Source organism: Parasteatoda tepidariorum, chromosome 10 (genome assembly GCF_982258835.1).
Source record: "Parasteatoda tepidariorum strain Cologne lab strain chromosome 10, Ptep-v5.0, whole genome shotgun sequence".
NCBI classification, from domain to species: domain Eukaryota; kingdom Metazoa; phylum Arthropoda; class Arachnida; order Araneae; family Theridiidae; genus Parasteatoda; species Parasteatoda tepidariorum.
In genome coordinates this window covers 7,127,380-7,271,558 of record NC_141764.1, presented here as the reverse complement: position 1 = coordinate 7,271,558, position 144,179 = coordinate 7,127,380, and the positions used below count along the sequence as shown (strand labels likewise).

Genomic DNA, 144,179 nt, shown 5'->3' with positions numbered 1-144,179 from the left:
TTTCCAATAATTCACGCCTTACAGATTTTACTTTAGAATTTGGTTATTTAAATTTATTTTTCGTGGTTTTAGATAGTTCTAATGTAGTTCGTAACAAATTAGTGCTTTATTTTGCATTGTTGGGAGCAATTACATATTTAAAATCTGCACGTAATATAAGAGATTTAAAAATTAAAACTTTTAATTCAATATAGCAAACGAGCATCTGAGTTAGTTAAACCAAATTTTAAATCTGGGGATCTGCTTATTAGGTAAAATAAGGAACAACTTTTAATATTTGGGGAATTTTCAATACGACTGGGAATTTTCAATACTGTAACTTTGCATTTATTGAAAATATTTAATTTATAACTTAAATCCAATCTTAAATCTTGACCAACTTAAACCTTAGCGTGCAAAGGAATTTTTTAAAGCTAATTTTAGTAATTTTCTAGTCTAAAATATTTAAGACTATCAAAATAGTTCTATTCTGTTAAAAGATAATTACAATATTATAAAGTAGTAACAGTTTTAAAAGAATTTAGATTACAATAATTTCAACATTTCTCCTTTTATTTAAAATAAGCTCTAAAATTTATCCAGATATAAATTCGTTAGCATAAGTTTCTTAATTATTGTAAATTCATCAATTTTAAAATAAACACTCATTACATACTTCAGTTATCACAAATCAAGTATTTTTTGTCTATAGATATATTAATTAAATAGTACCTAAATATACTGCACACCGAAGCATAAATTTCTGCTTTTCGTTTTAAATTTTTACATTTTATCATTTATTTTAACTTTAAGGAAATAAAATCATTGAGTTATTATCATTTTTACGAGTTAATAAGGAATTTAATTTTGAAATTCGTAACCTTTGTCCCGTTTAATTTTTATTCCTTTTATGTCTAAATAAATTTCTATTAAGTCATATTTTTGAACTTATATTTTTGTAATATAGTGTTTTTCTATTTACATGCTTACTTAACGGGGCCAATCACTTCAGAAGTAAGGTCTCTTAATTTCTAATAAATACAGAAATCCGTTAAATTTAAACAGAACTTATTTATCCAAATTGCTTTATAGCTACTCTACAATGTTAAGCCTTTATCCTCAATACTTAAAGAAAATCTCTAACCTAAAGTCAAAAAAATAAACTTTGACCCTATGTAGCAAAAGGTGACAATTCGGTTACAATCCATGCGAATGCTCGTGGAATTCTAAAAATACTGAAACAATCGGGGTGGGGTTACTACTAATAAATAAATGAAGGTTTTAAAATTTCTAATTTCACAAGCATGCTCAGTTTTTTATTAATTCCTAAGTAAAAGTGGCCCTATACAACAATACATATACATGTAATCACTTCAAGGCAAAATTGGAGAAACGTAATGTAAATTTTTTAAATAAGCAGTGACGAAGATTATAAAGCCTCCAAAAGATAATTTGAAATGTCCTAAATTTTTCTGTACTGTCAGGTTCCTAATATGACCTACTTACTGGCTTTGAATAATGATCTAGAAATATGAGTCATAAATATGATAATAAAAAGTATAATATTATAATTTACAGAGAAATTAAAGCCAAATATTTTTAATTTGTTCCTTTCCTATCAATTCATTTGTATGTTTAGTTTCTGGACTTAAGTTAAAAGCGAATTCTTAACGTAGAGATTCAGTTTGTGTCCAAAAGGAAAAGATACTACTGCAGGACGATTTTCTTCGGTAATAGGTACTTCCCGAAGAACGCGCATAGTACTACAAAGTAACCAAACTATTTCTCCTCGCCTATTTTTCGATGAAATCGAAGCAGACCTGGCAAATGTGCATCCATGTTTTTCGATATACAGTATTAGCATTCCAGATAGAGGTAAACCATTTACTTTTTTTATACAAATAAAATCAACTACGCGTATTAAAACTACTCTCGGCAAAAATCCATCACACGGTGTTGAACATTATGTGAAATTCAAATATTCTAAAATTTAAAAAAATCGTACTTCTAGTTTAAATTTCAAGTGATTTTTTAAAGTTAATTCAAAATGTCCCTTAGACATTTAATGTTGCATTAAATAGAAAGACTAACGAGTAAAATAGCATGAATCATAATTTTGCAGTTTTGTAACGAACTTAAGCTGAACTGAATTGACTTTTCTTTATGCTCTAATTTGTTCTCAAATTGATATTATTCTGTATTTTATGCAATGTGTTATGAGCGTAATCAATTTTATGTGCTCATAACATTAAGATACTAAAATGCCAAAATTTCATGAACAGACTGCATTAAAATAAGCAAAATTTTTAAGTACATATTCAGCACAATAAAGTATAAAATATATATATCTTTTAAAATATTAGATTCGAAAACTTCCTGTAATTCTTACTAGAGTGTCGTTAAATCTCAGTGATTGCAGCATTTTCGATTGTAGAATGTAAATTCAAGCTTATTCATTAATGCACACTGCGCGGTAATTCAGTATAACGAAAATAAAATTATGACAACAAACAATGTAAATAAAATTTGTATGAAATATAAGTTTATTTAAATCTGGTAATTTTTTTTTTGTTTAAAGTTACATTGTGCTAAATGCAGTTAATTTTTTTTTTTAAATTAAAACTTTGATTTTGCATCGAAGATTTATTTTGAGGACATTTTTTTTTGAATGCTTAATTAAGTACTATTACTCATATAGTTTAATTTTTCTTTTGAAGTAAATTTGTTGCCATTGTTTTTATATTTTACCCATATCTGTACTAGAACAAAACTGTTAGTAATCCATAATGTAACAAAATCTGTTAACTGCTATTAGACTAAAAGTAACAATTCGAACAAACCATGACAAAAAGTTCAATCAAAATCATTTAATAAAAATAGGAGAAAGAGTTAATATTGAAGGCGTGGAAAAATTTCATACTAGTTTCTTATCGAAAATTGCAGTTGACAAATTTTGCATCCAGTTCTTTATTGTAACACCAAAAAGATGCTGTATATTGTTGTATTTTGAAATTACAGCATTAAGTGTAATTGTATATTTGGCTTAAACCCGAAAATTAATGTATAATTTATGAATTTAGAATTGAATAAAATTGATTATTAAAGCGTGATGTTGTTTTTAGTGTTTCTCACTGAGAAAGTTATCCTTCTTTAAATATATTGTTCTGACTCGTCTTTTGCGTACATAGTGATTGCTAGATGTTACCGTGTTACTTTAATGTTTTAGGAGTGAACGTGAAATTTTAGCACTTAACTTTACTTGAGGGAATTTAAGTGCATTTCTCTTAAGCTACATCGATATTTTGACATAAGAGGAGAAATAAATGTTTTTAATTTGTAGACCTAGTCTAACAATCAATCAGAGGAAAGTCTTATAGGGTTAAGATAGTGGCATGACTTCTTCAATCCCCAAAGCATAGCATATAAATGAATTTAGAGAAAATTTATTTTAAAAAGAAAATGAAATTCACTGAACAGTTATTCGGTTAATTAACTTCGTTAATTAAATTTCGATTCAAAACTGAAATACAATGATATTTAAAACGTAAGTGAGATAAAATTTTTGATTTAAGAAATAATCAAAGAAAATTTATTCATTTGAAAGAAAGTGTGTTAATTCATAGTTAAACAAAGTTACATGAATTACTAACTGAAGAAAAATAAAATTTGATATCAGATTATTAACTATATTATTGGGAATCAATTGGGTAACATTCTGGAACTTTAAAATTTCAGAACGTAAAGAATTAGAGTAAATTAGGGTACTTGTTAGTCAAAAACTCTTTCATTTACAGGTTTATTAGTCCGGTGGTATTCGCTGAATTTAGAGATCAATCACGAGACTAAGACTCGTCGGAAAATATATTTTGCCTGATAAATATAGTTCCTTGACAACAATATAAAGTATCAGTATGCGTCGGAAGTTGTACTTGAATACATAAAACTCCTGTACTTTTTGAACTACAGTCGCACTTCTATTCCATTTTCCGATTTTTTTTTTCCCATTCTTCCATTTTGCAATTTTTTTTCTCGAGGAACTCAGAACATTTTGGAAATTTTTACGTAAAATAACTTCCAAATAGTGAAGTGAATTTTTTATTTAACGAACTTTTCTTTGAGATCCACTTTCCCTATTTCCCAAAATATTTCTGAAAATTTCAGACTTGTTAACGCATTTTATGGGGGATATTAATGATTCAAATCCACTTAACTTTTAGAGAACGCACTAAAATCCCTTTCCCTTTTTGTTTGCATTTCGAAAGAAAAACTCAGACAAAATTAGCGGATTCATGAGTAGCAATTAAATTTAAGAACGCATGTGGTAATGTATGTTTAAAATTAGTTTTAAATTAAATGCAGCTATAATTTTACACATAAATTTAGCCTTTTTTTAGTCGAAAATGTATGTATCTTGATAGTGTAACACTGTATAATGTTTTGCTCTGTTCTTGCTTTCCATGCAGATTTCTTTTATGTTTATGATTTATAAAACAAATACGTAGTAGATACTAGTTTACAAGTTAGAGGTGTATCAATTACTATTTTAATTATGTCTAGTATTGATGAATTTAAAACCTGTTTTGTGTTTAAGTATTTTAAAAATTGATTTTCTATTTAACGAATTTTCCATACAACGAACTTATTATCGAATTTAGCGACTTCGTTAAATAGAGGTGAGACAGTGTTTAGTCCATTGACGTGTGTAGTCTCATTCAATCCATCATAAGAAATTGTACAGAAAAATTGCGTCACTTGTTTAGGCAGGGACCGATCAAGGCAAATTCAGGCCCTCCAGATTTTTTAGGCTCTTTACAGAATGTTTGAAATTAAATTGCTGAAGAGTAGTCCTAGCAATTGAAAAAGAATCTATTAAGGTGCATGATTAAAGAGAAACATTCTAAAAGCAGACAATTGAAGATTGTTTTTCGAAGAGAAAGTTAACGCATCTATATATTAATAGAAAATATGTTATGTCAAAATAAAAATAGTTTGGTGACCACAAGCAATTGATTTTAGTGATTTTTGCTAAAAGTCACTGATTCGCTGAATTATTTTTATTGTAAGCTGTATTTATTTTTTATTTAGTATTTAAACCAACACAAAGCTAGCCCACCTTTCATTAGATATAAGTACAAGTTCAGCACGTATTCTGAGATATTAAGGCTGCTAATTATAATTTTTATTAAAAAATACTTTTCAACACATGAAAAATATCCAAAAGAGCCAAAATATAGATAATGCTCATAGATAATTAAAAACTCATTTAAATAATAGTTTATTTAGATGTAACACATTTTAAAAAATTAAAATTCATATTTAATGAAAAAGTTATACTCAAAATATTCATACATTTAAAAGTATTCAATACAATGGATTTCTTTAAAAAAAAAACTTTTTTTTTTAAAAAAAAGCATTTTTTCAGCAATTTCGAGAATTTCCAAATCCTATTCTACAGTAATATCTGATTCAACTTATAAGATAAAATTTTAAATAAAATTACTTAAAAACATTTGGTGGCCACTAACAAGAACTTTTGCTGCGTCATTAAGCTGCAATTATTCATTAGTTAAACGAACACAAAGCTAGCCCATCTTACTTTCGAATCTGATTAGTGCAATTTTTACGTGAGTTTCGTCATATCACGATATAAAGAAAATTTGAAATAAAGAAAATCTAATTTTTTTTTTTTTTTTTAGAAAAAATGTTTCTTAAAAGAAATAGTAATGTTGATTACATTTTACTAATTTTCGTGGCCCCTTAGAAATTTTGGGACCTAGGCCCATGCCCACTAGGCGATAATAAGGCAATGTGTTTAGGTCAGATTCGTAAATACTTATAGTACAATTTTGTACTTAAAACGCTTATAACTTCTAAACTATTAATATGATAGTTTCGACATTGATTTCATTCTTTTCAGGGAGAAAAATACACTTGCCGTAGTTTTGTATTTCAGGTCTCGGCTATTCACTGATTATATAGGAGGTCTGTTAGGAAAACATTGGTCATTTGGTGATGGGATACTGCAAATACAGAACTTTCTTTTTCGTGTCCGCGTGATTGAAATAATTATAACGCAATATCAAATTAGTTAAAACCATGTAAGAACTTAAAAATCGTATTAAAATGTGTAAAAAAATATTCCTAGTAGAAAGATATTTTTCTCATGTTTGCTTCGTGGAGCCCCCTTTACCTCTGGTGCCCTACGCACGTGCTTAGTATGCTTAATGGTTAATCCGGCCTTGGTCGATCTGTCGAGTCGCAAAGTCCTCCATGTTCCCATAACAAATCAGTACCACTGGGGGTACTGGATTGGAGATCGATCGTTCTCTGATTTAGGTCAAAATTAGGATGTGTGGATGTATGAATGGGTCCGCCCTATAAAAAACGGGCTGTGACGTGTGTGTGACTGAAGGCGAATTCTTGGCCATAGGATGGCGCCACTGAAAAAACAATAAACGCACACTCTGCCTTAAATTTGCTCGGTTTCACCAAGCAGGCTTGCCCGTGTGGCAAGTCGCAATAGAAACAACAACAACAAGAAAAGAAATTAAAAGCATATTTAGAGATTTCCTTTTTCGTCTCCCCCTCTTCGACAGAGTTCGGGCGGTAGGAAAAAGACCCCTTAAATTTAAAAAAATATATAACTGTTTCTAAATTGTGTCTCCATAGTTTTTTTTTATCTTATTTTTTAAAAAAAATCTTTAAGTGAAGTAAAAACATGTACAATGAAGTTAGGAAATAATTTTTCTATCTTATCGGTCCACCTAATATAATTACTCATTTGCTATATACTCATTGCATCATTGTTTATAAATTACTCATTTCACTCCTTAAATACTCATTTGTGACCCATTAATAAACCTTTTCCAAAATCCTCGTAAAAATGCAGTAAAAAAAACTATGCACATTAAGGGTCGCAAATCAATATTAAAAGCAAAAAAAAAAATTTCTGCATTCCATGAGTTTTTTTTTTTGTATTGTAAATCTCTGTAAAAAAATAAAATAAAGAGTACACGCAAACAATATATAGGTAAGCAGGAAGGAAAATGTTTATAAACTGTGAGATTATAAAGCAATTTATACTAAGATAATTTGTGTTGGAATAAAATTTGATAAATTTGAATAAAATAAATAAGATATCAACAAAATTAAGAAATCAAAATAAGTTTATTTACCAGGTTTGCATCTGATACAGAGTCCGTTCTTGTCTCTCAGGAGTTCACCAGTTTCGGGATTAATTTTCATGAGTTCAACTGGGAAAAGACGCTGCATTACTTTTGGAAAATATCCGACAGCCCCTACTTTTCCGAACAGGTTAGCTGAAATAGAATCAACATTTATTTTCTTCTATTATGTGTTCAAGCATTTCATCACGAAGATTATTTTTAATAAGTCAAATTATAACCAGGGGTCTGTCCAGACATTTTGTGAGAGGCCCGTTCTTGTAAAATTGTGAAAAAAATACTCGTAATTTGTGAATACGAAATAAACGTCAAATCTCAACAAATTGGCAGTTTTTAAAAAAAGATTAAAAACTTTTGAAATACTTAAGCTATTTGCTGATTCTACAACCCAGATCATTACAGAGGGTGAGATCAAAAACTTTTTTTAAAACATAACTTTACTTTGAGAGTAAGGCACTTAAACTGCGACTTTTTTTTATTTGTCTTCGAAAAATACCCTTATAAGTTCAGAGCAAAGCTTAAATTTTAAATTATATAACCCATCTTGTAACAAATCATTTTCAAAACTTAAAATATTATCAAAGTTTAAAATTATTAAAAAAAGTTTTTCTCAAAAATCACCCATTTAGCGAGATTTTTCTACCTATATGAAACTTGTTAAAACACGATTTCTAAATTTTTTTTCAATTTTCTATTAGCCCAGATAAATCTTTTTAGTTAATTTTTTTTTTTTAAATATTAAAAAATTAGATCACAAACGATTTACAGTTTCACAAAACTGCGGGGTTTTTTCATATAGATATTTTGCGCTATTTTCAGAATTAACATTATAAAGCATCCAATCAAAGTATGAAATTTATTTAAGCATAATTTTAAGATAAAAATTTTAAAATAATAAGACAAAATGCAAAAGTGCTAAATGTAGCTAAAACCAAATTTGTCTTACGTACAAAATTTAAATAAAACGTGAGAAACCAAAAACAAGCAAAACGAAATTTTAAAGATATGCATGTTAGCATCAGGGGGCACACTGTCTGCTAATACACAGGAGCCTTTCAGTAGTTAGTGGTTTAACGGAAAACTGACTGCTTCTCGTGGCCCCATAATGAAAAAAAAAACTACATAAGAATATACATTATCTCAAAAATTCAAATATTGAAATAAAGATAAAATTACTATGATACACAAAAATCCACTGAGAAAACCATATAATGAAACAGTAAACTGAGAAAACAGTGTTCTTTTTAGTGTTTTCCTGGTGTACTTTTGAATTGCATTTTTGTATACAATTGGATTTTTATTTTGAATTCACTATTTGAATTTCCGAGATATTGTATTTTCTTATTTAGTTTTTCCATTATAGGGCCTCGGGGCATAGTCAGTTTTTAGTTTAACCACTGATTATAAAACGGCTCCAACATGTTAGCAGACAGTGTGTCACCTGATGAAGTGCTGTTTTTGCTAACATACATATCTTAAAAATTTCGTTTTGCTTGTTTTTGGTTTCTTACTTTTTACCCATTGGCAAAATGGGTCTTGGTTTGGGTTTGATGGAGTCCATACACTTTTCAACTGCCTTCAAGAGTAATAGTACAGTGAGCATGCGTCGTCATTGCATGCGTTGCTATGGCGACCGCTGCTGTTCTTCTTTTAATTTTCACTAGCAGGCATTTTTAATGTATTTACATCATAATAATTTGAAGTATTTTTTATATTCCTTTTATTATTAACGTATAATTACTGGCTTGACGGTGATATAATTATGAATATATAATTACGAATGCTGAAGAAGGAAAAGTATTTTGTGTCATCTTGAAATCTTACATAGGCCGGATATGAAAATCAATCCGACGACAGACATCCATTAAGACAGTTTTTACAACCCATGATTTGAAATGTTTAACGGAGTCCATCCAGAAGGAAAAAGCATTTGACCAATGGGCAACCAGGGATCGTAATCAGGCGATCACAACTTTTTTGTTGATTTTGTTTTGTTTTTTATTTAAATTGTTTTCATTATAAAACATCCTAATTATTGGGCTTATTCACTTATTTTTTCGATTTTTATCCCAACATGAGACAGCAGGCACATTTTCTACCGTAGCCTTAGATTATTTCATGACGTATTTTGAAGTTCAAGAGCTTACCAATATTAGTGTTTCCTTCAGTTGCCCCATAAATCTCGATGATTTCTTTGATTCTAAACCTATCTTTGAATTCTTTCCAAACGTGAGGCCTTAGGCCGTTCCCGACCATTAGTCTCAAACAATGTTGAGTTTCTTCCGGAGTCACTGGTTGGTTTAGAAGATATCGACAAATTTCTCCGATATACTGAGTCACCTAAAACGACAACAGATATACACATACATACCGTAGTGGAGCTTTTTATTCTAAACGCAGCTCGAAATTGCGTGTTTAACAAAATGCTACAACTGCATTTGTTAAACACGCAACAACTATGACTAAACATCTAGGACCTAGAGTCCCTGTATGCAAGAGTTGCTTCAACAGTCTGTAATTGATTGAGACTTACAATTTATCTCAAAGAGACGAAACAAAAATCGTCCCACAGACTTAACATGTCGTGATTGATAAAGTCTTCATAAGATGTGCTGAATCACCTCGAACACGCAGCCTTTTTTTTTTATGAAAAGCATAATAAATAAGCGGCTATGTTTTTAACCAGGTGATAAATGACGTCATATAAGTAAAAAGCAACGGAGCCTCTTAATTGTTTCGTTTTAAATCTAAACTTTCGCCATAAACTCTTTCACCTGAGGAAATAATGGGAAACCATGGTTAAAAATAAACTTACGCGTGAGGCAAAGTAATAATTTGAAAACATCTTGTTCTCAAGAATTACCTGCGTTTTCGGACAAACGGCTTGATTATTATGAAAAGTATGCTATTTTTCATCTATATAAAAATCATTCCAATCAATGAATTGTTCTCCATTTTCGAAACTTTTAATGAATTTCAGCTCCTACACGCGTGTTGAAAGTGTTTTTTCTTTAATGTTGAACTAGATAGAGGTTTTACGTGGTTTAGGTTTAAAAGATTTATATACATTCGCAGGCTTGTGTGCTCGATTTAGGCTTATAAACCTTTGAGGTTTAACGTGACAAGCAGGGCCCAACTTAGCGTAGTTGGGGCCCGGGGCAAAAAAATTCTTTCAAACCCGCTTCCCTTCACTACTTCAGTAATGAAGAACCGAACTTTGCGGAGGTATTTAAATTTTTCGCATCATTATAGATATATAGCATGAAGAATTATAGATATATAACATGAAGAATTATAGATATATAACACTAGAACCTAAAATAGCCATTTATTCATTTTCTGACAATTCTATATTCATCATGCCGAATACAGTTATCTGATTGTTAACTTTGTCACCTAGCTGCGAAAAATTCCTATCCTTGTTTACATTAGGGCGGAATTCAGCTAAATTTTCGCAATTGCGACGACGCAATTAAGTCAATCAGATGCCCACATTTTTGTAAACATATAACATTTTGTGATATGTAAAAATACAGGCTTTTCATTGGTCAATTATGTCCATATTAGTTGCGAAAATTTAGCGAAATTCCGCCCTGGATTCACGAAATATAGATTTTTTTGTGTTCATACTATAGATTAACGAAGAAGATAACATAAAACTGACGGATTTTACACTGCACTGATATTTTGTTTAAATAAAGTTCATTAAAGAGGGAAACGTAAAATAAAACTTCCCGTATGCCCCTGATTTAGTTAGGCTCTGGCGACAAGTGTTTATTAGTTTTTTGGAATTACATACATTTGCAGACTTGTGTGCTCAATTTAGGCTTATAAACCCTTGTCAAATAGAAGGACAGATAGCACAATACAGAGAATTACAGCACGAAGATACAAGCAGGGTAACAGCGGGATTCGAACCCACTACCTCCACGCTTTGCACAGTGTTTGGCGGGCTATACCGCTCGACCAGGGAGGCCCCACAAGTGTTTATGTTACGTTCTTAAAATCGGTCAACAGTTAACTTTGACAAAGTAAGGGAGCCGTCAATTATTTTACATCATAACGATACAGCTGAAATTTTTTTTTTTTGAAGGGCCGAAAGGCCTCAGACGCCCAGTTCCACTACAACGAACGAACGAACGAATGAGCTGAAATTTTTTATAGCATGTTCAGTGAATTTAGTACACCTACAGTGACTTTATACTTTGAGACATCTTTCCAGAAGTTGGATGCAGAGAATTTCTTTCGTATCACCATTTTGCCGCCAAATATCAAAACAACACCCAACATCAATACACCTCCTGATGCATGGTACTGAGGTAATGGATTGTAGTATGTTTCATATTTCCTGAGTCGACACGGAAATTTTGTTGCTGTCGCTATCCAAAGGTACCTGTATGAATAAGTAAATATTATTATGACATTTCACGCTAAATGGAACAAACAAAGAGGCCTAATAACTTTTGTTGTTCTTAAATTTTTTTCTTTATGAAATCGTTATAGCAGAAAAAGTTAATGTCCAAGTTAACGGCTTAATTATGCTCTTAGGTAGCAGAATATGCGTTTCAGGCTTAGGTAATTTCTACACTTTTTCCACTGTGTTGCCAGGGTATTCACAAAGCTTTTGTTTTTCTTATACCAGTATTTCCCATTTTTTACTAAAATGCTCTGTAGAGCCGTGTTGGCTCAAGGGCGAATTAGGGAGAAAATTAGTGAATCAACGTATTAGTATATTGGTGAATAAGCATATAATAGAATAGGTGAAAGAGGTTTAAACATGAGCAAATAAGTGAATCAGCAAATTGGCACTTAAATAAATGAACGAATCAATAAGCCCTTTCATTTTTGAATTGGCGAATCAGCGTATTAGAGAACGTTTGAGTGAATGAATGCGAAATAGCGAATTACGAATGAGTGACTCGGAGTATTAGTAAATCAGTGAAATAAAACATCAAGGAATCAATTTATGAATAAATAAAATTTATAAACTTCATATTTTAACATACGAAAATTCAGCACGTTTTTTTTTTAAATTTTAATTTTTGTTTACCATTTACAATGCTACTTGTGTTTATTTCTTGTAATGCTATTTGTGTTAGGTTTGTATTTAGTACTTCCTTTCAGTTTTGAATCTTTTGTGTTTTGCTCTAACCTTTAAAATGAATATAAAACTGATTTCTCACCTACTGTGCCGAATTACTGCTGCTTTCGGCAAGCCTGTTGTACCTGATGTATAGATGTACAATAATTTATCTATAAAAATTATAAAAGAAAAATCATTGAAGTATAAAACTTTGCATATGAAAGATATATTTATCTGATAAATCTTAACATAATATTTTAAATTTAAAAAGAAAAGTAATACCTTGAGAGCCTGGTTTTGGATAACTTAAACGAACTTTTTGGGGAGATGCGTCATCTAATAGAGCATTCAAAGACTTGCAGGGGAATGCTGTGGAAACAACCTGGTTTTGGTTCTTTTCTGCATAACTGTAATATTCCATTCTCTCCTTGTCTTTCAGGAAAGGAATAGCATCTCTTATAGCTGAAATGAACAAGAAAATTTAATTAACAACTTGAAAATTTGCCTAGTTTAAAACAGATAAAAAAGGCGAATAAAATTTCGCAGAATTTATATTTGTGTCGTTTTATTGAAAAAAACGGCCATCTCCATAAAATACAATTTCCAGTGGCCGGGATAGCCTGGATGGTAGGGGCCCATGTCCAGGTGTTCGTGGGTTCGATCCTAGACGGCCGAAGACTCCCCGTGCAGTAAATGGGGACTGATGCACGTTAAATCTGTCGAGTTTCAAAGTCCTCCATGTTCCCATAACAAATCAATACTTCTGGATGTACTGATCAAGGAGTTCCCTTGTCTTCTGGATTGGGTTCAAAATGACAAGGCTGCCTAGTTGAACATTAGTAGTCGTAAACCTAAAATGGGGTTGGCCGTTCAACGACGGTTATGAAGGAAAAAATTTTTCCAGGAAAAACTGATTTTCTGCAACACTTAGACAGAATAAAACAGAAACCAAATTTCTTTGGTTTAACCACTTCGGTCACGATTCTCTCTTCACAATTCATGGCACCATATACGAAACGAACCTTTCTGACTCGAGTGGTCTAAGATCACACGGACGAGATCTCGATTCGGTACTCTTATATTGCATGTTGTATTAGTACGCATACTTACTCTTTGGTACGCATACTCTTAGACTATGCGGACCTTGGGAAACGCTTCTTTCTTATTCCTTCGGTCATGAAGGGGTTAATGACGCTGATGGTCAGAATCGGCTAAACTGCATGGCCTTCCATTCTGATGTTAAAATTTGCTTTCATCGTTTTCAAAATCTCTAAACTTTGTTCCTTCAGCAAATACATTATCTGGTTCAAAGTATCCGGACATCCGGTTGCTATGGGGGGTAGAAGCATAATGGTGTGGGGGGTGTTTCTCGTAGTTTGGCCTGCGTCCGTTAGTTGCTGTCATTTGAAACATAAACTCTGAGATGTCATTCTGGACAATGCTCCACTCCCTACTCTATGGCAATATTTCGGTCCATTTCTCTTCCAGCAGGCTCCATTCACACATGGAGGCAGGCGTAGCTTGACGAAATGGGAGTTCGAAACTGGACTGGCCTTCTCAGAGACCCGATCCCATCTTTGGGACGAATTAGAGCGCAGATTACGTGATGGAAGTCAATTCCTATGGCCACCTATCAAAAGCAGGTGGAAAGTCTTCCAGTGCAGGCTGTCATCGATGCAAAAAGGGGAACCTATTAATATGTGCCTCAGGACATTTTAAGTCCATATCACTGGTACACATCGTTAGTCATAAATTTAAAAATGGGTCAGCTGTTCAACACCAGTTATAAAATAATTATTCAATGTGTAACCTATACAAACCTTCCACAAAATTTGAACCAAATATGATAGCTTTTATGTCGAGTATATTGATGGAATGTCCGAAAGCATCTTCTCGAATGTTCGTGTTAATTAAAGCAGTGACCACTCCTATTTTTGCTAAACCAAGCCAGGTGCAGATATATTCGGGGCAGTTTTCCATAAAAAGAGCAACTTCATCTCCTTTTTTGTAACCTCGGGACAAAAAGCAGTTTGCAATTTTATTGCTCAGTTCATCCACCTGAAAAAGATAAGAAATTGAAAAATAATCATCTTCCAAAATTGCAGCATTGAAAATAATAATAATAAATAAATAAGAAAATAATAATAAATAAACAAATAAATAAATAAATTGTTTTCTTTCTGTTTACCACAGTGGGATACCTCCAAGTGACGTCGTGTGGGTATTTCGATTCTGATTGGCTGTTGAAAAGTGGCACTTGTTTACGTTAACAACTGTTCTTTTCATTCAATTTCGAGTAAGCCAATGCCGTTAAGCATCAATTCTCTTAAATGATACATTCTATATTCTTTCACAAAGATTTCAATTCTTCCACTACATATTTTTTACTTAACAGAAAAACAGACATGGAGCCATGTAGAATATAAACAAACTAATTATGCATCGAAATTGCGTGGTACACAAAACAAAAATGTATCACGGTTTCAATAAAATACATAGATAATAAATCTAATCTAAGAAAAATACGAAAAAGAACTATATCTCAATAAATTCGATGCGTGATACGGCACTATGTTTAATTAACTTCACGTTAATTAACATTCTGACTTATGTGGAGAAACTTCAACACGCTGTTTTACTTGTAAGCGATCAGCCGGTGCTGAAGTCACATGTGTGGGTATACAAGGTCTTTTTCTCGAAGTGCAAGTATACCTAGTTGCAGAATAAAGCTAATTACAATCTGAACATGCTCGCTTCTATTTTAGATGCTACCTATCTTTGCGTTATGTTGGCAAGATTTGCGCCACAAAGGCAAGCACGCTTTTTATAACTGTTAAATGTTCTTTCGTGTTTAAGCCTACCTTCGAACTACAAACTTGAACATTGAATGCAAATTTGAAGAAATGTATTGATGAAATTTAGAAATGAATCGTGTGTTACTACAACAATTGTTTGATTCAATAAAAAATAATTTTATTGGTTTTTGTTTAATATTATGGTTGTCTAATGGCACTAGTTCTACAAGAAACTACTTCGCTATTTTAAAATTATAAATTATATTTATTTTAACTATACAATATAGTTAAAAAAAGTTAAATAATCAATAGAAGTTCAAAAATATTATTAATACTTTTAAGCTGAATTCATCAGAATCTATTATCTACCAAATTTGCATGCGCATTCCCCCAGAATTGACGCATGCGCACTAGAAATTAGCAGGCCCAATTATTTGAAATCTTACGCACTGTAACGTACGGAAACTAACATAAATTTGTGAAATCTCCTTATTATATGAAAACGTTAACAATTCTTTAATGATAGAATCACTATTAATTCGTCAATAATATTTTAAAGAAAAAACGGGTGTTGTCCGTCTCTAAAAAAACATTGTATTAGAAATTAAATGGATTTCTTAAGATTCAATTTCTAAAAAAGTAAATCGTGATATATATAGGTTAACCGCTTCTCTGATTATCCCGAGTTAACTCGGGTAAGTATATAGTGTAAACATTTATTATCCCGAGTTAACTCGGGTAAGTATATAGTGTAAACATTTATTATCCTGAGTTAACTCGGGTAAGTATATAGTGTAAACATTTATTATCCCGAGTTAACTCGGGTAAGTATATAGTGTAAACATTTATTATCCTGAGTTAACTCGGGTAAGTATATAGTGCAAACATTTATTATCCCGAGTTAACTCGGGTAAGTATATAGTGTAAACATTTATTATCCCGAGTTAACTCGGGTAAGTATATAGTGTAAACATTTATTATCCTGAGTTAACTCGGGTAAGTATATAGTGTAAACATTTATTATCCCGAGTTAACTCGGGTAAGTATATAGTGTAAACATTTATTATCCTGAGTTAACTCGGGTAAGTATATAGTGCAAACATTTATTATCCCGAGTTAACTCGGGTAAGTATATAGTGTAAACATTTATTATCCCGAGTAAACTCGGGTAAGTATATAGTGTAAACATTTATTATTCCGAGTAAACTCGGGCACAGCAGAATTCGTCAATGTGTTTTGTTTTATCACGTTTTTATTCGACTGGAAGCAGAACAAAAAATAATCTGCTGTGATTGGAAATTTGTTTAGGAGTTTTGCTATTTGTGGGACTGCAGATGTGTTTTGTAAAATTGTATATACGATGGATGATGAATTCTACATCGAAGAAAGAATTTATAAAAAATGGCGTTCGCCAGCGAAAGTAATGCAGATGATTTTTCAGATTATGAAAATGCTAATAAATAAATATTCAAAGAAAAATATTTAACTTTTTTTTTCATTGGCCTCAGATAATTTGGGATAGTAAACTGATGGTAAATTAAATATTTTTTACGAATGAAGAAATTAAAATTTCAACTTAGAACTTGTGGATTATGTTTTGTTTTAGTTTCTTACATTTATTAATGAAATAAAAAAATATGTTGTTTTTTTTGCTTTTTTTTCTAAGTACCAATTCCCTTATCAATTTTTAAAAAAAAAATTAGTAAGAGAAGCGGTTAAGTTGATCTGAAGCAGTGATCGGGAGCGTTTTTTTTTTTTTTTTCAAGTGGATCTTTTTTACATTTTTTACGCAAAATTTTTGCTGGAGGGTCACATTACTTCTAATTTACATTAAGCTTTATCTTTAAACACACGAAAATCGTGTAGATGAGATAATCTAAAATACCTCAAATAAAATTTACGAGGCGACCCGCGGCTCAATGGTTACTGACCACAGGTCTAAAGGCTTTACTTATACGAATCGTATTGTACCTAACTTACTCGTTTATAGGTCCATTCTTCATCTTGGTAAATGAAACAAACATCATTTCTGTACTTCTTGCAGGTAATTGAGAAACGATCCACTACAGAATGATTGAGTGCGTGAAGTTTTTTCAAGTGAAACAGAAATCTGAAATAGACATATGCAGTCCTGCAAAAAGAAGCGAAAAATTAAGCATTAAAATCTAAATCTAAAGGAAGAGTCATTACTAGAATAGGAGTCTCAAGGTTGCGAGATTTCTCAACTCCCCACACTGTTCCCCTCTTCGTTACCTTGATTTTGGCAAATTTAGCTTTTTCTTTACTCCAACACGTTTCAGTTAAAAATTGAACTGAAACGTGTATATATTTGTTTGGGGAAAAATAACGATTTGGCAGAACCATGGTAACGGAGAACGGGAAAGAGTGAAGAAATCGCATAACCTTGAGGTGCCTGTTTAATTTACAAAAAGTATAATCACAATGCAAAGATATTCCGTAATGCCCGCTCTAAATATATATTATTAAAGTCCTTGTAAAGTTTTTTGAAAGTGCAAAATTTTGAATCATGAAACATTATTCATTCTTTAATTATTTACTTCTCCTAAAACTTCGAGGAAACTAACTACCACAGAAGCACACAAAATTGTCCCTTAATTGTTAAGACAGAGAATATAAAATATAATATATTAAGTATTTTCACAATCATTGTAAAGAGGACTAAAGTTTTTAATATGTTATGTAACGCTGGGAACTCCTTCCATACGAAAAATCAATCAAAAAAGGGAATAATATTTCGGAAGGTTTTTGTGTACATAAAAAAAAAAAAAAGCATCCCATAATTTCATGAACTATATCATGCTGGTGGTAATGAGATCCGCATGGCTCATCGAACTCTTTTACTTTCAAGACAAGCAGGTTCCCGTCGAGCTGAAGTTAAATGGGCTTCAAGCCGTCACCAGGGATCGAACCCCAGTTCTTCACAATGACAATTCAGTATTTTTAACCACCGAGCCGTCGTGTAAGTACTGCATAAAAATGCGTAAATTTACTTTTATTAATAATATTAAAGTTAATTGTAAATATGCGATGGCTAGACATACACGTGGAATTTTGTAAGCAGCGCCGTCAATTTAGAATTTTAGTAGTCTTCGAGAAAAAAATGAAGCAAAAAAACTACAACATTAGGATACTGTGGATCACTGATTATGAGACGCGATTCCCAGTTGAACACCAAAGCTAAGCATCACTGGCAGCGCTCAATAAGTGGGTGGGTGACGACTTTTATCAGACTGAGAAGGAACTGCGCGGTATCGATCCTCATTATACTGTTCTACTATAAAATGCTCAACTTCGTGTGCAGGTAGGCAGCATGGTAAAGCAGAGGAGCCGTCTTCTCTACAGAGTATTGAAATTGTGATGTCATGCCTTCGGTTCAACTTCAGGGATCGTCACCAATAGCTTATTGTTCAACTCAAGTGTGATGGAAGTAAACTACTACTATTACTGGTAGTCGCAAATCAGTGGGTAAGAATAGAGCGTTTGCCTCCCAATGACGCTGCAACAGGTTCGAATCCCAGTAATGGCTGGCCGCTATGATTTCTGCTTCCTTTCTGCGTCAACTACAGTGATAATATAAAATATCCTCACTGGTAGGCGAATCAAAACTTGGAATCTTTTTGTCTTGCCGTCGGCAAACCGTGGGGGGCTTTCCACTCTATGTAACGCAACTGCAAGTTAGCTCCATCAAAAAGTCATCAACGAAAGCTATTTCGACCTAATACTTGCTGCTAGAGCTACCTTGTCTTCTACATTGGGTTCAAGATTACTGTAGTGAACATACATAGTCAGAAACCTAAAAATCGTTCATCTGTTCAAGCATGGTTAAATAAAATGTCTAAGCAAGATAGAAACGGAAACATTTCCAACATCTGACAAATTAGAAGGAGAGAGAACATGTTAAAAAAATATCAAACGCTGCTTGATCATCGCACGCAATATCGAAAGACAATCAAACTGATTTTGATATTTTTTAATTCAGTTAGGCTCAATAATGATTTCTCAGATTTTAATAAAGTTTTTTTGCTTTTATCTTCCTTCAGTTTTAGTTTGTGATCCATGATCGGCCCTCTTTTTTTTTTCTTGTTTTCGAAAGGAAGCTGGGCGATTTAATGCCGAATAATCACTCAAGGAGTTAATTATCAGTGAAAAGAAAATGTGTTATAATTTCTTGATTTAAAAATTTGCTATAAAAATTAAATGATAATTTCCATTCATCAAACCCACTCGATATGTGCTAATTATGTGTAATAATTTTAATGAATTGGTTTTCGTGTAAGTTCATTATATTATATGAAGGTATGAATTTACCACATGTGATTAGATTACCTTAATTAGATCAACCCTAACATTTAAAAGTAGGAATGCGAATGATGGAGAATATTACCACCTATCGCTTATTCTTTAGTTTACATATGAATGCATGTTTTTTTTATTTCAGATAACAAACGCACACGCAAATAAAGAAAACAAGATATAAAAGAAGTAGAGCATTAAACTATTTATCTAATCAATAAAAGTTTTCATCACGCCACGTTGCAAAGACTGGAAAGATTATCTGTATTTACTTAGAAATATGCAAACAATCAAAAGAAAACAATCCTCAGTATAAGATTCAAATGGAACGTGTGCTTTTGAAGGTTGATAAATTTAAATTAAAATAATATATATATATATATATATATATATATATATATATATATATATATATAATTATCTCAAAAAATGTGATGATGTGGCTTCAGTAGCTTGGGAAATTGATCAGTCCCACGCTACTGAGACCTATTAACATTTAAATATATTGTCCAGAAAGATATAAAAACCCTCTTTCCATGGTCAAACGTGCTATTCTCTACCTATCCACCCAGCATGTAAAGTTGTCATTCTGGGGCTCTGGCCCTTACTTTAATAAAATTACATTATGATTCCTGCATTTTCCTGTATCTATTTCAAGGAGCACCGGCCACACTACGAACTTACAATGTTTATGCTTTCAAAGCGAAACAGATATATATTATTGCTCATTATTAAGGCCCGGATTTTGATAACATTTGCATTTTTTTGTATTTTTTGCATTTTTGGACATTTTTTGCCCTTTAGAGCATTTGTTGAGATTTATAAGGCATTTTCTTTAAATTTTGGGGCGCATTTTGCATTTTAAAGTATTTTTTAAATTTTTTGTTAATTTTTTTCTATTTTTTATTACTTTTTATAATTTTTTACTATTACACTGGCTTCCAAACAATGAAGAAAATCTCTAGGATATTAAAAGGTGAAGCAACATCTTTTCAAATTGAAGAAGAATTGTCAGTAAGTGTGACCGTCCTTTTCAAGTACGTACCAATAACATCAGTAGACGTTGAAAGAAGCTTCTCCTGGTATAAAAATTTGCTTTCAGACAAGAGACGCTCGTTTACACTTCAAAATATTAAAAAAAATTTAATAATCCACTGTAAATTTGATATTTAGTAATATTATGATGTGGAAGTTGTTATATTCATTTAAGTTTCTATACAAAATGAAAATGTTTTGGAGTCAATATATTTTCCTTTTTTTTGTTATTTTAGGATATAAAACATATTTTTCAAACTTTAATGAACGTAGCACAAGTATTGCATTGCTTTATATTTTTTGAAACGACTCGTAATAATTTTAAAGAGTAAAACATTGTTTTAGTTTAATATTTTTACTTCGATTTAAATCATGTCATAAGGCATTTTTAGCGCAATTTTCGCATTTTAAGGGCATTTTTTGTACTTTTAAGGATATTTTTTGCAGTTTGTAAGGGCATTTTTTGCACTTTTTAAGGGTATTAATTGAGATTTTTTAGGTCATCAAAATCCGGGCTCTACTCATTATATAATAATTAGATCAAATCATGAGACGCACTGTAGTTCTTTAATAATGACATGTTTTGCACGAGTTTATAGGCAATACTTCTATAGTTAAAGCATACATGTAATGAGTTTTTATTCGGGAGATTTTTTATGTACTTATATACTTCCTATTTGTATTTATGTTCAACGTATTGCGTTACAATGTTAACCAATGGATGCAATGTTAACCAATGCAAACCGGTCTCATCCGAGTAAAAACAATACAGCTGTATAGTATCTCACCTGATATTTATAATTTTATATACCATAACTTTTGTTCTAATTATGAGATTTTCCCTTACAAAAAGCCTTTCTTGTAGGATCAGGGATCGAAAAGTTAGCCACAAATATGCTAATGAATTAATGTTAACTAGGAAGCTCCGCCCCCTGCTCGCTAACGCTCGCCAACCCCCGAGAATTGCTACGCGATCCTATGTGGTTCACGCCGTGAACCATGGCTCGCTGCGCTCGCTCGCCAATGAACACAATGTTCTAGCACAAAGACATAATATAATATCATCAAAGACATAGTATTTTATCATCAAAGACATAGTATTGTACTTATGTAGAAGAATTCGGGAAAAATATACTTGAGGGTGCCCCTTGGCGAAATTGGCGACTTATGTTTGGCGCCATACTTGTTTGCCCGGAACGCCGTGTTAACCCACAAACAGGACATTTATATCTATTACTAATTAAACCTTCATTCATACACCAGTCAATCACTGTTTTTTTCTTCATTGTTATTAAAATCGTACAGAAACTTAAGATTTATCTTATTGACAGTATTCATTTTTAGTACCAGAAGCAAAAATAACCTTACCAGCCGGTATCCAAAGTAGAACTAACGGATCTCTGAAATTACATTTAAAAATTCATTTAAAAACAACTCTAAATTCTAAACTAATCAGAATTACGATTAAAATATAAACCAATCAGAATCACGATTGGTTTTCAACATCGCCCAGCTTGGCGATCAATCGCGATCACAACTTGGCGGGGGCACCCTCAAGTATAGTCTACCCAAGAATTCTACCAATGTTCTTATTGGCTTTTAAAAAAGTATATTAGCTATTTAGATTGTACATGGTGAAAAAATCAAAACATTAGCTAAATAAGAAACATATTAGCAAAATAAATTATCAAATATTGCTTCACTAATATTCTGCATTTTAAAGCGTGAAAATTCAATGCATAAATAAACGCGAAATATAAAAAAATTCAATGCAATCAATACAAACACTTAAACGTTTTTTAGACGTTAAGGTAGCTCCCAGTAGAAAAATATCAATTCAACAGCGGCCTTTTAAAGCATTCTCACTTCAATTAATTAATTAATTCCTAATTGAGTTTAAATTAAATAGTGTCATGTTTTTAGTGCATGAATCTGAATTGAACAACCTGATAATGCTCACTTTGGTTATTGTTATCTGGTTGCTCACTACGTGCTCTTGCGCGCCGAATCCAATCAATTAAAAATGAAAACTGTTGCCAGCGCGAGAAAAGAAATATCATCGGTTTTATTGATACATACATACATGCATACGTACGTATTAGCGTTTTATATAATAAGAAGATTATCATTAAATTATACGGAATCAGATACAAAAACAATCTTCTGACAACGGATTTGAGTTTTTGATCTCATAATATGGAAAGTGAACTCGTATCGTACAGTCGCATAGTGAGCAAAAAAAGCTTAATAAACTTAAGTAATAGTGAGTATAAAAAATATATTGACTTTAGTTCTAATGATCGTATTTGCATTTACGAAAAGTCATTCTTTATGGAAAGCTTAACCTCAAACATGTTAATTAATAGGTGTTAACAATAAATTAAGCTACAGGATCAGACACAAAAAAACGTACTTTCTCTGAATGAACGAATTTGAGTTTTTGGACAACAAAATATGGCTAGAAGCCAATCTGCAATTCGAACGATTTAGTTAGTCGAAAGTTTCAGCCCTTTAATGTTAATTTCATTCTTTTACAATTTTAGCCATGTCTCTAAAACTAATTGCGGAATTCGAAAAAATGCTTTAACTCACTTGTGAAACTAGTTTACCCGACGATAATTTCTAAGAAAAAAAAATTAATTATTTTTCATTATTTTATTTAATGATAATCACATTTTTTATAAGTAAGACATACTAAGTTTTACATAATTTTAAACTACATAAATTTAAATGGCAAAATACAAAATTTGAACGAAACTGGTTGAATAATTAAACTGGTTCAACTTAAGTAATAAAAAACACAAAGTAGGAAATTTCCGGAATTTTATGACTCAGAGATTTGTTTTCTACAACTTTCGTGTTTTATCATTGAAATGTCCGTAGTTTAAAATGGTGAAAATTTTTATGTCTTACAATTTAAATCTTATTAAACTATTTGTTATATATAATAAAATTTATAATTTTTTTGTTTAGCATTTTAGGTTTTTGGGATTAGTTTTTTTGTTTTTGTTTAATTGAAACTTAAGTCATAAGAATCCAAATATTTTGCAACAAAATATCAGGGAAGGGGACGGAGTACATTGTTTTGAATTTCAGACTCTTCCTATAGTTCGGATAATGTCGGTGTCACACTTATAACTGTTGATCATTTTAGCTATTGATCCTTTACACAATTTCATACGATTAAAAAAAATCTGCTCGTAATGTATAAACGATTGCTTGCATTTCCAATATCATCCAACGACTTTTAATGTTACGAAAACCCACTACGACAGCATTGAGAAAAAGCAGGAACTACAACTTTTCCAGAATAAATTATTTTATGATGATTATTAAATGTTCTATTCATTTAAAAATAGATGCATTTTTTAAAGTTTAGTCTATAAATAACTCAGTTTTAAGTGATAAAAATACGCCAAATAGCAGAAATGGATATGTCTGTGTACAACCATTTCTGCTATTCGGAACTACTCGAGAGCAGACACATTTTTATTTTTGTCCTGAATAAAATAATCATCAAATCGGTGACTTACTGCTTTCATTTTACCATAAGAGAATTTTTAAAAATTTTTGTTACCAGGAACCTCCGTTGACCAATTAAATGCTTTTAATTTAAAAAAAAAATATTTTGTTTATAAAAAAATTTAATTATTATAATTATCATGTAAAAACATTTCTTTAATTTGATAAACGTTTGGAAATGAATGATTATCTGGATTCGAAAAATAATGTATTCGAAAGAAATAAACTTACAACTTAAACTCACACGTCCGAAAAGTCACCGATGTAGGGTAGAATCTTTTGACCATGCCGACCCCCAAATACCTCAAGGTTATATCGAGTTAGCAAGTCTTATATACTAGTGAATTGATGTTTAATAATCGTAGTAGTTGTTGCGCCACTACCTAACCGTTGTAATCATAATAATGTCTTTGGTGGAAGGTAATCGCCACCCTTTTCAGCATTCAGAATTTTTATAGTGTAGTTTTTCTGGTTTTTATATACTAGGGGAATTGATGTTTATAATTGTAATAGTAGTTACGCCACAATGGATATGATACTGGCCGGAATAACCTGGTTGGTAGGGCACAGGGCCCATGTCCAAGAGGTCATAGGTACAATCCACGCAGGCCGAAGTTGTAAATGGTAACTGATGCACGTTAAATCTGTCGAGTCACAAAGACCTCCATGTTCCCATAACAAATCATATCTCTGGGGGTACTGTTCCAGGAGTTTCCATATCTTCTGGATTGGGTTCAAAATGACAAGGCTACGGAGTTGAACATTAGTTGTCGTAAACCCAAAATTGGTTCCACTGTTCAAAGACGGTTATAAAAAATAATAAAATGGCCGTGATACAGAATTTGCGATGAAAAGTTTCTCCCGCAGAATGGCTTCCTCTTAAATATTAATTAATGACTCATGTAAAGTTCACATTTTTTTTTCACTTTATCCTTGACTAGAAAATATATTCTAAAAATATATATTGGCGGTTTTTATAGATATAATGGACCGGCTTTCTTATCGAAAACGCTGTTTTGTTATTTACATATCAAAAACACCTGATGACGTAATTTTAAATATACCAATCAAAATTTCTGGAAAGTAATGAATGCGACTGTGCGCAAATCGGCTGTTTGAGTGATGTGTTTAGCCCTCGCGGCAAAAAGGCGATCCCTTAATGTGTGACAATTAGTTGACTTTACGATGAGTCGATATCTTATTACGTCACGGGAAAAAACTGAATATTAAGAGTTAAAACTTAAATATGGGTACAATACGTTTGTCATAAATATGCCAGTGGGGAAAAACTGATAATACAGTAATGAAAATTTATATAGCAACGCTTAACAATAAGCATATTGATATGCTTATCCATATTAAGAAACTTCAAAATAGATTAAAAAAGCTATTATCTTTTACAAAGAACAATAAAAGTTTGCTATCTTCTCTTGGGATATCTAAAAAAAATATTTTAAGTTGGCGTCAAATTTTATCACTAGTCGGCATAGATATGAAATTTCTTTTATGATTCAAAAACATGTGGTGAACGCTCAACGCATTCAGTGCAATTATATAAACGTGGTGGGTAGGGAAAATTATACAAAACAGAGCAGTGGGGACACAGGAATTCCGCACCCGGCTCGCACTGACTCCAGTGCTGAAGTAAAATATCCTCAATGGTACACGGATCATAAATTAGAGTCCCCTTGCTGTCGGGTTAATAGTGGGAGGTTTTCATGACTTTCCTCTCCATGTAACACAAACGCGGTTAGTTCCGTCAAAAAGTCCTTCATGAAGGCTTAATTTCTCCAAATACTTCATCCAGTAGTTCCCTTGTCTTCTGGGTTGGATTCAAAATCACAAGGCTACGGAGATGAAGACATTAAGTAGTCCTACACCCAAAATTGTGTCGGCTGTTCAACAACGGTTGAATAGAAAAAGAAGTACACAAACGAAATATTTTCATGTCAAATAATGGTAATGATAATTAACTAAGATCTTTTTCTATTACCCTTTTCGAATTTTTTTTTTTATTATTTGAATTTTATTTTTTACTTTTTAAATATAAAAGGGTACTTTTCTATTGGGACCAACAACGTTAACAGCAGCTAATTCAAAATTCTATTGATATTTAAGTTACATTAACGTTAAATATTCGCTTCTTATGAAACAAGCTTTTTTTATTTGAATAAAACTAACAATTTTTTTTATCATGTTTTAAGAAATTTATGTAATAAATTAATGGAAAAAAACAGTCCCCGTTGCATACGTTACATGATCTGTACTATCCTAAATTCTTATTATTCTAAGATCTTATTCTTTTGCTATTAGGTACGGGTGTTTATTAGGTATTGGTCCAATTATGTAGATAATTTGCAGATTAATTAGGGAATTAGAGAAAGAAGACTTGGCACTTCACGAATCATACAAGTTAAACTGCCAGATAATCTGTAGGATAACTGAGTTCTACATTTTAAAACGCATTTATGTATTTTAAAATGATTGGAAAAAAAAATAAAATACAGTTAAAATTGATTTATTTAGGAATTTGTTCTTCTAGTGGCATATTTTCCAGAAACATTTTTCTGGTTTTATTATGCATCAATTCGATTGTCAAATTCGAAATAATTTTAATAAGGAAATACATAAAAAACGATATCCTTTAATCAGTGCATAATCTAGACGGCGGTGGCGATCGCCACCTCCGTCGCGACTTTCAAGGTTACGAAATATAATTAAGAGATGTTAGCGAAATGTTTAATTTGTTAAAGCGAGGTAAATCTTCTGTGTTTCTGTTGACTATCGATTTTTTTTCTGTCTCTTTAATGTAAGCAGAATAATTTTTGGGATTTTATTTTCTGCAAAATAACAACTCAGAAATCATCTGACATTTCGATTCAAATCTCTTATTATTCATTTAGGCAGTTTCTCAAAAGGTGGGCGGATTTAAACTTTAATATCTGATAAAAATTAATTTTTTTATAATTAATTCTTAGTAAAAATTTTGTCCAATGACAAACGGAGAGCTGCGATGGCTCAGGAGATAGAGCGTACGCCTCTCAAAGAGTTGAACCGGGTTCGAATCGCAGAGATGGCTGGTCGATTCGAATTCCGCATCCAGCTTGCACTGACCACAGTGCTGACGTGAAATATCCTCAGTGGTAGACGGATCATGGGTTTGAGTCCTTTTGCCGTTAGGCTGACCATCAGAGGTTCTGGTGGTCTTCCCCTCCATGTAACGCAAATGCGGGTTAGTCCTCCACGAAGGCAAATTTGTCTCAATACTTGATCCAGAAGTTCCCTTGTCTTCTGAATTGGGTTCAAAATGACGAAGCTATGGAGTTGAGCATTAGTAATCGTAAACCCAAAAGAAAATGGGTCGGCTGCTCAACGACGGTTATGAAATGACACACGGTGAGTCGTGGTGGCTCAGGGGATAGAGCAAATCTCAGCGATGGCTGGTCGATACGCATTTCGCATCCGGCTTGCACCGACCACAGTGATGACGTAAAAATATCCTCAGTGGTAGACGGATCATGGGCTAGAGGCACCTTGTCGTCAGGCTAACCATGGGAGGCTTTCGTAATTTTCCTCTCCATGTAACGCAATTGCTGGTTACTTCCATCAAAAAGTCCTCCACGAAGGCAAATTTGTCTCAATACTTGATCCAGGAGCTCCCTCGTTTTCTGGATTGGGTTCAATATTACTGGGCTACGGAGTTGAACATTAGTAGTCGGAAACCTAAAATTGGCCTGGTTGTTCAAATACTGTAATAATAATGACACACGGAAAAAAAATCTGGAAAAATTACTGTACTGTTTAGTTATAACATTTCTGGCTTAAAAAATAAATAAATAAATAAACATAATATTGATAATAATAAAAATTTAAAATATACGGTATTAAAACCATTGATTTGGTAACTTTTCCGTTCAAATGGTAACGAATAACACCGAATTTTAGTTTTCGAAATTATAGTTCTTATGAACACAAATTTAGTAAAAATACAGAACTGAAAATCAAATTTAAACCGAATAAATGGTTTTTATTTCATATTCTAAAACAAAATTACCAAACTTTACCATGTCTACAAATTTTATCATACATTACAAAACCATATTTTATTGTTAATTTTACCAAATTCATTACCAGAGTCCTTCTATAAAAATTGCCCAGCTAATTGGCAGAGGCAGAAGCACAGGGAATCTATTATATTTACGGCCCGCGCTAAGGATTTCAAATTATTAGTATGTAAATTAGCCAAATAAAAAATATTCGCGAGTTAGTAAAAAGAGTGAATAAAAAGTCTGCCCCAAATGCATATCTTAAAAAAAAAATTTCTCATAAAAAACTTCCATAGCAGTTTGTTTCAGACTTATAATATTTAGACCCAATTCTAATTCGTTATGCGGAGCATTTACCGAAAATTACTGTAATCGAATAAAAAAAAACCTGATTTGTTTAGAAAAAATAATTTTGACGTACTTTTGAGGTTCGAATTAAACATGTACTTTTCTTTCCTGTGGAAAAAATCGCTCGCCAATAATTTCGCCTAAACACAATTTTATTCGCCTAATTTACAATTTTATCGCATTTGGCGAGGTGGCTTATGCTTAGAGCGAGCTCTGGATATTCTGGTATTTTTTTTCTTTTCCATGCATTGTTTAGTATAGGAATTATCCATTTGTTTCTTTTTTAAACAGAACAATTACTTGATAGTATATTAAGTAAAAATTAGACCCAGTTCCTAACAAGCCTAGAATTAAATGTATCGGGAAAATCTAACACTTGGGAGCAAAAAAAAACAATTTCGGGACATATAAAGCCCTAAGCAAGCAGGCTATGGTAGATCCCGAGAAATTATTAAAACCTTATTCTTATTAATGGCAATTGAAGTATTTAAATAGGTATTAATTTAAACAGATCTGCATCAATTACCGATGAGGAAGGCTGCTTAGAACCCCTTTTTCACTTGTAATATTCATTAATAAAAAATATAAAAAATGCATTTCAAAGTTTGAATTGAGTTTTAATAAATTAACAGAGCATAAGGAAGTAAACTGCACATTTTTTTTTACGTATAAAAGGAGAAGGAAACTAGGATTCTACGTTTACCACACCCCGTAATTTGCTTCTCATTCATCCTTGTTTATTTATTTATTTATTAATTTTTCTAAAACGTAAATATTGTGAACAAAATCACAAAACATTTTGTTTCCAAACAACACTATTACTGTAACTTTAGGTAAGAACATTTTGTCAATGTGTTAATTGTAACGAAATAGACGATTACCTGAATTCGAAAAGTAATCATTGTATATCTGGCAAACGTATAATCTAGTTATTGCTCTCTCTCTCCCTCTTTTCCAATTTTTGATTGACATTTACTCACGCGCGAGTAAATAAAGATCTCGAGAGGGAAACACAAATTTTTGACAGCACTGGATAAATAGTCAATATTTAAAATAAAAACATGTAAAAGCATTTAAATTTACAACATCTTTCGAGAAAAAAAATCGGAACTTTGAAACATAATTTGCGTTGAATTCACAAATAAAAATAGCTCTTACAACTTGTCAAACTTTTACCACGTAGTTGCATTTCAGGTGGCTACAGATGGAATAAACATGGCACTTTTTCCTTACAAGTTTAGCAGTTAATAAATCACGAACTAATTGTTGACTGTTAATTTTTTTTTTCAATTCCGTCGTGTACTCTTCTATATCCTTTCTTAATTTCAAATTTGTAAATCTATTTTAGTTAAAAAGAGCTAAGAAAAGTGAGAAAGAATTCGTGAAAAAAGCATTTAAATTGCAATAATTCTTGAACAAATTGGAATTTCGAAGAAAAAAACTATTAAGTTTATAAATAAATATAGCCCTTTCATCATAGCAAATTTTGACTCTATGGTTGTATTCCTGTGTCCGGCAGAGTATTTTTTACATCACGTTTAATAGTTAATAATTCTCGAACTAATCAGCAAATATTAATTTTTTTTCTATCTTTCTCCATGTACATTTTTCTACTCATTTTAGTAATCTTAAGTTTCCAAGTCTTATAGTTTTTGCGCAGCAAGACAAAATACAACTTTAAATTGAACACCCAAACTGGCGTTGGCTGCCCAATGATTTTTTTAATATATAGAGAAAATTCCACGTTTTTATATATTTTTTTGACTATATTTTAAAATTCTGGACTAAAGTAACTCGTAGAGTCATGGTGGCCAAACACTGGCCTCCTAGTAAGGTTCAACCCAAGTTCAAATCCCAGCGATGACCAGTCGATATGGATTCTGCACCTGGCTCGCATGATAGACGGATCATGGGTTGGCGTCCCCTTGCTGTCTGGCTAATTGTGGGAGGTTTTCCTCACCATGTAACGCAAATGCGGGTTAGTTCCATCAAAAAGTCGTCCACAAAGACTATTTTCCTGATCCAGGAAATCTCTTGTCTTCTGGTTTGGGATAGAAATTACAAAGGTAGGGAGTTGAGCATTGATAGCTGCAAATTCAGAATTGGATCTGTTCAACACAAGTTATAAAATAAAATATAAAATAAAGTAACATTTGCTTATAGCTTCTTTGGAATACTCACTTAACTTAAAGAAATTGAATACAATGGTCTCGCTCCTAATTAGTTGTTGGGGAGTGGCTTTTGTTTACGTTAGGAACTGTTCTTTTCGTTCTGTTTCGAATAAGCCAAGCCCTTCAAGTATCAGATCTCTTCGGTAACACATTTTAAACTCTTTCACGAAGTTTCTTTCACAAAGATTTCAATTCTTTCATTATATATTTCTTACCTCTTATTATTTTTTGAGAGATTGAAAATAATGCCAAAAAAGAAAAGTGTCAACATTAAAATTTAATAGATAAAGATCTAGAATGAATCTATGGGATTTGGCGATCGGCGTGAGCAGGGGGGTGATGCCTCCTAATTATTAAATAAAACATTTAAAATGCGGCTATAATTTTCTGGTCACAATTTAGTTATTATAAGTTGTAATTTATTATAAGTTGTAATTGTATGAGAAATAAATACTGATTAGATATTATAATATAATTTAAGCTTCTAAAATATTAATAAAAGTATTTTATTTATAATAAAGAAAATTTGGGTGGCATCATGATTCAGCGGATCAATATTATGTGTTATTGGAATGATAATTTTGAGACAGTTTGAATATTATCAAGTATTGTTTCAGAAGATAAATAGTAATCATAAAAATAATTCATTTTTCCTGTAATAATCACTATAAATAATTTTAACTTCTAATCCTATCCAAAACGCATCTGAAAAAAAAAAAAAATCCTAGATTGAATTGGCGAACGTCTCATAAAGGTTTCGACCACCTTTTTCTTATCATCTTAAAATTATATTTTCGTTTGAAAATTTCTGACAGCTTTCATAGCGGTAACACGATTATAAAATTGTGAAAATTTAATGAAAATTTAATCATTTTTTAATGTTTATAAATATATTTTACGCAGTGGTCATTACTATGATGATGACAAATTACTTAAGTGAGAATGCTAGAAGAGACAAAAAATGCATTTATTTAGTTGATTATATTTTTATGACGAACCGTGAAGGGTGAGGGGATAGAGCGTTTGCCATCCAATGAGGTGAACCAGGATCGAATCCCAGCGATAGCTAGTCTATACGAATTTTGCATCCGGCTTGCACAGACCACAGCGCTGACGTGATAGTGACTGATAATATCCTAAGTGGTTGACGAATCATGGGTTAGAGTCCCTTTGCCACCAGGCTAACCGTGGGATATTTTCGTGGTTTTCCTCTCCATGTAAAGCGAATGCGGGTTAGTTCCAGCAAAAAGTCTTCCACGAAGGCTAAAATTTCTCCCAATACTTGATAGAAGAGTTCCCTTGTCTTCTAGATTGGGTTCAAAATTGCAAGGCTACGGAGTTGTACATTAGTTGTCGTAAGCCCAAAAAATTGGGTCGTCTGTTCAACGAAAGTTATAAAATAAAATAAAATATATTTATGACGTATTTATATGAATTTAAAAGTTTCTATAGTTGGAATTTCAAATCTGTATAAGAGCGAACAAAAAAGCTAATTCAGTTTCTTGAGAAAATAGAGCGATAGTTTTATCAACTCGAAAACTAAAAGTATTTAATGTTACACTGGACAACTAAAAATTATCAAACCTCAGCATTCTTTTTTCTGCGCATTTCTTATTCTACTTGTGTTGTACTTTTATTTTCTCAGTAGAGGTCAGATAATTTTTTTTTTAAATGTCTATAATCGGATCAAATGTTTTATTAATAATGAGAGAATTAAATTTGTTCTTAAATCATAGCCAACAAAAAATCTTGCTAAACATGTTCTTTTTCGTTCGAATAACAGAACTTCAAATTAACTATTCGTGAGTTCGAATCCAGCAGGGAGAAGAATCCCCATGTATTAAAAGGTGACTGGTGCATGATAAATCTGTCGGGGTCACAAAGTCCTTTAAGTTCTCATAACAAATCAATGCCTCTGGAAACACTAGCGGAGATTGAAATTTATCGGTGATCGATCGTTCTCTGGTTCAGGTCAAAATTACAATCTGTGGATGTAATTTTGACCTGAATGGGCCTTCCCTGTAATACTGTGATATGTGTGTGCTAAAGCAATATTCTGGCTCATAGATGGCGCCACTAAAAAACAAGAAGCGCAGCTTCTGTCTTAAAGACTAGCTTGGTTTCAAGCAGGCTTGCTGATATTGGCAAAAGGCATGAGTAACAACAACAAAAACTGCAATGGTTATAAGGTTGTTTACAATGGTTTACCCAACTGGTGAACAATGGTTTATAATAACGTCAGTGATGCCAGTGTCAACATTCTTAAATTGCCCAAAATTATTAACATACCCTCAAATCTTTACAACCAGTTTTTAAACAAGTGTTCTCAGTAACTAATTTTTAAAGCGAAAAAATACCCGTCTGTCTTGTTTTGTTTGTTCAGTACAAAAAATATCAACTTCTACTAAGTTAGACACCGCAAAGACCAAAGATTGACGGCATATTTATATTCTCACCTATAACTTTTGCAGTTTTTGTTTCACTTATTTGCAGACATGAAACACTCATTATTTATAATTAATATTGTAATGCATAAAAATATTAAATAATTGAGGTGCTATGAGAAAATTTGAAATATCGCAAGAATGCCAGCACGTTCGGAACCCCTTTTCTCTATGCTGAAATGCAGATGGCAACGAGTTTAACAAATTCTATGGAGTTTCCCTTAAAAGTTATGCTCAATGCATCAGCTACAGAACCAGAGCCAGGGGAGTGGAGACAGAGAAAATTGTTCGGAAAACTGTTAAAACATTTTAACTGTAATAGTCAATGCAATGTTAAATACAAAAAATGAATTTATCAGATAATTTTTTTAAAAAGTATATTTGAAATATTTTAAAATTTTTGTTGCAATTATTCTTGCCACAATTAAAATAATAATTTAAGCCAATTAACATTTAGTTATTAACAAAAAATAAACCCTAATGATGCAATAACAGTAAAGCATTCCGCAACAGCTCGTTGTGCGCCCTATGGGATCGTGCCGGGTTAAGGGTCAACGATTTCATGACCAACGGCATGATTGTGGCAATGTGGTCAACTCTGCTTCCAGACAAGCTGGCATACTATCGATCAAAAGGCTTCAAGCTGCCACAGGAGATCGAACCCCTGTCCTTCATGATAACAACTAATAAAGCAATAGGAAAGTTGCGTGTTTAACATATATAAAAATGCACGTTTCTATGAACAGACGATAAAAGAAGCTTTTCCAGATATTTTAGAAAATTTCACATCTGTGTTTTAAGAAAGACTGATTTTGACTGGGGGCTCGTAAAACCTGTATACAGCTTTGGCTACGACTTAGTATATGTCAAACTATATATTTCCGGAATTATTAAAGGGTTGTGGTTGTTACAAATATGTTAATTCTTTCAAATTCAAAACTTATAGAATAATGAATGAAATTTACATTTACTTACCTTATGTCCCTTACAAATGTATTACGTAAAACCTTGAAGCTCGGCAGTTCCGTCGACAGAAAATAAATCAAGCCAAACAATATTGCCAAAGGTAAAAGAACCACAGAACAACATACTAAAATAATTATGGACGCCAGGATGAAATTAAATTAATTACACAAAAACAAATGAAAGAAATAAGTTATGAATGAATGAAGATAAAACTCCGCGTTACTTTTTTGACAGCATCCACTGGCGACGAAATGTTATCTCTTAATTTACAGAGGTTAAGATTGGGCGCCGAGATACGTTTACGTCACATGACTTTTACTATTCAAAGTAAACACTCTGTTTTATCAGTTAAAGAGAATAATAAATGAAGGGGCGTTGTGACGGACAAAGTTTGTTGGCAATGACCCATAAATTCATTTTGTCGGACTTATTAAATAAAGAAGGCTCTGAGAAAGAAAATAAATAAAAGCTGTGTCTACACTACGTATCTGAACATAAGGCGGAAATATTATATGCAGGGTATCTGCGCACCTGGAAAGTCATGAGAAATCATGGAACATAATGAATTTCGATATTGAACAAAATTTGTCATGAAATGCCACCATTTTAACTATTTAAAACAAAAGAAATCATAGAAAGTCATGAATTTAGGCAGCCGAAAACTCTAATTTTTGAAATGGAATCTCCTCCCCCTCACCCAATTTCATGGTGCTCCGAATATCTGAATTTGTAACAAAATCCTCACTCGCAGTCATATTTTTATTAAAATATAAAATTTCTTATCATTAGAGCCCGGATTTTGATGACCTAAAAAATCTCAATTAATGCCCTTAAAAAGTGCAAAAAATGCCCTTATGAACTGCAAAAAATGCCCTTAAAAGTGCAAAAAAATGCCCTTAAAATGCGAAAATTGCGCTAAAAATGCCTTATGACATGATTTAAATAGAAGTAAAAATATTGAACTAAAGCAATGTTTTACTCTTTAAAATTATTATGAGTCGTTTCAAAAAATATAAAGCAATGCAATACTTGTTCTACGTTCATTAATGTTTGACAAATATGTTTTATATCCAAAAATAACAAAAAAAAAGGAAAATATATTGACTCCAAAACATTTTCATTTTGTATAGAAACTTAAATGAATATAACAACTTCCATCTCATAATATTACTAAATATCAGAATTACAGTGGATTATTAAATTTTTTTTTAATATTTTGAAATGTAAACGAGCGTCTCTTGTCTGAAATCAAATTTTTATACCAGGAGAAGCTTCTTTCAACGTCTACTGATGTTATTGGTGCGTACTTGAAAAGGACGGTCACACTTACTGACAATTCTTCTTCAATTTGAAAAGATGTTGCTTCACCTGTTAATATCCTAGAAATTTTCTTCATTGTTTGAAAGCCAGTGTAATAATAAAAAATTATAAAAAATAATAAAAATTAGAAAAATTTAACAAAAAATTTAAAAAATGATTTAAAATGCAAAATACGCCCCAAAATTTTAAAGAAAATGCCCTATAAATCTCAAAAAATGCTCTAAAGGACAAAAAATGTCCAAAAATGCAAATGTCATCAAAATCCGGGCCTTACTTATCATGTTCTTCAAAAATTACGGTGCTCTTTAAAAAAATGAAAAAAAAAAACATCATCTCTAGAGCGAATAATTATCTTTTAAACTTCTGTGATTTCGGAATTTGTATTATTTTTTGTTTGTTTGTATTTTACCAATTTAAAATTCTAGCTGAAGCAAGCCAGTCATTTGCGAATTTTTTTTATGCCGAAATGAGAACAGAAAAATCAGGAGCATTTCTCTCCTTTCCGATGAATAAGAAAGTATCTTTAGAATATAATTCTACAGAAAAAAAGAAATGATTTGCTTTTGTATTTTTTTCAGCTATTTTATTGATTCAACTCTTTCTTTACTCTATTTTTTTAAATTTAAAATCTATAAATATGAAGATGTAGAGTATATCAGTTTTGGTTAAACCTATCATTTCAATTAATGTTATTATAATGCTTTTTTAAATTTATTGCTCTGTTTTTTTTTTTTTCGGAGAAAATAGTAACTTCGTTAAGTCATGAAAAATTCTTGGAATTAGTCATGAATTTCAAAATCTGAAATGTAGCAGATATATGATTCAACGAATATTTAATATAAAAACTGAATCGTAAAACATTGAAGAAAAAACTGAACATTGCTTTGCTGAGTGAATAATAATAGCTTCAATATATCATAAATCTAAATTTTAGATAAAATATTATTTTGTTCACCGAATTTGAATACAATCATAATTTATCATTTGTGATGATCGAAAGTTAATTGAAAAAAAACTTTTACCACAAATTAATATCACTGTAAATTTGAAAAAGAATCACACCTAAAAGGTACAAATTTTAAATCAACAATTGAATTAAACGCCTCCTAAAAGCACAATATAAAAAATCCAAGCAAAGTAACAGTTACAGTTAATAAAAGCGACAATATTTAAATATTTATACAACATTTATACAAAGTTGGTTTCAGCCGCATTGTGCGCTTTTCCAATTTGAATCAATGAAGTAAAGTTTCAATGTGTTTATTTACCTCTTAGTTATCAATATTGACTTAGTAAATTGTTTTGATTTTGTGATTGCACTAGTGTTTAATGTCATTTCATCTTACGATTCCTGTGTTAGTTATATCTGAACAGAGCCTGAATAAGGCAGGAGCATACGGGGCTGTTGCCCCCCCCCCTCATCAGAGGGGGTCCCAAATCGAATGGAAAGTTTATTTTGCGTTTCCTTCTTTATTGAACTTTTTTTAAACAAATTATCAGTACAGTGTGAAATTCGTAAACTTTATGTTAGCTTCTTCATTAATCTATCGCATGGAACACAAAAAATCTACATGTCGTAAATCCATGTCTTTCTAGGGCGGAATTCAGCTAAATTTTTGCAATGACGATGGACAAATTTGGTCAATTAAAAGCCTGAAGTTTTACATTATCACAAAATTTAAATACTTCCGTAAAGTTCTGTTCTTCATTACTGACGTAGTGAAACAAAGGGAGGGGGGGGGGCTAAATAAGTTTTTGCCTCGGGCCCCCAATTAAGCTAAATCGGGAAATGTATCCGAAGTTGATTTTTTCACATACCTTGGTGCAATAGTAAATTAAACACTGAGGCAGTAACGATGATGTAAAACGAAGAATCATGAAAGCTGTTCCAGAGGCCTTCAAAAATTTTAGTGAGCCTCAAACATAAAAATCTCCACAATAAATAAAGCTCCATACTTTTGTAGGGTTGTTGAATGTACTGGAAACATTCCAGAACAAATGTTTAAGAATAATTTTAAAAAAATTTCTGGCTTAACACTATTTCCAATAAAGATCTATCAATAAAGGCAAAATCATCACCCATTCACGAGGAAATTTTGAAGAGAAGATGAACTGGACATATCCTTCATCCCATCACACTTACTTGAGCACCCAATGGTAAACGAAAAAGAGGAAGACTTACTAGGCAACGGTATATAGTTTGTCTATAGAAAGAACTCCCCTCACTACGAAGTTTAAGGCCGTCTGCTGCTATCGAAACCAGAAACAGCGCATTTCAAAGAGGGGAGGGCAATTCCACGAAAGTGTCAACTTTTAAGTGAATTTTTTTTTTATGAATTGCATATTTTAATTTCAAAAATATGTTCAAAAATAGCCAAAGTCTACATATTACTGCTTCATTTCTGATAATTTTAAATTTTTTGAATCTGGTGGCATTCTAAAGTAATCACATGGCTGACAAGTGAATTGTCCACATTTGTGTTCAAATTGTTTTCTTGAAAAATACTTATAAAATAAAAGAAATGCATCTTTCTTTTGCAATATTTTGATAAAAATATGCATATAGTAGAAAATTTAAACATTTAGAACATAGTCTTTAAGTCATTTTAAGTTTAATGTATAAAATAAAAATAAATTTTTTTTGTGTCATTCCGTCACATGTTTTAATCTCTTTTTCAGATAGCAACTGCATTTCAAAATGAAAATGCGTATATTTTAGAATATAAAGCAGATATGGCATAGGAATCAATGAAAAAATTATGAAATTTTATGTATTTGTTTATCAACTTCCAATAATTAGTGTGACGGAATGACACATCTTCGGCGATAGAATGACAAAACGAGTCCTTGAGAAGCTTTTTCAAAAACTAGGGAATTATTTCTTTTTCAATTAAAGTAAAAGCTAAAACAGCTGATGAAAGACAGATAGAATGTTAACAGGGAACAAGATCCCCATGATATGATAAAAAAGCAGAGAAAGAAAGGCAGATAAGAAAGCTTCCGTGACAAAAGCTGAACTTAAAAAACTCAGAAGTGCAAACGCTGTTGTGCAGAGATTGTGTAAACAAAGAAAAATCAAATTCTACCAATCTCTTCACATACAAATAATTTAAATTCCCTATACAAATCCTGGCAGAGTCTTGGTAAAGCCATAAAAAAAATTGCACACTCACCATAAAAAAAATTGTTCACTCCCAAAATCACCAATAGAGGTTAAAAAAAATTTATTCAGTCTTTATATGAGAAGTATTTAACATCAAACTCAAAAGAAAACTAATTCAAGTGAGAAAAGTAATGTTGATGGGCTGTTTAATTTGGTTGAAATATTTTACTGTGAAGATGATGTTAGTTACAAGCCCCCAAGTATGAAGGACTCAGTCAAAATACAAACTCTGACTGAGTAACGAAGAGTGCAGATGCAATATATGATTATGCTTAAAGTGTGCCTTATCTCATTTTTGTTCTTATTCTCAATTTTGTTAAGTGTATTTCATTAATACCTCTCAACACATGAACCTGTAAATACCATGTAAATGTGATCGAGTTTGTTCTAAAAGGCCAAACAAGATATTATCTGCTTTAAAACGGCACATTATGAAATCATAAAATTCTTTCGCATATTATATACAAAGTCGAAGCAAGAAGTTTTGTTTTTGTCCAGCTATTCCATTTAAGAGACTTCAGCTAGACACTTGTTACAGCAGCATCACCAGGGACAAGAGACGTGCACTAGACGTTCATGTAGTTGAGAAGTGAATCATCAAAATTGGAATGCTTTCTAATTTTAACCAAAACCAAGTGTATGATTTGAAAAGCCTCTGTAGTGAAGAGGAAAGGATGACTGCGGTCGGCTCTTTAATCATTGTTCCATACTGCGAAAAAACAAAGGAACATTTATATGTGGCGCAAATTACTTTGATAAACAAATACGATTTAGCTGTTAAAGTACTAAAAAGAAGAGGGAACAAAAATTGATTTACATGCAAAAATTTCCTGAGAGCGAAGATAAGATGTGGCATTAGTAAGTTAGTAATAAAACCTCTTCAGAGACAACTTAATTTTCAAATTGTTGAAATTCTTACTAATTCTTACATAAATATAAATTCTGCTTATCTGTTACATTCTGCTTATCATTTGCATATTAATAAAACATTTTTTAAATAAAGACTTTCTTCCACTAAACTTTTTGTCATTCCGTCACAGCAAATAGATGTTAATAACTGCTAGCCAACCTGAGGTAAATTTTCCAAATTCACATTTTACATTGCTTACACATTATACTAAAAGTAAAAAATAGTTCAGAAAAATAAAAGCTGCAAAATTCACAGAAACTACCAGTTCTAAACGGCATGCCAAAAGTTGGTTGCCAAAATGTCATTCCGTCACACAAATAAAAAGTTCATAAAATTAAAAAGAAAAAAAATTTTAAATCCTTTTTTTTTAGTTTATGAATCGCATTTTGCTAATAATAATGATATGCATGAGAAAAAAAACAATGTTCATTTGAAATTAGATGCATAGAAACTTCAATTAATTGTTATTTTGCAAGTCAAAATGTCATTCCGTCACATATGGAGCTTCTCTCTCTCCTCTCATTCCCCCCTTTCTCTCGCCAACCCGTCTTAAATAACGATCTATTTGAAATAGTTAAACCTCGTAACCATAGCTCCAGACGAATGTCTAGGGGAGTTCTTTACATAGACAAACTATGCATGAGGCAAAATCTGTGCAAAGCAAAACTAAATGGATGGGAGGAGGCAAGAAGCCTGGACAAGGATGTCTGAAAATAAAGACTTCAGGCCTTAGTTGCCAGCTGGCGCGAAGAGAATTGGTAGGTAATTATATCTAAAGCTATACGATTTCTCGGAGGGGGGGGAATTTATTAAATAATTGCAGGAGCCGTGATGGCTAAACAGATAGAGCGCGCGCCTTCCAAGGAGGTGAACCGGGTTCGAATCGCAGCGATGGCTAGTCGATACAAATTCCGCATACGGCTTGCACCGACCACAGTGCTGACGTGAAATATCCTCAGTGGTAGTCAGATCATGGATTAGTGTCCCCTTGCCGTCAGGCTAACCGTTGGAGGTTTTCCTCTTCATGTAAAGCAAATGTGGGTTAGTTCCATCAAAAAGTCCTTCACGGAGGCAAATTTCTCCCAATACTTGATCCAGAGGCAGGGATAGCGTGGTTGGTAGGTTACAGGGCTCATGTCCAAGAGCTCGTTCCCATAACTTCTCTGGGGGTACTGATCCAAGAGTTTCCTTGTCTTCTGGATTGGTTCAGAATTACAAGGCTACGGAGTTGAACATCAGTAGTCGTAAAACCAAAATTGGGTCGGCTGTTCAACGACGGATATAAAATACTTGATCCAGGAGTTCCCTTGTCTTCTGGATTGGGTTCAAAATTACAAGGCTATGGAGGTGAACATCAGTAGTCGTAAACTCAAAAAATTGGGTCTGCTGTTCAACCACCGTAATAAAATTAAATAAATGATCGCCGATTGGAATTGAAATATGTTTTTAGAGATTTCTTATTTTCAAAGAATGATGTTTATAATTTCAGATGCTCGATTGCTTTTTGCATTACAATATTCCGACAAACGAAATATCCCCCCCCCACACACTTTTGCTTGAATAAGATAAAACTTTTGTGCGGAAAGACTCTCTATCTGATCACGTGAGAAGATGAATGTGTTTGTTTCTCCAAAAATGTGTAATCGTCAAATCTAGAATTAAATGCAGTTCGTCATCGATTTCGAATGATTTTCGTTTATTTAAAAGTTATGTAAATATTTGGGGGAGGTGGGAGTTATTACTCAGTTGTGCTCACGGCCGGATTATCCTATAGGCACACTAGGCACGTGCCTAGGGCCTACGAAATTCAGGGGCCTACGAAAAACTTGGGAGAAAAAAATTTATTGACCAAAATAATTTAGCTTTAAAAACAACAAGTGTATTTTGCACAAAATTATGAAGATACAAATAAAAATATAATATTTTTCGGTAATAAATTATTTTGCAGAATCTTATGATCTAATATATTACTTTTTTGCGATTTTTGGATTCAACGAAATCTTGTATTATGCTGTCGAATTCCAAACTACGCAAAATGTCGTATTCAATAGACATAAGTGCGAGAGATGCCAAACGATCTTGATTCATTGTTGAACGCAAATAATTTTTTATAAATTTTAATCTGGAGAAAGATCTTTCTCCTTCTGCATTTGATCCAAGAATCGACAAATATATTCTTAATGCAATGTGAACGTTAGGAAAAGTATTCACAAGTTTATCTTTAATTTGAGCCTTCAACATTTCTTGTGCAGATTTATGCTCATACAAATTTGAAAATAGTAAAAATTCATCTACAAAGTTTTCCTCTAAATCGGAAGAGTAAATTTTCACCAAAAATGGTATTATCGATATCAACTGCAATATCGGCAGTATGTCGATATTGCAGATAAAGTTAGATAAACAAATTCGTAAATTAAAACTCATATTAATAAAAATGTAAAAAAAAAATATGCAAGAAAATTTTAGCGGGGAAAGAGGGGAGGAATGGGGGGGGGCAAAAACGGCTATGCCTAGGGCCTACGAAAGGTATAATCCGGCTCTGTGCCTAGGGCCTACGAAAGGTATAATCCGGCCCTGGTGCTACACTAACTACACATGCTAAGATGACTGAATATTTGGATATTGAAGAGAATAATGATTATTGCTTTGTTCAGTGAATCCAATATAATCTCTAAAAACAATCAACATTATTAAAAATGAATAAATCAACATTACTAGAATGTTGCTGCCAAGGGCGCTGGCAGAATAATATAAAAGGGGGTGCAACCCTCTAACAAACAATCCCCCCCCCAAAAAAAGAAAGAATTTTTTTTTTTTTTTTTAAATATTCTATTTTTACATTTTGTTTTGTTATTACATATACTTTCATCAGTTAATTTTTTTCAAGATACATTTCTTCATTGTTGACAAGATATTTAAAAAAAAAAAAGTACGAATTTCTTGTACTTGCAAATTTTGCCACGAGAAACTGTATTGATGGCGCTGGCATAGCTACTGACTTTGAAACATAAATAACCACAAACAGTAGTTTCGTATACTAACGTGTTTGTGCACGCTTAACATTGGTATTTATTGTGTTGATGAAGTTTTACAGTTGTGAGAAGTCAGTTTGTGTTAAACACCTTTGTTACCTAAATAACTAATAAAAAATATAATATTATTTATATTTTATCAAATGAAATTTAAAAATATAGTGTAGATATCTGCCAAGTTTGTGCATGCTCAGTGTGCATAAGAAAAGAATCAAAGATGACTCAGAATTCATAGAGAAAGTTATAAACAGATTTGGACAGCAAACAAGACGATTACAATTCTTGTTTGATTAAACAATTTTTTAATTGTTATGTATCAACAGTAACTTAATTATTTGTTTTCGAATAAAAATATTTTTAATAAAAATTTTTTATAATAAAATTATTTTTTTGTATCTCTTTAATTGTTAGAAAAAAAAAAGCCAGGGGGTTGCAAGTGCACCCCGCTGCCGGCACCCTTGGTTGCTGCTGACATGAATGCTGTATCAGAAAATCTTCGCCGAATGAAACAATATGAAAATTTATAAGGGAATGTTAAAGAATATTTTAAGAGCAAAATATTAATGATGCGGTAATTACTTTTTGAAATACCTTAAATCAAAGTTGAAGATATCTTTTTTTTTATACCGAGTAATTCAGTTTAGCGATATCTCTTAACAAGAGAATTAAGAATTTTTTTCAAACACGTTCTCTTGACTGCAACAAATTTAAAAATCTGTAAATGAGTCAACTAATCTAACTATGCTTAAATTTCGAATTAGTAATGGAGTAAATATATTATATTGATAGTTTTTCAATGAAAAGAAGAAGAAAAAAACTAATCGCAGAGATTTTATAATTTTTAAAGTAGATAATAAAATAAATTATTTAACTTTTTTGAAATTTAGAATTAGTTTCTCAGTTATTAAATTTAAAAATTTGGGTGCCCTTAAAAAAACCCCGAATAGTTAAAAAAAACTACGCATTCTACCAGTCTTACAAAATCAATGTCAAAAATTCTCCTTTCATTAAAAAAAAAGATCGAAAAATTTTAAAATTATTTGAATTGATGCTAATATTTATAATAATAATGATGCTAGTTCTTTAATTTATTTTTTGTCTTCAACTAGCACACCTTCTACTCCATTCTAGTTCATACGACGAATCTCAGTACCTGTTTCATATTTAAATCGTTTCTCGATTTCGTCTTTCGAAAATGTAAACAAAAGTTTAAAAGTTATGACAATAATTAAGTGATAATATTTAACTTCTCCCTCAGGTCAGGTTTGGTACAATAACCAAACTTTTGAATAAGTTTTTAATGGAAAAAAAATGCTCATTAAATAAAAAAATATTTAAAAAAATTCTCGAAATGAAAAAAAAGAACAAAAAAAAAAATTAAGGTTCAGAGTTGACAGGTACTTCATTTCAAACTTGGGATGTTTTTATAGTGCTAATATTTTATAATTCCTTTTTCAAGTAGTAGCAATAATCAAGCTTACAAAATAATTAGCATAAGTAATTTTTTTAATGGAACAAATATGACAGTTACAAAATATTGAATATTAAAAAAAAATCATAAAGTTTCTCAGAGTAAATTTCGACAATTCTCAAAGAAAGTTTGACAAAAAAAAATATAAATCGGAATGATTGTGCTCGCGAAGTGATCATGTTGACAAAATAATTTTACCAGCAATGGGAGCTGTCAGTTGGAATGATCGCCTCTGATGCGAACACTGCTCCTTAATACATATTTTTAGATTCTTTTAAAAAAATGAAAGATAAAAACTACGCACATTAGGGGTCACAGATTAATATTTAAGTCAGAAATAAAAGAACTTTCTTATTGTGACCAATTACTATTGAGGATAATGGAGGGATTAAAGTCATCAAAAAACAATTCACGAGGATTGTTTTTTAAGTAAGGGCCGTTTCGTTGCGTACACTAATAGGTGACGCGTGCGTCTCAGAGAGTGCTTGCGTCGTGTCCCGGCATTCCTCGGGATTAACTGTGCTCAGTTGCAGCAGTGTAGATAAACTGTACGGTCAGTTCTGTGTCTTTAAAATGTTCAAATTTAACAAATCGCTCACCACGCACGAAATAAGGTGAGTGATGCGTTTTTAGATGCCAAAAACCTGTCAACTGCATACATTCACAGACAGATTTGTAAAGTATCAAAATTCCCTACCATGCTGACGGAGAATTTTGATACTCTCTGACAGTGACTTTCTACGCAGTTCAGACCCGAACTTTTTTGGATTCTTTTGGTTGGGAAGTTTTGGACACCCTTCCCTACAGTCCAGACCTTGCGCTGAGGGATTTTCATCTTTTCCGATATTTCAAACATCCTTTTGGCGGCAATCACTACAACGATGTCGAACACGTGAAAACGACCGTGACCTCATGGTTAACGGAGCAGGTGGCAAGTTAGTATGAAGAGGGTATTCTAAATCTAGTTGCAAAGTATGATAAGTGATTAAACGAACTTGGCAACTATGCTTAAAAAAATGAGAAACGTATGTAGAATCTGAAAATAAATTTGCTTCTCGAAAATTCTCCTTCATTTGGTTTTTATTTTCAAACGGCCCTTATTTAAAAAAAATAACCCTCATATTTGCCTAAACGGGCTAGAAAACATCTTTCACACAAGAACCACCTTTCTCAACTTTTTCCTTGTTTTCATTATGGATGCTATTTTTCAATTTTCCTTAAGAACTGAATTTCAAAAATATGTTGAAAAACATACTGTAAAAGTCCGTTATAGCAACAACTCCTAATGACAGATGAAATTGTCGTTATAAGAATTAACCGCTCACCTTACCAATTTTTTTGAAGAAAAAAAAAAGCAAAAAATCAACATATCTTTTTAATTTTGTTAGTAAATACAAGGAACTAAAACAAAACATAATAAACCAGTTTCAAGTTGAAAAATTAATTTTTTAATGCGTAAAAAACATTTAATTTACCATCAGTATACTATCCCGAGTAATCTCGGGCAAATTAAAAAAAAGTGACATACTAGTCTTCGGATGATAGTTTTTAATATAAGGGACAACACAAAATGATACTTTTCTAACTCCAGTGAAAAGATTCGCCATTTTTTTTACTCTTTTTATTTTTATTAAATTATTTTACTTAATGTAAATTCGGTTACATCATATATACAATCGCATTAATCACGTGTGCAGTCTCACAATCCAACAGCGAAACTCCCAAACAAAACGTGGCAAACTTCCAATACAATAGATTATTCTTTTTGCTTCCGTCCGAGTAAAAACGTAATGAAACAAAACGCACTGACAAATTCTGCCATGGATAATGAATATTTGTAATACATATACATACCCGAGTTAACTTAGGATAATTAGGGAAGCGGTTAAATAGATTAAAAGATGAAGCAAAAACACTATGTCCTCTTCCACCTTTGATTTTGAACCATTATTTTGATTTAAAATATTTATTTAATAGAGACGGTTTTTGTTAACAAATTGTGGACCATTATGGGAGTTTTTTTAAAATGCAACAGAAAAAGAAACTGCAATGGATTGGTAAAATTAAATATTAATTTCTAGAGTAAACTGTTAAAAGGGGAAATAAGGAAGAAAGATAGATACATGATCAACAAAAGAAACATTTTCTTGAAAGAATACAACATCATCATATTTGGCTAGACAGCCCAGGGTGGGCCAGTGCCTTCCTTTGAATTCGAATCCACTTCTCTCTACTTTTGACACTTGTTCGCCAGTTTTTCTCCTTTAGAGTAAGGAAATCAGTCTCAACTAAATCTAGCCATCTCAGCCTGGGTCTACCTCTTTTCCTGTTCGTTAGGGGTTTGTGTAATAGGATTTTCTTTAAATTTGAGTCATCATTCCTTCTGAAAATGTGAGCTGCCCAGTTCATTCGATTTATTTTAATGAATTTCACAATATCTGGCTCTCTGTAGATTTTATACAGTTCAGTATTATATCGTCTTCTCCAGGAATTATTTATTTTTATCCCACCAAGGATGGCCCTCAAAACTTTTCTCTCAAAAATAGCAATTTTATTTTCACCAGCTAGAGTTAGGTTCCAGGTCTCAGAGCTATAGGTAAGTATTGGCCTAATTAATGTTTTATAGAGTAAAAGTTTTGTATTTTTTGATAAAAGAGATGATTTGAAAAAACGTTTTAAACCATAAAAAGCCTTATTTGAACAAATTAGACGACTCCGAATCTCATTGTCTATGTTATTGTCGGCAGTAACAATTGAACCAAGGTAAGTAAAATTCTGAACAGTCTGGAACCTGTGGGAACCAATCTCCAGATAGGATTCACTAGAATTTAATTTAGCAAGTACAGGCATGTATTTGGTCTTATCGGTATTGATGATTAGTCCCATATCCCTAGCAGCAAGCTCCAAAGAAAGGAAAGCTTCTTTTAATGCAGGAACAGTTCGTGCAATGATGTCTAAATCATCCGCATACGCCAATATTTGAATAGATTTTGAAAATATGTTGCCTCTGATATTGATTTCAGCATCTCTTATAACTTTTTCTAGAGCAACATTAAAAAGAAGACAGGATAAGGAGTCTCCCTGTCTGACTCCATTGTTTACTTTAATTTCTTCAGATAAAGATCCCAAAAGTTTGACTCTGCATACGGTGTTTGACATGCTTGCTTCTACAAGTCTAATTAGTTTTGGTGGTACTTGAAATTCAACCAGGGCTTCATACAAGCGATTTCTATTAATACTGTCAAAGGCTTCTTTGAAATCAATAAAGAGATGATGTGTGGTAATACCAAATTCCCTGGTCTTCTCTAAAATTTGTCTAAGTGCAAATATTTGATCTTTAGTAGATTTTCCCTTGCGAAAACCACATTGGTAGTTTCCAATTTGAGGGTCTATATATTGTATAAGTCTCTCAAATAAAATGTTTGACAAGATTTTGTAGGTAGTAGAAAGCAAACTTATACCTCTGTAGTTAGAACAAACCATGGTATCACCTTTTTTATATATTGGGCACATAATGGCAGTGTTCCAGTCAGAAGGTAAAATTTCAGCATTCCAAATATCAGTAATAAGATTATAAATTAGTTTTAGAAATACTGGACCATGACATTTTAACAGCTCAGCTGCTATCCTGTCGTGCCCAGTTGCTTTGCTGTTTTTTAACTTTTTAATAGCAATATAAATCTCGCCCAGTTCAGGTGGAGGTATATCTTCATTATTCTGATTTTCAAAAACGCTCCCAGAGCAATAGGATTGATCATGTTTACTGAACATTTCTTGGAAATGTTCACTCCATCTGCTGAGTACAGCCTGTTTGTCTGTCAAAATCAAACCATCTTTACTTTTGCAGAGGTTAGATGTTTGTTTAAAGTCCATTCGACTTCTATTAATTCGTCTGTAGAAAGCTCGGCTTTCATTTATTGTCTTCAGGGACTCAATACCTCTTAGGTTTTCCTCTTCAAAAGCTTTTTTCTTGCTCTTATGGATTCGCTTTTCCTCTCTCCTTAATTGTCTATATTCATCAGCATTAAATCTTGTATTCTTTTGAATCATTTTCTTATAAGCAATGTTTTTAGTATTGGATGCTGCAGCACACTCATCATCAAACCAATCTTTATTTGAATTCTTTTCCTTCTTGCCAATAATGTTGTCAGCAGCATTAAAAATTTTTTCCTTCAACTGTAGCCATTTTGACTCAACAGAATCATTCTCCCAGTGCATGTTAGTGAGAGCAGCTTCAACATCATTGATATATTTCGTTTTTATATCATTTACTTTAAGTTTATCACAGTTGAACTCCTTCAGAACTGTACCTTTTTTATTTTTAACCACGGATATTCTTTCTCGCACTTTTGCAATTACCAAAAAATGATCTGAATCAACATTGGCACCTCTGTAAGTCCGAACATCTAATAAATTAGAATAATGTCTAGCTTCAATAAGTACATGATCTATCTGATTAGCAAATGATCCATCTGGTGCTCTCCAAGTAGCTTTGTGAATCTTTTTATGGGGAAAGCAAGTACTCCCAATGATCAAATTATGGGAGGCGGCAAAATCAATTAACTTTAAGCCATTATCATTCGTAATATCATGCAGACTGTGTCGACCTATAACTGAATGAAATTCAGATTCCTTTCCCACCTTAGCATTAAGATCTCCAATAATTAGTTTTCTATCATGCCGTGGACAGTCATTAAAAATCTTGTCTAGTTCCTCATAAAAGGTTTCTTTTTCATCATCTGACTTGTCTTCAGTGGGTGCATGAGCACAAATTATACTATAGTGGAAAAACTGTCCTCTGATCCTAATCGCACAGAGTCTAGGAGAAACAGCAATGAAGTTCATAACCAGATGCTTAATACGTTTATTAACAATGAACCCTGTTCCTTCCTTGTGATGATCAGGGTGACAGCTAAAAAAGACCGTGTGGTTTCTCTTATTAATCACTCCATTTCCAGTCCATCTAATCTCTTGAATTGCAGTTAGATCAATCTTGTATTCATCCAATTGTTGCAAAAGCATTTGTAATGCTTTAGTTCTATATAAAGATAAAACGTTCCATGTCCCAAATTTCATTTCCAAAAGGCGTTTTCCAAGTCGTCTCCGTAAGATCAGCCGTGGATTCTCTTCTTTAGACTTCGTAACAATTTGTTTTTATAGGATGGGGTTGTTAGCCCCATGCCCAACCCCCAACCTGGAGGACCAGGGTGTTCCTCTTGGTCTGGTGTCTCCCCTCCGACCTCTCCGACCTGTCCTACTACTAAAGAATATAAGATCATAAAATTTCTTTTTCTAGTAAGGAAGAAGATAACTTAACAATTGGTCACAGAAACAGGTTTTCTATAGAAACATAAAGGGTTAAGATTTCAAGAAGGAAATATGGCAAAATGATATTGATTTTTCTATTTTTTGAATTGATAACAGAAGTAAATAAAATTATCATTAATTTTGACTTTCACAGTACAATAATGTTCACTTAAACTGAAAAATATACTGCCCTCAAAATAAAATTTGTCATAATAACAAGAATTTTTAAATGCTTTACCATAAAATTATGTTAAATTTAATATTAGAATTTTGTTGGTGAATTGGAAACTTGCCTTAGTAGTGTACTTTCCGTAATGTGCCCTGATTGTTATATTGAGCATGCAGCTATTAAGATATGGGGGAATTTTCCAACAGTTTTAGCACTATTCTTTAATTTTTTCCCCCGTGCACCTTCATATTAAGGATTTTTTTAAATGTGGGATTGTAAATAAATTAATTTTAGTGATTATATTTTGTTATTAGTCAGATGAAAAACAAATGATGAAGGCAAGGTTTTGTTTTCATCAAACAAATACTTTAATTAATTTCAAGCACTAAAAAAATCCTTTAGAAACAATTTAAATCATATCATTAAAATCAGCAATTGAACTGGAAGTTTTTATCACCCACTTTAAAAAATAAATTAAAAGAAGACATAGAATTAAATCAATAAAATAAAAAAAACTCAAACACTATAAAATTTCAGAGTCAATGATCCAAACACTTTTTTAAGTTTCAATTAAATAAAAAACATTGATTCAAATCATTGAAGTATATACAATAATCAAGAAGATTTGTTTTGTTTTGGAAAAATATTATAATTATTTTCCCTCTTGGCATTATATACCTAATGTTAATTTGAATTCCTATATTGAAGAGTTTCATTAATAGAAAATTAATTTTTTCGGAAAAATCACAATGTAAGTTTATAAAAAGTTATTCTTTTCTATTTAATGCATATTTATTTTTGCCTTACTTTTAAATAATAATTTTATTTCAACTTATAGTGAACTATCATTACACACATATTTATCAGAAATTAATCTTATGTTTCACGACTCTACTTTTTAAAGTAATATTTTAGAATATATTTTTCTGCTTCTTAGAACATGTTTAGTACTGAACTTGTTATCTCGAAAGCTCTCTATCTCGACAATCTTTAAGCGTCCCTTCAACTCTGAGATATTGAAACAAAATTATAATTGAATAAAAAATCAGCTGTGGGGTTTTATACAACAATATAAATTTATTTATTACAAAAAAATTTATTTATTTAGTATGTAAGGGAGAATTTTTGAATGAAAATCTAAGTGCAAACAAATGTTCAATGCCACATCTTCTTTCAAGAACTTTGGCCATTTTTAAATTATATTTCTTGAGGCAATCTTCAATGTCAGCTAGAAAGAAAGAAAAAGTGTTTAAAAGCATTAATAAACGTGCAATTTAAAGTTATATAAGTTGTTTTATAAATTTATTACATTTCTGTGATATTGATACTTTTTCTAAAATTATTTTGAACAATTTCAATGTTTTGTACAAAAATATAGGTTATAGTAAGTTTCTTTTAACTGTTGCAATATGAAATTTCCTTTTCACCTTCAGAGCGTTGGCGCCAGATTTTTCCAAATTTCAGGATTCAGGCCTCCCTGCATTAAAAAAAACTTTTTTTCCCTTTAAATTATTCAATGGAAAAGTAGTGGGGGCATTTCATTAGAATTCAGAGGGTCAACACATGATAGGTTAAATAAAAGATAAAAATTAAAAAAAAAAATAAATACAAATGAGGAAATTAACATTTAACTGAAGAATATTTGGGTTTTCCTAAGTTACAAGGAAATGTTTATAGAGAATAAACCCTAGCCAGGCTCTTTTTTCCTTTTTTTTTAAAAAAAGAAAGAAAGAAAAATTCTGCTAGAACTAAATATTCCAACTATCGATTTCACTGCTCTGATTTAAAATTCTGCCGAAGAATCTGAAAACTAACTCTGAAGAACTAATCTGAAAATTTAATCACCTCAAAAAATACGGAAGATATGTAATATATAATTTGATTTAAAACAAAATTAGAGATATTTTATACAGCAAAAGTTTTTAATATTCTTAACATTTTAAACAGTTGTTTTTAGCTTGCAATATAAAATTCTTTAATTGTACTTCAATTGTTCTTAAATTGTTTTGATGTAAATCAAAATGCGTGTTAATGAAAGTAAATTGAATAGGCATAATAATAATACATGTACTTTAGAGACAATGCATAACCATGCAAAACCGATAATCAAGTTTAAGGAAATTTACTTGATTAACTGAATATATATACATACATATATGTAAACCATCTTACAATAATGGATGACACACTTTCACTTTTAGACATTTTTTAAAATTTCTCAAGAAATACTCAAAGACTATTTTGTAACTTTGTTCAGTTTGTGCAATTTCTCATGTTTTGCAATAAGGTTTAAAGCTTTCTGAGGTTCGAGGGGAAAACTCAGAAAATAAATTACGAAATTAATCCAAAAATACATTACAAAAGAAACTTAGTAATTTTAAACACCCTATGCCAAAAAATTGAGCAATAAGCTTGTAACTTGTATCGATTGCTTTAATTGTTATTTGCAACAATTGTATTAAATTTTGTAATTGTAGCTTAAATTTTTATAGAGATATGGATGTTTTTATAAAAACTAGTATTTTTGTCTTAAGCTTTTTTGCTATAATTTAAAAAATATTCAATAAAATTAAAAAATTTTTTTGGAACAATTTAAAATTAAATACAAAAATTTTGATTTAAAATTTGAAAAAAAAAAAAAAAAAAAAAAAAGATATATGGAGCCTAGTGCGCTTAAATTTTTCTCCATAATTTTGCAGTGAATTGTATTTTGCAATTAATGAAAAAAGTCTCATTTGAATACTTTAAAAATGTAAAAAGTTTGGAGCAATTTTCTATGTCGTTTTTAAAAGAAAGCTCAAAATGATCAGAGGTTTCCCAGAAAAAATATTTTTTGTTTTTGCTGTTCGGTTTTATAAGATTGTGTCACTTGCAATTAACTAAAAAAGAAGAAAAAAAAAGGAAAAAACCCCTGATCATTTTGAGTTTTCTTTTAAAAACTACAAAAACTACATAGAAAATTGGTCCAAACTCTTTACATTTTTAAGATATTCAAATGAGACCTCTTTTTTATTAATTTACTTTATGATTGTGCCGACCAGGTGGCCGAGTGGTAGGCGTGCCTGACTGCGGAGCCGATGGTTGCGGGTTCGAATCCTGCTCAGGGCATGGATGTTTCTTTCTCTCTCTCTGTGTTCTACGTCCTTAATTCCTTGTGTCAATGTGACCCGCCCTATAAACGGGTTTATGGTTGTGTGACATGGACGATTCCAAGTGTCCGCCATTAAAAAAAAAACTTTATGATTGTAAATTACGATTAACTACAAAATATTGGAAATTTCATTTTAAATTTCCTTAGCGAAAGCGCAGTACAAAAGAACTACTTTAGATACTCGTAATTTGGGTAGTTTTAAACAAACTTTTTTCAAATTTTAAAACAAGCATTTTTTGATATATTTCAAAAAATTTCAAAAAGGAAAGTGCCAATTTACATATATATATATATATACAGTGAAACCTCCTGTTATGGACACTCCTGCAAAACGGACGCCTCTCAATATGGACATATTTTTAATTCCCCGGGAATCTTCTATGAATAAACCATTACGTACATTCTCCGCAAAGCGGACACTCCCGTAACCGGACGTGGACAGTCATTTTGGTCCTGAAATGTTGTTTTTTATCTCTACAAACCGGACACTACTTTTTCTAAATAAATTGCAAGCTAAAAAAATGCAACTTTTCACCATTTTTAAAGCATGTAAATAAAACTTTTTGCCTTATCCATAACTAAAAATATTGTTAAGCTATTTCAAAACCGAAAAATCAATCTTTCTCCTGTCACCTTGCCTTATCTTTGTAAAGAAAGGAGAGAAAATGGTACTGCACTCCTGAAATAATTCTGACATCGGCATCTTTTGATCTTTTCATCTGGACCACACAGGTTATGAGACCCCTCAAGTTGAAATGACTTCTCTCAATGCTTCTTCCCCATTGAAAATTTCTTTAATTTTCTTATCAATTTGAAGACTGTATTTAACACAACTGGGATAAAAAAAGAGAACAGAAGTATAATCTTTGAGGTGTTTATATAAATGAAACATTTATTCAGACACTTGATAGCTGATCAATTGTGAATAATCATCTCCATAGGTCCTCATGACTTACAGGTATGCATTACTTTTTTTTCTGTGAATCGTGGGAGGTTTATTTTCCAAGAAGGTATTAACCATGTTCCCTATCAAATGATAAGTAGGTGTAAGGGGATGTGAACCTAATAATTGAAACGGACTGAGGACAGTACGCTCCTATTTGGTATCATATGTCTAACTTGAGTATCTATGCTAATAGGAAAATTATATTTATTTATCTGTAGCTACATCCAGAATTATGTATTTATATCAAACTTCTTTATATATTCTTTTTTACCTTTCTTATTGTTTAAATAAATATTCTTGTAGATATTTACAGTATCCTTGTAGATATTATTTAATTATTTCTACATCTTTGAGAATATTCTAAGAACAATTTACGGTGTTAAATTTCGTTATTAGGGTACCCTTCCCATAAACGGACAACTCTCATAAACGGACAAATTTTTTGGTCCCATGAATGTCCGCTTAACAGAGGTTTAACTGTATGTATATATATATATATATATATATATATATATATATATATATATATATATATATATATATATATATATATATATATATATATATATATATACACTGGTTATCATAAATTAAGGAAAATTCACAAAAATCGCGATAACTCAAGAAATTACACATGGAATTGTATGAAACTTACCCACAATATACAACACATAGTAAGGTATTAAACAACATAAAAAGAAATTATCAGACATTAATAGTAGTATAGAAATTAGCACATGTATAAAATAAACAAATTGGAAGTATCGGTTTGCAATAGAAAAAGTACCTTTAATATGGAATATGATTGCCTCTAGAAGCAATACAGCACAAACAGCGATGTGTGATGCTTTCAATTATGCGGTCTATCAGTTCAATAGGAAGTGAGAGCCATTGCTCTTGTAAAGCAGTTGCAAGCGTGGCAAGGGTCTGAGGGGGCGGATTGATGGCAGATACACGCCTCCCTAGAGCATCCCAAACGTGCTCGATAGGATTCAAGTCCGGGGATCGAGCTGGCCACTCCATGCGAGTAATTGTTTCCTGTTGAAGATAATCATCAACAATGCGAGCTCTGTGTGGTCTTGCATTATCGTCCTGTAACAGGAAGCAATCACCAATTGCCCCGGCATATGGGCGCACATAAGCATCAAGGATGTTGTCTCGATAAACCTGAGCATTCACGGTTCCCCTTGGAAAGACATGGAGGTATGTGCGCCCTCCTAAGGATATGCCTCCCCAAACACAGACACTGCCTCTTCCGTATGCATCTCTTTCACGGATGTTTGATGGATGATAACGGGTCCCAGGTTCTCTCCATATCAAATAACGTCTACTGTCACTTTCTAGACTAAACCTGGACTCATCCGTAAAGAGAACAGGCCTCCATTGATCTGACGTCCAGTGGACATGTTGTCGGGCCCACTGCAAACGGTCTCTCCTATGGCGTGATGTGAGCGGCACGCAAATGGCTGGTCGTCTCGCATACAGACCACCTTCGTGGAGCCTTCTGCGCACAGTTGACGTTGACACCAACCTTCCGGTGGCTGCAGCAAGAGAGGATCTAAGATGTGTCGGAGTAGCGGTTCTATTCCTGCGTGCACTTAATGTCAAATATCGGTCATCGGCACTGGTCGTAACAGTTGGCCGTCCTTGACTGAACCTCCTAGATGCCGAATCTGTGGTTTGAAATTGCCTCCAAAGTCTATGAACCACAGATGGACTCACATTTAGCCATCTGGCCACTTCTGATTGACTCTGCCCTGCCTCTAGTCTCCCGATGGCTCTCCATCGTAGTTCTTCAGGCAAATGATGCCTAGAGGTCATTATTACGAATTGGCTATCTCAGATTTTCAATGTCGCAATCACAGTAAAATTTGTGTGCTTTCTCTCAAACTTGGACTTTTATGCTCCAGGCAGATGACGTAAGCCGAGTGCAGCGCCACTAATTTGCATATTGCAATTTTACTCAGCTACTCTTAGTGGACAACATATGCAAATTTTGCACGGTTTGGCTTACTTTTGAAAGAGTTATCGCTATTTTTGTGATTTTTCCTTAATTTATGATAACCAGTGTATATATATATGTGTGTGTCTCTTAACTTTCTGCGCGTTTTCTTGTATTTATTTATTTTATATATATATATATATATATATATATATATATATATATATATATATATATATATATATATATATATATATATATATATATACAGAAACTTTATATTAACTATTCCATATATATAGAGTAGATATAAGTATATTCAATTCCTAACAATAAAAGAGATATTCTTATTGATAAGTTTTTTCCTTTTCTTGAAATTCTTGCATTTTTTCATGTATTATTTGACTATGAAAGGAGCTTCCAAATGTGTTAACTACAATGGTATAGAATTTATTCTAGTTAATTATTATCGGATTTTCCTTCTGATTACTTGAGAGAGGCCTATAATAACTTTTTTAGACACTCTTTCTGATTCAGATATGGAAGATATAACATAAAGATTTTTTTAAATTATGATTTTCTTTTTTAACAAAAGCTACTTAGAATCAAAGTAATTTAGATACACTCACTTATATCATTTTCAGCAATGGTAATTAAATAAAACATTCCATTCTTAGAAAGAAGCTTGGGCACAAGAGGAAAAAGCCTATCCATCACTTCTCTACCATTTATTCCTCCAGAAGTAGCACAAAAAATATTATCCTTTCCAATCTGAAATAATACATACAATGAAATTAACTTTAAAACTTAAAAATTATTACTATCTGATCAACAGACTGAAAAAAAAAATATTGATTTAGAATAAAAAAAAATTACATAAGAAAAAAAATTTCGTTTTTTCAAATCTTGAAAATTAGTAGATTATAATTTAACACAGAAAATTTAAATGAGTAACAAATTCTAATTTTAAATTTTATTGTGATGAAGAAAAAACAAAAGTAAAGAAAGAATAAGCGCTTGTTTTCTAATTGTTTACAGAGAAGACATTCTATCTTTGATTTAAAAAAATGTACTAAATTAAATATTATAAGAAATACAATCTAAACAATTCGTTCAATTCGTTAACCTTAATAATTGATGAATACTTTTTTGTGGATATTGTCAATGTAAAAAAGAATAGAATTTGATTAATTTTATAATATAACAAATTTAAAAAAAAAATATTTTTACTTTTGGAAAATAATTATAAAAATTTTGCAAATAAAAAGTTTAACAGTTATGAAACATAATTATTAACAGCTTTGTTATAGAAATTAATAAAAACAAGAGCAACATTACTTAAATCTTACTTCATCACTAGGAGTCACTACATATGGAGGGTTAAAAATTAGCAGATCTATAGAATGTTCCAAGCGATCTTCGAAAACTGAAACCTAAAACACACAATAATTTAGCCATAATCAATCTATATTTATTTATATACACTATAATCAGAGATACAGTTAACAAAATAAATTTTTAGTAAATTTTCTGAACACCCAATTAGTTTAAACAAAAATATTTTGCTCAATTTTATTAATTATTAAGAGTATGGTTTTAATAAAGAACAATTTGAAATCTAGTAACTTTCTATTATTTAAAATATTATGGTGTTATTAATGAAACAAATTAATTAACTAAATTAATTAATTGTAAACCATTTTACCTTTCTGGCTTTCAAAGTTATGTGCATTATTGAAAAATTTATTTGACAAAAATATATATGGTGTAAAAAGTCATAATTTTTTAAAAAGAAAATCTGACTTATTTATAAAAATCAGAAACCTTTTATTTAAAACAGAATATTTTTTTTATAGAATTCTAATATTTTTTCAAATTAAAATTGATCCTTTTTACTTTTGTTCTTGAAATTGAATCACTGAATAAAATATCAAAAATTGAAAAACTTTTATGAGATTATTTTAAGAAACATTATTTATATATCTAAGTGTAACTTAAAATTGTGTAATTAATAAATATAAAATGTATGCCTTTACTTACATAATGTATGTTATATCTGTATTTAAAATACTAAAATAAATATATTAATATGTAATAGAATAAAATACATCAAAGTTTAAAATACATGAAAAAGAAAGAAGATGAATAAAGAGTTATTAAAAAATAAAAGTTAATGCTTCAGATAAATTGAAAACAAAATCTTTTTATAGAAAAAACACACCAGGTTTGTGTGGATTTAAAAATGCAAAAAATATTGTAAACCAATTAATTATTTTTCAGTTATTTTAGCGTAAAAAGAAATTTTTTGTAGGAAAAAAATTAAAACACGCTATTTAAATTTTTTTAGCAAGCTATTTACTAAAAATTATACAATAAAATAATCTCAAATTACAATACAAAGTAAAACCCGTATCTATGGAATTCTAGATTTTTAGTCTTACATTGTTTTAATAAAAATAAAAAGCTTAAAAAAGTTTTTTTGGCTTAAAACTTTATATCTTCCAAAAAAAAAAAAAATCTTATACATGTTTTTGAAAAGTTAATTTAAGTAACTTTCTAATCACGTATAATTATTTGTATTATACATATATATATATATATATAGATTGTTTTGCTCTTTAATTTAGAAAAGAAATATTTTCATCAACATTTGTTTTTAAAATATTCTCTTGAAAATATTTCTATATTCTGAAAATTAGAAATATTTTAATGTTCTGAACTAGAATTTCGACTTTTGAGAATTTTAGCCCATTAAAACAAAATGCTTGAAAAAAAATCTCAAAAAAATAATTTCTAGAACTTGTGATACAAATTTAGAATCTTTTCCTACAAAAGGACTATGGCCAACAATGATTTGACATAACAATTTGAGTGTTTGTAAAATTCATATAATGTATAGCTTCTTAAAATTTTTCTCATTTACAAGGTACAGTTAAACTTCTAGGAAAAACCACCTCTATGTAGGGATCTTCTCGATTTACCACCATTCTTGAGAGGTATGGAATTTTTTCAATAGACTTTGTGTTGAAGAAAATCTTTAAGAGAGACCATCAAAACCTCTGCACCAAATGCAGAAAAGATCATATAAGGAAACATGAAAAAGTATCAAAACAAAAAATATTAACAAAACTAATTAGTATATTAAAATGCATCCAAAATGTTTGTGTTAAATATTTGTTAAAATAATTCAGAGAGTTCTTTTCGGCGATCTTAGAGAGATCTACAACCTCATGTTGCAGTCAAAGTACACCAAAGACGTTGTTATCAATGATTTATTTTCAGAATTGAAAGTCAGATTAGAAAAAAAAAACTTTTTTTGAAAAAAAACTAAGTATCTCAAACAAACAAACCTCATCTTATTTTTTAAAGCATCACTAATTTTCATGATATAAAATTAAATACAAACTTAAACAAAAAAACATAATTGTTTATTTATTTAAAATAGTTCTGTCATTCATAGTTGGTGAATTTGTTTTTACACACAATTATATCCGTAGGGATCATTTTTATTGACACTAAATTTTATTCATCTATCCCGTTTTTACGACACTAACACGGGGGTCATTTCCGCACCAAGGAAATGATACTGTCTGAAATTAAAATAGTCTGCGAAAAATCATGTAACTTTGATATAATTTTGAAGTCAATGGAGGTAACCCCTAAGAACGATCGACCTCCATTTCAAGGCGATTTTACTGTGGACCAGAGAATGATCGCTCCCAACAGGTTTCATTGCATATAGCTTATTAATTATTATTTTACAAGGATACATATGCGAAATGCTTAATTATTAATAAAAACTGTAAAATATACTCACTAAATCTGAGACTACGGCATTTCCTACAATTCCATTGATTTCACTAACAGCTTTTGTAGCAGAGGCAGCCAAAGGGTTAATATCAATGCTCCTATTTATAGAAATAAAATTTAAGTCTTAAAAGACATTTACAAAAATTCAATTTGCACAAGAATAATTTTACTGCATATTACAGTTGCATCTATAAATTATAGACAAAATCAGGGTTTCAAATTTTCATTGATTTGAAAAACAAACTCAAATCTGCCAAATTGTATTGTATTCACAGATTCCAATAAATAAATCAGTTTAATTTTATCAGCAACTCAAATTACTGATTTAATTCATAACTTGGATTACAATAACTGATTACAATAACTGACTCACAATAAACTTTTATCTAATGGGTTTTATAGTTAAGGTTTAATAAATAGGCAAATGAATCTTTAATAACAATAATTAAAATCTTAAATTTAAACTGCATAAATAAAAGTTTCCTCTTTTATTTGTTTCAATTAAAATTTTTGAATTTATTAAAAGAAAAACCAATAATCACCTGCTCGCCAAGGTTTTGACAAAATTCAAAACATCTATTGAAAATTCTTAAAAGCTTATTCAGTCATAGGATGGCACTATATATATATATATATATATATATATATATATATATATATATATATATATATATATATATATATATATATATATATATATATATATATATATATATATATATATATATATATATATATATATATAAATGCTTTCTCACACTTTTAAAAGCTACACCCTGTTTCTAAATCTATTTTTGGCTAAACTATGCATAAATTTATATGAAGATCTTTTTTCCCTTTTGAGCCGTGGGAATCACTCGAGCAAACTCATTAACCAATAGTAATTTCTAAGATTTCCCTAAATAGAGTCATTCTCGGATTTTTGCAAGATTTTCCCTACCAGAAAGACTGATCCTGAATGGAGTTAACATCACTTTTCGCTGGTCTTCCATAAGAACATGATCTAAATAAAATACATCTGATTTCATTAAAATCCTGTGTCTGTTTCCCTGCTCAGTCCGACTGCATCATTTTACAAGCCGAGCAGGATTATAAGAACTGATGAAACATATTGAAAACAGCTTAATTTATATAAAACTTAATTTGCATTTTCAACTTGTTTACAATAATTTAAATGTGTTGAAAAACTGTTTAATTTTGCACACCTTTTCAAAAAAATTAACAAGGATATGACCAGTGAAAATTTGTACAGACTAGAAAAATTTTGAAGTTACTAAGAACAAGAAACTAGTTTCATCAACCTCTGTTTTACAGACACAATTCAAAATCTCTTAGAGAATTGATTTATTTTATTTGAATCATTGATAGTTTTACCAAACATGACAATATATAATAAAATAATTTGTTAATAAGGTACTCGATTGGTTCCATAGATGAAGGTGGAAAAAGAAGATTATAACAGGATATTATGATATGTCTGATTTATAAATAAACTGATCAAACTCACAAATAGAAACAGCTATTTAAAACTTTGCCAAGAGATGCCGTAACAACACCAGATCCACTTCCAATTTCTAAGCATATGATTGGGCTGCAAGAAAAATTTAAAAATAAATAAAAGTTAGCACTTTTATAAATTCTGTTGATAGTGGCACATTAAACTAATTATAGAAATGATTTGTTATCAGGCTAAACAATTGTTCGGAAATTCTTTTTTTACCACCAACTATTTTTGGCTAATTTTTATCAGCACTATTTTCGAAACATCTCAAATATATATTTTTCCTAAGGAAAAAATTCAGCAGATGTATATCAAATGCTAGCACATGGGCAGTAGATTTGTTATCACTCTGTGGCTAACTCGATTTTTTTAAAAAAAAAATTAACTGAGAAACAATAAATTTTATTAGTAATTTTTTTAATTAATTTTTTTAGAAATCATAGTTTAATTAACCAAAATGTAGTTAAAAAAGTTGAAAATATAGCAGAATAATGTTTCAGGTTAAAAATTTGCTAATTATTCTCAAGTGCTTACTTTACGCAACTTATTTATCAGTCATAAAATAATCTGTGTTAAAAACGGTGGTTTCTTACAAATTTAATCTCTGTTTTAAAGTTCACTCTTTAATTTTAAATTTCATTATCAAAAATTAATGGAGGAGCGAAATTACTCTTTAAACTTTTTTGGATAACACTGGTTTTATCTATAAAACCTCACTAACATTACACAATCTTCCTCTACCCTAACTTCCTTTTGAGGCTTACTCATTTAAATTTTTCCACTATGCAAACTGTCACATTCAATTTTCATAACATAAAGTACCTGTTTCAAATACAACTTCATCTACATTAATATTTTCCATCCCCACTTTACTAACATGTAGTTAATTTCGAAAACATGTTAATTTAAAAAACAATTCCATTTAAACATAACATTAACATACAGTGAAACCTCTCAGGAGCGACCACTCACCGCTCCACAGTAATATGGTCGTTAATGGAGGTGGGTCATTCTTAGAGGTTAAATCCATTGCCTTAAAAATTGTTATCATAGGTACATGATTTTTTGCAAACAATTTAAATTTTAGTCAGTAAAATTTCCCTGGTGCGGAAATGCCATTTCTGTTGGTGTCGTGAAAAGACAAATCGATGAATAAAACTTAGAGCCTATAAAAATGATCCCAACTGATAAAATTACGTGTAAAAACAAATTTACCAAATAAGTATGATAAATCTATTTTAACTCAATAAACAATTATATGTTTTTTTGTATAGGTTTTGCATTTAGTTTTAAATCATAAAAATTAGTAAGCTTTAAAAGGTGAGAAGAGGTTTGTTAGAGATGCTTGTTTATTCTAAAATAACCCTTTTTTTTTCTAATTTAACTTTCAATTTTAAAAGTAAATCATCATCTTCAGTGCATTCTGATTGCAATATGAAGTTGTATTGTCAAAAAAAGCTCACTAAATAAGAGCAGAATGCTTATTTTTAAGAAATATTTCACCAGTTAGAATGAAATTTTCAGTTAAGATAAGAATACAATAGGTGGTCACTTCAATAGGGACTTTCTGTTCATTTGTTGCTCTCAACAGGTGTAATAGTACAAGTACTATAAATAATAGTATAGTACCTGTATTATTTTTTTCATCAGCATAGATTTATTTTTATATAACTTTATATGTATGACATTTATATTTTATAATGCTAACACAGACAGTTTAAATTATAATTGTTTATTGATCATAAAATTGAGTTTATTTATAAACCAAAACACTATACTATGCAATATATACAATTGCATATATATAAATTTAACATTTAAAATAGAATAATGCATTCCCCTTTAAATCGAATAACCCACTTAATTGAATAGTTTTGGCTGGAACTAATGGTATTCCTTTAAGTAGGGTAAACTGTATTTTAAAATTAATATATTTGTTACAGAGAAGATTAAACTGATGTTTAGGATTATATGAACATACATTACATAAACATGGATATTATAAAAACGTTTTTGTAATAAAATTAAAAAACCTTATTTCTTTTAAAATGTTAATATCTTTTTCTAAAGCATCAATCAGTAAAAATGTGTCTTCGGAAGGTTCATAAACATCATTGAAAGTATCTTTTTTCAAAATACTGTAATGAGCAAGTGGAATTGTCGACATTTCGATTTCTACATACTATGAACTACTCTCTATAGAAGAATTGTAAAAGTTGAAGTCAGTCAACTGAAGGCATAGAAATCAAAACATGTTAGCATCAAATCCATACTTTTTCTTTCTTTAAATTTGCAATTAAAGAAAAAAAAATTGTTTAATCTTTAAATATATTATTTTAAAAATGTTTGAAAAGTTAAAAAGTTTTCGAATTTTCTTCAAAGCGATCTAATACATTGGAAAATGAAACTTTAAAAAAGTTTCAGTTGAAACTTTTGGCAGAAACATTTTTATTTATATCATTCCTCGATCAAGCCGTGTTGAAAAGCAACTCTTGAAGAAATAAATTTCGCTTGATCTAACTATTCAGTAATTTATTTTTAATAAATATGTAAAGATTTAGGTATTATATAGATATTTTCAATTAGGTGTTTCTTAATTATGATATATTTTCAATTTTAGAATCTCCAAACTTTATTTCTCCTCCAAAAAGAAAGCATACTTACGTACCTGTTACGTTTATTATACCCGTTACTATTTTGATGAGCGAGTATTTTTTAAGTGAATCATTTCTTTAAAATTCATTTACTACTATTAAAAATATTAAATATAACAACTCTTTGTTCAATTACGTACTCTTTTGATTACTAAGTTAAAAGAATGAAGTGACTTGCCTTTATATTTTATTAACATATAACTGTAATTTTGTGAAAGATAACACATACATTAAAATAACAGTTTATGACGTAACACTATTTTTTTTTTCTGTGAATTCCCTTATTTGTCAATAAACCTGAGCGATTCTCCCTCCCACTCCCTTTACATGTGTATGTAGGCAGGTAAACATAAAATTGAAGGCAAGCAAATTTATCAGTTCCTCGATAACATATAATTTATCTATCTTTTGTTGAAGAGTTTATTGGGTAAGTGATATTTACATATTTTATCTTATATCTATATTATCTAACTTTATTGTCAAGCTTGGTTTCAAATTTCTTTTCTTTTTTTTTTGTGTTGTCATTTGGGTGTGGATATGAGATAACTGTTCATCCAAACATTTGCTACACAAGTTACTCATATTTTCACGCGTTTTGTCAGAAATGTTTCAAAATTATTGTAAATAAATAAATATCATTAAAATTTTGTAACCCAATAAATAGTTAGTGTTTAAATTAAATTAAAATACACCTGTCATTACAACTTTTTAATGCTGATATTATTTATAACTTAGATATTAATTTATTATTTAGAATGAAAAGCAACTTTATCCTTAAAAATAGTCATGCATTTAAAATTGATTTAAGCAGTACATAATGTAACTTGTACAAATTGACCAGCTTTTTGTTATGTATTTTATTTGTTAATAAAATTGTTGGGTCATTAAATTCCATGTCTTTGTCAAGATCTTTTTTGAAAGGAGCATGGTAAAATTAAAGGATGCAGAGTTTAAATTTTTAACCAACTTTAGGAAGTAATTTTTCGGAAAATAAAAGTTGTGTAAGTTTTTATAATCTGCATTGAACTGCAACAAGGTAAACACAGACTTGTGCCCCAAATTCACTATTGGACATCTTTTGAGGAAGTAGTTAGGACAAAAAAAAAGGGCATTACAAAAAAACTTACTTCTCTATAGGACATGCTTAATCCACAGTATTAGTCTATCGAATTTAAATTGGAAAAAACTGTGCATCAAAGTTTGAAAGATAGTTTTATATAAATCATTGTTGTATTCTGCTATTAAATATTCTACAGCTGTTAAAAATAATAATAATAATTTATTTGGGAACAGCTAACCGAAAGTATCAAAATTATATTCTTATAAATGAAATCTTTCAGTTAGTTTATCTTTTACATCCTTTACACTGATGTCACATAATTCGCAATCTCATTTTCAACTCAGTTCAAAATTTCTTCAAACAGAAAGTTGCTTCTTTTTATTTTTCCTCATATGGTATCAGCTTTACAAGCTGTGAAACAAAAGCATGATCCAATACAAAAATTTTTTGATGAATCACTTATAAACATCTGGATTTTTTACAACTTTATTAAAAAAGCATATTACTTTCTTTCTGTAGTCTGAAATAAAATATGATGCAACAATAAACATAACTATTGAAGTTGCTCCTCTTTTTTGTATTTTATAAGATAATGTACTACTTTTTAAAAAGCATTATAGTGTAGTGTGATTGGAAAAAAAAAGTTAGTTTGTAGAAATTCACTTTTCAGGATTGCCACTCCACCAGGGGCAGATCCAGAAATTTTTTCTGGAGGGGGGTCATAAACTCAGATCCCCCAACACAATTTTTTTTGTAAAAAAAAATTTTTTTTATAATTATTTTTTTTGAAAAGAAAAAAAAACTGGGATTTTTAATGCTAGTAGTCTTCAAATTTATTTTTTTCATATTGAACAATAGAACAATACATAAATAATTCAAGCATTCAAAATCTTTCAATAATAGGTGTAATGCGTTTTTTAGAAACTTTGGCAAATCTGTCAATGACTTTTTCAACATCCTAATCAATTTCTCGATGAATGTCCCGATGAATAATGCGAGTCCATTTAATCGTTCTTGATTTTGATTTGCTCTAAGTCAAGTTTTGAGAGGTCAAAGAGTTGAAAAAGAACATTCTGCTGTTGCTGCATTAACTGGCAGAGTTATTAGTGAAGAACATAATAAGATGAGGGAAAAAAAATTTTAAAATATTTTATTTCTTTGGTAAACTATTAAAAAAATTATTGTTATTTTTTTTTCAATATGGGGGGGGGGTCATGACCCCCCGCTGGATCCGCCACTCCACAGGGAGAACCTGGAAAATACAGGGAATTTAAAAATCACCTGAAATAACAGGAAAAATGCAGGGAATTTATATTTTTCTTTACAAACTGTGAAAATACAAGGAATTTTGTTTCTTATTATTTTTTTTTTTTAAAAATGGTAACCAGTCAAAGCTCAATCCATAGGATATTTAACCATGATATTTCGGCTATACTAAAGTATTTCATTTACTCTAGCACTATTTAAGTATGTTCAGCTGTTTTTTCAGTATAATAAATATAGTTATCCCAATATAGATCATACAAGAGCACAGTAATTGTTGTTTCCTCTTAATATATTGTGCATAATATGTACAGGGAATTTTTTTTCCAGCTATGAGTGGCAACCCTGGTTTGGTTGAGAAACAAGGTTGAAATACTATTAATTTTGCAAATCTTATGCAAGTGCATCAGATGTCTCTCTCTGTGTTCTAAGCCTTTTTAGAAGGGTGGCACTTGCACTTTGATCCCTATAAATGTGTCCTCTTTATACTACAGTACAGAACCCGTTATCCGGAAATCAGAAAACCGGAAAACCAAAAAACCGGAACGAAATTCGATAAATTTTCCCGTCATTTTTTAAAAAAAAATTTTTTTCCTCATAAGATTTTAGGATTTTTCGCTCTTTTTTGAAAGATGTTTTACCTTACCATCATTTTGGAAATAATCATTAGTGTATTACTTCATCGTTTTTTCTTCTTTTTAAGATTATTTCCATTTTTTTTTTAAGTTTGGTTTAACTATAAAAAAAAAAAAAACGGTTTTTTGTAGCGATTCAGAAAACCGGAAAAATCAGTTATCCGGAATATCGATGATCCCGATCGTTCCGGATAATCGGTTCCCTACTGTATTTGTAAAAATAAGTGGTTCATCCCTTAAAAACACTGCCTATTTATTCATATTCAGGTTTTGAAAAAATTAATTCACTTTTTAAATAATAATTCCACGCATGTAAAATTATCTGTGTTTATAGATTTAAATCTGATTACTATTACAAATATATATTTTGTTAGTATTATTCGTAACTTGTTACATATTTATAAGTATTCTTTTCTCAGGGGTGGATATTAATACATTTTTTAATGGTTTTAATATTTAAAATTATTTTTTAAATAAATACTTTTCTTAAAAAAAAAATCAACTGTAATAATAATTTTTTTCATAAGTTTTAGTTTAAATTATATAATCTCTCAAGTTGTTTATCTCAATTGATACTTGTTTTTAGTTTTTTTTTTTTTTGGAGGAAATTTTATGTCCAGAGATTATCTATTAGCATGCCTTTTAATTATTTTTAACTATAAAGTTTTCTCTTACTCTGACAATCAGAGAGAATCATTTCTTGAAATATATACATAAAAAAGTATAAGAGGGCAATTTGAAAATTGTCGAAGATCAAATTCAGTTATTGCATAAAAACACTTAAAAAAATCACGAATATTTGACAATTTTCTGGAATTTCGTACATGAAATATTGGTGTAAAGTTAACAGTCTAAAAAATTAGTGAATAATGATTTAAAATAACAAATTTGCTCAAATAAACATGAAAGATATTTTTTAATCATTTCCAATTTTTAAATAAGTCAATTTATTTTTCTGAACTATTTTTTTTCTGTCTTATTAAACTTAACTTTTATTAAATTTTGAACACAAGTGTAAATTGAATCTTTCAGAAATATCCCTCTCCTAAAATTATTTAAGATTTAACTGCATTTTGAAAGTAAATGCATATCACTGCATTTAAAAAAAATAGTGATAAACTACAGAAGGAAAAAAAAAATTGACCCCATTTTAAAAAAAGAAAAATCCTTTTACTGTATTTGAAACTTCAGAAGGACTATAACTTATCTTCTTAAAAAGGACATAGTTGTAAGAACACTGTGGCAGATTTGACTTAATTTAGCTTTAATTCTTCCCATCAGCTGTTTGGGCACATGGTGTAGTGAGAAAATTTATATTTGTAATTTTGACCCACTCTCCCAACCACCTCTGTCCAATATAAAATCTCTGTTTTTTAAATTTTAATTATAGCATTTTTTTTATGTTCTAATGTAAAAAGAAGATAACATTTGCCCCAAAAGAAAAAGGTTGACCTGGCGCAAGTCTGACCAAACTTGACTGGTTGAGCTTGGTATGTGTTAAGTTAGTCGCCAAATCATTAAATTACAAAATATTAAAATTAACGCAATTTTTGACAATTATTAAAAAAAACATGAAATTAAAATATTTTAGATTAATGAAAAAACCAGTTCAAAAACATCAGAACAATGCATTCAAAATAGGGAGGGAATCACCCCTAGTCACATATGATAACATTTCTGGTCGTAGGTTGCTATTCTTAATCCTTATGATGTGCCCCCCCCCCCCAAGAATATTGTAGCAACATTTACTAGAAAATACCCTGTATATAAAATAGTAAAGGTATATTTTAGTTCTAGTGATTAAAAAATGAAATATTATTTTGTCATTTATTTTAAACTTTTAGTGAAGCTTTAAAAATAGCAATATAAGTATGGATAATTATAATTTTTTGTTAAATTTTTTCTTATGATTAATTTATCATGAAAATATTCATCATCATTATTGGCATAACAGCTCGGGGAAAGCCTTATAGCTTCTCTAAAACTTTTACCCATGCCGTTTTCCTTGTTGAAAGATCTTACCAATTCAATACTTATTACTTAAGATATTCAAACACAGTCAATTTATAGTAGAGCTAGAGGATATCCTAAAATTTGATGGTTGGTAACCATTAAAATGCTGATTTTAAAGTAACTCTTCGAGAATATTACAATAATAAATAAATTATAATGCATACATACTAATACAAATTTGTTTACCCTGATAACGGAAGAAAAAAACTAAAAATGAATAAAAAATTAATCGTATAAAATTTAGTTTAGCACCTTATTTCCGTTTATGCCTTTGATTGTAGCAATCATAATGTATCTTTAACAAGAAGATAATAAAAAATTTTAATCTTGATGGTGAACTATTTTATTTTTAGCAATCTTATACATTATGAGTTGAGCTTAAATTTGCACACATTAATTTATATTCTATAGATATTTTTGCAGAAATAATACATAAACATTTAAAAATATTTATTTAAAATTATAGATTCCTATTAACAATTGAAATTCACCATCAAAATAAAAAAAAATTTTAATCTTGGTGGTGAACTATTTTATTTTTAGCAATCTTACCATTATGAGTTAAGCTTAAATTTGTACACATTAATTTATGTTATCCTGTAGATATTTTGGCAAAGAGGCAATAATACGTAAACATTACGTAACCTTACGTATTGTTACGTAAACATACGTAAACAATACGTAATACGTAAACATTTAAAAATAAAATATTTATTTAAAATGATAGATTCCTATTAACAATTGAATTAAAAATCATTAAATGCCCTGTTGCAGAATTTTTTCGAGAAAACGCACGAATTATTTCCTTTTTCGTATTTTGTAAATAAACATCACAATAAAAAAAAAAAATTAAAAATCATGAAATCCGTAGTTAGTAACTGCCGAAAAAAAGATCGACGACGAAGTCACGCGAATCGGACTTCTCAAATGCATGTTTCGTTTCGCGATTAGGTTATTGTAATAAATAATACCGGATAATATAATAAATATCGGATTTAAAATCTATGGAGAAATCAATAGCAATAACTGCCAAAAATTCGATAGAACTATATTGCTTTAAAAAATAAATACTCAAATGCGTGTTTCGAGTTTTTCCTATTGTTTGAAATGTATCGATATCTTCCAAAACCACGTGAAAATCAATATCAATAACTGCCGAAAAAAACAATCGAAACATTAGATTTACGATACTATCGCTGTAAATTGAAAGCGCGGAAAAGTGTCAATCTAATTGCATGATTCAAATATTATGTGTAAATTTCTGTCGAAAAGAAAAGTAAAATTTTTTACTTTTAAGGGAAAAATCTTGCTGCAATAATAACTCTGCAACAATGTCGCCGTGTTGCTTCGATTCTGCCACAGGAAATAGAATAAAATTTTATCTTTTTGCCATTTAATTGTATTCAAGCTAAATGTATTATTATAAACTAGGAGGCTTCGCCCCTGCCATCTTAGAAAAACATTTAACTTCAAAAAATGTCGTGTTTAGTAACAAGAAACGATATTTTAAGCTGGAAAATAAAATTATGTTTTTTTGAAATATAATGTTTAATATAATGAGTTGGTGGCATCTTTTTGACTTATTAGAAAAGTGTGAGTAGTAAAAAAAACAAGCTTTCGCTTATTTGATCGATGTTTTGAATTTAAAAAAAAAAATCGTGTATGATTAAATTTTAGAGTTAACGAGCTACAAATATATTGAGCCACTCTGCATGTTCTGAAGTTATTATTCTGAGCAATCCACTGTCGCAGGTGTCCCGTGTTAGCAGTAAACAAAGCGACGACTTATCTGCTGCTAGAAAATCTAAAAATATAAAGAAAAAATTTAAATTTTTTTTTTTTTAACATTGCTTTAATTTTTGGGAGATCGAAATCCACTTGATTCAAAATGCGTTGAGCTGCGTTACATATTCTGTGGGTCGGATGACAGTGAACGCAAGATAACAGCAGTTGAAGTGAAGTCAGAGGGACTTCAGATACAATCCACATTGACTGGAAAAGCATATAACTCTATTAAACTTAGTAAAAAAAAAGAAACATAGATCAAGCTAACTTTGAAGTTATAATAATTGTGGGAGTAATTCAACACATCGATGCAGGAACTCTTGCCACAAAGAATGCTGGTACAGTTGTCACCACTTAATTGCATATCGGTTAATCGATTAACCCTCTTATACGAATAAAATTTAACGGAACCAAATCATTATATCATAAACTAATGTTAAATTTCCTCGTTTAAACGGACCACAGACTTGTTTCTTGTCTTATTGCATAAAGAAGAGGTACTGAAAAGAAGAATAAAAAAAATTATTTTTAAGAGATGTTTCCTCATTTAGAATGGAATTTCCATTTCTCAGTTAAAAATATAAGAATACATATTTTTATCTGAGATATCGGGCCAATGGTGGTTTTTAATAGGGACTTCCTGTTCATCTGTTGCTCTACATTAGGTATTAGCGGTATAGTGTAAAAATAAATCTAACCTTGCTGGCAGTTATGCACTGAAGTAAATGAAAGAGGTTTTACCCTTCTTTGATTTACTTCACTCACACCTCATTCAAAATGTAAAAAAGGTACAGGATGATTTGTTTTGTGGTCAAGACTTGCAGTCCCCTCCTAGTGCGCTATTAGTTTTGATAGAAAAAAAAAGGTTTCAAAAACCTAACACATCGGTGTTCAGTGTGTCTTTCTCTTAAGAAGAAGAATCATTGCTAACTCCAATGAACTTGAAATAACATTCATATTTTATGATGCTGATACAGACAGTTTTAATTAAAATTGTTAATTGATCTTAAAGTAGAATTTATTTAATCAAAAAACTACACTATGCATTAAATACCATTAAAAAGTGAAATTTCTCAAAAATGTATAATTTACGATTGAATAAAGCGCTCCCCTTTTAATCGAATGACCTGCTTAAATGAATAGAGTTGGCTGGAGCCGCCAATGGTATTCCTTTAAGCTGCTTTGACTGAATGTTTGAATGTTACCCTTGATGATGCGCAAAAACAAGAAGAAAACTTCAACTATGAAATATCTACGATTCTTCTGTCTCTATTGGATTCAGAAACTCAGTTATTAACAAAAAGTAAGAAATCATCACGGAAATAATTTTTAATGATATTAGTACCTACAGGGGATGAACAAAAAATGGTAACACTTCGGTACTAATACATTTTTTCATCTTTCTCAAGAAATACTAAAAGAATCATCCTTTAACTTCAGACCTGTTTAGATCATGCTGTTTCTCATGCATATCAAGAAAGTTTAAAGGTTTGAGGAACCGACAATAAATTACAAACGGAAAATAATGTTTACCCTATGCCAAGAATTGTAGCAATTAGATTTGTAACTTACGACAGTTATTTAGGTTATTATATGCAATGATTGCGCAAAATTTCGTAATCCTATCTTAAATATTTATGAAAATGTGGATATTTACGTGTAAACTATTTTTTATATTACTTTTTTTTTTGTTATAACTTTAAGAATATTCAATAAAATTAAGCAAAATTTTCAGAGCATTTTAAAATTAATTAAAAATATTTTGCTTTAAAATTTAAAAAAAAAATTAATTTGAAACTGTTCAATATATAAGTATTTAAAGTAGCTCTTTTATAGTCGTTTTTACATGATTTTGTAATGAATCGTATTTGGCAACTAATAAAAAAAAAAAGTCCGATTTGAATATCCTAAGAATTTTAAAAGTTTCGATCAATTTTCTAAGTAGTTTTTGTACTAGTTAAAAGAAAGCTAAAAATGATAAGGGAAAGTATTATTTTGTATCATGAGAAAAAATTTAATAGCAAATGATAATACCTTACAATGAACATTCATGCACCAAAATGTGATTTAAAGGAGAAAAAAAACTGGCTGAAGGATATATGCTTTTATGGGGGTGATCCCTAACATTGCCGTTGCCTGTTTTTAATAAATCTTGTTTAATAGTACAAAATAAAACATATGAAAAACCCTTTATCATTTTGAGCTTTCTTTTAAAAAACAACAAAAACTGGTAGAAATTTTTTAAATTTTTAAGATATTCAAGTCGGACTTTTTTCTTTATTTGCCAAATACGATTTTCTACTAAATTTGCGCATGCTTGGGAAGCATTTAGAAGCAAAAGGTCACGCCGTGATTCATGCTACAGAGGATATTGACACAATTATTGTTAAAACTAAAGCCCTTGATTACCTTGCCTACCTACGTATCCAGGGCTTTAGCTAAAACATTGATAGTTGTTACGTACGACAAGACATCATATTTGTTAAATCTTTATTTTATTGATATTATTATAAATTTATTTTCAGACCAAATTTCATTGAAATCAGTGTTGTCAATCCCAGTGGTGTGCAGAGATCCCCAAATCAAATATTCTTAGAAAAAGAAATAAATCAATAAGTAAATAAATCGTTATAAAATACATTGATAAAAATCTAAGTCAATATTTTAAAATTATCTTTTAAGTAAATGTTTTGCAAAATTTATTTATGGCCAGAAAAAAAAAAAAGATTTTCTAACTTTCAATCTGAGCATAAGTTCAAAATAACTATAGCAGTAAAAAATTTTGTTTCTTTAAAGCTATCTTAATATTTTCGCTTCTTTCCAAAAGCGAGAGTTTAAAATTAGAAACAATGCGAGCTAAAAAAAAATAAATAAAATAACAAAACTGAGTAGGTAAATAATAGATTTGCCAACTCCCAAAAGCTCTAAGCACATTTATGCAGCCAAAAAATATGAATTTCTTCGTGGAGTATGAACGATATATTACTAGCTATTGATGATTGATCCCGATCAATTTTTAAGTCATGATTTTTAATTCATATTATTTTACATTTATTTTATAAATTCACGTCTATGCCAACTTCACGTGTTTAAACAACATATTTTTTCTTTTTTTTTAAATCTTTATAATTTTGTAAATAATACGATTTAATGGTTAAAGGGGCCGTTCAAAAAGTACGTACATCCCGAAGGCGGGGGAGGGGATTTGCTATTTTGTACGGTTTTGTACGATGGGGAGGGGGGAGGTATTATACAAAGTACGTACATTATAAGCATACACCAAATTTAAATTTGACTTTTTCAATTATTTTAATTTTTATGAAAAAGGGAGGTGGACTAATAAAATGTACGTACTCTAAGGGGGGGGGGAGTAAGACCTTATGTACGGTAATGTACGAAGGGGGGGGAAGGGGTTAAAATTTCTCCATTTTTGTGTACGTATTTTTTAAACGGCCCCAAATTACAAATCTTTTTGACCACATGTATACAATTAAAACAAATTTTAGACTTTTGGAAAGTGTTGGCAAAGTTGAATGAATTAAGATTACTTTATATTTATTTTGGTTAATTATGAAAGTTGCAAACTTTCGTTGGTGTTATTTTTTTTCTTCATCCATTGAAGACTGCAATTATTTGCCGTGACACTTACAATAATTTTTTCGTATTAATTTTTTTTGAAAAAGAACTCATGTTTACTTAGTTAGTTGCATTAATAATTTAAAATATTAACCTTTATGGACATATGTTTTTTATTTGGATATATGTTTATGTTGGTATGTTGGTTATGTTGGTATATGTTTTTTGTTTGGATATATGTTATTTGGACTGAGGATATATGTTTTTTATTTTTCTTAAATTTTGATTTGTACCTTATTTCAGTTATTTTCGTTTAAACTCAAAGAGTTAACAGCGTTTGATGTCCAATAATAATGATATATTAAATAGAGAGTTTTATCGTAATAATTTTTTAGTCCATGAAAACGAGGTAGGATAATTTTTCTTCCCTATTTATTGAAATAATGTTTTATTTTAAAATGTTGAAAACGCTTGTGGTTCCTTTAAGATAGTAAACAATTAAAAATCAGTTTTTAAACGCTTTAGGAGTTTTGATCTTGATTTTTGAAGTATAACAATTGTAAACTGCAATAGTTGTTTTCAGCATTTTAATTTTTTTTGTTTATTTTTTTTTATTGAATATATATTGGTGGCATATGAATATTAATTTATTGATATTGAAATGTCAAGGTGTTTTATGTAGCTTTAATGTAAGAATGAAACAAAAATATTGTTTAGCTCTAGACTTCTTGAATTTTTAAAAAATTTCAGAAGCAATGATTCTTAAAACTTTTACTAAGTAAATTTGAAATCGGTGAACCTTTTTTTTTTATAACCGTCGTTGAACAGCCGACCCAATTTTATGGGTTTACGACTACTAATGTTCAACTCCGTAGCCTTGTAATTTTGAACACAATCCAGAAGACAAGGGAACTCCTGGATCAAGTATTGGGAGAAATTTTGCCTTCACGGTGGACTTTTTGATGTAGTTAACCCGTATTTGCGTTACATGGAGAGGACGACCACGAGAACCTCCCACGGTTAGCCTGACTCTTAACTCATGATCCGTCGCCTACCACTGAGGATATTTCGCTTTAGCACTGTGGTCGGTGCAAGCCGGATGCGGAAGTCGTATCGATTGGGATTCGAACCCGGTTCGCCTCATTGGAAAGCGAAAGCTCTATCGCCTGAGCCAGTGTTTCCCAAAGTGGTACGCGTACCCCCAGGGGTATGGGAGCAGTTTAGCGGGGATACTCGTTCTTATGCGTAATATCTTGCAACAAACGAAAATTTCAAAAAATATTATTTAAAAACAAAGCTAGCCATGATAATTTACGATTATGTATTTTTCTGTTGGCTATTTTTTGCGGAGTTAACTGTTACAGCAAACACAAAATCATTCTTCTCACTGATGCATGTAAACCTATTAACAAAACTTTGTACCAAAAAAGAAAAATTTAAAAAAAATTACATTAATTTTTTTATTTTTGGTACACAGCGTTTCGAAAAATTTAGAAAGGGTACACCAAAGTCATAAGTTTGGGAAACACTGCCCTGAGCCATCGCGGCTCGGTAAACCTTGTTTAAAATAAAGTGGATTTGTGAGGTAATGTTCCAAACTTCTGATGATTTTACTTTGAGAATGAAATTATATTACAATTAACGATGTGGGCCCTTTTTAATAATTATATAAAAAAGAAACGAGCTAAATAGTTATTTAGCTTATTTTTTCCACTTTTATAATGAGTTTAAAATTTGCCTTCCTATCTTTAACAGTCCTTCCCGTTTTAAACCTTATCATTTTATCACGATATCACGATTTTTAATTGCAGGTCGTTGGGCTACCGAAGCGGGGGTGCCATCCCCTCTGCAGAGGATCAAAATTGTGATGGCATGTCTTCGGATCATCCTCAGGGATGTTTCCCAGACCGTCGCCAATAGCCCATTGTGCAGCTCTAGTGCGACGTAAATCAACAACAACAACCTTCCCGTTTTAAAATTAAAAAAATTATTAAAGTTCACATCGTAAGCAATACATAGATTGTAATTTATCTTAGAATCAGTGACGTGCAGAGGCGTTTAGGCTAACTGTTAAAATACTATTCGAAGTTAGTATTTTGAAACACCGGAAATTTTAATTTAAAGCCCCTGGAAAGAAAAGCCTGATTCTTATAAGAGGAAATCTATTTAAATTTTTTTATAAGTGTAAGATTTTCTAAAATTATTTTCAAAAATTTTTTTTTTTTTTTAAATCTTAAGAATATTTATGTTGTAATGATAACTTCATATTTTTTATTTTTTTTTTGCATTTATCACATCCAAGATTATTCATCTTTAATTCTTCATAAAGTGTTGTTTTTTTTTTTAACAAAATAATACTTCTTAAAAATTTGGTTTCATTTAAAAAATTATGAGTTTAAAGTGAAAGTATCCTTATTTTTTTTCGATTGGATGGTACATCAACTAGATGTTTGAGTGGTTGATAACCTCTTTCGCCCCTTCTTTCTTTGCACGACACTGTTTAGAATGATTTATCTTTAAAAGAAGACATTTGATTTGATTGTTGAGTGATGATTCGAAGAGAAAATACGAAGACAGAGTAATAGAGTAATCTAAAATAGTCAAATTATGTTTAAAAAAATACATTTAAGTGCGGTGAATTGATTTATAAACAGGTCAAACAACCTTCCATTTTACCTCCTTTATTTTGTAATTATTTTCAAATATGGAGCACAGAAACCCACACACTTTTTTTTTCTTATTTTTAATTGATTTTTATATGATAATAAAGAAATAGAAGGATCTAATGAAATGACTTATAATTGCCACATTGATTTCTTAATAATATATTATGTCTGTAAGGTCCATCATCGCCATCTGGTGCCTGTCAACTTAACTTATTTTCTTTCACCTCTAATTATAGCTTACTTCTCTTTTTCTTACGACAATTTAAAATTAAAAAAAAGAAGAAAGAAAATGAAATTGTAGATAAGGAGCGAGGAAAAATAATCATCTTAAAAATCGTAATCGTTTAAAGATTACGCAAGCGTGATTGAAAGTGTAAACATTTAGGGAAAACGAGGACACGGGATAAATTAGATTCGACCTGACGTTGACAAAACATTTGCGGAAATTTTTGGTAAATTTAATTTTTATCATTCCGCTATGTTAGGTAGTAATAAAGCTTTACAATTGAAACCATTAGATGCTAGTCCTTTATACCAAAGACGAAAATTGAGTGCGGCTCATGAAAAAGAACACGAAAACTCCGATGTGGATCCTGACTATGCGGAGCTCGGTGCTCCGAGTTCAACCTCGGGAATGTAAAGTTGATTTTAATTATTATTTTTAATGCTGTTTTTATAAATATTAAGTTTACATTTCGATTCGAAAAACATTTATAAAAAGTTGTGATACTTATATTGTAAATAATATTTGTTATCTGATTATTTTGGTCACAAAATTCCAAAGTGAATTCAAATTAGTTAGAAAATTCAATTCAAATTAGTTAGAAAATGCTGTTTTTCTTGAAATTGTAATTAATGTTTGCCTTATGTTATGTATTTGATTTTTATCATTATTTAAGTATTTTCTTCTTTGTATTTAATGTTTATAATAAGCTTTACTCATATTATGTAAAAACTTTATAACTTATGATTTTTTTGTTTTGTTTTTAATTTTTGTGTCATTGTAAAGATTTTTGTGAGAAAAAAAATTATGAAGCATAAATTAGTTTTTGTTTATTTGTTTTTATCTTTTGATTTGTTGTTCATATACAATACATAGATTTTAACTTGTCTTGTGTTTCTATATTAATTTTAATACATTTAAAGTTAGATTCTCTTTTTAAGCTTAAATACACATATTTTATGTAACGTTTCTTAAAGTTTATTTTTTCCCTTTCCTTTTTAAATACAGAGTATTTTATTAATAGGATCTGAATTTTATTGATAAAAGTTTTTCCTTGAGAAAATGCATCATTTATTCAAATATTTTTAAAATGTCATTCTTTAATTTTTCTAACTTTTACTTTTAAAACATTTCATGTTTTATATACAATTTAAACATTTTCCTCCAGCTGTTTTTTTTTTAAACAAAATATTATTTTTATTGTTATTAATTATAAATTTTAGTGTGTGAAAATAATTGTTAACTAGACCTTTTTTTTTCAGTGTTTCTGCACAAATACATGTCTCAGTTTTGTTGGAATCTATAATTAGAGATTAAACTGTGGGAATTATATTGATAACATCATATTTTCTCTCGTTTTTTAAATTTTTTTAACAAAATATTATTATTTTTTATTGTTATTAATTATCACTTTGGATGTGTGAAAATAATTATAACTTACTTTATAGACCTTTTTTGTCAGCAGGGGTCTGTCTAGGTTTTTCTGAAAGGTACCTATTTTGTGAAAATTTAGACATAATTTGTGAAAAATTAAAAATTATATTACAAAATCAATACAAAAACATGGTAAAAATATAGATTTATCGTTTCTTAAGGGATACAAAAATAAAATTTTAAGAAAAAGTATTTTGTGAAACTACCGTTTTTCCTAAAGTTGAATTTGTGAAACTACCGTTTCACCTAAAATTGAATTTGTGAAGGTACCGCTAAGCGGTAGTAAATTCGGCCTGGACAGATCCCTGGTCAGTGTCTGTACACAGATACATGTCTCAGTTTTGTTAGTATCTGTAATTAGAGATTAAACTGTATCTAACATAACATAACAACTGTATAATTTTTTTTTTTTATATAAATTTTTTTTGAAGAAAAAGTTTTTTTTATTAAATTTTTTAATAATCTTTTTTATTTAATTTTTTAACAAAATATTATTTTTTATTGTTATTAATTATCACATTGGGTGTTTGAAAATAATTGTTATAACTTACTTTCTAGACCTTTTTTCTCCAGTGTTTGTACACAAATACAAGTCTCAGCTTTATTAGTATGTATAATTAAGGATTAAACTGTCGGAATTATATCTATAACACAATCTTTTTTTTTTTTTTTTTCAGTTTTCCCTTTTTGAGTCATGTTTTTATTTTACTTAATAATTATTTCATTAGAAATCTTATTTTTTTAAAACTGCTTGTTTTTTGAAAAGCATATTTATTTTAATTCTGTATCTTTTAATTGATAGAAATATGTCTTTGGGTGCCATGTTTTGTTGTAAATGTGGAGAAGGCTTTGAACCTCATGAAAAAATAGTCAACTCTAATGGGGAAGTGTGGCATCAACAATGTTTTGTGTGAGTGCGTTTTTTGTTTTTAATTGTCATTTTTATTCTATTCACACAAATTGTTATGAAAAAATTGTTTTTGCAGATGCTGTCAGTGTTTCAGACCTTTCCCAGAAGGTACTTTCTATGAGGTAATTGACTTTCCGTGAAAATAATTATTTTGAAATGCTTGTTTTAGCAATTTTTATTAAAATGTTTGATTATGGAAAGTATGTAATGTATTTTGCACAAAAGATGGCTACTTATTATCAGACCTGTAGAAATTTAATCTGATGTGCTTAAATATTTAATTGTAACATTGTTATGGCAGTGCAATAACTCAAGATGCTAAAAATTATAAAGATTTAAAAAAACATTTTGTAATTTGTCACTGTATTTTGTACAAAAGATACTTATTGGCAGACTGTAGAAATTTGTCTTGATGGATTTAAATCTTCAATTGTAGTATTCCAATTGCAGTGCAATAACTAAATTAAAAAAAAAGGTTAACTGTATTGCCTATTAAAAGACTCATAAACTCTAACAGCAGTATATTTTAAAAACACAAACTGCTGTCATTTTATATTTACTTAGTATTTTTAAATTTTAATGAACATAGCATTTATTATGATAAAATAATATCTTAATTTTTGTAATAAAGTATTTGGTGTATTAATTTAAACATCATATTATGAGGTATACACAAAACCAGCACGTACAACTGTATAAGGGTTTTCCAACTTTTTTTAGTATCTATGGGGAAAACAATAAAAATTTTAATGAATATCATTAGTAGTGTTATAAATAAAATAATAAACAAAAAGACCTCATATTAATTTTTCTTCTTTTGCTCGGTTGTATCAAAATAATAAAGTAAAATTTTTATATGTTTGGCTTGGAAAACAAATTAGATATCTCTTTTTCTTTTGTAAGGTTGCATAACTCTAATATTGTTTAGCAATATTGTTGCATTATGATTTGTGCATAAGTTTTCGCTTTCATCATGTTTAAAAATATAGTTTTCCTTTATATAATTTACAGGAACAATTGTTCATTCATATATATCAGAGTTCTCCCTAGGAATCAACATGTTAAGGGTGCTTCCTCTCAGAGAAAGGAAATTTGAAAGGGCATTCACCACCGTTAAAATTTATCAAAACATGTATTGTTATGTAATAATTAAATTTGATACTCAATATTTAAATTTCTCTCTTATGTTATTTTATATGTATATTTCGCAAAGCAATTCTCTCTCAGTATCAAAATAACAGAAAAATTGTAAACTTTTGAAAAATAATTAAAGACAAGCTAAAAGACAATCTCTGTTATAAAATTTTCTTTGTAAAAATAGTAGGTTTAAGAAAAAAGAATTAAATGATAAACAACTTGTAAACTTTTTTTTATATTTTAAACTGAAAATTATGGGAAAATAAACATTTAAAGGTTCGTTTTTAAGTAAAAGGTATTTATTAAAAAAAAAAAAAATGGTAAAATTTATAATCACTAAAAAAACTCAATGTACCCCCCAAATAAAAGACATGAATATCTTTGAGGCTGAATATCATGCAAATTTTAACAATTTAGCTTGACAACATAATAAAAAAAAATCTTACTAAAATTAAGGAATAAAGTTGAAAATTAAAGTTAAATAATTATCAGTCACTAAATAAATTAGAAATGGACTTTTCATTAAAACAGACGGTTAAAAGAACAACCTTATCCTGAAAAAATAAAATGAAAAGGCAGTTTTTTAAGGCATAGCAGCTTATTTTTACAAAATGGGCAACAAGGAAGGCGCATTTATAAAATGAAAGGGCAGGCAGGATAGATCGCCCTTCTATTTTTAGGACGAACACTGTAGAAAAATATTTATATGTATATAAGTAGCCGGGATTAAATGCAGTGCCATATACAGTTTCTACTAACATTATGCTTCTTAATTGTTAAATATTTTTTCATTAATAGATTATATCTAACCAACATGTATTAAAAGAATTTCTAAATAAGATATTATTCAAAACACAAAATATTGTCCTTTCTGTTATTCACGAAATATTCATCACGTAACTGTTCATTAATGAAATCTGTTATGCTTTCAGTTTGAAGGAAGAAAATATTGCAAGCATGATTTTCATGTTTTATTTGCACCTTGTTGCGGAAAATGTAAACAGTTTGTGTTTGGAAGAGTAATCAAAGCTATGAATAACAGTTGGCACCCAGAATGCTTCACCTGCGAAATCTGTAACATGATTCTAGCAGACCAAGGTTTCATTAAAAATGCTGGCAGGTCTGTATTCATCAATTTTTATGTATGTTAGATTGTGCAAAAATATTTATTTTTGTTATCAGGAATTTTTTTCCATCAGTATTAAAACGAATAAAGTTCCATTAACACTAAACATACTATAACCGGTCAAATGACCATTTAAGAACTTTTGCATCGAAAATATGTGCTTATCATCCTATCGTTTTTGCACATTTGACTTTCTCTAACAGTTAGGTACAGTTAATATTCTATTTTTTTTCGTATTTTGTCTGTTTCGAATAATACTTGATGATACCTATTTCTACCACAACTGGTTATTTGACCCGGAGAACAACTTATTTCTTTATGAGGTTATCGGATCAGAAATGACTTATGTCATGCATGTTCAACGTATTGCATTCAATGAGTTGCACATTTCTGTATAGACTGTTGCGTAGTGAGTTCAATCAGAATAACTGTGAATTCAAATTTCAAGAAAGTACCTAGCATTTTAGATTGGCATTTTTGTGTAATCAAATGTGACAAAAAATAAATATTTTGGTAAGTAGCTTATAGTTTATTTTGATAGCTTTACTTCATTTCTAATTAACTGTTGGTTTTTACCCCAAAAAATGTCGAAACAATCAAGAGAGCAGAAGTTCTTAGAAGAAATAATATTAATTATAAGAATAATTATAATCTATATTATATAAAACGCTAATACGTACATATGTATCAATAAAACCGATGATATTTCTTTTCTCGCGCTGGCAACAGTTTTCATTTTTAATTGATTGGATTTGGCGCGCCAGAGCACGTAGTGAGCGTCATATGGCTAATCCATGTTATATAAAACGCTAATACGTTTTAATTGATAGGCTTCGGCGCGCAAGAGCACGTAGTGAGTATCATCTGTCTAATCGGGTGAATTCTCACCGAATTATCAAAAGCATTCTCACAAAATTATCTTCATCGAAGCCGATGCTTTACATCCGGCGTTCAGTACTATTTCATATTGTTTTACAACACATGGTTTTAGCCCTCTGGTGGGAAAGACTTTAAAACAAAACTTGTAACAGTTACTTTTCTCAACAACTGAAATTTAGAATAGTGTGATTAAGAAAAATATGCGAACTGTTTTCAATTTCAAATTAATATTGAAATGTACAGGTTTAGAATTTTCTACAGTGAAAAGTTTTCGGAACTTCAGTGTTCAAAAAAGTATACAAAAGCTAGACGTTAAGAACGTATCCAATGAGCGAGCATAGGATTGCGAAGCAATCCGAAATGAACTGCGAAAGCAGTTCCGGAGGTTGGCGAGCGCCAGTGAGCAGGGGGCAAAGCCTCCTAGTTCTTATATATTCTTATAATAATAAGAATTATAAAAATAATAATAATTAGAAGAAATATGTTTGCTGAAAATGTATAATGGAAACACCCTGCATATGTAAAAAATGCTTTGAGCGATGAATTAAAAATTCCTATTCTTTGTGTTTGTAAGACATAAAAATTTGCAGTATACAAATTTGTTTAATTATAATTTTTTTTAAGTTTATTTCCTTCCTAACATCCATGTTTCATACATTCAATCAAGAAACATAAAGTCCGGTCATTTGACCGGCTATGGTAGAAATAGGTATATATTAAGTGTTGGTATGTTTAGTGTTAAGTTCCATTTAGTAAAAATTTCATTAGTATTTCAAATTGAATAAAAATATCCACATTCAACAAAGAAGAAGTATGTTTCTCTGATAACCACTCACAACATTTATTTTCTTCCTTTTTTGTTTTTATGTTAATGTAAACCATATTTTAACTCATTCATTTTCAGTTTATGCATGCATCAAAATCAAATTAAGAACTCTACTAGATTTTGCTACAGACCTGTGAATTCAACTATTTGACATAAAAACTAATTTTAAGACTTATATTGATGAAACGATATTATGAAAAAAATTTCTTTCTTCACTCATTCACTAAATATTTTCAAAATAATTAAAAAAATTTAGATCATTACATATTTTTAAAATAATTAATAGTCTTTCATAAATTAATATATTCACAATTGCTGATGAAATTTATTCATTAAGTCTTGGGGTTCCACCAAAAAAAGCTGGATCATTTGGGGTTTCACTGTCAAAAAAAAAAAAAATAAATAAATAAAAATAAAAAAAATAAATTGGGAACTCCTTTCTAAATTACTGTACATAGTGAATATTATATTGTTTCTTGTTATGTGTTCCTTATTAGTAATTGTCATTCATTATTTTGCACTAAAGTCCGAATATGAAACATACTTTTTATTGTTAATATATTTATACTTAATAAGAATAAATAAAATAATAGATACCCAACATTATTGATGACAAATTGAAATAGTTTACTCTAAATTATGATTGTCAAATGCGGCATTGAATTCTAAAAATGTTATTTTCTCCATGATAATGCAATTAAGTTTATATTTTCTAGACTTATCCTCTACTAAGTACAGCTTGTCCAAACCTTTAAAAGCCTTTTATAAACAATATACACTGTTCATTAGGGAAGCTTTCAAAAAATAAAAAATTCCTTTACTGGATTTATTAATTTGAAAATCTAAATAATCTTTGTGACCACATAAAAATGCTTTGTAATGGGTTATTATTAATATTCATTATTAAATTGTAAAGGTATTTCAATTGTAGCATAGGTATTCATATAGATATGATAAAGAATATGAATTCAGAAGGATTTAAATTATTTCTGATGTGCTAATTTGTTATTAAAAGTATTGTTTGTTGTTCTGATTCTTTGTTGATTCTAAAGTGCATGGATGTAAGTGCAATGCCCAGGGTATTATTAAATGATCGCCCAAACTAAAAAATCACCATTTTGCCACCTGAACCTAAAAATTAGGTTAAAAACCTGTAAGCATTAGGGTCACAAATGAAATATTTAAGTGAAAAAGTAAAAAAAAAGAAAAGAAAAAAGGAATTCAAATTCTAATCAATCTTTATTGAGATAAATGGGAGCAAAAGAAACATTAAAATCATCTAAAGCCAAGATTCAGTTACGCAATTTCTCAATTAATTCTGAAAAAACAAAAATAAAAATAACAAATTCAACAGAAATTAGAATTTTTAATACCAATGTTAAATATGTCCTATATGGTACTGCAATAAAAATAACATGAAAAAACTTCAAGTATTTGTTAACAACTGTTTAAGAAGAATCTTGAGTATTAAGTGGTTCTTTAAAATTTGTAATGCATTAGAAAAGCAAAATAGAAACTGATCTGGAAATTAAAAATCATAAATGGAAATGGATTTGTCATGCTCTACATGAACCTGAAAAATTTAAAGGAAAATTTTTTTTTGATTGGAACCCTCAGGGCAATAGAAAAAGAGGAAGACCAAAAATTACTTGATGCAGGATGAGTGTAATCGAATTGAAAACAATAGGAAAGACATGTAAAAAAGGCGAAATATCTGGCCACAAGTTGAGTGAGATGGAAAACTATGATAGAAGTAATAGGTAGTATTAATAGATAGAAGTATTTGGAGTAAAAATGTAGATGTATGTGTAAAGCCGGGATGAGGTTAAAAGGCAGATGCATTTCTGTCTCACTGAAGAGTTATTGATTATTTTAATCCCTCCTTTGCTTTTCTGGATCTCAGTAATTATAAGTTCAATTTTTTTTTTTTTTTTACCCAAATGAATATCAACTTTTGATCTCTAATCTACGTAACTTTTGACCTTATTTATTACCATTATTTTTGTTCAACTTCCTCTCATTATAAAATTCATAAGTTTGAATCCCTCAGAATTATCTGCTTTCTTTTGGTAATGGCGCTTATCACAACCTTAAAGTACCCCATTGACTTTTTTTTCCATCAGATGTAATTTGTTTCACCATTTGATTTTGTTATCTTGAATACCTACTATAGTTTTGTAGACAGTTGTTTGATTTGTTATATGCTTGTATTTATTTTAATTAGGGCTCTTTGCCACGAGTGTAACGCCAGAGAAAAAGCTGCCCAAAGTGGAAAATATATTTGCTTTAAATGCCAGTAAGTCTATCGATTTATTTAAAGTGTTTCATTTTTTTACACGCACTGAATGATTTTTTTAACAATTTTTTTAATCAAAATTTAAAATTAAACTATAAATTATAATATTTTGTTTTACCTTATTAGTATAAAAAAAATTTTCAAACTATTTTTTATGTTCAGTTTCAAACTATCAACTAGATGTTGGTTAAATTTTTTTTTTTTTAATTTTAAATTTTTTGTATCATTTTATTTAGATTTGAAAATTAACAATATTTTCATTTTTTTAATAATAATTAAAACTTAGCTTATTTATTATAACCACACATTTTTATATTGTGAAAAGCTTCCATTTCCGTATTGTGATTCACTATAAATGTGAAAATCTAGAATTTAGGAAACATCTTGAATGCCTCATATAATAGTAAATATGAGACATCTATAAAAAGTTGTGTAAAGAGTTATCTCACTTCATCTTTAGGGAAATGACCACACTAACGAGGTGTGAGATCAAACTTGTTAGTGTGCTTATGTTCTTAATTTTGTAAACCATATTAGTATGTTAAAAAGTAGGCATTAATCAGTATTACATTGAGTTTTGAGTTGCATTGAAACAATTATTAACAATTATTTTTCTAATTTAAATAACATATTCTTTCCTGATAGTTCTGTCATTGATGAAGGAGTTTTAAAATTCAAAGGAGAGCCTTATCACCCCTATCATTTCAACTGTTATTCTTGTGGGTAAGTCTGTTTTTTATTTATTCTGAAACAAAAAGTAATAAGATGTAGTAATAATTTATGAGGCAGTTTTTTTACTATCGTTTTTAATACTAAATTAAAAAGTTTGCATAATTCTAATATCTTAAAATATGTGTTTAAAAGGGAAACTCATAATCATTTGACTTCAACCTGCTCTACTTTTATGTTACTCTTTATTACACATATTTTCATTCACACTCGTGGATCTTGCACACGGATGTTTGTACTCCGGTTGTACCACAGAATTCTGGATTTTTCATTTCATTCTTTTGGGTCTAAAAACTAAAAGCAGGGCATGTGATTTTTCCCCCACTCAAAAACTTATAATCCGACGATATGTTGAAACTTTTGCTACATCCCGTTAACGAGACGTTTACATACACGTGATTCTTCCTCCAGTTTGATTCTTTTGGTTTGGTGGATTTTTGTCATTTTGAATGTTTGGAACTGCACTGGAAACTGCTAATATCGCGATTCGTATTCGCCCGATTTTAATATTAAACATTGATTTCTGTATTTACCGGATTTAAAAGTTACGTGTTGCGATTCATATTTACGCTACTTAAAAATTGTACATCGCAATTCCTATTCATGCAAATAATATTCCTTACAACTAACTGTAAGTGTTTCATGATTAACTGTATGAAATGTGTTATTTTCCATATTTTTAACTTCAATTTTCCTTTACTGTATTTTATGGCTATCTCACCTCGTCATAAGCAAGAGATTGTCTTCTGTTAATTTTATTTAAAAAATTTTTTTTGTATTTTGTTCTCAATATTCTGTTTTTCTTTCTTCCGCAAAGTATGTATATGTACATGTACAAAGTATATACTCATACATGTACGAGAATTTAAAATATGCATAAACCATAGCTGCCAACTCTATTAGATATTCCAGTAGACTACTGGATTTTGCTAGTTTCTACTGGTTTGATTAAAATTCTCCGGGTTTTTGTAAATTTTAGAAAATTCCCTAAAGTTGAGTAAGTTACCTAAAAAAATTCTTATTGAATTAAATATTTTTATAGAATATTGCTTGCTTGAATATAAAACATTATGAAGTAAACCTCATTTATCAAAATCTGTTCAAAACTTTTTTTGTTATAAAAATGTTCAGTTTATTTTTATTCAGAACTCTCTTTTAAATTAATTAAAAAAATCCCTTAACTATCTTTGATGAATTAAATGCCTTTTAATATTTGAAATTAAGACATAAATGCGTAATATTTCACGTATGTTTAATGTCAATCTTAACTGGAAAATATTGCAGTTTTTTTATTTTGATGACTATTAAAATCCCCTATGTGTTAAATATTTAGTGCATTATGCAACAATTATCATGAAATTTATATTATTTCATAATATCTACTGGATTTTTTCCTATCCGTGTTGGCAGCTATGCATAAACATTTCTTGTATCTCTATTCTTAGTACTTTTATTTTATTTTGATTTGAAAACTATGGCCATTTATTCTAAACTTACCCTATAAAACAGACAGAAGAAAAGTTAGCAATTTTATAGCACCCCAAAATATCTTTCTAAATCTATACTAGTGTTGAATTTTAATGAGCTTTAAAATATATTTTATTACAATATGCATACTAACTATTAAAAAAAGTCTTATACATAATTTCTGAAACAATTACAAATGGTTATATTATCAGAGATGATTGTGCTCCGGAAAAAATCTGGATTTCAGGATTTTTCTCTAACCACCATCCGGAAATCAAAGGTTCAGAAGTTTCAAGAAATCATCGATCACGTTTATGTATACAAATTCTTGTATATTTTATTTAAAAATATTAGAACTAGAATTTATATTTGGCATCTGTTTCATTTGTAAATATTTTTTGGTAGGATAATAAATGTGATTATAATTATTCATTTAAATTGTGTTGTATATAATTTATTTACAATTTTATGTTTTGAAAATATCAGGGTTGCCACAGGCTACTAAAATGCGACTATTTGCTACTATTTTCGACCTTAGGGGACTATGGCGACTTTTTTTGCCTGAAAAGGCTAAAAAAAAACAGCTATTTTCAGGAATAGGCAACTATTGGGAGACTTTTTTACTCTTAGCGAAGTTTTTTTTATATTTATTCTTATTTTTCATAGACCTACTGTTAGTTTGCGATTGCTGCATAATCGCTGCTATCTTAAACTTTCGTTCCAAACTAAATAGATCAATGAAAAGAAAATATAAATTAAAAAATTTTCTTCATTGGTTTTTTTCAATTATAATTTTTTACTTAAAGTGATACAATTTAATAGGGGTATTTTGTATTTAATTTTGTCATGAAAAGTTAGTTTTTTTCAAATTTATTTAATGTAGCTAAGTATAATAATTTGATTATTTTAAAACCAATAAATGTTCAGTTGATTTTATTTATAAAAAAATTAAAATAATGCTTACCTTTATTCAATTTCCTTTTATTTTTGAGAAATTGAAAACAAAGTTTTAAAAAAATTTGGCTATTAGTTAAAAAACAATTTTTTTAAAAAATTAAATAAAGAGTTTAGTAATGTTTGGACGCTTTTTAATAATTTAACATTAGTACTTAAAGCATTTTTTTAAAAATTTTATTAAAATTTTTTCAATACTTGTTTGTTTTATAATTTGTTAGATAGTCAGTGTCATTTTTAAAGAAATAAATCTTTAGTCAATTTTATTTTCAAAAACGAAAATAATAATAAATAAGTAAAAATATTTTTAAATTTATTCAGTACATAATTTGACCATTAGTTAATACTACTTTATATTATGTTAAATAATTGAATAAAATAGGGTCTAATAATGTTTCAAAAGCATGTTTTTTTTTCCAACAAATAATTTAAAAAAAATTTTTTTTTTCTAAAGTGAACATTTCTTTGGTTTGTTTTCTACTTTCGTTTTTTTTCTTTTAATTTTAATGCACGTATGTAAAATATTTTGTTACAGTATTATTATTTTTAAACCAATAAGTCTTAAATCATTTTTAATTTAAGAAAAATGAAATAAATCTTGGGTTTGCTTTTACTTTGACTTCTTTATTATTTTAATTTAAAAAAATTAAGCAATGATATTGATATTATAGTAGAATATGTACATTGATTTCCCATAGGTAATTTCTGAACGTATGCTAAATCGCAATGTCTAACGGACGATGTATCACGATTTAAAATTTCTGACATTAACCAGTCCTTATCATAGTATTTGACAATTAAGCTACAATTTTAATTATTTGGCTACTATTTTTGATAAATTTTTGCTACTGTTCAGGCAACTATTTTTATAGTTTTAGGCAATTATTTTCGTGCTTGAGGATACTAAAAGCAACTATTTTTCTTCATTTTTTACTGTGGCAACCCTGAAATATCAATAATTTAAATTTATAAAGACATTAATTTTTTGAAATGGGTCATTAATGATTTTACTCAAGAAATTTTCGGGATTTTTGAGTTAGGCTCACAATCACCCTTGTATTATATCATTGATATCAGTTCTCATAACATTTATATAATCTAAAAAGAAATATTTTTCTTTCTAAATTACAGAATTGAGTTAAATGCAGATGCGAGAGAAGTGAAGGGAGACTTGTATTGCTTACGTTGTCATGACAAAATGGGTATTCCAATTTGTGGGGCGTGTCGTCGTCCAATTGAAGAGCGTGTGGTTACTGCTCTAGGGAAAAATTGGCATGTTGAGGTACATGGTTTTCATCCTTCTTCATTTATATGTGTAAACAATTTTGTGTAAACCTTTTTAATGCTTATTTTCTTTTTTTAATTTCAGCATTTTGTGTGTGCCAAGTGTGAAAAACCATTCTTGGGTCACAGGCATTATGAGAAAAAAGGTCTTGCTTATTGTGAAATACATTATCATCAGTTGTTTGGAAATTTGTGTTTTGTATGCAACAATGTCATTGGAGGAGATGGTAAGATTTACTTCTGCAAAGAATATGTTTGATTTATACTGAGTGTATTTAACTTGCATTTAACAAGCAGTTTAAGTTTTCATTTGTAGTTTGCACTGTTCTTTATATTACTTTAGATATTTATAATTAAACATTTACTTTGATTTAAAATTGTAAAATTCCCAGATAAATGTAATTTGGTAGCTCCCACGCTTGACTCAGCCTTTCATCCCTTCAGTGGGTCGATAAAATGAGTACCAAGCATGTTTGGGAACTAAACACTGGGGGTTCCGCGTTCGGCTGACCACCTAACCGGATCATCTGCTCTTGCACCCCAGAGCTTAAAGTCAAGAAAACTGAGATGGGCTCAGTAGGCCTTGGCCCTCTATGGACTGTCGTGCCTTTGAGTTTAGTTAGTAAATCTATTGCTGGATTTGAAATCGTAGGTGGTCCATTGGTCCTCGACAACTAAAAGACTTGAACCACCATAAAAATAATGAAGAACCTGCATGCTTTTTTTTATGTTTTAAAATGAAACATCATGCCATTTTTTAAAGAAAGACACCAATTTCAGACCAGCGCGATAACTAGTTATTTTGTTACTAATAGTTAAAATCGCTCGATAAGCCCTGCCCCCTAAATCGCTGCTAGGTTTCCCATCCGCTCTGATGATGTCAAAGTATAGTACAACCACGACTCCCGTCCTGTTGTGAAACGGTGAAAGCATATGCCGCGCCGAGTATAAATTCTGAAAAATGGCTCCAAGCAAAAACTACTAGTGTTGCAACGTACCATGTGCAATAGTTCTTCTTTAAACACGCCAAATAAATTATTTTTTAGTGTACCAAAATTAGGAAAAAGGCAAATTTGGTGCAAAGCCATCAAACGCGATGAAAAAAATACTCGCAAATTGTCTGCAACTACTGCATTATACCATCTAGTTGTAGGAGGTGATGATTATACTGTTGTTAAGACCATTTTATAATAACTTACTTAATTATAATTTAATTCTATAAGATTGTTTTTCTGCTTGATAAGCTTCTCTGAATGAATAATTCATTATACTGAATTAAAATGTTTATGAAATGCTGTTCAGATCACTTTCTTTTTTTTTTTTTTTATTCTTTAAAATGAAAGGATTTTATTCTTAAAGAACAGTGATGTACAGGTTATTTTTTTTAAAGTTAAAAAATAATTTTATCTAGAAGAAAAAATTATTAAAGTTAAAATAAAAAATGATAGGAGTTTAGCATTATTTACATTTCTTCAAAAAAAAAAAATATTCAAGAAAATATCTTAGAAGTTAATAAAAAGAATTTTTAAAAAAAATTTACCTAAATTCCAGGTCATATACCATTCATTCCATTCTCTCTAAGTGGGATCGACTCATTAAATAAAAAACTTTCAAAACAGTTCAGACTTTTAGATATAGACAAATTTAAAAAAAAATAAATCAGTATAAATAAAGAAAAATGAATTTATTTCAAAAGTTGTTGAAAAAAAAGTAGTTTCGACATTTATTTTTTCATTCCTCAATTTTATTTCATTATGCTGAAAGGTGCCCACAAAAATTTTCTCAAGGGGGAGGATGCAACTGATATACACTACATATATATTTAAACTATATATATATATATATGATATAAAATTGAAAGAAAAACAATTTTTAAAAAATGCAGTTGAAATTAAAACGCTTTTGTAACACATTTCTAGATAGGAAGCTTTGGTTTAATTCCTCCCGTTCGCTGAGTTACTATACTTTGACGTCATAAGCAAACCACGCATCATTTTGAGTCACATGAAGTTAGTTTCGTTTTGGGCTAATTTTAAGTTAAGTTTTTTTCAATATTCAGGTCAATTTTTTAAATTCTGAATTGATTTTAGAGAGTTTTAAGATATAAACTATTTAAAATAATCAACCTTCTGCGATTACCCAACGCATGCAGGTTCCTCATTGCTCATACCGGCACTTGATGTAAAGGGGTTTATGTATCGTTTAGATTTTAGGTTTCATGTTTTGATCTGTGTTTTTGCCATGAAATAGTATATTGAATCATCATTCATAACTGTGAAATCATACATTCTCTGTAATGTGATTTTTCATTTAAATTTGCTTTGTTTCCTTTTTAAAAAATCTAACGGAGACAGGTTTACCAGGGTTTGGACAAAATAATGGATTCTCTTATATATCTTTCTGAAAATCCAGTTATTTAGAGCATGGGGATGGAGGAAGGTGTGTTGAATTATTAGAGGCAAAGTTTTTAAGCAATTTTTTTACGCTATAAAAATTTATTATTATTTTTTTTAAATAATGTGTACAGTAACTCGATAGTTTTCTTACGGCAGGTAATGGCAGTCTATTTGTTATGATCAAAATAAATACGTTTAATGAAAAAATACAACAAGGAAACCTATGCTTAAAAAGAATAATTTATACTTAATTAGTGTGGTGTCTGGGGTAGAATTGCACCAACGTATTCCTGGCGTGTCGTAAAAGGCGACTAAATGGGTTGAGTGCAAGGCCAATCCCCTTGCCTCATAAAAAAAATCTACCAATTCAGAAAACTCAAAGAAAAAATTCCAGAACGGCACTTCGTAGACGACCTGGTACGAAATCGGACATGATTTTTGGAACATGGAATGTTAGAACATTATATAGAGGAGGTGCAGTGAAAAAACTAACTGATGTTTTCTTGGAGTACAAATTAGATGTACTGGCTGTTCAGGAAATGAGGTGGACGGGAAGTGGAGTAATGGACAAGCGAAATTGCAGTATCTACTATAGCTGCCACGACAGATTACACTAATTTGGAACTGGTTTCATCGTCAACAAAAGAATCAGAGACAAAGTGATTGAATTTAAGTCAGTGAATGAAAGAATTTGCAGAATACGAATCAAAGGAAGAACGCATAATATCTCAATTATTTGTGCCCATGCCCCCACGGAGGACAAGGCGGATGAAGTTAGGGATGGATTCTATGCCCTTCTTGAAAAGACACAAAGTGAATGCTGTTCAAATGATGTGAAACTGCTCATGGGCGACTTCAACGCGAAGATTGGCCATGATACAAACATGAACAGATTTGCTAGAAATGAAAGCCTGCATGAAGAGACAAGCAAAAATGGCGTCTGACTTATTAACTTTGCCATTTCTACAAACATGGTAATAGGAAGTACAGCTTTTAAACATAAAAACATACATAAAGCCACCTGGAAATCCCCAGATGGATTAACCCAAAATCAAATAGATCACATACTTATTGATTTAAGACATAGAAGCAGTGTTCAAGACGTTCGGACATACCGCGGTGCAAATGTGGCTACACTAGGAGTGCAGAAGAAACATATAAAGAACTTCGAAGAGAAGAAAAAAGAATTCATAAGATGAAGAAACGAGAATATATGAAGAGGTATATAAAGACATTGAAAACTTAAGAACTCAAAAGGAAGCAAGAAAATTTTACCAACTGATAAACAATGTCAGAGCAGACTTCAACCCCAGAACAATAACCTGTAAGAAGAAAAACGGAGAACTTACTCAAGACCCGGATGAAGTTCTAGCCCGTTGGCGTGAGCACTTCGTAGATTTACTAATGGGGAGAGATAGAGAAGAAGATCTAAACACTTGTAACATGCTGCCAACCATGAGTACTGAAGGTGAAGCCATAGAACATAATACACCTACTCCTAACGACGTGGAAATAGCGTTGAGGAGGCTAAACAATAATAAATCAGCGGGACCTGATGGCTTAAAAGCAGAACTCTTTAAAATTGACGAAACGAAGCTAAACAAAGCTATATATAGCTTGATTTGTTGTAAATGAACCAAGGAACAAATGCCCACTGAGTGGGATGAAGGATCTATTTGCCCTATATACAAGAAAAGTGATAAACTCGAATGTGGAAACTACAGTTGAATTACCCTTCTAAATATTGCGTACAAGATCTTCTCCATTATTTTATGCAAGCGATTGGAGACCTACACCTCGGGAATCATTGGAAATTACCAATGCGGATTCCAGAAAGGAAAAACAACGACTGACCAATTGCATACTATCAGGCAGATCTTGGAGAAAACCAAAGAGTATAACATTGACACATACCACTTATTTATCGACTTTAAAGCTGCCTACAACAGCATCAACCGAGGAAAACTACTTGAGGCTATGTTGGAGTTTAACATCCCAAAGAAGCTAATCAGCCTCACAAGAATGACATTCAAAAGAGTTTCGTGCAGAAGGAAAATCTCGTCAAGTCTCTCTGAACCATTCTTCACCGAAAAAGGCCTGAGACAGGGTGATTCCCTTTCTTGCCTGCTATTTAACATAGCTTTGGAAAAGGCCATTAGAGACTCTGGTATCAACACAAATGGAACAATCTTACAAGGAACTGTCCAACTACTCGCTTTTGCTGATGATATCGACATAGTTGGAAGAACAAAACGCTCAGTCATTGACGCTTTTGTAGCGCTCTAGTTATAAATGTTATAAATGCAGTTAGTTATAAATGCAGACAAAACCAAGTTTTTGATCGCAACAAATAAAACTCCTGATCGATCTCCTCTGGAGATAATGACTTACTCTTTTGAAACTGTTAACCAGTTCAAGTACTTAGGAACCTTGATCTCTAGCCACAGCAACCTGAAAATCGAAATAAATAACAGAATTTTCATGGCTAACAGAAGTTTCTACGGCCTCAGAAACCAACTCAAATCCAAGTTCATCAGTGTGAAGACAAAGTTAAACATCTACAAAACTTTAATCAGGCCTATAGTTACATATGGAAGTGTGTGCTGGGCCCTAAACAAAACAGAGGAGGAGAAACTGCTAATTTTTGAAAGAAAGATTTTGGGGAAAATCTTTGGATCTCTTCAAGAGAATAACGTAAGGAGAATTCTTTACAACCACGAAATTTACAAAAAATATGACAAATTCGGTGGGACCGACATTGTGAGAACTATGAAAGCATCACGCATTAGGTGGCTGGGCCACCTCTTCAGAAATTCTGATGCCGTCCCTGCCAAAAAAGTGACTTTTTCCACAATTGAAGGGACGAGACTTAGGGGACGACCACCAACAAGATGGATAGACGACGTTGAAAAGGACCTCAAGCTATTGGAAGTCAACCGATGGCGGGCCGTCGCACCGGGCAGGGCCAGATGGAGGAAAATCTGCGAGTCAGCCTTGGCCTGTGAAAGGCTGTTGCGCTTATGAAAAAGAAGAAGATAATTAAAAAAACATCCAAAATAATTTTTAACACTAAAAAGTAGTATCAACGAAACTGTCAAGTGACTATGTTAGTGGGATGATTGTACTTAATGTTTCAGAACCAATTTCTTAACGTTCGGTTCAATACTTTTAGTGAGATGAAGACGCAAATCCCCTCGTTGCACAATTTAGAGTCGATTTCTCCTTTTTGTGATAAGATCTGTAACAGCACTGAATCCACGTTCAACAAGTTAGGAGGAAGGAAAGGCAATTAAAAAAATTTTAACGATAGTCTACAGTCCAGGATAGAGACTACTTATGCTACCTTTGAGCAAAAATTCTGTGAGACGATCACCATTTCAAAGTTTCATTAGTTAAAAGACAGTTTCCTCGTAAATCTGAACCTCAGCTGTTTCAATATTCACAAAAAGGTTTCCTAACAAATAAAAACATTGAGGGACTTCCGAGGAGCAAAACATCTTTAAAACGATCAGAAAAGTCCATGTGCAAAGAGTCAAGGTGTTGACAATATTCTTGTGTATCATCAGAGTGAATTCTGCCTACTTGGCTGAACTCATTCGAACCAAAATTCTGCTTCCACAAAATAAGTTTTTTTTAGAAAGGCAGAAATAACGGATTTTATAGGGATCAAATAGAACTCTTCGCCTTGAAGTTGTAAATTAACGCCACTAAATTTTACACATAAATCAGCCAAAGTCTTTCTTAAATTCTAGCAATCTGTCTCTCAGAGCTACATCTGTATTTTCGAAGAACTCAAGCACAGAGACTTAAAGATTCCAATACCTACTGAGACAGAAGCTTTTGGAAAACCGGAAAATCTCGGTGTATTGTAGCAAGCGATTGAATTCTTCATTGTTTTCCAAACACAGCTGTCTGAATAATCAACAGTAGAGTATTACTGTGAGTTTTGTTCACAGTAGATATGGCACATTGCAATGATTGATGCAAACGGTCCTACTATTCCTACTAAATGCTGTCTGTGAATCACGCAGTGAACAGCTAAAATATCTGGTACCTCATTTTCCAAAAGGGGGATTAACCTACGATGTCGACCTACCATTGCAGGAGCATATCAGTGGCAATCGACATAATATTTGCAAGAGGAATGTTTTTCTCTTTGAAATAATCTTTGACAGTATTAAAAATCGATTTACCTTTGATGTCTACAATCACGCTTCTTGCAAAAAGTATTTCTTGAATAATTTTCCTACCTTTACAAACCGAACCTACACCTACAGTAAAGCCTACATTACCTGGCAAGGTTGATTCATCAACTTGAAGGAAAAATTCGTTGGAAAGTTTGCATAAAGAAATTTCAACGTCTTCAGCCATCTCATAATTTTGTCACCGCACTGTATCGTTGCTTATGGGATATTTTTTTTATTACATTCAATGCGGCTGGATGGTGTAAAACTGTTTCTAAAACTTCCTTGACAACCAGCAGTATCAACTCTGCTCTGATGGTATGAGATTTCCCAGATTTAGCAATAAATTTTGATATATTATAAAAAGCTATCAATCCATCGTCACATTTTTGTGATGAGATTGCTAGCAACCCTGAGACCAAAGGTGCCTTCAGAAATGTGAAAACAGATGTTCATGAAAAATGACAAATCTTTATTTTGTTTGTAAGGATGATTTTTTTGCAAATGCTCCTGATAACGATAAGATTTTATTACCTCATTAGATAAAACTTTATTACAAAGTAAACACATGGGTAGTTGAGAGTTCAACAGTGATTGAACAAATCCCAACTTCAAGTACTGAATTGATGACACTTCTTGTTAACCGACATTGTTGATGGCAGCAAAATACAAATGATGAAAGAAAATCTGTTGTGGCTTACTCTGTAGCACATAAGTATGTTTTGTTAGTGTTGTGGGTTCTGGCAACATTGGTTTTGATGACAACAAAAAGATGGAATGCAGGAGATGCAGAAAAGCGATTAATAAAAAATCTGTTGCAAAAAAAATCACGTCCGGGTCACCAATGAGGGGATTCAAAAATCAACTATGTCAATTTGCATCTATCAAAAGGTACCTCTGGGTAGTTAACATGTCTTATATACTAGTGAATTGGTATTTATAGTGGTGGTTGAAATCAACTATTTCTCAAAATTAATAAATAATTTATGATAAAGAACTAATTCGAATAAACTAAGATCTAATCGAGACTGGGGAAAAAATCGTAAGGAAGCAAACGAAGACCATCATAAGAAACACGGGTCAAATCAAACATTCATAATAAAAATGCATGCACTTCAATTTCCACCAAATGGCTTGAATGAATCTCAGTCAAAAACTACTGACTCATGCTCTGAGCTGTGCTGGTTCGGATCGGAGAATAGGTGTCGTATAAGTATGTCGTATAACAGGGTTTCTTAACCTGTGGTTCATGAACCCCTAAGGGGTCCATGAGTTATATTTTGGGGGTCCGCTGACTACTCCTAATTTTTAAAACGTTTGGAAGCCTACCCATTGCGCTTGTAAATCGAACTATGGCAGCTATAATTCCGTTTGCTACAGTGTATCTTTTCGAAGCGGAATTTTCCACTCTTGTGACAATAAAAATATAACATCGAAATCGATTGAATGTTGAACATGATATACACGTTGCTTTGTCGAAAACCATCCCCCAATTAAATTTATTAATTAAGGAAAAGCAGCAGCAACCTTCACATTAAAAATTTTGTATACTATTAAAATAATAAAATTAAATGTTTTCTAATAATTGATGTTTTTTGCAATTATTTTTTTTCACAGGGGGGTGGTCTGTAACTTCCTAAAAAAATTTTAAAAGGGGTCCATTATATCAAAAAGGTTAAGAAACACTGTCGTATAAGTATGGTGTATAGGATAATCTTTACTTATTATATTAATTTCATCTTATTTTTCTTTAATATTAATTTTATTTATGAAATAAATCTTAATTTAAAAATTTTATTTGTAAGTTTTAAAATTAAATTTGAAGGACAAAGCATGCTCATCGCCCCTACTGCCCAAAACCTACTCAACGTTAATTATTATTATTTGTAATTTTAAATTTATAGTATTTGAGGTTTCAATTTTTATTGCAACTCTTTATTTATAATATTAACTACTAGATAAAGTATTTCAATCTGAATTAAATTACTTGAGATTTGATTCTTGTCAGATAAGGTTTACTAATTTTTTTCTTCACAATGTTGGATTTTCTATATTGTAAGTTCTAGTGTATCTTCTTATTAAAAACATTTATGAGCATTATTCATCTAATTAAGTTTACTTACTTAAAATGCTTTTGTTTATAATTTAAATATTATACTGTTTATTTGTTATTAAATGTTCTTTAATTTTTTAGTTTTTACTGCTTTAAACAAAGCTTGGTGTGTTCATCATTTTGCATGTTATGTGTGTGATCAGAAAATGAGTCAAAAGTAAGTTTAACTTTTTTTTTAAACATCTAATCATATATATTTTTCAGGCCACTAAAGTTTTTTTTTTTTTTTTTTCAGGACAAAATTTTTTGAGGTGGATTTAAAACCGGTATGCAAAAAATGTTATGACAAATTTCCTGCTGAATTAAGGAAGAGACTGAAAAAAGCCTATGAAGCATCACCTAAGAAAATAATGACATAACATCCAAAGCGAGCTTTTAACTGAATTTGTTAAACAAATAGAGTTCTATTTGAGTTTTTAAATATTGTACGACATCTGCTAATGCTTCACTTGTTAATATGAACTTTATATGACTGTTATACGCTTTTATACATTAACTTTTAGCTTCAACTCTGCTGAAGAACTTTTAAGTTTTACTGCTAACTTAACTGTTTAACTTTCCTAAAAATGACTCTATGACTAAAAACTCCAAGTTTATAATTAACAAAGAAAAATATTAATTAATTTCTATATCTATTTTCAATTTTGAAAAAAAAAATGTCTTCCACAAACAAGAAAACATTAACCGTATAGTTTTAAAACTTTTTGTTTGATTCCTCTTAGATTTTGTATTTTCCTCCAGAAGATTTACCATCTTAAGTCCCAAAACTCTGAGGTATTCAAGTAATGGTACCTGCTTTTTTTTCTGTTAAACTTACTTTATGCAACTTAGCACAGTATTTAATTTTGAGTGTGTAGTATCATTTAAATTTGGTGCTGTATAGTCAATACCAGCACTTGTGCCATTATCTTTGCATTCAATTATATTGTTTCATTTGTTAGTATCACAATTGGTGAATGAAAAATATTAAGTTTATGTTCTTTATAATACCCATTGTAAATGTGTTTGTTGAACACTCTATATTGTTTTTGAAATGAAAAAAAAAATCACTCTCTAAAGTTGTTAAATCTAAATATCTATAATCCAAATTCTTATTGTGTTGTGGTAGTTCTTAAATGCGTTACTTTTATCAGTGACAAATTTATCATCAGGGGTCTGCCTAGGTTTTTCCGAGAGGTACCTATTTTGTGAAAATTTAGACATAATTTGTGAAAATTAAAAAATCAACACAAAAATATGGATTTATCGTTTCTTACGGGATACAAAAATCAAATTTTAAGAAAAAGTATTTTGTGAAACTAGGGTTTTTCCAAAAGTTGAATTTGTGAAGGTACTGCTAAACGGTAGTAAATTTGGCCTGGACAGACCCCTGCTAATTCTAAATGAAATTTGCTTAAAATTTTTTTTTAATTTTTCAAAGTTATTTTTAAGTTACGTTTGTAGGTACATAGTCATGGTGACATAATACTCATTTTATTGCTTTTATGATAGTAGAATTGTATTTCCTACTTGAATCTATGTTGTATAATGTTTTATTTTTTATTCAGTCTGCATCCTTTTTATTAGATTCAGTTTCTACATTTTGTGTTTTAATGTGTCTGATTCATTAATACTCAGGTGTTTGTATCAAACTCTTATTTTGTGCAATTTTAGTTTAGAATTTTCTCAAGAGAGAGAAAGGATATTATACATTGAAATTGTATTTAATATACATGGAAATTTATTTTAACTTCATAATGTGAATAGTGATAGATTGAATTGATTCTGTGTTACTCTCTTTTAAAAATGAATGAAAAGTATTCACCCCTCCAAATTGTTTCCACTTCTTCCCATTCTATGCGGCAGGTCCGATGTTTTCAGTCCAGTTTGCTGATAAAGAAATGTCTGTCCGTGGCTTTCGTGCTTTAGAATATGTGGTCAGACTAGGTTTGTTTAAAAAAAAACTGTACTGGTTTAAAAGAAATTAAAACATTTTCAGTGAACCTGTAACGGATAAGAGTTAAGTTTCTAAATAACAGTTACAGATATATATTTAGATTAACTTAGTTAGCCATTTTACTCTGAATTAAACTTCGAACATATTTTTGCAATTAATCAAAAAATGTCAGCTATTTTTGTAATGGAATTATAGACTTTTAGGCTCAGTGTAGCTAGAATGATAAAGTATATTCCTGTGACAGCCCATGGTGGTTATGGCTCCACAATTTTGTGACAAAGGGCATGATTGTAGCTATGTGGTTGTTAGCGTCATTCCGTCTTTACTTCCCAGACAAGCTATGTAGGTTTCAAGTTGCCACTGAGGATTGTACTCAAGTCCTTCACAATGACAGTTCAGTGCCTTTAACTTCTCTATCGCGACTCCCCAATATATAAATTTAATATAAAAATATTCTTTGTGCATTATAATGTGCTTATGGGTTTCTACAATTGCTTCTCTACATTTTGTTTTTTAATATATCATACTGTGACTGTTTAATTGGCATCTTTTATGCACCCTTTAAGGCATGCAACATCTTATAAGTAAGTATATTGATTGTATGAATAAGTGCCCAAATATAGCATCAATATTTTACTTAAGGCTGTTTTTCGAGGGCTCCGTCTGCTTCTTTGCAAATAATATATAACTTCTGTAAGTTTGCAACTGTTACTCATGACTGTTAAATCAAGTTTACCCTATTTAAAGCCAGCACTATCTACGCTTATTTTAAAAATAGCGCAAAACGTCAATATGTAGAAATGCCTGAGTTTTGTGAAAATGAAAGACGTCTGGTGGTTGAGCAGTAGTACTTGGCACTGTTGTGCCACAGGTCCCTGGTTCGATCATTGGGCCGGGCAAGGTTGACTCAGCCTTTCATCCCTTCAGTGGGTCGATAAAATGAGTACCAAGCATGCTTTGGAGCCAAACACTGCATTGGATTGGCCACTCAACCGGAACACCTGCTTTTGCAGCTCAGAGCCCAAAGGTCAAGAAGACTTAAGATGGGCACTGTAGGCCTTGGCCCTCAATGGACTGTCGCGCCACTGAGATAAGTTTGTGAAAATGAAAAGCATTTGCGGTCTAATTTTTATAAACTTACTCCAATGCTGCATTACTTTGGCTGATATAAATGTGCAAAAACTGAGAATAAGGCAGTAGTTTAGAAAATTTTGACCTCGGTGGGAAAATGTCACCAAATTAGCAATTTTTAAAAGGTTTAATAACTTATAAAATATTTAAGTTATTTGTCTATTCTAAAGCCCATGTAATTCCTCATGGCAAGATATGAATCCAAATTATAATTATTAACTTTATTGGCAAAAATGTAATATTTTTATCAATAGTGTCACAATTTCACTAATACTTTCTTAATGAGTGATTATTGGCTTGTGTTATAGGCCTACATTCAGGGTTTAAGAAATTAATGTTTCACCTATATTAAAACTTTTTTTAAGTTAAAGAAAATATATTTATTTAGAGATTGATCTAATTCTGTATATGAATGCCATTGCAACTCTAAATTTATTATGAATTTAAAATTTTAATAGTTTTGTGCTGTTCTTAATCCACTGAACATACTGCAACTGATGTTTGTTTAACAATTATGGATTTTTTGCCACTGATTATTCATTTTATTCTCTGAATTCAATGTTTTATTGAGTTAGAATTTGTTTATTTTTATTCCACTAGCTAAAGTAGTCAATCAATAGTATATGTTAAAGACAAAGGCCAAGTTATCGAATTTGGTAACAATTTTTATTAAATTATTTCACATACTGAATTCACTTAAGATAACTGTTGAAATTTACTAAACCTTAAAAATCTATTTTAATTGTTAAATCATAGATAATCACGAATCTGATTTAACCATTAGATTCAATTTTATCATAGAACATATTTTTCTACCGCTGTTGACACTATTTTGAAAAATGTATCGATAAGCTAGTGTCCCTCATACATTGATTTAAAATTTCCCTAATAAAAAATATTTTTTCCTTTTTAAAATTAATTGTATAATTGTCCTTGAGAATATAATATTGAAGAAAAAAAATATATGTAAATTAAATGGATATATATATTTGTAGAAATATTTTGCTGAAGTCTTTTAAAAAAAGCATTTTTGAAAAAATTTATTAATTTTTATTATAACTATCACTTAGTCATGATCACGATAGTGTACATAACAACAAAGGGCCTTTTAAACTATCCTGAAAATTTCAGTGAGTAGACTGTATCTTAGTAGCTACTTTCTCCTACATTGCCAACATTGGAGAAATAAAATAACGGAGATTTTACTAGAGACATTTTTTAGGCTTCAAGTAAAATTTTGATACATCATGCACAATCATGTAAGTGAAAAAGAAAAATAATATAAGCATTTACATTTAGCGATGTAAAAAATATGTATATAAATGTTAATCTAAAGAAGATTTTTTAAAACCATTATTTATAATTACTTAAACGATTACACCTCAAAAATTGGGCCCTCATTGGAGATAAAACCAGTTTTTCGATCTTACAAAAAGTAAAGCTCGAAATGATTTCCCAGCAGCATGAGGTCCACTTTCAACGAATCCCGTCCCACGTCGATATCCACGGCAACGAGTTGGCTGACACTCTCGCAAAGAAGGGACTAGACCATCCAGTCCCCTCCACCTCAGAGCTTACATACCTTGAACTTTTCGCAAGGCAAAAGGCCCAGAACAAACAAAAGTGGCTGCTTCCACCTACTCACTACTGGCATAAAGCAAAAAGACCAGGACTCTCTCTATCTCTTCCTGGTGACAGGCAAACCAACACTTGCTTATCCCGACTGGCCAGTGGACACCTGAAAAGTCTCACATTTTCTGCTAATCAAAAGATCTTTCTTCTTTGCCCTAAATGCCAACAAAACCAGGCATCACCTGAGCACATCTTGAACTGTTTAGGGCTGGACTGGAACGACATTCATTCTGCTCCCATTCTGGTTTCGGATTTATTGATCTGGTCTGACCCCGTCAGACCAGATGGGAATTAGCAACAACTTAAACTATTAACACTCAACATTCTGCAGTACTGGCAATAGCACCATCTGTTGAGGACTAGAAGAAGTATTTTTACCATCGGCGGATATTTTATTTTTTTGCTTGATTTTTGGAAAAATATTCAGATTATGATAGAAATCTATGACTATAAAATGTTAATACTGGCAAAATTTAGTTAAACATACTGATTTTAACGAACTTTATTTAAAAATATATAGAGATACAGTTAAAGTATACATTACAACTTTAAAATACATGAATCTTTCCACATCAAAGTTTTGAATGAAAGTTCTGTTTTTTAAAGTCTCTTTCTACACTGATGAACATTTATCATTAAACGATTAGAAAAAGTGACATGTTGTTTATTTAATTTAAGTCTCCATTTTTTTTGTTGACTGACCACATGACAAGTGGCTATTTGCAGGTCTATTTCAACCTATATACTTTTGAGCATTTGCAGTTATATTCGACTTCATGTTTGTCAGTTAATTTTATAAAAAATTTTAAAAACACATTCAAGAATATGAAACACAGTAAGCACAAAAATATCAGATAAAGAAAAATCAAGAGAACCATTATAGCCTTTTTCTATCTAAATGAAGTTCCATTATTCACTTTTTAAAAAAAATACAAATATTTAAAGTGCAATCTTGTAAAGTGTAAGTGAAAAATATCACCTTTGGTATAAATTAAGCTAGAGTTTCAGCCTTCGTTTATATTTACTTTTGTATAGAAAACAGAATTTATTATAATTTAGCATCAAATAGGCCTATAATGATTTAACTTTTTTAAGGAAGGAAAATATTCTTTATTTTTACTCATTGTCTGCTAAAATGTCCATTATTTTTTATCAACGTAATAAATGTGTGTCTTATTTTAAATTTGTAAAAAGTGCACTTTATCATAATTATGTCACATCAATCAAATAACTGGTTATTTGCTATAGAATTTACTAGTTTTAAACGACGTATACAGCACGGAGAAGGCATTTATTGAAATATTTTACATTCAAATGATGTGTTTTCAAAATCTACAATTTATTTTACTTTATTCACTGTTGAAATGTTCAATTACATATTTTCTTTTTCTTGATGACATTGAAGTTATTAACTTGTTATCACTCAAAAATTGTTGAATTGTAGCAAGAATTGATTATCTATAAAAATATGAGATTTATATTTAAAAAAAAAATATGTTTATAGAGGTTTAAAAATTTTAAGTGCCAAATAAAAACAGTAATCGTGTTATCAATTTTTTTATGAATAATTTTATAATAGTGCTCGAGTTTATATTTTTAGAATTTAATTTTGAAACCAAGATTGGTATTTTTTTTTAACTACCTGTTGTATTTAGAGTTTACAAATTGTGCATTTTTTTGTTTGTAAGTTAATAAAACTTAATAAATTATCTTTGTATTTTTTATTACAACAATGTATAATTCCTTTAAAAAATTATATTTAATGTTCAGTATATTATTTACTAATAGTAGAAGTACAGCTAGAAAAATAATCTGGGTGTTGAAGAATTTTTCAGATTTAATAGGGTCTTTCATCAATTCATTCACATTAACATGAAGAGTAATTATAGTAAGTTATATTATAATGTGTAGCGTTGTACCTCATTTATGCACACTTGAGGATACTGAGGTAGTTATTGATCACTCGAATTTTTTGAAGTAGGTACCTTCGATCGTAGACAAAATAGTAGGCGCTTGACACACAAGCATTCCAATTTCTGCCTTGCGCTTTCTAGGTTAAAAGTTTTTAGCCCTATTGCAGAAAGATTTTTCTTTTGGAAAGTAAAAAAAAAATTACTTTTCTACAGAAATTTCTGATTTTCACGTGGTTTTTAAATATCCTGATATATTTCAAACAAAATGGGAATCGTGCATTTGAGTATTTACTTTTTAAGACAATAATTCTATCAAGTTAGTTATTGTTATTGATTTCTCCGTAGTTTTTAAATCCGATATTATTCATTATAACAGCCTAATCTCAAACAAAAGAAGCATTTGAGGAGTCAGATTTGCATAATTTCGTCGTCGATCTTTTTTGCGGCAATTTACTACTACGGCTTGCATGATTTATTATGGTGATGATTATTTACAAAATGCGAAGGAGATAATTTGTACATTCCTCTAACAAAATTCGATAATATCACCCGTATTACTAGAATAAAATATTATATAGTTTATCTTTGTAAACACAGCGCTTTTGTTACTTTAAATGAGTAACATACATGTTTGTTATTATCAAAAGTATCTTGTAGAAAGATATTATTGCTAGAGAGTTTTGCCGCAGATAGCTCGAAAAAATTCAGCCACAGGCGTTTTTAGAGTACACTGAATGATGGCAGGTAAAGAAACTAGGCAAACTGCTAAGGCAGGGATGTGAAACTCAAAAGCTAACTTGGGCCAAATAAACAATGATTAACTTTAGAAACAAATATTATTATTTTGAATTGTAATAAACATATATAAAGTTAAATTATTGTTTACGTCCTGATACTTGACATCTCTTCTCTGCTATTATCTTTTCTATTTCGGAAAAAATTTTATTTGCTGAGACTACTTTCAAAATTGACCCAACGTGAGCATTATTAATACGGTTTCGGACAGGAGATTTATTTCCATTCATAACAGAAAATAATTGCTCTCACTGATAAGTATTTCCAAACTTGGAAATAATTTTATACGCGAATTTTCGAGTATTTTCAAACCTTGCTGGTAAATATTCGTGAAATTTAGTATTGAAATTTAGGCACACCCACTTCAATGAATTTTGCCCTCAAATTTGAGTCGCACTGAATCTCAATCTCTTCCATTTGCATATAACTGGGTACTGAGTCTATATTTATTGAGAAAATCGAAGAAAACAAACAAAATTTGTCTTCCAAAGAATTAAAATCTTTAAACCTTGTTTCAAATTCTGTTCTAAGATTTGAAATTTTTTTCTGCGTACTTTTGATACAATGCAGTATCATATTAACTAGATTTGTTCTTTTTGCACGTTGGGAAGTGCGTTAAATCTTCATTTTTCAGTTGCCTTTCCCAAAGAAACAGTTTACATTTGAATGCTTTTTTAATTATGTCAAACATGCTTGTAGTGATCTGATCCTTGCCTTGTAACAATAAATTCAAATCGGATTAGTGTTTGGTTATATCAACCATAAAAGATAAATCTTGCAACCATATTTGATCGGAGAACAAGCTTGTATCTTGATTTATAGTTTGTAAAAACTTACATATTTTTTCTTTCAAATCCCAGAATGAATTGAGAACCTTGGAGCAAGATAACCAACTTACCTCGCTATAAAAGGATAAACCTGATTATGTACTATCTAATTGATAGCTTAGTGTGAAACGGACTCCATTTCAGCCAATTAGAATTTTACATTTTCGAGCGGACAATTTAAAATGATCTGTATAGTTTATAAATAAAGTATATTATAATTTTATATGCTAGTTTCGTTTCTAATTCACATTTCTATTTTATTTTTACTTTACTTCAGATATATTGACTGGGCTACAAAAATGTTCATCTCGGGCCGCGAGTTTGACACCCCTGTGCTAAGGATTTTTAGTCTCGAACAGACATGCTCATATATATATTGTAGGTGACCAGCAGTCTAGAATAGGATAAAATTAACACCTTTTGATTAACAACTTATACAAGCTTTATATGAAGTTATTGTGAAGGCACAGTGATACACAATTTGCATAACATTGTCTTTACTCAATTTAATTGATCTTTAGTGTATGTATTACTTCATATTCTAGGAAGGGGATTCGATTCGTGAAACTTACATTTTTGATTGCACAGCCTTTACATAATTTTATCCTAAAAGTACAGTATACTCTCGAAAACATTGCTGTGTCAAAAAAATATTTTTTACCTTGGCATTATTTATCCACCTAATTTTAATTTGAATTCCTATGTCAAAGAGTTTCTTCTCAAAACCTTGTATTGTCAAAATTTTTTTCTTCTGAAAAATCACAATGTAAAGCAATTCTTTTCTATCTCACTTTTAAAAATAAAAAAATTATCATTCTTGTATTTAGATTTATAGTTAACTATTATTACATCTGTATTTAATAGTAATTATTCTTATGTTTCATGACTCTATTTTTTAGAATAATGTCTTAGAATATATTTTTCTACTTTTTAGAACATATTTAGTTCTGAACTTGCTATCACAAAAATTTTTTTTAGCGTCCCTTCAACTTTGAGATATCAAGAGTATACTGTATATTATTTTAATAATGGCATAAAATGAGCCTTTTCAATATTCAGCTCAAATTTTAACAACTGTAATTTTCATACACTTCTATACACTAAGCATAATTATTAACCCACAGGCAGATGGGCAAAACCGGGAAACGTTTTTACCCTATCTAACAACATAGGAAAACTGGCATTGCTATGGCAGACTGCAGGTTAAAAATAGAACTTTTAACAGGCAGAACCGTCAATGGGTTAAGCAGCAAAGTCACGGACAATATAATTCCAAAATGAAATAAAAAACAAAAATTTAACAATAAATGATAACTTCAATAATGTGATCCTACAAAATCTATCCTCTATGTTAATATTACAAAAATAGTATTTCTTCAAGCTGCAGCAGCTCTATTGAATATGATTGAAGAATAAAAAATACTTCAATATCATGGTGACATAAATTTGTCAGTGTTTGTATATTTTAAGAAAGCGATAAGTTTTCTGTATCATGGATTTTACTCGATTTTCACAGGTGAGACAAGAAACAATTATTTTCATTTTAACAACATTTTCATGTGGGATTGTACCAATTGTATAAGAATATAAACATCTTCACAAGCTGTGGTATTTTTAAATGCATAAACAGTATTGAACAAAATATCTTCTCATAAAAATGGACCCTTCCCAAAATAATTTATCTTTTAATCGGACCCTTCACAAATTTGTTTATCTTCATTATTGTTTTGTTAATCGAATAAACCCTTCCCAGGGGGGAAAGAAAGATGGTTCGAGACAAACTAAGTTTTCCTTAGTTTAAATTCCAAGTGTAGTATTCTAAGAAAATATTTCTACTTTTACAAACATCGTGTGCACATTCTTACTAATATTAAATCATAATTTTTTTTGTAAATAAATAATTGATCAAAATATACTTATTCATAAAATTAATAGAATATTTTGTAAATTAAAATTAATTTCTGGCAATTTTTTAAATAAAATATTATAAATTTAAGAACTGTTTAAGTTTACTTCATGCGTAACACATTAAAAGTGATATTACTAAGTTGTGTTATTTAAAATATGTCAATTGAAATTTTTAAAAATGTGAGTGATTTTGTTTCCATTATTCGTCCAAAATGAATGTTCTGTGTTGAGCAGTATAGTCTAAATACCAAATATTTGTATCTTGCATCTCTAATTTAGTAGCAGCAATTGTTGAGCAGAATCTTGTATCTATTTACAATTTAAAAACTTCTTGAAAAGGTTTTTAGCAATAACAGGACCCTGGTTGAAAGAATGCAACTTAATGCCTATTTTATATTCATAAATTATGAATAGTTTTTTCATAATTTTACAAAAACAAGACCTTTTACAAAATGTCTGGAAAGACCCCTGGATGTGAAATATTCTGCGGTTGCTGCAGCAATAAGAAATACTATCCCCCAAAACACACCTGTATGCTAAACATTTTTTAAAAAAAAAAAACTTTTTATACGCTTATATATATTTACAATAAATACTACTGATACCAATATCAGCTTTGATCCATGATATCGGTAGAGACATGAGCCGCTACCTCAGGCGTTGCAGGACGACTGCAGATTGGAGAAGCCGGCTCCGATTTGATACTGCCTTCAGCAGCCTGCAAAACTACAAGCTTCGCCAATGATGGTGTAGTAGTAACAGTTTTGCTGGACGCAGAAGGTGTTGTTACAATTTTAAGAAGGGTGGTCGAGTTTATTACGCTAGTAGGAGTGGGAGATGGTTGATTTACAGTTGATACTGGAGTGCCAGGTCTCGCTGTTGGTGTCACTATCACGTACTTGGGTCCAGTGGGCGACGGAGCTCCTGGTGTTTGTGAAGTTCGGGGCACTGCCACTATCGTAGGAGGCCTGGGTATAGCCGGTATCATCCGGGGCTGAAATTTATGACATAATTTTAATAATGTTATATAGATGCCAACATGAAATTGGAAAAAAGTTACTGCAAATTTTTCACGAATTCCATGCAAACTATTGCCCCATAACCAAATGTAAAAATTTTTAAAATGGATAAGGATTAAATACAAAAGAAAATGCCTCAATAACTAAAAAATTAAAATGACTTTTCTATTTGTAGCTGACCATAAAATAAACTTGAAATGCACATTATCATTATTTTGAATATTATTTAAATAAAAATAAATGAAAAAATTTTTACTAGAAAATTTCTAAACCGATAATATATATATACAAATATATATATATATACATTATATACATTATATATATCAAACAAATATTTTTAATATAATTTTTTTCTTTTTTGAGGCTCAACTTTACACTTTGGTAGCTAACGTATTTACATTTTGAAGCAAGCAACAAGCTAAGTAAAATATATTTCGAGGATACAGAATTCTTTCAAGTATGTAAAAACCAAGAGAATTTTAAATTAAACTCGCTGACGGGTGAAAAAATTTACCGAGCAGAATTTACATCTATGATAATGATAACTAAAATATGATAAGTTATTTTTTAAAATACACTATAATAACATCCTTAAAAGAAATTTACAATAAAGTAATCATTAATAGGTGTTATAGTTTTTATCAGGCTAATATCACTCTGACTAATGCAAAGTTAAAGTAACTAAATTGTTTTTATCTAAATAATTTAAATCTAAATTGTTCACAATTGTTTATTAACAATAAAACATGAAAGGAAATTCGGCTTCGTTAATTGAATGTATTAACAAGCATTCGTTATATCATCTTTCTCACTTCAATTTGAATATGAAGTACAAATAATGCACTGTGTGTATATCTACCACTACAAAAATATAATTCCAATTCCCTAGTATATAAGATTCTATGTTGGGGTACCTTTTCATAGATAAACGTTGACATTGTCGATAATTAAATTCCCACATTGGTGATCTGGACGTGATGTGAACACGCCTACCTTGGTAGAAATGCCTACTATGAAGGATGGTCCACATTGAACAGTAGTTAACTTGCTACTTGTGACTGCTGCGACATTGTCCCCTCATGCTGTTGCTACTAAGTTTCGATCACACACAACGTACTACCCATACACTCGACTGCTAAAGGCAACTCAGGAGCGACCACGACTGTCAACTTAATACAGCACTCACGATCAGCAAAATTACGTGATCTTAATACAGCTCTCCTGGCTTCTCACAAAACTGCAATGAATCAAGTAGTGGTATTTGCTCATCGAATTTCATCACAGATAAAATTCTGCTGGGGAAGTACTGCAGTGTATCTACTACTAAAAAAATACAATTCCTAGTATATAAGGCATGTAAACTATGTTAGGGTACCTTTTCATAAATGAAGGTTGACATTGTCGATAATTATATCCCCACAAACATATCCAAAAAAAAAAACTATTAATATTTAAAAGAAGAATTATTCCAATAGAAAAACAAAAAAACATTTAGACCTGATTTATATTATTTTAAATCATGAAGAGTGGTTCATAATGACTGCTCTTCATACATTTCTTTAGAATCCTAGTAAAAAATGAAGAGTAAAAAACTATACACATTAGGTATCACAAATCATTTAGGTGAGATAGAGCAAAGCAAGGATTAAAATCATCTAAGAACAGTTTATATGAGAATGAAGCTTAAAAGTTGGTTTCTAACAAAAGGTTCACAAATTACTGTATATACTGGTTTTAGATTATTTTAATTCCTTATTTGCTCTCGCAAATCTCATAGGTTAAGCATTACTCAGTTAAGTATTTGCAATTAATAACATGCATAGTTTTCAAATGCATAAACGTGACTTTGCAATAATAATTTTATAGCTTTAGAATTACATTAATTTGAAACTTATAATTGCATAGTTTTTATACTAAAAAAAAAACAGATCACGATGAAGAAAAAAAGTTTGAAGAATTTAGGTTTAAGTATCATATAAAAATATAATAATTAAACCCAAATAACGTTCTTCAATTAACATCCAAAAACAACGCAGGCGATATTGTTATTGGGAATAATAAAAAGAATATTTATGTAAAGAACCTCTTGTAGATGGCTGGCACAGCAGGCTTTACCCCAGGTTTATTTATATATATTAGGGATATAACGGATATTTAGCCATTTTGCCGAATATTTGGCGAACTATTCGGCAAAATATTATTTAGAAAATTATTCTATGACAGTTTTTTTAGTGAAAATTTTAATAGATTTAATACAGAGTAATCTAAAATTGAATTTTTTACTTATATTAGAATTAGTTTTTACTTATATTTGTTAAGTAAACTTGAACTTAAAACTAGATTACTTGATTCTAAACCAAGACTTTTGTAATGCTACATCTTTTCTTTTGATTATATTTAGGCAAGGCAATTTCATCGTTTTTTTAAACACTTTATGTTTTAGAAATTGAGAACTTTTGTTTCATTCTTGCTTGTCATTCTGTTCAGCATTCTGAAAGCGAAGCTTATTAACGGAGCGTTTCTAATAGACTATATTTTCTTCTTGTACGCTAAGACAGGAACTAGCAATATAGAAAACTGATATTCTCAAAGTGAAAAATATATTTCCGAAATAAGAAATTTTTTTTTCATTTGATTTTTTAAATTAATTATTTTTTTTATCTGCGTTTTTGCTATGACAGAATTTTAAAAAAGCATTCCTAATGCACATTATTCTTTAATGGTTAGTTTTTCTAAAAATACGGCATGTGAAAAAGTTAAATTAAGATTTTATCGTTAAATCTTTCGTTTAAAAATTAAGAAAATTTTTTGTTTTGGTTTCTATCTAGCTTTTTCCAAAAAACTTATATTTTTATTAAAACAGGGCAACTAAGAGGGTTTTTATTAGACTTTAGTCTTCACTTTTTCTTGAAAATATGGTAATTAGGAAACTGAAATGTTTAGCTTTAAAATTTTCTTTCAAAAATTAAAATTGATTTTTATTTCTTCTGTTTTGCTTTTGTATATAATTCTTTTTTTTTATTTTTTTAGTAGACATTTTTATAATAGCGCTGTATTTTTATAAGTTTTTTTTCCCGCAAAATATTATTTTTAGCATTAAAATTTTAGTTTAAGAATTAAGAGGATTTTTTCCTATTTTTTTTTCAACTTTAGTTTTCTTTTTATTGCTGTTAGTTTTTTTTTTATCTAAAATATTTCAAAAATTTTTTTTCCCTTCACCCCCATACCAGTAATACAGATAATTTTTTTTTTTTTAAACCCAGCGTTGGGGTTTATGACTACTAATGTTCAACTCCGTAGCCTTATAATTTTGAACCATTCCAGAAGACAAGGAAACTCCTGGATCGGTACCCCCAGAGATATTGATTTGTTAGGGGAACATGGAGGACTTTCCAATTTGACAGATTTAAAGTGCATCTGTCATCATTTACTGCACGGGGAGTCTTCGGCTGGCAGGGATCAAACTCATGAACTCTTGGACATGGGCCCAGTGCCCTACCAACCAGGCTATCCCGGCCTTATGGATAAGTTTTGATTATTTTTCAATAATGATTAAACTTGTTTCTATAAATAAAAAATATTTATTAATGATTTTTATTTAAACAAAATAATGCTATTTGGTCTTTTTTTTGGCCAAATATTAGGTAGTCGGTCGAATCACTATTTGTTACATCTCTAATATATATAAGCAATTGAAGAGGCATGTTATGTTCAGAAACACATTATGTCGAAGACAAAAAAAAAAAAAACAAATATGGCAACACAAAAATTTAATATTTGCCTCTTATAGCATATATCAAATACTGAACAAAAGAAAAAAAGATTTAGTTCAACTGTTGAGCCAGATATCTCTAAAAGGTTAACTTTGCTATACATACCTGAGTCACAGTAAATGAAGTCCTTGCTGTAGTTGAAACAGTTGTCGTAGTTTGTTTTGCACGCATAACTTGGCTGTGCAGGAAAGGTCCTAAATAACCGAACTCATTTTTATACTCATCAAGGCTATCTCCAAAGGAGCTTCCTGTCTTCAATACAGGTGTTAAAATTCGCTGGAAAAATTGAAACAACGTTGAGCATGATTTATGAAACTATGGATAACATATGCATTTTAAACAATGAACAGAAAGCCATATGGGTAGTTCTCAAAAGGTGGAGCATAACAAAGGTCTAAACTTTAAACTTTGGCAAACAATGAAACTTAAATTTAATTCACAGTAAAAAATTTAGAATACATGTTTAATTTTACAGAGTAAAAGAAATTAACATCAATTATTGCAAAAGTTTTCTATAAATACCTTAGAAAATATTTTTAAGCCAGAAGGGCCAATTTTGAACAAATGGAATTTTTAACAAATGGAAGCATTAGGTAAGTTATAATATAGAAAAGTTATAAGATAGATAAATTATATTTAGCATATCTAATCATTGAGTAGCATTAGAGAAGTTATATGTGTAAAAGATTCTTAGAAAAAGCAATTTAATTTTTTGATTATTTGCAGTTTTATCAATTTGTACTAAATCATGCTATTATTTTAGTAACAAATAGATTAAAGCAAGTACTCCATCCATTCTTCAAATAATTTTTCAAGTATCTTTATACGTTTCAATAAAATATTTCACATTAAATATAGGATACAGGATAATGCCTATAATTTTTCTTTATAAATTTATTATTTAAGGTAATTTGATGTCCCAAAAGTCAATAAAAAAAAAGAGTTTTAAATTAAATAGAAAAGTATAATGCACAAATAATAAATATGTAGTGTATCTACCACTACAAGAATATAATTCCCATTCACTAGTATATAAAACATGTTAACTCGATTCCATGGTGGGGTACCTTTTCACAGATGAAGGGGTTGACATTGTCGATAGCTACTCTCCCCACAAATACTTTGAGCATATAACATAAATATCAATAGAATTTAGAATGAAATATTATGGATCAGGATCCCACCATTTGCGACAGAAAGCCACAAACAATGAACAATATACAGAATATTACAATAGTTAGATGTATTTTTTTTTTATTCAAAAGGGTCATTGAATCTACATACCAATATAAGCTGCTTTATGTGCTCTGCTGCACTCTTATCTACACTGGTGGTCATGGGACCTTCGAGACATTGCTTTATACGTTCCCCTATGGCCTTCACTCTAGGAATTATAAAGCTGCGTACCACCTCTGGTCCCAACTCTGATAATCCAGATATACTACCATAATGAGAAGATAAAGGCATTTTATCATTGGCTAGAGAACGATGAAACATTCTAGTCACTCTTGTCTGCACATTGCTTGTTGTGGTGTTAAAATTTCTATAAAAAGGAAACACTTAGAATGAAAATTCCTAGTTTCAGAATAAAATTTTGAATTTACAGTATTAAATGCATATAAGTTGGGGTTTTGAACTAAATTATAATGAGATTTAGGATACGGTTGAACTCTTCTACCAGATTTATTTTTCTCCAAAATCTGACAGTAAAGATAAAAAATTAACCTAAACCTAATCTATAAGATATATACCAACACAGGCTCTGTAGTGGGCTAAAGAGAAATTCAAGACAATATTTTTTTTTAAAAATAAAAAAAACAGGGCATTTATTGAAATGTTTAATAATTAAGGACATTTAAGGACACTTTGAGCCCTGAAATAAAGTAATACACATTATAAAGAAGAGTTTAAATTGCATCAAGTCGCTGTAATGAAAAACGGTTATGATTCTAAAAACAAACAAAAAAAAGAGCAAATTGGTTGCACAAAAATTACAAATTTTAATTGCAAAAATGACAAAAACAAAAAAGGAGCCCGCAGTTGTCTATGAGCATTTGAGAACTAATACTGCTTCAGGGTGTGTAGCCAGATTTTTCAACAAAAAATAAGCACCTTTTAAGGACTCAGAAAATATTTTTAATCACTTTCAAAAAAAAAAAAAAAAAAAAAAAAAAAATTAGAATCTGCGCAGTAATAAAAATTATTTTTTTTTCCTATGGTTTGAATTTCTTAATTTATAAACATAAAACCAATAAAATTCAAAAACATTTTCAAAAACTTTACATTATCATGATAAAATAACTATTTTGTGATAAATATTGCAGTGAAAATTGTGAAAATCATGCACATTTTGTAATTTAAAAAGACAATCGGCACTGCAAAGAAAAATCTCTTTTCAAAAAAATAGAAAATTAAGGACTTTTTACAAACCCCGAGAAAAAGCACCTTTAAGGGCTTTTAAAAAACGTAAATCAAAAGTAAGCACTTTATGAAAATGCTACGCACCCTGAGCTTTCTTAATAAAAATAAAGTTTGATTTTACATTACACCCCAATTTTGAAGCTTTACAATACACACCTACAATGCACAACACAATACAATATACACCTACATTCAAGTAAAGATATCACTACTTAAGTTACTTCTTTAGAATGCACTATTTCATTTTAAAATATACAACGGAAACAAAATTTTTAAACTTTTAAATGAAAATTTATTTCATAATATTTTCAATGGCTTTCAACTTTTATATTAGAGTACTTTATTCTACAGTCTGCAATAATTCAGTACTCATGTAATATAAAATCTGAATGTAATAATCAGTTTGTAACCTAATCCAGAAAACAAGGGGAATTACACACACATTCCCTTTTGCTCCATCCCTAGTGACCTATTAAAGAGTGTATCTAATTTAACACATCAACCCAGTGTTGTCAAAATGATTTTTTTAAATAAATTTTAAAACTATTAGTATTTTTGCAAAATTATGTGAGAATAATGGATTAAAATAATGGAATCATTACAAGAAGAAAATTTTCATAATATTTCAAAATAATGCAGAAAAACAATACTTGTTTCTGGGAGTTATTTTACATAAAGCATATTGCCAGAAATACTTACTTAGCAATTTGAGCTATCAAACGAGAAGCAAAATCTCTCAGAGCCCAGTGGTTATCAACATCTGGTCTTGTACACAACTGTCTGCTCACTATACATGAACAAACAGCAGGGATGAGTTCATGAAGCTGTGAATGAAAAGAGAAATCATTAATACATAAAAATTTGACAAAAAAAGTGCGATTTTTAAACTTGTAAATCATGTGATTATAAATCCCGATATGAGGCTTTTAAATCAGGTAAATATGAAACTCTACATCGAATTTAAAAAATGCGAAAATACAAATCATGATGCATAATTTTTAGATCACGATACATAATTTTTAAATCGCCTGATATTACAACCACAAAAACGAATCACGACATTGGATTTTAAGATCTCGTGAATACGAATTGCTACATGGGGTTTTAAAAGCTCGTAAATAAAAATCGTGATGTTGTTTTTTTAAATCTCGTAAATAAGAATTGCAATGTACAATATTTAAATCCCCTGAATAAGAATCGCAACGTTCAACTGTTAAATCAGGCAAATACGAAAATCGATGTTTGATAATAAAATCGTGATTTTAAAAATGCATAAATACAAAACATGATACTGGATTTTTAAATCTCGTAAATAGGAATCATAATGTACGGTATTTAAATAGCGTTAATAAGAATCGCAATGCGCAACTTTTAAATCACGTAAATGCGAAAATCGATTAAATTAAAATTGCGTGAATAAAAATCGAGATATTTGCAGAGTCTGGACTTGGGATTTCTAAAAGGCTTGTTTGTATTGTTTTTGTTTAGACATAATAAATAAAAATTTACAAGATTAACTGAATGAGCAAATAAATATTTTCACCGCAAATCCACCTCTATTTTTTTTAAATCTTTTTTTGTTTGTTTTCACGCCAGAATACAAGAAGCAGTGACGTCTGAATTACGAAAATACGAGCTATCCCACCGACGGATAAAAAATACTGAAAATCTTATTTTCTGTGTGTGAATTTGGAGAAAATAGCTAATATAAGTAAAAATGTGGAAGGGCTAGCAGCTAGGACGTAGTTTGAATTTTCTGTTTATCTTTGAAAATCGTAAATAAATATAATTATTTTACTTCAATGACTGAATTTTTTTAAAAAAGCGGGATATTTATAAATAAAAAAAAAAACGAAACTTTTAGAGAATCGGAGTTTTTGATAAAAAGGCTGAAATTCGAGAGAAAAAAAAAATCTCATCCCTGTATAAAGGCCAACCAGTTTTATCCCAAGGAAATGATTTTTAGAGAAACTTCAGAGGGAGGAATAAGGACTTCAATAATTTCGCTCCGTGGAAAATTAAATTCCTCATAAAATATTTTAACTTGTGAAAAAAAAATTTCAGCGGAAATTAGCGAGAAAAATGGAAAAATCTGAAAAAAAAAAAGAAGCGGAAATCCGCGAAAGAATCTCATCCCTGTATATACTACCAAAAGCAACATAAATAAATTAAAAGAAAAGCTTAATAATTTCTAACTGAGGGGAAATACTTAGGAATCTATTTATGATACTCAATAAATATGAGTAAAAGGTTCGTCTTGTGGAACTATAGAACATTATAGAACACTAAGAATTCAAAAGGGAAATAAAAATCAAAAGTGCATTAAAAAAAATTATAATTAAAAAAAAATTAGGGAATTTACTTTAATTAATAGAGTTAATCTAATAGAGGTTTGAAAACCGAAGCACTACTGTATTTTTAACTTATTTCAGTGATGTTGATTATTAATATCATAAAACAGGAAAACTTTGAATTCATACCATTAAAAAATCTGCTTTAAAAAAATTGCCTTCAAATTTTACTCAAAACACAAGAAATTGCAACAGGAAAATTTAAAACACTGTTTTACTCTAGAATTATCCTTAAAATAATTTGTTAAAAAAAAAAATTTATAAATGGCCACATTTCTGATCTCTTTTCTAATTTTCAGTGGTAAACTTTTACTGGTTGAAAAAAATAATACCTGTAAAGACACTTATTGCTTACAAATTGTGATGAGGCTATCACAATACCCTCAGTTTTCAACCTTTTGGCCTTTGCCTAAATTTCTAATATTACTTTTATGACTGTGCCTAGCACTCCTGGAAACGAATCTAAAAAAAAACTCAAACACTAAAGTTTATAACTGGAAACTACTTATTTCCACAAAATGTACGATTCAAATTTTACACGTAAGTTTCTGCAGAAAAACAGACCAAAATGTTATACTTTTCAAAAGAAAAATCTTTCTGCAAGAACTGTTCTGCGACAATGTCGCCGTGATTCTGCCGCGGGGCTAGAGTTCAACTCGACAGATTTCTCTGCAACAAATAACTTGAATAAATCTGTTGTGACCCCCATCTCTAGTTATACAGAGCAAATAGAAAGCCCATTAGCAGAATTGGCATAGGACAAACATATTTAGCAGAACTAGAAATATCAAAAGTAAAAATAACTTACATATTTCTCCAAAAACAAAGTTTGATTATCCAATAAAGCCTTCACCATTCTCATGAGATAAATGAGTAGTGCTAAGTTGTTCTGAACAACATTCACTTTCACCTAATGGAAAATTAAACACAATTAGGGTAAGCATTTTGGAATTTCCCCAATTTCTTTGGAATTTTGGAATGCACAACGAAAGGAAATAAACTTACCCCTTCTGAAATAAACTGACTTAGACGTGGTAGCATCTGGTACAAACCTGGATCAGAAGCAAGACTTTGAAGAGCTTCCTAAAAGATAAAAAGGATAGAATTTAGATACATATCGGGCAAAAAGTTAATGCAGAAATAAGTCGCGGCAATTGTCGCCAAATGTTCTACAAATGTCGCTAAAATGATATGCATGGGCAACAAAATTGTCGCCTTAAAATCCATGCATTTGAAGAAAAATATTTTATTAATTTTATTCTACATGTAGGTTAAGTTTCAGTTATTAGATTTTTCAAATGGAATTACAAAGCGCCCGGTACAAAAAATGTTAAATGTTGAGATTTCAAATTTAGATGTGTTGTGATTTGCATTCATGTACTGACAGTGTAATTGTTCATCAATAAAACATAATTTTTTGCTATTTTAGAATTTACTTTCTTTAAATTTTTAGATAATTTCTATAATATTTTGTTAGTTTTTACTTTCCTTGTTTTCCAAACAGACTATGAGATAATGTAATAAAAAAAATTTAAAATTTTGTAAATTAAAACAAATAATTTGAAAATAGGTATTTTTTTTTTTAAAGAGGAGCTGCAATACTAAAGTAAATGTACTGGTACTCTCTGGCACTAAATTAAATTTAATTAGTTTAAAGCATTCTTTTTAATGCTCATTAATAAACCATGGTTTGATCATTTTTAAGTTTCCTCCATATCACTCAGTCTTCCATTTTGTCCAGTTTTTTTCTGGTTTTTTATAATTTCTTTTGGACCAAATACCAATCCTGTTTTACATTGTATCTGCTATTGAGAACTATGCTCTTAAACATATTTTTAATTTAAAATATTTCTATAAAATTAAACTTGTGAAACCTTTGCAAACTAAAATAAATGGAATCAGAAGAAAAAAGAAAACAAACAAAAACAAATTTTATCAAACAAGAAAATGTAAACAAGCAAAATGCATGTTAAGAGTAATAAACTATGGTGATCACTACATTAAGTACCAGAAAAAATACTTCAGAAACCTCCACAATTAAGAAACTGGAATGAACAATTAGAGTACACTTTCGATTGTCAGCAGCCTGATTCTGTAACAAAATCAGTTTCTTATGTAGGTAAGATTCTATCAAGTGATGTTTTGCTGAGGAGAGAATTCTGTCACATGATATTTTGCACAAATGTGATTCAGTTACACAATATTTTTCAAACTGATATCTCGTCTGTTTGAGAAATTTCTTCGTGCAACTTAATCGCAAGTAAAACCAATGTTTAAATAAAAGCTAAAAACAAAGTTTCATATCGCAAATTGAATCAATTATTCAAGTGACAAATCAACTCCATTATACGAAAGAAAGAAATCAATGATTCAAATAACAATGTGATACAGTGATTTAAATTTAATTGTCAAAATAATTGAAGAAACTAATACCAATCCTTATAATCTCCCCCACATATTCAAATATACATAGTCAAACTCACATAGTCAAAATGGTTAAAAAATTATTTTATTATTTCAGATTAGTTTCAAACCATTGGTACAGTACCAAACAGTACTATATCACATAGTTTTCTTTCTTTTTTGAAATTTTAACAATGATATTTACTTTTTTGTAAAAACAAAATTTAATTAAAAAAATATCATCATCATTGGTGGCACAACTGCCAAGGGTAAGTCTTGGTACACTCTTTTGCAGGTAACTGTCATTTTTTTTAACTTTAATAACAGAAATGTCTTTTTCTAAACAATCCATTTATAGTTTTAATTAAAACATATTAATTACAAATGTAGAAGTTTTAACACAATAAAAAACTTATGGGTGACCATCTATGACTATTTTAAAGATTATCTATGGAATTCGCTGGTTCACATTTGCTGCAACACACAATGTAAAAGGATAAACAGAAGCTTACAGCATATTATGGTGAATATTTAGGAATAAAACCACCAAAATATTTTACACAAAATCATTGTAGTTTTATCACAAAAAAAAAATGATGTAATATAAAAATGGAAAAGTAAATCATCAACACTTATAGCTCTGTGTGGCTGCGTTTTGTTAGGGAGAGAATTATGTCACATGATATTTTGCACAAATGGGATTCAGTTTCACAATATTTTTCAGACTGATATCTTGTCTGCTGGAGAAATTTCTTCCAGCAACTTCCCATTTTTTTTCTTTTGAAATTTTAACAATGATAGTTGCTTTTTTATAATGACAAAACTTAATTAAAAAAATATCATCATCATAGGTGGCTGTCACATTTACACTAAATGTAAAGTGACAATTTAATCTAATCCTTTAATCCTCTTTAAACTTTATTATTTTTTATAAATATAGCAATTTTATTTTAACTATCTTGTTAACCTCCCTCATGGTCAACGCGGTCATTGCACTTCATGCGGGGGAGAATTAACCTCTTTTTCTTTTTTACTTCTTTTCTTTTTTAGGGAGGCTAACTAACCAATCTCTTTCCTTTAATTTTCAAACTCTCCTCCTCTTTAAATTTAATTGGCTGTAACTTTTCTGGTTCTACACCAGTTAAGGAATTTTTAAGTCACTTTTAATACATTCTCTTTCTCGAGCCTTCAGGCAGGTCACCTTTTTTTTATTCTCCGCGATGCGGACTTCGGTCCGTATCGAGGGATTTTTTTTACATTTTTTCTTAACCTTTATCTTAAATTAAATCCATAACTATAATCAATTTCTGTAAATTTAAAATCAACATTTTATACCTTCGATTTTCTTTAACATTAAAAAAAAAAAAAAAAAAAAAAACCTTCTCGAATTTAAGCTTTTTTTTCATATTTATTTTAACCTTTAAATTACTCGTTCTTTTATATTTTACTTTTATCTATGACGCCTTTTTTGCTTTAATTCTCCCGTCGCCCATTTTAATAAAATGCCTTTCTTCTGTTAGTAGCTGTGGTGAAAGATGTAAGTTACTAAATAAAATGATATGTTAACAATTTAATCTTGTGCCGGAGAATTTATTTGCCTCTATTTTCATGATGTCTTTATCATGTCCTCCTGTATGCGTGTGGTGAGTACCTTTTTTATTGTTAAGGGAATTTGTAATTTTCTCATTGGAAACATCATCTTACTGTATTAAATGTCAAGTCTGCATCTGGATATAGCATGTCATTTATCGTTTTTATCTTTAATCTTAAATTCATTTTTGTTTCACCCTTTTTCCAAATTTGGTGATACCAAATTATCCAATTTGTTCAAACCTCACACTTTGTGACCCCCCTTTGAACCTATTGAGTTATTGTAATCCCACATTAGCTTTGTACTACCACTTTCCTTAAAGATCACTTCCCCCTTAATTTAATTAACATTTCACACTATTTTTGGCCTTAAGTTAATTATTATGAAATTCAATCTTAACTATTTTTAAGCATGACTACATCCAAATGCATACACAAATATAGGTACTCATACAAATAGATTCCAACCCACCATCTTTATATTAATACTTAAATAATTTTACTTTTATTCGCACCAATTCATATTTTTATTAAATTGTAACAGTGGCACAACAGCCAAGGGTAAGTCTTGGTCTTCTTTATTTTAATTTTAGAAATGTATTGTTCATATTGATTGTTAAAAAATATCAATTACAAACAAATGAATTAGAAGTTTAACGCAATAAAAAAATTTATGTGTGATCATCTATGACTACTTTGAAGATTATCTATGGAATTTGTTGCAACACACAATGCAAAAGATAAATAGAAGTTCACAGTGCATTATAAAAAATATTTAATGATAAAATTACCAAAATATTTTCAGGATTGCCACTCAAATCTGGAAAAAAAATCCCTGTATTTCCCTTGTACATATTATGCACAATATATTAAGAGGAACACAGCAATTACTGTGCTATATTGGGCTAACTATATTTAATAGTTTTAATTGCTGGAAAAACTTAGAGAAAAAAAAAAGAAACAGCTGAACATACTTAAATAATGTTATAGTAAATTAAATAGTTTACTATAGCTGAAATATCATCCTTAAATATCTCATAGATTACTCTTTGAGAGGTCAGCATTTTTTAAAAGATGAAAATATGAAATAAATTCCCTGTATTTTCTCAGTTCTTTAAGAAAGAATCAAAATTCCCTGCCTTTTCTCTGTTATTTTAGGTGATTTTTAAATTCCCTGTATTTTCCAGGTTTTCCCTATTCTCCCTGTGGAGTGGCAACCCTGATTTTACACAAAATCATTGTAGTTTTATCACAGAAAAAAAATTCAATAAAAACATGAAAATGCAAAAAGCATATCCTCAACACTTACAGCTCTGCGTGGCTCGTCTGATCCAACACAAGCCTCAGTTATTTCTTTGTAATATAACTGCTGCTCCTATAAAACAAAATATTTAAATAACTCAAACAATTATGAAAATAAAAACAACTGCCAACATAAATAGGAAAAAACCCAGTAGAATTTATGAAATAATACTAATTTCATTACAGCTTTTGCATAATATACAAAATATTTTACATGTATGGATTTTTATATTCATCAAAATACAAAAACTTTACACTAATAACTATAAACGGTGGGTAATATTATCCATTTTTGATTGGCATTAAATGAACTTGAAATGTTTTTTTATTATGTTAACTTATAAGTTTGAATAGTAGTGGACAAGTAATTTATTATTAATAGCTAAAAAGATTTTGTAATTAATTTGAAAAGGGAGTTTGGAATAAAAATGAACGGAAAATTTTCGAACAAGAAAAAGAGAAAGAAAAGCACTTAACTGCTTACGATAATTGAGGCTCATTTTCAATATGTATAATTAAATTTGATTTAAATATTTCAGCAAACAATGAATTGTGTGAAAATTCTATTTCAAACTGAATTTTTTTTTAGAAAAATTACTCAATTTTAGGGAATTTTCTAAAATGTACAAAAACCAGTAGAACTTTTATTAAACCAAAAGAAACTGATAAAATCCAGTAGAGTTGGCAGTTATGCTTACTTAATAGATAATAATTATCCTAATAAAACATCGACAACTCTTATCAATTAAATTTCTGCCATTCTGTTCACTCGGCGCCGAATGAAAACTAACAGGGAAAAATCAAGTTTGAATTTCACTTTATACAAATATTAAACAGACATTCAAACAGACACATGTTTCAATCACAAAATATAAATATGATACTCTTCTTTGTTGCTGTTTTAGGCAGACCTGATAAGTGCTTAGATTCCTTTTAATATTACAAAATAATAAATGAGTCTTTTGTTTTAAAATAGACTGTGTGACTGATTAAGCATTTTTTTTAAAAAACATCATATAAAGGCTTTACCGAAACATTTTCTGATTCACTTTCTCAAGGCAATAAATTCCCCCCCCCCCAAGTTTGTTTAGCCTAAGAAAAATAGAATCAACTATGCAATTTCACTATGCAGCTGATTATTCTCTCACGCGTGAAGAATGGTTAATACAGCCAGTTTTAACTTGCCCAAAACACTGAGAGAATTACTTTCCTGGCAACCAAATTTACCCCATTTCATATAGATCTAATCAAAAGAATGAAAAATTCTGAAATGTCTTAGCACTATAAAAAAAAAAAAACTGAGTTTTTAGAACACCAAGAAAAGAACTTAATTCTCTTTTCTTAAAACTTCCACTGACTCTCAGTTCACAAAAAATTTGGTGCTAAGAAAAAAACAATTGAAACACTCAAATTATCTATTTTATCATGAATTCAGCTAGCAATCTAAAAAAATAAACACTCTGTATAGCCTTTTTTAAAAGAAGTGTTATACTTTTTTTCTTCTTTGGTTTAACAGACATTCTCACAAAGGTTCCAAAGTGGAATTAAAGATAAAACAAATACGAACTTCTTAGTCTGGTGGAAGGAGCTTTAGGAGTTGCATGCATAAAGTACTTAGATCTGCCAATTTATACACCAATTAGAAAAAAATACTCTGGTGGACTTGCTGTCCTAAGATTAAATAGAAAAGCCTTAAATATTGGGCCAAAACCCTGAGAGTTGGCAAGTCAACGATGGTTAAATAGCGAAGAGTGGGGTGGGATTTATAGAAAGCATACTTGCCAACTTTTATTCCTTTCAAGGATGATTTTTCCCGGTAGTAGTATGGAATTTAAATTACAATTTTAGACAGAAACATAAGCTGTATTCTGAAAAAGCTTACGCAGCCTACCACGACAGTATTACATATTAATATATATTCGTCATTTTTTTAAAAATAGCGGTGATAAAAAATATTATAAATTAAGTTCATGAATGCAAGGATTATGTAAAAAGCATACACTTTACTACCACTATAAATATAGAAATAAAATGTTACACCAAAAGCGTAAAAATTGGCAGGTATGAGAAAATAATATTAATGGTGTGGAAAAAATACAATTAAAAAAAATATATCTTACCACAGACAATTCATGAGTAGCAAGCTGCTTCAAGCGAACAATTTCAAGCTGTTTAGAAATTTCTTCCTTTGAGTTTTTGTTGGCTCCAATTTTAGGCGTCTTAGCAGAGGGATCCATACTTTCAAGCTTTTGCTGATCTTTTGAAACTAAAACAAATTAAATAAATAAATTCAATCAAACTAAACTTTTGCTGTTTTTTTTAAAACTAAATCAAATTTTATCAATAAAATTAAATAAATTTTGTTAGTCTCTTGAAACAAAATTTTACAAATGAAATATCAAGTAAATTCTTAAAATGGCAACCAACAATATTGCAATGTACAAATCTATTTTAAACATTATGAACCATTTCTAAAATATAAATATTTTCATGATTCATTTATTTATTTATTTTTTTGTTTATAAAAGTTTAGTGTGATTTTCTATGTGAGTGTTTATTTAAGACAAGAGTAGAGATTTTGTCAAGGGAACAGAACTAAGAAAATATTTCAATTTAAAAATAAAAAACCTAATTGTGATTAGGAAATGTATTTTTGAATCATTAAAAATAAATTTAAGTAATATATTTGTTGCTACTAAGTTAGTTTATAGAAAATTAAATTTAGGCACACAATTATGTTATGTGCCTAAAAAAATAAAAAGTTTTTCTTATTAACTATCATTGTGAGATTTAAAATACAAGATATTAGGGAATGTAATTATTGAAAGATAAGAGTAGTGAATAATTGAGAGTAAATAACAACAAATAAGAATAATTTTTAGACCAAAGGATAAAAATACATTTTTTCCCTTTGAGTTCAATGAATAATTATTAAAAAAATGAAGAAAAAAAATTCTTATTTAAAAAAAAAGTAAAAGTTTCTCTTAATAATAATTATTGTGAGATTTAAAATTCAAAATATTAGGGAATGTAATGATTAAAAGATAAGAGTAGCGAATAATTGAGAGTAAATAACAACAAATAAGAATAATTTTTAGACCAAAGGAAAAAAATACATTTTCCCCTCTTTTTTAAAGACGGGATGAATTTAATATGGCATATAACAAAAATCAGAACTATCAAAAAGAAAATTTTTTGATTACTTAAGATCATTATGCCAATGATTGATGATTGAAATTAAGATTTTTATCACTTTTTTTATTCTTTAAAATAAAAAAGTTATAAATATGACTCTTGCTTTTAAAAAGATTTAGTAGTAGTATGAGATTTTAAATCAGTAAAAGAAAAATTAGAAACTTTCAAAATATCATAACTAAGACTGGGCGATATAAGAAATTTTATGTCATGATGCATTGTCAGTTTTGCATCGCGGTATAGCAATGTATCCCGATATAGTATTTTTGAAATTCATTTACTTGTAAGGCACAGAAAGTCGGATTTCTATCAAAACTTCATACTCAGATTGATTTAAAGCAATTTATGATTTTGAAGATATATGTTTTGTTTAAGAAAGATATTAATGTTACATTTTCCACAAATGATCGCGCAAATAATGGAAGATTTCTTAGTTTAAAAATAAATAATTGAGAAATAAATAAAATTGAAATTTATCAATATATTTACCTAACAATATAGAAAGAAAATGTAAAAAATAAGTTCGTCAAGAATTATTTGTATGCTTAAAACAAAGTGCTAAATGAATTTTTTAAAAAAAAAGCACTTTTAAAACAACACTATTTTTTATCATCATTATTTCACATAAATAATAAAGTTAAATTGAATAATTACCGAATTCTGAACAAGAAAACAAAGTAAGGTTAAATTTTTTAAAAATAAAAACAAAAGAATTATGATATTCAATAATATATTCAACTGACAATATTGGAAGAAAATAAAAAAAACACGATTATACTCTTTAATAAAACGAAGTACTAAATGATTAAAAAAAAAAAAGAAGTTGCAAACTTTACTAATTTTTCTGAATAAACAAAGTTGACTGACTTATGTCCAAATCCAAAAGAGGAAAAATAAGTTTTGTTATAATTTTATTTATAAAAATAAAAACAACTAGAGATTTATAAATTTAAAATCAGTAATAAAAACCCATTAAATTATTAGAAGTTTTATCCAAAAAGTTTTTAATAAATTAAAATAAAGTAAAAAATAGCCTAACAAATTTAATTACTTTGCAATTTAATATTTTATGGGCACCTTAAACTAGATTTTCGATTATAGTAAATTCAATGATGTAAAAAAATATTTAAACATATAATATTAAGATTAATTTTCACATTTAAAAATAAAAAAAAAGTTTTTTTCAAAAAAAAATTTTACCTAATTAATTAAGAAACATTTCTTTATATATTCTTTTCAATAATAGATTACGTTCCAGAACAATGTAACAATGGCGATCACAAAGTCAGTCCCACTGAAAATAATCTATAAGAAACGATATCAAGTCGCGACAAAGAAAAAACTATGAGGCGCGAAAACGAACATGCGAGATCACGATTATATTCTCAAAACTATAGTTCTGATTCTACTACTCATCAATCAAGGCCATTTCAACATAACGAAACGAACATCGTCTTCCACAGCGCGAGTCGGTATCAGTTGCAAGAAGATCCTTGCGCGTCTTATATCGATACATCGGTTTGCGCTCAGCGTCTTTAGTCTACGGCTTAAATCAGATTTCTGATGCATTGCCTGTAACGAAAGTTGTGTATCGGCTTGCTGATATATGCGTTAAATCGATATATCGTGATACATCGATTTATAGTCCAGTCCTAATCATAACTTATCATTTTTTACATAAGCTTAAGCAAGTATTGTAATGCATTATGATTAATAAAAAACATAATTTTTTAATAAACAATGCAATAAAAAAATGCAGAAAATATGCAGTTCTGAGATATGTGCTTTGACTATATCTTGTTATTTTATTCACTGACAGAATTCATTAATAGAAAAAATTAACTATTTTAATAAAAAATGAATAAAACAAATTTTTGTCCTTCCTTTTGAAAGGAAAGTTTTTAAGGGAATTTCTCTCGATTTCTGTAAACTTATGAACAATCTATTTATTCTTGTAAACAATTGCAAAAGGCAGTTTGTCTCATTATAAATCCATCTGCCCGTAATCTGCTACTTTCTTTATCACAATTATAATTGCGAAGTTAACAATTATATTTTTCTCACCTAGCCTTAATATGTATTTTAATAATCTGAAACATATTTTTTAAAATAAAGAAAACTAAATATTATAACTTACTCGGAGGTGGGTTTTCTGGAATGGTGGGTTGGATACCTTCAATACTTAACCAGTGAGCTATAAAAATTTATGAATAAACATTATTAATGCAAACAATATTAATCACAACAATATTTAAATAATATTAGCAAAATCCTAGAAGCAGAAAATTTAAACAATCTGATAAATTAAGGATAAAACTGTTAACTACATAAAAGAGCAAATTCTTATAAAAATGTTAAGTGTGTCAGTAGGCTTTTTATTACACATGGTAGCAACTTTCTAAACAAAATCACATTCTTTAAGAATATAAGAGTAAAATTAAGAAAATGTAACAGAATTCAATTATTTAAATTAACATAATTTTAAACTTAATATAAAACTTTACTTTTTAAGAATTTCTTTGCAAAGGCTGAAATTTTTTTACATTAATTGTTAATTTTATTGAATTTAAATTTATTTTTCATAATTAATATTCTAATAATTGATTACAAAACAAAAATGCTACTATTCTAATTTCAATAACAGAAATACTTTTTTGATACAGAGATAAATTTATAAAATTGTTGATTAGAGTAGAATTGAAAAATTCATTAAAGCCGCATAATTGATAAGAAAAACAATGAATTTGGCACTAAATGATTGTTAACCACTTCCCGGTTTTGACCGAACACCGTTCAGGTACTTGAAAAGGGGCCTTTCCTGCTTTGCCCGAGCGCTGCTCATGAGACTGATTTTTTTACTCTATTGCAATGATTTGCCCGAATTGTTTCTGTCTTTAATTTACAATATTTCTGACAGATGGCTCTGGTAGTCCAGTAGAGGTATGATTGCAAAAGGTTTCGGCACTTTTCTTTTACGCGGGAAAAGGCGTGAATTTTGTTTTCACTAGCTTAGTAGAAAAGCCAACTTTAAGTAAAAATGCAATTTCTTTTGCTCTAAATAAAAATTAAAATTATTTCATAAAATCAATAATTGTAATAGTTTTGACTCTTGATTTGAGTTTATATAATCGATTTTAACAGAAATTTGTTTCTCAAAAATATGCTTATTTTTTACCCATTTTGCAAGAAAAAAGACGCTGTTAAGCGGTTAAACCATATTAATCATAATTCTATCTTTATAAATAAATTCTAGTAGAATTGTGCCAACCCAAACACCAGATATTAGATTATCAGAATTATATGAAGCCTTTTATTTTATATATTATAATTATTATGAAACAAAATTTAGCATATGGAAGTAAAAACATCATTTATCGTGCTAAATTTAAATAATACTCAATAATAACACAGAGAATCTAATAAAATATATAAAAGCGACTATTTTCAGCACATTAAAAAACAATATTTTTCAAAATAGAGCAAGCCATAAAATAGTTAAAAACATAATATTACCCTTAAATATTTGCATTTTCTGTCTAGAAAAAATACAATGCAATGAATTTAAAGAAAATTGTGAAGAGAAGAAAGAAAAACAATCTCGAAAACAAAACCTAACTGGCAGCATTTTTACTTTGTTGGCAAGAAATTTTACAGTGTTCTTCGAAGTTCTTTAACCAAGAATAATAAAAATTTCACAAATTAAGGGCTATAAACTTGAAGCAAAGCTATAAATTAAAGCTATAAATTAAAACTATATATATTATCTTGCCTTCAAGAATTATATCACCTTTAAAGCAGACTAATATCTTAAATATTTTAAAAGTTATTAAACAATATTTACAATTTTTTTTTCTTTAAATTTCCTGAGTTTTTTCCACCTAGATGAAACTTATCAAAATCAATGTTTGCAAATTATAATGAGCCTAAATAATCAGTGTTTAGGCAACTTTTAAACCAATTATTTAATTTTTATTACATTTTATAAGAAGCAAATGTAAATATTTATTCTCTTCTTAACAATCAATGTAACGGCAAATTTTTAATTTCAATGTATATGTAAAACTGCACATGCATATGTCAAGTATAAATGTAAAACTCATTAATTCATTGTCACAACTAAATTGAACATCAAAATCTATTTATAACTCTTTATTCCTTATGTACTTTGTTTCTCTTACCACAAGAATATTTCAGTTACAGGGCTATATTATTTCTCACAGTCTTTTTGGCAACTAGCTATTGCCAAAATTATTTCAAATTTAATATTGATTATGGGGTGCTGGTTTTGTTTCTAGCTATTTTATCTTTCAATAAATCGCCAATATTAGATCTCTTCCCATGCTCCTAACTATCTGTTGGGAACAATTCACTTCACTTTTAATTATGAATTCTTGGCATAAGGACTGGGGTGTTTTCAACTCCTCAGTTCGACCGGTAATTAGTTTTATAATAATTCTTGACATGAGAGAATGAATCTCTACATCCCTTTAACGAACCTTGCATTTTTTAATGATTTTAATGTCTGGCCATATTCTTTTTAATAATATTTACAAAATAAATAAAGCATAAATTTTTGTTTAAATGATTTTGTTCATTTCTCTGGGATGAAATATCTCTCTTTCATAAGCGACAAAAATGTATCTTCCAAAGCAATTGTCCAAAAATACTGTCATGAAATTACCTCCTCTAAGTTGGACTAACCACCACCACAAAGCATAGATACTTTTTGCATTTTCACAGAACAGTGACTATTTCCAATTGACGTTTTGTGCCATTTTCAGTATTAACATAGAGAACGTTAGCAAAATTTAACCTAACAGTCATAAAAAAGTGCAAACTCATAACAATTATGAATATTATAGACCCAGAAGCAGAAAGTGCCTAAAACTGCGACGTACGTCGCAGAACAAACGAAGTCCTGCAGAACAATTTGTATCTTGAATAAGTGACAGATTTTCTAAAAGACCAAATGATTTCGATGGAGATGAAAAAGTTGTTGAAGAAGATGTTGGAACAACAGACAAGCGAATGTTTGTGTTTGCAAATGATACAGCATCTGGACACTTATCCCTTTGAAAGATTTTTAAGCCAGCCCATATTTTGATGTTCGGACCTTCATATCATAGGCATTTTAGTAATAATTCATTATCATCGTAATTAACAAAATTTTGTACTTCAAAAGTGTTTAAAAAAGTAATAAATCAAGAATGTTTGCCTTTGCTTAAAAAATAATGTAGGTGTATGATCCCGTATTTTAATAAATGAAAATATTGTATTTTAACGTAAAATTGGCTTTTTCGCTGTGAAATGCTTGCAGAACATTTATATAAATTAATAAGTCCTGTTGCAGAACATTTGAAAATATTCTGCTTATGGGATTATAGATATTTTAGTAAAAATCGTTATTTCCAAAAACTGCAGAGACAACCCCCTAAAAAAAGCTTTAATAAAATATAATAGCAATCATATTCAATACATTAAAGAAAAATAGTTTGAAACATAAAATTAACAAATCATTAAAATGTATAAATAAATAAAAACAATATTCAACCACAAATAATTCGCCTTTTCTGTCCAGAAACAAATTATTATAAAGATTAAAGGTATGTAATCAACAAAAAGAAATTTTGAGATCAGATGAGTAATCAGAAACTTAAAACCTGTCTGTCAGGCTTTTTACATCTCTGATATAGATATCTAAACATAGTTAAAAAGTTTTATTAAACACAGAAACTGTAGTGAATTTTAAAACATTTATAATACCTTTCACAGCAACGTCAAGGGGTAGTTTTGGCATTTGTGCTCCAACTATATCACTCAATTCCATTTCTTTTTCTTCAGTAAAATAAATTTCACGTCCACCACCACTGGCGAATCGAAAAGGTATAAACTCTCGACTAGTAAAACCATAGACTGGCTAAAAAACAAATAAAAAAAAACAAAGTGGAATAAACAAAAGTAAATATAAACGAAAAAACCTGTAAAGATAAGATATTTTTTAGACATGGGACAATCCAGATCTTTTTTTTAAAAGGTCTTGTTTTCATGAAATTGGAAAAAATTTACTCATAATTTTGCAAATCAAAAATTAGATTTAAATCATGTTTTTTTTCTTCTTTTCAGCTTTAAAATTTTAATTTTGAGAAAAATAGCAAAAATTTTTTTTTTCCTGCTTTTAAGAAATTGTGAAAAAGTTACTCGGAATTTTACGAATAAAAAATTAAGTTTAAATCAGATTCTTTCTCACAAAGGTCCTGATTTTCAGTTTCTGCCAATTATTAAAAATAAATTTTTGATTTTGCGAAAATCGGCACATACAGAAAAAAATACAAAATGATGCTCAGTAAAATTGTAATGGAAGTATGTAGAAAAAAAGAGGAAGAAAAACTTACAAGAAAGCATTCAATTTTTACACAAATAAATACTATTTTCTACAACACGATCTAAGTTAAAGAAATTTTAAAAAAATATTTTATATAAAGATCAGAACTGAAAATTACAAAATAAAACATCAAAATTAATGAGAAGATAAAAAAAAAAAAAAACTTATTTATTTATACACACTTCTTTCATAGATTTAAAGCCAATATCAGAGAATACAGCATCTCAAACTTAGAAATTTTAGATTTGCTTTGGAATAAGTGCCAAGTTTTAAAATGCAAATAAAATTAGATAAACTATTCAACAAATGTAAGCAGAAAAATACAAAAGAAAAAAATTATAACAATATATGCAACAAAATGTGTGACGAGATTTCTGGTTTGTTTTTAAAGTGAAAAATATTGTCAATAGCTTGATTTACAAAGACTTCGTTTGACAGAAAAACATTTTAAAAATAAAAAATTTCAAACAAGACACATTTTAGCTATATATATATATATATATATATATATATATATATATATATATATATATATATATATATATATATATATATATATATATATAAACTAAGTGACAGGCACATTTTAACTATAAAACTAAATGAAAGGCACACTTTAACAATGAAAAATTATAAGAAAGACAAACATACAAACTAAATTAAAAGAAGAGTATGTGAAAGGCACATTCTAACTATAAAAAATAATGTGAAGGGTCTATCATCAGATCCAAATTTTTTCTAAAATGAACACTGTTAACCAAGGATGCACAACCTATAGCTCCCAAAGACTTGTAACTATTTCCCTGAACTGTCTAAAAGATTAATAAAAATGAAAGAGAAAAGAGTAACAGAAAGTTACTGATCTAGTTCACAGACTTTTTCAAAGTATAAGAATGTGACTATTTCAGTTTCATTATGAAAATTCTATTTATGCAATGGAGTTTAAAATGAAATGTAATTACTTCTAAATTTGTAAATAGAGAAGAAAAGTAAATTGCACAAGTGGATAAGATAAAACACAATTTCAAAATTCTAGCAACAGTCATCATGAATCTGTTGTAACAAATTTTGTTTTCTAAATAATAGTGAAAGTTTTTAATAGTAACTTTTAGGATGAATATAAATTTAAGAACTAACTTTTTTGTTGTATCCCAATGCCTAAATAATAATAATACCATAATTTGCTTTTGTAATTTAATAAGAATAAGAATTTAAATTTATTCACACAAATTATTTATTTTTTTATCTGCACAGAAGCAAAAGATAAATTACTCGCATTTTAATAATTAAAGCATTAATATCAGTGGTAGGAAAAACTACATTTTGTTTGTACTTAACTATAACTACTTTTTTTTAAAAAATGCAGCAACTACAAACTACTTTCCAAACCACCACTTTTGCTACTTTTAGAAGACAAATTTAATTTTCACCAATATTCAAAATGATTTTGAATAAAAAATTGGCTCGGTTGAATATGAAGAAATAAAGAAGTTTTAATTCATGTTTACAAGACATAGTTTCTAATTCTAAAGCACTTTTAACTAATTTGTTCTTTAAACTCTATGCTTTTCTCAACAATGATTTAAGAAATGCTAGGAAATTATCAAATACTTGTGATAGAAGAAATCAATGTTTTTTTATATCCTCCAAGAAATAAAGTACAGTGCAAGAAACAAAAAAAAAAAAAAAAAATGGTTCAAAAAACATAAATCTTATACTATTATTGTTGTGTGATTATACACATGTGTTTATTCTTCGTATGAGATGTGTTAAGGGTTCTTCGCGTTTACAGTATGTCAAAAAAAAGCAACACCCTGAATAACTTTTAATTTAATGATCGGATCAACACATTCTAGAACTTAATCCTAATGGTTTGAGGGGGTGACCACAAATATGCTAATTAATTAATGCAGAAGATATTTCAAGTTACAAAATCTGGCACAAAAACGTGCTGTATAGTTCCTGTGAAATCGAAATTTTAAGGAAGTCAGATATTTAAAACTCGATTTCTCAGGAACTACTCGACCAATTTTGCATCGATTTTTCCGAACATTACACTTAGATCTTATTAATGCTGGGCCACAGAGGAAATTCTCACTGTGTACGTTGATGGGCCCTCAAAGGATTTGCACTAACCAGATTCCAAGAAACTTTTTGCGCTTCAACATTGTTTCTTTACTTTACGAACGTTAAAAGTAGTTGCCAGGAATGTCTACAAACTACTGCGTTTTTGCATTGAACTTCTCACTACACTATTAAAAATAACTGCACTACACTACAAACTGAGGAAAAAAGTAGCAGCCTGCAGTATTTTCACTACTGTGTAGCACTTAACTTTCAACCACTGATTAATATTAATGTTGGCCTCTGGCTCTGTCTTTTATGACCCATTAACCAAAATTCTTTGTACTTCCCTGCTGTTAACAGTCGCAAGTCGATTAGAGTAATAGTCAAATGTTGCAAACTAAATTCACAAAACATTTTTATTTCTTATGACAAAAGTAACTTACTTCTATATTTTTGACTTTTAAAGAGTGATCAATATCTGTAACACTTAGTCGCTTGCGTTTGGAATGACTCATAAATTTCTTGGCATCCTATAAATTGAATATAAATTTATTTACAATGATTAAATTAAATACCCATCATACAAACATTAGTTTACTTTCGTGAAAAAATTAATTTGAAAAAAAAAAAAAAGACATTCACAGAATCATCAATTTACTTGAATATTGAATGATATTTTGTCAACTTTACTATAGATAGAATGCAATTTGTTTACTTAAATGCGGAAAGTTAATCAAATCGATAATTAAAAATTTTTATGGAGGAAAAATCATAATTAGGTTACAATTATCTCATTAAAAATTCTTACAAAAATGTAAAATAATTCTGTAATGATACAATTTTTAAATGATCAAATAAAAAAAAAAGTAATTCAATAAAAAAAAGAGATGGTCTAAGTGAGATAAGAGGATTATAAGACGGTCAAGTTGACTACATTTGGCTGATGAAAAAGAAGGAGATATTTGGTGGCAACTATAATAGCCAAAGAATTAAAGTTGCTAAAATTAAAGAAAAAAATTGAAACAAACAATAAAAAATCTGTATGAGCTATAATGTTTAATTGTCTCCCATTTTGCAATATTTTTTTTTTTTAAATATTTAGCATGACATTGCTTTAAATTCACTAAAAGTAGGATTTACTTTGTCGTAGGTATGATAAATCTAAACAGATATTCAGTGATAGGATGTAAGATTAAAAAACGCAAACAAGATTGAATAGTGACGACTATAATAAACCGATTTTTTAAATAAATAAAATTTTAAAACAATTTCTCAAGAAATGAAATGTGCAATTTTAAAAGCCTCCATATTAGCACCTGAACCAAATTAATAATCAATTTTGGAGACTTCCGGGCATTAGCAGGCCTGAAACTAAAAAATTACATCTCGGAAAAAATATATGACAGAATAAAAAAACATCACTAACTAGAAGGGAAAAGCTTGCAACAACCCTCAGCAAAAACAACTACATATTTTTTTAAAATTTTTTATTAAGATGTAGAATTGGAAGCCCCTTGGTAAAGAGCTAATTTTCTGCCAATTATACTGAAAAACCAGGGGGTTACTAGTTACTATGGTATTTTTTGTTTTCAATGTTGTCTACCTTCTTGTTACGGCAACTTTTGTTAACCGTAATATGACTGTTTCATGGTTTATTTGGGGATATTTCTGTATCATGATCTATTGTGCTAACTACAACCATCAAGGCAACAAATGGATTTTAAACTTGAATTTTTTTTTTTAATAAAACAGGTAGGGGGCCGTTCAAAAAGTACGTACATCCCGAAGGGGGGGAAGGGGATTTGCTATTATGTATGGTTTTGTACGATGGGGAGGGGGGGGAGGTATTATACAAAGTACGTACTTTATAAACATACACCAAATTTAAATTTGACTTTATCCTACACACTCCTTAAGTAAATATTTAGTTTTATTTAAAACATAATTATTTTAATTTTTATGTAGAAGGGGGGTAGACTAATAAAATGTACGCACTCTAAGGGGGGGAGTAAGACCTTCTGTACGGTAATGTACGAAGGGGGGGGGTTAAAATTTCTCCATTTTTGTGTACGTACTTTTTGAACGGCCCCTAGAGGCTGTGATGGCTGAAAGTTGCACCCTTCGAGTTGGCCCTCTTTTGTGCTTTAGTTTTTTGAGGGCCCCTCGTTGAAAGTTGTCAAGACTTGTCTTGTTATTTTTCCACAGATCAGGACATGGTATAAATTCCCTTTCTTATATCTGGAGATCTCCAAATATAAAAGGAGTGTCCCACTATAAACTATTACCTAAATTTTCTTTTGTTTAAAAACTTTTTGGCAACATGGCAATCATTATTGATGATAATAGAAAATAAATGGGAAGATTCTTGTATCGTGATCTGTGGCAGAATAATCACAGTCTTGGCAATTTCCGGGCAGCAGCTTGCGAGAAGCATCACAGAAACAACTCGAAAAGTATAACTCATAGCCAGTCACCTCCAGGTAATCATTCACATGTTTTTTTTAAAAAAAATTGCAAGTTTTAAATCAATTTGACACCTTGGCGATTGTAGTTGGTGCGACAGATAACGATGCGGAAATATCCCCGTAAGTTGCCCATTTGTTTAACTTAGAATAAATTCTTGGCATTTTCAGTTAAACAAATAGCGATTTTATTTAATTCTATTAGGTACCAATCTCCCCATTTTTGGCAAGTAATAACCAATTTATTTCAAACAATTAATTATCTCATAACATTAATCAACCTGGATAATCATTTTCATCCGGTAACTGACATCATCAGCTAGTATTTTTGCGGCTTCATCGGAAATATTAGACAAACCAATTGATTCAGCCACAATCTTAACTGATTCCTGAGACATATTACTACCGCATCTGAACTCTTTTGAGCTTCCAGCCATTTTCTGGCTATTTTGTTGATATTTCATTAGAAACACAAAAAAAGAACTCAAGTCAGAAATGATCAAACCTTGGTGGATCAAACAATATTCGCTATTATTCTCAAGTTTGCTTATTGCTCAAATGAAAACGCTTTCTACTGCCTATATTTGTGCATCTTTTAAAAGTTTCTTAAACTTGTGTTTTGCATTGATTTTGTTTGAAATATGTAGAAAATTAGTAAGCTAAAAGCGTAAAAATATTTTCACACAGTTCTTCGAAACTCATTGGGTAAAGGAATAATAATAAAAAAATAATAATTAAAATAAAATGGCGGGTTGGGGCTCGAATTTCGAAGCCGTCTATCTCCCTTTAATATTAAGTTATAATTTTCAAACTCGGACCCTAGGTGAGTGGTATGGTGGTCAAGACACCGGACTAGTAACTGACGTCTGCGGCGAGGGGTTCGCAGGTTCGAATCCCAGCCTCAGGAACTTTTCTAAAAAAATTTCTTTTTTTTCTCTTCCTCTTATTTTGCATTATATTATTTTTTCAATGCGTTTTTCTATATTTTAGAGGATCCTACATGTAGGAAATAATTTTTCTTAATTTGTGAAAATAGCGAATAATGGGGAAAAACTGGAAAAATCCATGAAAATTGGTTTATTTCCACTGTTTTAAATTATTTTTACAATATATTCGACAGTTTATCATGTGTAAGGTTTTCTATGAGTAGAATAGTGCATCTTTCTTTGTTAAAGAACGCATAGAGGAATAATAATGAAAAAATAAAAAATAAAATAAAATGGCGGGTTGGGGTTCGAATTTCGAGGACGTCTAACTCCTTTTAATATTAAGTTATAATTTTCAAACTCGGACCCTAAGTAGGTGTCTATGTTCCAAACATAATGTCTGAATTAAATTTTTATAGGTGAATTAGGGGGTGCAGGGGGGCACTCAAAGTTCTATTGCATTACTGACCATGAGAGGACTTTTGAAGCGAAATTGTGGCGGGCTCTTCGTATTTGAGTTGTATAGTGGTCAAGACACCGGACTAGTATCTGACGTCTGCGGCGAGGGGTTCGCAGGTTCGAATCCCAGCCTCAGCAACTTTTCTAAACAAAATCTTTTTTTTTCTTCCGCTTATTTTGCAATATATTATTTTTTCAATGTGTTTTTCTATATTTTAGAGGATCCTACATATAGGAAATAATTTTTCTTAATTTGGGAAAATAGCTTATAATGGGGAAAAACTGGAAAAATCCATGAAAATTGGTTTATTTCCACTGTTTTACATTATTTTTACAATATATTCGACAGTTTATCATGTGTAAGGTTTTCTATGAGTAGAATAGTGCATCTTTCTTTGTTAAAGAACGCATAGAGGAATAATAATGAAAAAATAAAAAATAAAATAAAATGGCGGGTTGGGGTTCGAATTTCGAGGACGTCTAACTCCCATTAATATTAAGTTATAATTTTCAAACTCGGACCCTAAGTAGGTGTCTATGTTCCAAACATAATGTCTGAATTAAATTTTTATAGGTGAATTAGGGGGTACAGGGGGGCACTCAAAGTTCTATAGCATTACTGACCATGAGAGGACTTTTGAAGCGAAATTGTGGCGGGCTCTTCGTATTTGAGTTGTATAGTGGTCAAGACACCGGACTAGTATCTGACGTCTGTGGCGAGGTTCGAATCCAAGATTCAGCAACTTTTCTAAAAAAAATCTTTTTTTTTTCTTCCGCTTATTTTGCATTATATTATTTTTTCAATGTGTTTTTCTATGTTTTAGAGGATCCTACATATAGGAAATAATTTTTCTTAATTTGGGAAAATAGCGAATAATGGGGGAAAACTGGAAAAATCCTGGAATATTGGTTTATTTACACTGTTTTAAAATATTTTTACAATATATTCGACAATTTATCATGTGTAAGGTTTTCTATGAGTAGAATAGTGCATCTTTCTTTGTTAAAGAACGCATAGAGGAATAATAATAAAAAAATAAAATAAAATGGCGGGTTGGGGCTCGAATTTCGAAGCCGTCTATCTCCCTTTAATATTAAGTTATAATTTTCAAACTCAGACCCTAAGTAGGTGTCTATGGTCCAATCATAATGGCTGGATTAAATTTTTATAGGTGAATTAGGGGGTGCAGGGGGGCACTCAAAGTTCTATTGCATTACTGACCATGAGAGGACTTTTGAAGCGAAATTGTGGCGGGCTCTTCGTATTTGAGTTGTATAGTGGTCAAGACACCGGACTAGTATCTGACGTCTGCGGCGAGGGGTTCGCAGGTTCGAATCCCAGCCTCAGCAACTTTTCGAAACAAAATCTTTTTTTTTCTTCCGCTTATTTTGCAATATATTATTTTTTCAATGTGTTTTTCTATATTTTAGAGGATCCTACATATAGGAAATAATTTTTCTTAATTTGGGAAAATAGCTTATAATGGGGAAAAACTGGAAAAATCCATGAAAATTGGTTTATTTCCACTGTTTTACATTATTTTTACAATATATTCGACAGTTTATCATGTGTAAGGTTTTCTATGAGTAGAATAGTGCATCTTTCTTTGTTAAAGAACGCATAGAGGAATAATAATGAAAAAATAAAAAATAAAATAAAATGGCGGGTTGGGGTTCGAATTTCGAGGACGTCTAACTCCCATTAATATTAAGTTATAATTTTCAAACTCGGACCCTAAGTAGGTGTCTATGTTCCAAACATAATGTCTGAATTAAATTTTTATAGGTGAATTAGGGGGTACAGGGGGGCACTCAAAGTTCTATAGCATTACTGACCATGAGAGGACTTTTGAAGCGAAATTGTGGCGGGCTCTTCGTATTTGAGTTGTATAGTGGTCAAGACACCGGACTAGTATCTGACGTCTGTGGCGAGGTTCGAATCCAAGATTCAGCAACTTTTCTAAAAAAAATGTTTTTTTTTTCTTCCGCTTATTTTGCATTATATTATTTTTTCAATGTGTTTTTCTATGTTTTAGAGGATCCTACATATAGGAAATAATTTTTCTTAATTTGGGAAAATAGCGAATAATGGGGGAAAACTGGAAAAATCCTGGAATATTGGTTTATTTACACTGTTTTAAAATATTTTTACAATATATTCGACAATTTATCATGTGTAAGGTTTTCTATGAGTAGAATAGTGCATCTTTCTTTGTTAAAGAACGCATAAAGGAATAATAATAAAAACAATAAAAAATAAAATAAAATAGCGGGTTGGGGTTCGAATTTCGAAGCCGTCTAACTTCCTTTAATATTAAGTTATAATTTTCAAACTCGGACCCTAAGTAGGTGTCTATGGTCCAATCATAATGGCTGGATTAAATTTTTATAGGTGAATTAGGGGGTGCAGGGGGGCACTCAAAGATCTATTGCATAACTGACCAAGAGAGGACTTTGAAGCGAAATTGTGGCGGGCTTTTCGTATTTGAGTGGTATGGTGGTCAAGACACCGGACTACTAACTGACGTCTGCGGCGAGGGGTTCGCAGGTTCGAATCCCAGCCTCAGCAACTTTTCTAAAAAAAATCTTTTTTTTTCTTCCGCTTATTTTGCATTATATTATTTTTTCAATGTGTTTTTCTATATTTTAGAGGATCCTACATATAGGAAATAATTTTTCTTAATTTGGGAAAATAGCTTATAATGGGGAAAAACTGGAAAAATCCATGAAAATTGGTTTATTTTCACTGTTTTAAATTATTTTTACAATATATTCGACAGTTTATCATGTGTAAGGTTTTCTATGAGTAGAATAGTGCATCTTTCTTTGTTAAAGAACGCATAGAGGAATAATAATGAAAAAATAAAAAATAAAATAAAATGGCGGGTTGGGGTTCGAATTTCGAGGACGTCTAACTCCCTTTAATATTAAGTTATAATTTTTAAACTCGGACCCTAAGTAGGTGTCTATGTTCCAAACATAATGTCTGAATTAAATTTTTATAGGTGAATTAGGGGGTGCAGGGGGACACTCAAAGTTCTATTGCATTACTGACCATGAGAGGACTTTTGAAGCGAAATTGTGGCGGGCTCTTCGTATTTGAGTTGTATAGTGGTCAAGACACCGGACTAGTATCTGACGTCTGTGGCGAGGGGTTCGAAAGCTCGAATCCCAGCCTCAGCAACTTTTCTAAAAAAAAAAATTTTTTTTCTTCCGCTTATATTGCATTATATTATTTTTTCAATGTGTTTTTCTATGTTTTAGAGGATCCTACATATAGGAAATAATTTTTCTTAATTTGGGAAAATAGCGAATAATGGGGAAAAACTGGAAAAATCCTGGAATATTGGTTTATTTTCACTGTTTTAAATTATTTTTACAATATATTCGACAATTTATCATGTGTAAGGTTTTCTATGAGTAGAATAGTGCATCTTTCTTTGTTAAAGAACGCATAGAGGAATAATAATAAAAAAATAAAAAATAAAATAAAATGGCGGGTTGAGGCTCGAATTTCGAAGCCGTCTATCTCCCTTTAATATTAAGTTATAATTTTCAAACTCGGACCCTAAGTAGGTGTCTATGGTCCAATCATAATGGCTGGATTAAATTTTTATAGGTGAATTAGGGGGTGCAGGGGAGCACTCAAAGATCTATTGCATAACTGACCAAGAGAGGACTTTGAAGCGAAATTGTGGCGGGCTTCTCGTATTTGAGTGGTATGGTGGTCAAGACACCGGACTAGTAACTGACGTCTGCGGCGAGGGGTTCACAGATTCGAATCCCAGCCTCAGCAACTTTTCTAAAAAAAATCTTTTTTTTTCTTCCGCTTATTTTGCATTATATTATTTTTTCAATGTGTTTTTCTATATTTTAGAGGATCCTACATATAGGAAATAATTTTTCTTAATTTGGGAAAATAGCTTATAATAGGGAAAAACTGGAAAAATCCATGAAAATTGGTTTATTTCCACTGTTTTAAATTATTTTTACAATATATTCGACAGTTTATCATGTGTAAGGTTTTCTATGAGTAGAATAGTGCATCTTTCTTTGTTAAAGAACGCATAGAGGAATAATAATGAAAAAATAAAAAATAAAATAAAATGGCGGCTTGGGGTTCGAATTTCGAGGACGTCTAACTCCCTTTAATATTAAGTTATAATTTTCAAACTCGGATCCTAAGTAGGTGTCTATGTTCCAAACATAATGTCTGAATTAAATTTTTATAGGTGAATTAGGGGGTGCAGGGGGGCACTCAAAGTTCTGTAGCATTACTGACCATGAGAGGACTTTTGAAGCGAAATTGTGGCGGGATCTTCGTATTTGAGTTGTATAGTGGTCAAGACACCGGACTAGTATCTGACGTCTGTGGCGAGGGGTTCGCAGGTTCGAATCCCAGATTCAGCAACTTTTCTAAAAAAAATCTTTTTTTTTTCTTCCGCTTATTTTGCATTATATTATTTTTTCAATGTGTTTTTCTATGTTTTAGAGGATCCTACATATAGGAAATAATTTTTCTTAATTTGGGAAAATAGCGAATAATGGGGGAAAACTGGAAAAATCCTGGAATATTGGTTTATTTACACTGTTTTAAATTATTTTTACAATATATTCGACAATTTATCATGTGTAAGGTTTTCTATGAGTAGAATAGTGCATCTTTCTTTGTTAAAGAACGCATAGAGGAATAATAATAAAAAAATAAAATAAAATGGCGGGTTGGGGCTCGAATTTCGAAGCCGTCTATCTCCCTTTAATATTAAGTTATAATTTTCAAACTCGGACCCTAATTAGGAGTCTATGGTCCAATCATAATGGCTGGATTAAATTTTTATAGGTGAATTAGGGGGTGCAGGGGGGCACTCAAAGATCTATTGCATAACTGACCAAGAGAGGACTTTGAAGCGAAATTGTGGCGGGCTTTTCGTATTTGAGTGGTATGGTGGTCAAGACACCGGACTAGTAACTGACGTCTGCGGCGAGGGGTTCGCAGGTTCGAATCCCAGCCTCAGCAACTTTTCTAAAAAAATCTTTTTTTTTCTTCCGCTTATTTTGCATTATATTATTTTTTCAATGTGTTTTTCTATATTTTAGAGGATCCTACATATAGGAAATAATTTTTCTAAATTTGGGAAAATAGCTTATAATGGGGAAAAACTGGAAAAATCCATGAAAATTGGTTTATTTCCACTGTTTTAAATTATTTTTACAATATATTCGACAGTTTATCATGAGTAAGGTTTTCTATGAGTAGAATAGTGCATCTTTCTTTGTTAAAGAACGCATAGAGGAATAATAATGAAAAAATAAAAAATAAAATAAAATGGCGGGTTGGGGTTCGAATTTCGAGGACGTCTAACTCCCTTTAATATTAAGTTATAATTTTCAAGCTCGGACCCTAAGTAGGTGTCTATGTTTCAAACATAATGTCTGAATTAAATTTTTATAGGTGAATTAGGGGG

General features: G+C 30.1%; 5 protein-coding genes across 8 annotated transcripts in view; 1 reads left to right on the top strand and 4 right to left on the bottom strand.

The window, feature by feature from the left end:
- Nucleotides 1-34,339, bottom strand: part of LOC107439700 (long-chain fatty acid transport protein 4) — a 53,849-nt gene extending 19,510 nt beyond the window's left edge. Inside the window, exons 1-8 of the mRNA XM_087153839.1 lie at nt 33,897-34,339; nt 17,022-17,172; nt 14,067-14,304; nt 12,529-12,708; nt 12,347-12,416; nt 11,355-11,556; nt 9,311-9,503; nt 7,155-7,298 (exon numbers count right to left, since the gene is read on the bottom strand). Coding sequence (XP_087009965.1) covers nt 7,155-7,298; nt 9,311-9,503; nt 11,355-11,556; nt 12,347-12,416; nt 12,529-12,708; nt 14,067-14,226 — 949 coding nt within the window. The 5' untranslated portion in view covers nt 14,227-14,304; nt 17,022-17,172; nt 33,897-34,339. The remainder of the gene's footprint in view (nt 1-7,154; nt 7,299-9,310; nt 9,504-11,354; nt 11,557-12,346; nt 12,417-12,528; nt 12,709-14,066; nt 14,305-17,021; nt 17,173-33,896) is intronic.
- Nucleotides 34,340-44,631: 10,292 nt separating this feature from the next.
- Nucleotides 44,632-48,805, bottom strand: LOC147802120 (uncharacterized). The gene is made up of 2 exons (XM_087153722.1): nt 46,628-48,805; nt 44,632-44,790 (listed from the first exon to the last, which is right to left on the bottom strand). Exons 1-2 carry the CDS (start codon nt 48,803-48,805, stop codon nt 44,632-44,634), a joined length of 2,337 nt encoding a protein of 778 aa, XP_087009848.1.
- Nucleotides 48,806-50,311: 1,506 nt separating this feature from the next.
- Nucleotides 50,312-63,281, bottom strand: HemK2 (HemK methyltransferase 2). The gene is made up of 6 exons (XM_016052377.5): nt 62,643-63,281; nt 60,616-60,699; nt 59,116-59,206; nt 56,648-56,731; nt 55,928-56,069; nt 50,312-50,487 (listed from the first exon to the last, which is right to left on the bottom strand). The coding sequence occupies exons 1-6, from the start codon at nt 62,774-62,776 to the stop codon at nt 50,360-50,362; spliced, it is 663 nt and encodes a 220-aa protein (XP_015907863.4). The 5' UTR covers nt 62,777-63,281; the 3' UTR covers nt 50,312-50,359.
- A 232-nt stretch (nt 63,282-63,513) lies between these two features.
- On the top strand, nt 63,514-100,778 carry stck (LIM zinc finger domain containing stck). 3 transcript variants are annotated; one of them, XM_043054162.3, is made up of 10 exons: nt 63,514-63,690; nt 78,721-78,828; nt 78,905-78,950; nt 80,898-81,085; nt 85,021-85,092; nt 85,738-85,815; nt 89,374-89,524; nt 89,612-89,753; nt 98,301-98,376; nt 98,455-100,778. In XM_043054162.3, the coding sequence occupies exons 2-10, from the start codon at nt 78,725-78,727 to the stop codon at nt 98,576-98,578; spliced, it is 981 nt and encodes a 326-aa protein (XP_042910096.1). In that variant the 5' UTR covers nt 63,514-63,690; nt 78,721-78,724; the 3' UTR covers nt 98,579-100,778. The 3 variants fall into 3 exon arrangements, with proteins under 3 accessions (XP_042910096.1, XP_042910094.2, XP_087009462.1); XM_043054160.3 differs by lacking the exon at nt 63,514-63,690 and adding an exon at nt 76,516-76,897; XM_087153336.1 differs by lacking the exon at nt 63,514-63,690 and adding an exon at nt 76,624-76,713.
- Nucleotides 100,779-106,871: 6,093 nt separating this feature from the next.
- Nucleotides 106,872-137,905, bottom strand: Taf6 (TBP-associated factor 6). Of its 2 annotated transcripts, none has more exons than XM_016052374.4 (12): nt 137,611-137,905; nt 135,311-135,397; nt 132,182-132,335; nt 128,556-128,612; nt 125,344-125,489; nt 123,231-123,296; nt 118,934-119,011; nt 118,737-118,838; nt 116,277-116,401; nt 114,441-114,699; nt 113,262-113,432; nt 106,872-109,355 (listed from the first exon to the last, which is right to left on the bottom strand). In XM_016052374.4, the coding sequence occupies exons 1-12, from the start codon at nt 137,791-137,793 to the stop codon at nt 108,972-108,974; spliced, it is 1,812 nt and encodes a 603-aa protein (XP_015907860.2). In that variant the 5' UTR covers nt 137,794-137,905; the 3' UTR covers nt 106,872-108,971. The 2 variants fall into 2 exon arrangements, with proteins under 2 accessions (XP_015907860.2, XP_087009461.1); XM_087153335.1 differs by having other exon boundaries at nt 137,835-137,881.
- Nucleotides 137,906-144,179: the final 6,274 nt, after the last annotated feature.

What these genes read in the sequence shown, in the direction of transcription:
- LOC147802120 (XM_087153722.1), bottom strand. Translation starts at nt 48,805, where the DNA reads ATGCTTTTGCAACAATTGGATGAATACAAGATTGATCTAACTGCAATT. An exon ending in ATAAGACCAAATACATGCCT is followed by an intron (nt 44,791 to 46,627) that starts GTACTTGCTAAA and finishes CATTTTTTTAAG; the next exon opens with CATAGTTGCCAAGTTCGTTT.
- HemK2 (XM_016052377.5), bottom strand. Translation starts at nt 62,776, where the DNA reads ATGTCGACAATTCCACTTGCTCATTACAGTATTTTGAAAAAAGATACT. An exon ending in ATGCCGTAGTCTCAGATTTA is followed by an intron (nt 56,732 to 59,115) that starts GTGAGTATATTT and finishes TGTGTGTTTTAG; the next exon opens with GTTTCAGTTTTCGAAGATCG. An exon ending in CATTGCTGAAAATGATATAA is followed by an intron (nt 50,488 to 55,927) that starts GTGAGTGTATCT and finishes CTTTCTTTCTAG; the next exon opens with CTGACATTGAAGATTGCCTC.
- stck (XM_043054160.3), top strand. Translation starts at nt 76,740, where the DNA reads ATGTTAGGTAGTAATAAAGCTTTACAATTGAAACCATTAGATGCTAGT. An exon ending in TGGCATCAACAATGTTTTGT is followed by an intron (nt 78,829 to 78,904) that starts GTGAGTGCGTTT and finishes TTGTTTTTGCAG; the next exon opens with ATGCTGTCAGTGTTTCAGAC. An exon ending in GGAAAAATTGGCATGTTGAG is followed by an intron (nt 89,525 to 89,611) that starts GTACATGGTTTT and finishes TTTTAATTTCAG; the next exon opens with CATTTTGTGTGTGCCAAGTG.
- Taf6 (XM_016052374.4), bottom strand. Translation starts at nt 137,793, where the DNA reads ATGAAATATCAACAAAATAGCCAGAAAATGGCTGGAAGCTCAAAAGAG. An exon ending in GTCAGTTTATTTCAGAAGGG is followed by an intron (nt 118,839 to 118,933) that starts GTAAGTTTATTT and finishes ATTTTCCATTAG; the next exon opens with GTGAAAGTGAATGTTGTTCA. An exon ending in ACATAAAGCAGCTTATATTG is followed by an intron (nt 113,433 to 114,440) that starts GTATGTAGATTC and finishes CAATTTTTCCAG; the next exon opens with CGAATTTTAACACCTGTATT.